The sequence below is a fragment of the Salmo salar genome, chromosome 13, assembly GCF_965601325.2.
Source record: "Salmo salar chromosome 13, fSalSal1, whole genome shotgun sequence".
Classification (NCBI taxonomy): Eukaryota; Metazoa; Chordata; class Actinopteri; order Salmoniformes; family Salmonidae; genus Salmo; species Salmo salar.
Window position 1 is genome coordinate 16,089,714 of NC_138303.1, and position 106,832 is coordinate 16,196,545.

At 42.0% G+C, this 106,832-nt stretch overlaps 2 protein-coding genes across 5 annotated transcripts; one reads left to right on the top strand and one right to left on the bottom strand.

The window, feature by feature from the left end:
• Nucleotides 1-2,788: 2,788 nt before the first annotated feature.
• LOC106566491 (GRIP1-associated protein 1) lies at nucleotides 2,789-88,528 on the bottom strand. 4 transcript variants are annotated; one of them, XM_014134569.3, is made up of 28 exons: nucleotides 88,232-88,528; nucleotides 87,028-87,094; nucleotides 86,688-86,749; nucleotides 86,510-86,536; nucleotides 82,669-82,776; nucleotides 82,332-82,488; nucleotides 82,011-82,183; nucleotides 81,535-81,583; nucleotides 77,019-77,185; nucleotides 76,331-76,378; nucleotides 76,188-76,219; nucleotides 75,640-75,687; nucleotides 75,406-75,505; nucleotides 75,086-75,163; nucleotides 68,403-68,495; nucleotides 67,834-67,968; nucleotides 67,559-67,654; nucleotides 66,967-67,179; nucleotides 66,748-66,861; nucleotides 66,013-66,090; nucleotides 63,619-63,714; nucleotides 62,005-62,061; nucleotides 60,651-60,750; nucleotides 50,308-50,441; nucleotides 49,229-49,345; nucleotides 45,048-45,141; nucleotides 15,854-16,038; nucleotides 2,789-12,309 (listed from the first exon to the last, which is right to left on the bottom strand). In XM_014134569.3, exons 1-28 carry the CDS (start codon nucleotides 88,271-88,273, stop codon nucleotides 12,232-12,234), a joined length of 2,748 nt encoding a protein of 915 aa, XP_013990044.3. In that variant the 5' UTR covers nucleotides 88,274-88,528; the 3' UTR covers nucleotides 2,789-12,231. The 4 variants fall into 4 exon arrangements, with proteins under 4 accessions (XP_013990044.3, XP_045548925.2, XP_045548926.2 ...); XM_045692969.2 differs by having other exon boundaries at nucleotides 77,019-77,089; nucleotides 88,232-88,527; XM_045692970.2 differs by having other exon boundaries at nucleotides 88,112-88,256.
• A 1,539-nt stretch (nucleotides 88,529-90,067) lies between these two features.
• ptpn18 (protein tyrosine phosphatase non-receptor type 18) lies at nucleotides 90,068-102,138 on the top strand. The gene is made up of 15 exons (XM_045692971.2): nucleotides 90,068-90,358; nucleotides 94,201-94,309; nucleotides 94,424-94,500; nucleotides 94,597-94,692; nucleotides 95,773-95,811; nucleotides 95,956-96,024; nucleotides 96,518-96,580; nucleotides 96,797-96,939; nucleotides 97,502-97,568; nucleotides 97,718-97,795; nucleotides 97,936-98,025; nucleotides 98,622-98,707; nucleotides 100,432-100,760; nucleotides 101,116-101,205; nucleotides 101,415-102,138. Exons 1-15 carry the CDS (start codon nucleotides 90,275-90,277, stop codon nucleotides 101,486-101,488), a joined length of 1,494 nt encoding a protein of 497 aa, XP_045548927.2. The 5' UTR covers nucleotides 90,068-90,274; the 3' UTR covers nucleotides 101,489-102,138.
• Nucleotides 102,139-106,832: the final 4,694 nt, after the last annotated feature.

Here is a 106,832-nt window from a genome sequence, read left to right on the forward strand (position 1 = left end):
CATCTCAGTTTGGTTGAGGTCGGGGGATTGTGGAAGCCAGGTCATCTGATGCAGCACTCCATCCCTCTCCTTGGTCAAATAGCCCTTACTCACCCTGGAGGTTGTCATGGAAAATTACATAATAATCATGCAGTCCTGTGTTTTACTGTTTAAAGAATTGTCTCGTTATATGCTAGTGTTTTTTCTAACCTGATACAAACTTGTCGACTTAGTCATCCCAAATCAGATGGGATGGCGTATCGCTGCAGAATGCTGTGGTTTCAATGCTGGTTAAGTGGGCTGGTTAAAAGCACCCCCATACCATAACACCTCCTCCATGCTTTACGGTGGGAAATACACGTGGAGATCATCCGTTCAACCTACTCTGCGTCTCACATAGACACGGTAGTTGGAACCAAAAATCTCCAATTTGAACTCTAGACCAAATTTCCACCGGTCTGATGTCCATTGTTCATGTTTCTTGGCCCAAGCAATTCTCTTCTTATTATTATTGGTGTCCATTAGTAGTAGTTTCTTTGCAGCAATTCAACCATGAAGGCCTGATTCATGCAGTCTCCTCTGAACAGCTGATGTTGAGATTTGTCTGTTACTTGAACTCTGTGAAGCATTTATTTGGGCTGCAATTTCTGAGGCTGGTAACTCTAAATGAACCTATCCTCTGCAGCAGAGGTAACTCTGGGTCTTCCTTTCCTGTGGCGGTCCTCATGAGAGCCTGTTTCATCATAGCGCTTAATGGTTTTTGTGACTGCACTTGAAGAAACTTTCAAAGTCCTTGAATTTTTCTTTATTGACTGAACTTCATGTATTAAAGTAATGGATTGTCATTTCTCTTTGCTTATTTGAGCTGTTCTTGCCATAATGTGGACTTGGTCTTCTACCAAATAGGGCTATCTTCTGTATACCCCCCCACCTTGGCTCAAACGCATTAAAAATGTACTTAAGGCACACGTGTTCATTGAAATGAATTCGAGGTGACTACCTCGTGAAGCTGTTTGAGAGAACGTCAGGAGTGTGCAAAGCTGTCAAGGCAAAGGGTGACTATTTGAAGAATCTCAAATATGAAATATATTTTGATTTGTTTAACACTTTTTTGCTTACTACATGATTCCATGTGTTATTTCATAGTTTGTCTTCACTATTATTCTACAATGTAGAAAATAATACAAGTAAAGAAAAACCCTTGAATGAGTAGATGCCCAAAACTTTGACTTGTACTGTATATATACAGTACATATATTTATTTAACCGTGGAAAGCTGAATTTTGTACCATGTACTGCATATGATGGTATAGTCAATCTTACCATCACAGAGATGACAGGTATTTAGTTTAAGTATCAACACGTGTTGGGATATCAACATGTCTTACTTTATATTCCTTGTGGATTCTCCCATCTTGTTGATAAGCTGCAATGTTCTGCTTTTATTTTGTACGGGGAAAAAATTGGGAATGAAATGTATGCATTCACTACTGTAAGTCGCTCTGGATAAGAGCGTCTGCTAAATGACTAAAATGTAAATGTATGGGTTGTGGGCTGGAGGGGAGGGTCAGCCGTTTGTGCTGGGAGGCTATTCAAAACGTAACTGCTCATTTACAGTTGGCAACTACAGCCCTAACTGGCCCGATAAATGTGTTGCTGAGATGACAGGAGGACAGCTTTTTTGTGCAATGTTGTTTGCTGTTACATTCTTTTCAAAAGGGAGGCTGTGAGGATAGACGAGAATCACATAATACACTGACAAAACAGACTGTGTTGTCTGCATGGCACTACTTTATACATCCTATTCATAGATTTTTTTAACCTTTTTTAAATCTAAGTATTGAATTCAAACACAGTAACACCAGTTGGCACCTTCATCTTGAAATGGAAGCATAAAGCAGTTTCTCAAACTTTTTTTGTGCCAGGGACTGGCAAGGCATGGCCTTCTTCCGTGGGAGAGCTTGTGTAAAAAAAATTGACAATCGCTTTTTTATTCAAAATACACATTTTTTCTATGCGTTTCTCTATGATAGACTATCCTAACACAGAATTGCTTAAGATAGTAATAACATGGACCATCAAACAATTTGATTAGCTATTTTAGGATCACCTCGGGGTATCAGAAACAAATTAAAATAACATACAAAGATATGTCAAATCAGGTAGGCCAAATTTCAATTTGAAGGAATTATGTTTTGTAGTGACTGAAATGCATCAGAAAGTATTGGGAAGTTCAGGAAAACAATCATCATGTAATTATTGTGTGTGTGTGTGTAGAAAATGCGATTTTCTAACAGCCCTTTCTAGCTTGTCCTGTGCGGCTTGTGAGCGTTGTAGAGGGAAACATAAGACACACACGTGTTCATGGGAGTCATAGCTCTCAGGAATTGTTAATAGCTGACAGCTAAAGTTAGAGTGACATTCGTAGGAAGAAAACAGATACCGCTCTGTCACCCACCAAGCGGACATCGGAGGTTACTAACGTAACTGTGGTTCTATGAACTAATCATTCAGTGGAGTAGGACTTTTACATGAGGGATATGCCGCAGACCAACAGGCATTCCTCCACAGACCAGCGCCGGTCCACAGACCTGGGTTTGAGAAAGGCTGATCTAATACTCAATACCATTTCATGGAATTACTCACTATTGGGTGAACAGAGAACAACACAGGTTCAGAAGTAGCCCTGAGGTCAACATGAAGGTATATTAACTGAATAATTCAACGCTCAGGAGGAACACTTCATTCTACTGTTGAACCACCACTGTATGCCCACGTCAGTCCAATTATGAGAGTCAAGAGCGAGACGCCGCAGTGAATTGTGTTTAATTAAAAACAGATTAGAAAGGTTGGTACCATGACACTACAATTAACCCCAACCACCAAATTGAGTCTATCTTTTCTAAATTAGCTCAATAAAACTTGTCTTCACCTTTCGATACTTCATTTTCCAGGGGGACATAAAATACAAGAAAAGCAATTAGTGTAACAAAACATATGCACTTTAGAGAATATGACATCAATAAAACAGTATATTACATATTCTAAAAAAACATCTATATCCTAATGGTGGCTACACAACACATCAACTTTACATGTATTTATTCTCGGTCTCAAATCCCATTACTTAAACTGGCACTCAATTTGTAACCCGAACAGTGATTGGCGACAAAACTAGCTAGTCTGTTTGCAAGTCACCGGGGAACCTTGCAAGGTGGGCAAAGCTTGGGTTGCTTCACAAGCCTGTCTGTCAATCATCACTAAATCCAGTGCACACGCTTAACAAATCAGGCACACTGCTAACAATTTATTCCATCTCACAACGCTTAAAGACATATGTGCTACACATGTGTTCGCAGGCCAGATGTCTACTTCAGCTTTAAGCAAATCTATGAATTATACATGATTTCGAGATTTGTTTGGAGGTCAGTGAAGAACTCAACATCGCTTGCACTTCCTGGTTCTATTTTAGAGTAGCGTATGTTTGGGTGCATTGCTTTATCCCCCTTTTAAGGCCAAACAGTTCTCTAACAAGTACAGCATCCATTATGTCACCTGGGTATGCAATACATCTCTATTTTTATGAGATTAGTACAACTACCCATTCTTTGCGTTTCATTTTTATTTAGTTATGAATAATGTCCTCGGTTCACCTCTATGTTAATCTTCAATCTCACCTACTTCAGTGCTGCTAACTTTCTTCTGGCTCTCTTCCTGCATCCATAGTGTATACCATAAGATTGGTCTCAACCTCAGACCCAGAGGAGTGAATTAAATCGCATGCACCTATGAGGGCAATTGCCAAAAGTGAGCCTCTGAAGAATATAATTATCAGCGCTCAATAAATACACTTTACAAAAATATAAACGCAACAATTTCAAAGATTTTACTGAATTACAGTCAGGGGTAAAAGTAGATGTAATTTCTTACCGATACCGAGCACGCATTTATTTTATACTACAAAAATGACAGGGTAGCCCTCACTGCTGACACTGACAAACAGATCAATAAAAACTATGTTGTCTGATCCATATAATCGGCCTAAGAAAAAGGAAGACAAATACAATATGACATCCATCTTACCTGGAGGAGGAAATTATTGTTCAAAAACAAACAAAAAAGTGGCACTGACCGAATGATAAAAACAGTGAATATGCACACTCACCGGGGACATGGCACGTTCTCGGCTGATGCCAATAAGATAGGCTACTGTTCGCTTAATTAAGTTAAGAATTGTGCTAGGCTAACTAAAAGACAGATTGGAGTATTTTCATTGTCATCTCTTTACAGCAATTGCTATTTATTTTCCAAACAGTTTTTCCGCGATTGTATTTTTAAATATTGCGATATGCCTAGCTGGGTCTCTCTGCTTTTCACTGACAGTCGCAACTTAACAATCATCTATTTGTTATTTGCAGCGCGCGCTGGTCAAATTGCGACCCCTTCCGACTGTAGGCTATGCGATTTAAAACAATCCACAGTTTATTTATTTATTTTAAGACGCTAATAATCCTCTGTGGCCAAATCATGCTTTCTGGTGTAGTAGTTTACCTTTTATGATTTGTAATAATTTCTGTATGGACAGGAGTAAGCAAATTAGGCTATATAATTTTGTCAATTCAATTCATTTTACTTCAGGGAAAGCTTCCCCTAGCCTTATAGACAGCCGCCTATGCTTTTTAATGTGGCATAAACAACCAGTCACAATGTTACCATCCGATTGTCAAACAATCACTTAACAAAAGGCGCCTCTGTTGGTAGGTTCCCCATGCACATTTGTTCACTCACTAAATTATTTCAGCATCCGAGCCCCAACAGTGCACTGTGCATGCGCAATTTGATGAATGGAAAGAGACATCGGTTATAAAACACCTACATGTATTGTACTGACATTCTGTGATTGTCATTAGGCCTATACTTGTAGCCTGAATTGATGCATCCACTGTTGTCCAAGCGCACCTTGGTCTCGGCCACTCATCTCCGCCTTGACAAAATGGAAGTGTTCTCCTTAAACACAACGCAATTTGGAGTGTATACCACCCGGTTTTCTGTCAATTCGCAAAATCTTCATGCTGCTTACATGCAATAATGTTAAATAATGATGTAATCGCATATAGTTTTTGGGGCATGTTGTGTGACAGGCTCACGTTTTACCCGTACGGCAGTACCTGACCATCTCGCCTTACTTTCACCCCAGGTTACAGTTCATATAAGGAAAGCAGTCAATTGAAATAAATGAATTAGGCCCTAATCTATGGATTTCACATGACTGGGAAAAAAGGTAGGGGCGTGGATCAGAAAACCAGTCGGTATCTGGTGTGACACATCTCCTTCACATAGAGTTGATCAGGCTGTTGATGGTGGCCTGTGGAATGTCGTCCCACTCTTCAACGGCTGTGCGAAGTTGCTGGATATTGCCGGGAACCGGAACACTCTGTTGTACACGTCGATCAAGAGCATCCCAAGCTTGCTGAATGGGTGACATGTCTGGTGAGTATGCAGGCCATAGAAGAACTGGGACATTTTCAGCTTCCAGGAATTGTGTACAGATCATTGTGACATGGGGCCGTGCATTATCATGCTGAAACATCAGGTGATGTCGGTGGATGAATGGAACAACAACGGGCCACAGGATCTCGTCATGGTATCTCTGTGCATTCAAACTGCCATCGATAAAATGCAATTGTGTTCGTTGTCCGTAGCTTATGCCTGCCCATACAATAACCCCACCATGGGACACTGTTCACAATGGTTGACATCAGCAAACCGCTTGCCCACACGATGCCATACATGCTGTCTGCCATCTGCCCGGTACAGTTGTGAAGGGCACACTTTTCCAGTGTGCCAGTGGCCATCGAAGGCGAGCATTTGCCCGCTGAAGTTGGTGATGACGCCGAACTGCAGTCAGGACCCTGGTTAGGATGACAAGCACGCAGATGAGCTTCCCTGAGACGGTTTCTGACTGTTTGTGCAGAAATTCTTCGATTGCGCAAACCCAGAGTTTCATCAGCTTTCCAGGTGGCTGGTCGCAGACGATCCCGCAGGTGAAGAAGCCGGATGTGCTGTTATGATAGAATTTAAAGTGCCTTAATAATAACAAAAATAATATTACAGAATCATAATGTGTACCAGTAAGTAATATGCTGTTTATTTATCTTAATGTTCATTATACGATCTGTGCGCTCTATTGATGTCTGATCTGAGTTTGATAGGTTATACCTAGGACTTCCTATAGGGGCGCACAGGGCTTCCCAGCTCACTCATTACAAGTGACTTGAAGCCAAATCTCTGTGATTTATTTCTATATTTCCCCATTTTAGGTATGAATGCAATTTTGAATGTATTTGTTAATGTCAGAATGTTACTGTGTTATTAAGTCAGCAGCAAACGTGTTTAAAACATTCAAATGTGTTATTTGTATGTCTAGACCACTTTGAAATTAGCCGTTTTGCTAGCTGGCTTGTTAGAAGGTAACTCACTGGCACGAGGTTGCTTCATGATCAGAGCATGCCCGAGAGAGACCGCGCACAGCTCCTGTGTGTATGGGTGAAAAGGAACAATGGAAAACTTTTGGGAAATGTGAATGTTATCTAAAGCACTATTTCTACCTAATGGTTGATTTTACATGAAACGACTCATTACAAGTGACTTGAAGCAGAAGCTTCATCTGTGTGATTTATTTATATATTTCCCCCTTTAAGGGGTATAACAGAGGTCCTGGGCTGGCGTGGTTGTGAGGCCGATTGGACATACTGCCAAATTCTCATGCCAATTGCATGCTCACTCAACTTGAAACATCTGTGTTTTGTGACAAAACTGCACATTTTAGAGTGGCCTTTTATTGTCCCCAGCACAAGGTGCACCTGTGTAATGATCGTGCTGTTTAATCAGCTTCTTCATATGCCACACCTGTCAGGTGGATGGATTATCTTCGCAGGGATGTAAACAAATTTCTGCACAAAATTTGAGAGAAATAAGCTTTTATGGAACATTTCTTGGATCTTATTTCAAGTCATGAAACATGGGACCAACACTTTACATGTTGCGTTCATATTTTTGTTCATTACGCATGAATAATAGTAGTTGCCATTGTCTGACTGAAGGCATAGGAGAGAAAATATGAGATATGCAAAAACAAAACAAAAAATCAGCTAGCTTCAAGAACTATGGGCTAGATTCAACTCGGAGCGCCTAAGATCCCCATTATAGACCGATTGAAAATAAAAGGGAATTTCCGATTGAGCCGACATACCGTATGCAGTGTTTAGCGTGACTGCAGTCTCCACAACCGCGGGAACATTGTATTTAAATATGAAATCTTCCGCGCTCAGTTTTGAATCTAGGCCTCAGTCTCACGTGTCTGATTCAGCATGTTAGTCTGCAATATGAACACTGCAGGTGTTTGAACTGAGGTGCTAAGCTATATGGCAGGGAGACATGCTGTACCTCAGATAACTAGATCGTTTCAGGTCAACCTTGTGTTCTCTACAGGTACGAAAATAAATTGCTGTTTCATTCTGAAATTAGAAAATCACCAAAAGGGATGAAACATGGAATACATTTTAGACATTTTTATTGACAGTTGATAAATACATTAATCTTAAAGAAATGAATAGTCCACTGGGCAAGCTGTTGAGTACTGTTATTATTTATGAGGACTTTGCTGCAGCCGAGTTTGGCAGTTCAAACACTTAAAGTAAATGTATAAGTGGACAAGACTATTTAAATAAAGCACACAATCTTTAATCTATTGAAATGTCTTCAATGGGTGACTGGGCGTTTAAAGAATGTTCCTGAACACATCTTCTGAACATGCCTATGTAGGGGTATTTTACTGTATAAAATTAATGTTAGCATTACAAATAGATTACAGGTATAAATAAATTCAGAATTTTAAAATGTTAAATGACAAATGAACTAATGACATACAATTACTGTATATCCTTCTTGATTTCAGACAGATATGCGATAAGCCTTGTATTATAGGGCTGGGCAATATGGCCTAAAAATCATCTATTTTTTTCCTAATTTATGGGCGATTCACGATCTCTCTAGATTTTTAAAAACATTTTTTCTAAATAAGCGTTGCTGCACAATTAAATGTCAATACACTCCATTTCAAAAAGTCTGGAATAATCTAATGAATTCAGGGCTTTAAAAATTATACCTAGGCTAAATATAAGCCTTCCACAACCATAAAACCCACTAATAGTTTAACCAGCATTTTTGCAATAATCACTGACCTGGCTTTCATGTCTGTCAATTAACATGTTTTGGGAGAATTTTTTGGACACATATTTAACCAGAACAAATCACATCCACCAATGACCAACTTCTTGTAGCAGGCATTACAGAAAATGAACACAGGTCTCATAAACAATCTCTCAAGCACAAGCCCACGTGCTAGTGAGTAGCCAGCTAATCTTTATTTACTGAACAAAAATATAAACTCAACATGTAAAGTGTTGGCCCCATGTTTCATGAGCAGAAATAAAAGATCCCCAAAAATGTTCATACGCACCAAAAACATATTTCTCTCAAATTTTGGCCACAAATTTGTTTACATCCCTGTTGGTGAGCATTTCTCCTTTGCCAAGACAATTAATCCAAGAAGCATGATTATTACACCGGTGCAACTTGTGCTGGAGACAATAAAAAGCCACTCTAAACTGTGCAGTTTTGTCACACAACACAGTACCACAGATGGCTTGTTGTCAAATACACCTTTCAAAAGATGTTTTTCTGCAAACTTTAGCATCCCGCAAACTTTTTGCAGAGCGACATACACGATCTCTCTAGATTTTTAAAAACATTTTTCCGTACTGGTCCCCCGTGGGAATCAAACCCACAACCATGCCGTTACAGGCACCATGCTCTACCAACTGAGCCACACAGGACATTTACTGTGGGAATAAATATCACTGACTGACGAAAATACATTATTTTGCTTGATCGAGAATCGGCAACCTCAAAAGCCTGCGGAGGTTGTGAAATATAAAACACGAGACTAACAAGCTTTTGAAAATATAGATTGCCTCCCGAGTGGCGCAGTGGTCTAAGGCACTGCATCGCAGTTGCTAACTGAGCAACTAGAGATCCTGGTTCGAGTCCAGGCGGCGAGACCCATGGGGCGGCACACAATTGGCCCAGCATAGTCCGGGTTAGGGGAGGGTTTGGCCGGCAGGGATGTGCTTGTCCCATCGCCCTCTAGTGACTCCTGTGGCAGGCTGGGCGCATGCACGCTGACACGGTCGCCAGGTGTACGGTGTTTCCCCCGACACATTGGCGTGGCTGGCTTCTGGGTTAAGCAGACGTTGTGTCAAGAAGCAGTGGTTGGGTTGTGTTTCGGAGGACCATGGCTCTCGACCTTCACCTCTCCCGAGTCCGTACGGGAGTTGCAGCGATGAGACAAGACTGTAACTACCAATTGAATCACGAAATTGGGGACAAAAAGGGGTAGTTTTTTTTTAAATACAAAAAATAAAGGAAATATAGATTGGTATTATTTTCTATTGGTATCACGATGAAGATGCATTGAGAGTAAGACCCTATGCTTGCTCCCTAACAAAGCAGAGTGAGGGTAGGAAAGAGATGAAACGTGGATTAAAATAAAAGCATGTGCTTACCTTGGCCTCTCCTTACAAAATATCACCTTTTTTTTTTTAGATGACAGCAGATCCACACGATGTGATGCAAATTGTTTGGGGAAAAAATGAATTGTATTTTATACTGTTATATTTAATGATATTCTTAGCCTATTCTAAAATACTGTATATGTGTGTTGACTGATCAGGGTAGCCTAGTAAGTGTGTCTTGTCTGTTTAAGGAACAAAATCACTATTGGTTTCATGTGCATGGTGTAGCCATTTAGAATATAGGCTGCACAGACCAGTAACATAATTTCAACTCAAAATATGCCATTGTATGCTTTTGAAAACATATTTTATTAGTCTTATGTATCTTAGGACCTGCCAAAAACTCCTAATCTTGCCGGCATGTGCACGGGAGGTATAAAAGGCTTATCCCGGCAAGAACGTGGCAAAAATTGGACTGTATGAATTTGGCTCTAAAAAAACATTACCAGATTTTTTTTTTTAACAAGCAACATACCGTAGTCTGTCTGTAAAGGGTAAGAGATGAACAAGTTATCTTGCATCTTTGTTGTGAGTGGAGGGGGAGGGGCTTGGTGTCTGGAGTGAGAAGAGACCAAAAATACATCAAACGCTCATAAAAATTTAAATAAAATAACCTAGATTCTTGTGATACAGGCATTTGAAACATCGCGCCAAAAAATATATTTGAATATATCATATTCATTTGATATATCGACCAGCCTTACTTGTACATAAGAGAAGACATTCTTGGGGGGGGGGGGGGGCTTCCAATGACCTATCAGTTCGTTCCTAAACAAGTGTTCACGGAGGCCTGAAGTGCATACATTCTCAGATAAGGGAAACACGTCTCAAAGTATAAAAGGCTAACACAGGTAGGTATGCACTCTGTGTTAGACCACACTGTGTTATACGACCTGATCTGCCCAGCTACTGCTGTTCAGTCATGTTGAGAAGTCATTTAAAATAAGACATTTGCTAAGTGAGTCAAAGACAGGTGAAATAGAGGAGGAAGCACAGTTCCCGCTCAGCCCAGTCAAAACTGTTCGCTGCTCTGGCACCCCAATGGTGGAACAAGCTCCCTCACGACGCCAGGACAGCGGAGTCAATCACCACCTTCCGGAGACACCTGAAACCCCACCTCTTTAAGGAATACCTGGGATAGGATAAAGTAATCCTTCTAACCCCCCCCCCCCCCCTTAAAAGATTTAGATGCACTATTGTAAAGTGGTTGTTCCACTGGATATCATAAGGTGAATGCACCAATTTGTAAGTCGCTCTGGATAAGAGCGTCTGCTAAATGACTTAAATGTAAATGTAAATAGGAGGCACATGATCCATGTTTCCCTCATCCTGGCCATCCCTACAGGGCATGGGGCCAGTTCTTCTGACACACAGTAATGGCCAGGTATTGATGCCAGATAATAAATATTGGTGATGAGTTTCCTGTCCATGTTGAACTCAGAGAGCACACTGATGAGCTTTGCCAGAGTGAAGGAAGAGTTTAACTCAAACAACTCACACTGTTGTTAGACCTCAGCCAGGGGGAGATGAGTTATCAAAATTCATCTTCTCATCACAGAGAATCCTCTGCTTCCTCATTTATTTGGAATCTAATATTTTCACAAAATATCAAAGTGGAGTTAAGCCAGAATTAAACCTGCAACTCTAACCACACCTGGAGTCTTAATTGGGGATAGAGAAAGTAGCCAAAGTGACATTTTGAAAGCAGGCCACAAATCAGGCATCCAGCCAGTTTCTGGAGTTGGACATTATATTCATGTTGACACCAGATGCTGAGCTGCCAAGGCCTTCTCCGTGCTTCTGCTGCAGTCACGGGACTGGTGCCTGGTGCAGATTAAAAGGAAACGAGCACAGAGATCTAATCCAGTGAGTGGACACAGGGGTGGTTTGGTCCAGCGCCCCAGAGATAGGAGTGGTTTTGTCCATTCCCCAAGAAACAGTGGTGGTTTGGTCCAGTCCTCAATACTATGCATGTTATTGAGGTTTTTGTTTTTTTACTACTGGCTTTAGGATACTCAAACTTGACATTTCAGCATCTAGAATGTATGACGGACATAAATCTTTTACAATCATTTTGGCTCATATACAATACTTATTACTCTGAGAACAGTTAAATTACTACAGTTGATTTTTCATATTCATATATACAGGATTTATACAAACAAAAACAAGAGTTGTTGAGTTGAAAGTATAAAGGAATGAATACGAGTACAGGCAAAACAAAAGCTTAAGCATCTGTATGAGTAAGCAGAATATCTCTTGTTATTCGCAACATTAAATCATCTCTTGAAGTCGTGAACCAGTAAAGCACTGTGTCCTGGCATCCTGACATTGTTGAATTCTGCCATTCTTCAGATCACACCAGAGTGGGGAGGCAGAGAGTGCAGACAGACAGAAGTCAGGTCACAATACCACAGAAAGAACCAAGACATGTTACAGTAAGTACATTCAGTAGTAAAGCAGTTTCACGAGAACTAACCCCTTCCTACCCCCCTCTATCCCTCTCCTTTCATCTGTGTTCCCAGCCAGAGGTTCAGTCAGTCAGTTAGGTAATGTCCTCTTGTTGGCCACAGAAACAGGTGATGAGAGAGTGCAGAGAGGGACTTGTTCCAGTCTTTTAGCCCGTAGCTGAGCCAGCTCCAGGACTTGAGTCTTTACTTAAACGGACAATCTCCTGAGACAGAAGTTCAAGGTCCTAAAAAAGACAAACATAAATTGCTATTTTAATACCACAAAGCTGGGTAGCAAACCAAAACCTCTGCTCATTTCTGGCATTTTCATATCCAAAACAAAACCCTTTCATCATGCATCCTCTATCATTCTGATGTACTGTAGCTGCTGAAACACCAAACATCAGAGAGTTAATGCAAGGTGTTGGGAAACAACTGTAACATTGACAATTGTAGCATGGAGACTATATAATATCAACCAAATCAACATATCCTCCTGCCAGGGTGCAGGGGAACCATTTAGCAGACAGACCCAGGTTCAGCTGCAATCTCCTACCAGAAAAAAAGCCAATGTCCCTTCCTCTGTGTGCTCACTCTAAAGCAAGAGCCATCAAATATTAACAGGGCTGTTTGTTTCTGGGCTGGTGGCTCCAACAGGCACTGAATATTCATGACTTGCCGCTGCCCACAAAATCCAGAGAGGGGGGGGGGGGGGGGCAACCTGCCTGCCCACCTGCAGGTTCACCAGTATCGAGCGAAATCGTCACAGCATCCTTTGTCATTCTGCACTTTGTGAGCCGCGACACGTCTTCTTCATGCTCCAGCACACGATTAGGAGCCCATGGCTGAAAGGCTACTTGGTAGCAGCGGTGAGGGAGGGATGAGGAAGGAGGGTGGGACGGGGAAGGAGGGACGGTGAGAGAGGGACGGTGAGGTGGAAGAGGAGAGGAATGAGGGTGGCTCTACATGGTTGCTCTCCCCTACAGCATTCTCTCATAAGTGTTTAATCAGATCAGGATTTTCTCATTTAATTTGGATAAAAGCAAACCGTTACGTTGCTGTTAACAAGTCGGGCACAACCAGCCACCAGCGTTGGGCTGCTTATGTATGAGCCTGCAGCCGCTTCTTCCACAACCAGCCACCAGCGTTGGGCTGCTTACGTATGAGCCAGCAGCCGCTTCTTCCACAACCAGCCACCAGCGTTGGGCTGCTTACGTATGAGCCAGCAGCCGCTTCTTCCACAACCAGCCACCAGCGTTGGGCTGCTTATGTATGAGCCAGCAGCCGCTTCTTCCACAACCAGCCACCAGCGTTGGGCTGCTTACGTATGAGCCAGCAGCCGCTTCTTCCACAACCAGCCACCAGCGTTGGGCTGCTTATGTATGAGCCAGCAGCCGCTTCTTCCACAACCAGCCTCCAGTGTTGGGCTACTTACGTAAGAGCCAGCAGCCGCTTCTTCCACAACCAGCCTCCAGTGTTGGGCTGCTTACGTAAGAGCCAGCAGCCGCTTCTTCCACAACCAGCCTCCAGTGTTGGGCTGCTTACGTAAGAGCCAGCAGCCGCTTCTTCCACAACCAGCCTCCAGTGTTGGGCTGCTTATGTATGAGCCAGCAGCTGCTTCTTCCACAACCAGCCACATTTTTGGGGAACTGTAATTGAGCTCCCATCTACAGAAAACAAATGTGTGACGACATTCCCAGAATATTTATCATGCTTAAATGATCATATTTACAATGGAGAACATCAAAGGGGATCATTGGCTGTCTGTAAATCAAAGATCCAGACGACTACAACCGAATATCAGACTTGATTGATTTTTATTGACACACTGACAGCTATTCTAAGTTATCTAGAAAGTTAGCAGAGCCAGAGTGCCGGCAAGCCCTGTCCCAAATTTCTCAGATGTCTTTCAAGCCAAGGTTAAAGCCGGTTGTTTGTGTAACCTACAACTCCCCGTGGGCACGCAGCACTCCTACACACCACACAGCCAAGAACCTAGACTGTCTCCAAGACCGACTACATCCCTCATTGTAACTAACCAGCACACACACACACAGTTCTCTGTTGATATTTATACTGTGTGTGTATCATTGATGCAACAATAAACAGGGTCAGTTACCACCCCCATCACCGATTAGTTCAGCACAGTTCCCCAAAAAGCCAGGAGAAATTTGATAGGTTCATGTCCCGGGGTTAATAATCTGCATGATGATGGAAACACCACACTGTAATCCAATCAAACAAAAGACTGCACCACCATACTTTGCTTGGAGGAGACCCATTTCTATTCCTGCGTAGAAACCCATTTGAACATTAAGGCGGCGCGCCAACGCCTTGGCCTGTGATGAATAATAACCTCTATGGTGCGCTAGTCTCAGGGCTGGATGACAGCAGGCAGGCAGGCATGCCACCTACACAGTCACACTGGCTGACTACACACATCTCCCAGAGTCACACATTTGGCCCTCGGTATAGATCCCCACACATCAACTCTTCTGCAGTGTGGCCCGCCTACCTTCTGCAGTGTGGCCCGCCTACCTTCTGCAGTGTGGCCCGCCTACCTTCTGCAGTGTGGCCCGCCTACCTTCTGCAGTGTGGCCCGCCTACCTTCTGCAGTGTGGCCCGCCTACCTTCTGCAGTGTGGCCCGCCTACCTTCTGCAGTGTGGCCCGCCTACCTTCTGCAGTGTGGCCCGCCTACCTTCTGCAGTGTGGCCCGCCTACCTTCTGCAGTGTGGCCCGCCTACCTTCTGCAGTGTGGCCTACAGTGCCGTGAAAAAGTATTTGCTCCTTTTCTGATTTCAAAATGTTTGCATATTTTTAATACTAAATGTTTTTCAGGTCTTCAACCGGAACCTACCTTTTACAAATAACAAAAAAAAAGTATACTTATTTTATTTCTTTAATTAACAAAGTTATGTAACACTCAATTCCCCTGTGTGAAAAAGTAATTACCCCGTTACACTCAATAACTGGTTGTGCAACCTTCCGCTAATGCTTTTTGCAGTTGTTGATCAGTCTGTCACATCACTGTGGAGGAATTTTGGCCCACTCTTGCATGAAGAACTGCTTTAACTTTGTGACATTTGTGGGTTTTCAAGCATGAACTGCTTGTTTCAAGTGCTGCCACAACATCTCAATTGGGATTAGGTCTGGACTTTGACTAGGCTATTCGAAAACTTCAAATTTGTTGCTTTTTAACCATTTTCATGTTTTGGATCATTGTATTGCTGCATTCAGTTTCAAAATGTTTTTTGTTGTTATTTGTAAACTCAGGTTCCCTTTATATAATATTAGGTTTTGGTTGAAGATCTGAAAACATTCAGTATCAAAAATATGCAACAATAGAGAAAATCAGAAAGGAGGCAAATAGTTTTTCCACTGCTGTGTACCTCCTGTAGTGTGGCCCACCTCCTGTAGTGTGGCCCACCTCCTGTAGTGTGGCCCACCTCCTGTAGTGTGGCCCACCTCCTGTAGTGTGGCCCACCTCCTGTAGTGTGGCCCACCTCCTGTAGTGTGGCCCACCTCCTGTAGTGTGGCCCACCTCCTGTAGTGTGGCCCACCTCCTGTAGTGTGGCCCACCTCCTGTAGTGTGGCCCACCTCCTGTAGTGTGGCCCACCTCCTGTAGTGTGGCCCACCTCCTGTAGTGTGGCCCACCTCCTGTAGTGTGGCCCACCTCCTGTAGTGTGGCCCACCTCCTGTAGTGTGGCCCACCTCCTGTAGTGTGGCCCACCTCCTGTAGTGTGGCCTACCTCCTGTAGTGTGGCCCACCTCCTGTAGTGTGGCCTACCTTCTGCAGATGCATGTTCTTGGTCAGCTGTTCCTCCAGCATGTTCTGCAGCTTCTTGTTCATCTCCCGCAGGTTCTCGTCCCCAGGCTTCACCAGGTCCCTGAGCACAGAGCCCAAGCCATGACCATGTCCCCCCACCTGGCCCACGTGATGGCCCACCGCCGTCACACCATGTGTACCATGTGCTGCAGGGGAGAGAAGGTACACGTTACTCAAAGGGACAATTCACAGCCATGCTTCATTGAACTAGAGCCAGCAGTTGTTTCTAATGTACATTTAATTTGTCAGTGATAATGAACATTGTTATATTTAACAAGACATGCAATTCATTCAATGTGAATCAGTTGTAGTACATGTTGAGATCAATGTTTCAAATGCAGCAGTATCACCCATCCATTAGCCTACATCAAATAACTTGATAACTTTATGCAGCAGTATCACCCATCCATTAGCCTACATCAAATAACTTGATACATTTATGCAGCAGTATCACCCATCCATTAGCCTACATCAAATACCTTTATGCAGCAGTATCACCCATCCATTAGCCTACATCAAATAACTTGATAACGTTATGCAGCAGTATCACCCATCCATTAGCCTACATCAAATAACTTGATAACTTTATGCAGCAGTATCACCCATCCATTAGCCTACATCAAATAACTTGATACATTTATGCAGCAGTATCACCCATCCATTAGCCTACATCAAATAACTTGATAACTTCATGCAGCAGTATCACCCATCCATTAGCCTACATCAAATAACTTGATAACTTCATGCAGCAGTATCACCCATCCATTAGCCTACATCAAATAACTTGATAACTTCATGCAGCAGGTTCATTACCATATGGTCTGTAAGTTGATTCTAGTCAGTCTATTCTGGGAGGAGTATGCCCTGCTGGAGATCCCTGGTTAGGTACTTTAAACCCTTCAACAGTTACTAAAGGGGCTGAGCAGTTATCTGTCTGACTAATGAGATATTGTTCCTCACGTCCGATACCATTTGAAAAGACAACACTAGAGATGCTCTACAAGGCAGATATAGATCTGTTGCCAAACAATGACAGTTGAGAAAAAAATAGTGAACGTCCTGTGTGATAATGTGTTTAGGTCTTCTAGCATACCCATGCTAGACTTAAAACACATACACTGTAAATACAAAAGTATGTGGACACCCTTTCAAATTGCTGGATCCGGATATTTCAGCCACAGCCGTTGCTGTCAGGTGTATAAAATCGAGCACACAGCCATGCAATCTCCATAGACAAACATTGGCAGTAGAATGGCCTTACTGAAGAGCTCAGTGACTTTCAACGTGGCACCATCATAGCATGCCATCTTTCCAGCTAGTCAGTTGGTCAAATTTATGCTCTGCTAGAGCTGCCCCGGTCAACTGTAAGTGCTGTTCTTGTGAAGTGGAAACGTCTAGGAACAACAGCTCAGCCGCAAAGTGGTAGAACACACAAGCTCACAGAACGGGAATGGCGAGTGCTGAAGCACGTAGCGCGTAAAAATCGTCTGTCCTTGGTTGCAACACTCACTACCAAGTTCCAAACTGCCTCTGGAAGCAACGTCAGCACAATAACTGTTAATCGAGAGCTTCATGAAATGGGTTTCGATGGCCGAGCAGCCGCACCAAGCCTAAGATAACCATGCGCAATGCCAAGCATCAGCTGGTGGTGTAAAGCTCGCCACCATTGTACTCTGAAGCAGTGGAAACACGTTCTCTGGAGTGATGACACGCTTCATGATCTTGCTGGACGAAACTGGGTTTTGCGGATGCCAGGAGAACGCTACCTCCCCGAATGCATAGTCCTAAATGTAAAGTTTGGTGGAGGAGGAATAATGGTCTGGGGCTGTTTTTCATGGTTCGGCTAGGTCCCTTACTTCCAGTGAAGGGAAATCTCAACGCTACAGGATACAATGCCATTCTAGATAATAATGTAATTCCAACGTTGTGGCAACAGTTTGGGGAAGGCCCTTTCCTGTTTCAGCATGACAATGCCCCTGTGCACAAAACGAGGTCGACACAGAAATTAATTGTCGCGATTGGTATGGAAGAACTTGACTGGCCTGCACAAAGCCCTGACCTCAACCCCATCAAACCCCTTTGGGATGAATTGAAACGCAGACTGCGAGCCAGGCCTACTTTTGGTCATGTAGTGTATGATTTTACGGTTCCTTTAAACTAGGACCTACAGATGAAGTCAGAAGTTTACATACACCTTAGCCAAATACATTTAATCTTCTGACCCACTGGAATTATGATACAGTGAATTTTAAGTGAAATGATCTGTCTGTAAACAATTGTTGGAAAAATTACTTGTGTCATGCACAAAGTAGATGTCCAAACCGACTTGCCAAAACTATAGTTTGTTAACAAGAAATTTGTGGAGTGGTTGAAAAACAAGTTTTAATGACTCCAACCTAAGTGTATGTAAACTTCCAACTTCAACTGTACGTATTTATAATGCATTATAGGGTCAATCGAAAGTGTTTCTGGAAGTTTAAGTTGTATAAAGGAGTGAAATGTAGCTATGTAATGAAACATCAAATTTGAGAAACTGTTCAAGGCCGGGACGATACCAGTACCGCGATACTTGTTAGTACCGTGGCAAGGAAACAAAACACAAAGCGGATTTAACTTCTTTAGGAGAACAGCCCTAGTATTGGAAACATGTTGTCATCCAGTCACATGTATTCATTTCCAAGCTATAGCACACAATATTTGACATACATTAGGTTTTTAAAAAAGGACCAAAGAGGTCTGCTTTATGTTTTAAAAATATTGCGATACTGGTATTGTCATAGCTAGGGCTGTCGTGTTGACCATATTGCCTCCACACTGGTGGTCACGAGTCATGAAGGCAGTCAAACTCCACATGACTGTTTAGTCACGGTATTTAGTCTTCTCCAAGCTCTGATACTGCTGATGGTCATTAGTAGCCTACCAAACTGGCTAACTGCCTGATAATCAGCACTCTATTGTCCCTCTAATCACTCTGACATCAATGCAAATGTGTTTGAAAATCTAATCAAACACTTCATGAGAGCCCATGAGCTCATGTTGCGCAACATTTCTGTAGGCTATGCAATTTTGGGAGAAAACAGAGTGATGGCCTCTATTAAAAACAGGATCCCATCATCTTTCTATAGGCTAGGCCTACTATATTTATTTCTCCCCTTTCCTAATATTAAGCACATTGCTTATATTTACAACAGGAGTATAGCCTACCTGGCCGGCATGAAAATAAACCACGGGGAAAAGTGTCCTCCATTAGCTATTTAAGTGCATAGATGACATGTATTTTTCCTGCTGACCCTGTTTCCATACAGGTGCATGATAATGGTCCATTCTAAATCAAAACAAATGTCACATATATTATTTAGTAGATGTAAAGACAAGATTAAATCAAGAATAGTCTGATGGGTGACAATATCACTTGTAATTGGCAACATCAAATGGTTTTGTGATGAATAAGCCATCTGATTCGATGAAAGATGGAGTTGAATGTCTTCTTGCCCATAATTTCATTTAAAGTACACCAAAGTTTTTTTGTTTTTTTTCTCCATCATTCTTTATATCATAATACAGTTTCTTCATTTTTGTTGAGTTTAGTCACATACTTTCTCAATTTGCAGTAAGTCCGCCAGTCAGATGTGCAGCCAGACTTATTAGCCACATCTCTTTCAACCATACAGTTTTTCAATTCCTCATCGATCCATGGAGCCTTGACAGTTCTAACAGTCAGTTTCTTAACAGGTGCATGTTTATCAATAATTGGAAGAAGCAATTTCATAAATTCATCAAGTGAAGTGTCTGGATGCTCCTCATTAATCACATCAGACTAACAAATATTTTTAACATCATCCACATAAGAGTCACAGCAAAATCTTTTGTATGATCTATTATACACTATTTTAGGCCCAGCGGTTGGAAATGTTGCTTTCCTGGATATTGCCACTATATTGTGATCACTACATCTAATGGGTACGGATACAGCTTTTAAACAAGTTCTACAGTATTAGTAAAAATGTGATCGATACATGTGGATGATCTGTTTGTAAACACCCTGGTAGGTTGATTAATAACCTGAACCAGATTACAAGAACTGGTTACAGTAAGAAGCTTCCTCTTGAGCGGACAGCTTGATGAAAACCAGTCAATATTCAGGTCCCCAAGAAAGTAGACCTCTCTGTTTACATCACATACACTATCAAGCATTTCACATATCTTATTTAGATACTGACTGTTAGCACTTGGTGGCCTATAGCAATACCCCAAAAGAAGGCTTTAGATGTGCCAAGTGAACCTGCAACCACAACACTTGACATAAGATCTTCTCTAAGCATTAGCTATCAGAGATAAGACAATACTGAAAAGCGCAAGAGAAAAAGCAAGAGAGAAAAAAAATTGACATTCAGCAGTTCATTAATCAATTGGTGTGCGTGCTGAGGGGTTGAGGCTACGGACCCATTGGCTTGGCTCTCTCAATAAGGTTTGTATCGCAACTAAAGTGGCCAAATAACTTCTTAAAATTAAGCACATTAATCTGCTTTACAAGGGGTGTAGAGCCTAACTGGCATATATTAGCAGCGTGTGAGTTTCAAGTTTGGGGAAGACAATTTTCACCATAAAAATGCACCTTTATAATAAAAGCATTTCATGCATAATTGCATTTGTGGTCAATTTTGATAATGGAACATTCACGCTTATATCCTACTACCATGTGTGCATTGCTGCTCTTATAATGTGAAGAAATAGCCTAATAGTTTAACCTAAACGTTCTGATCTGTTGTGTCAGCCACATTGCATAAAAAAGGTTTTTTGATGCTAGTGGTATTCATTTGGGATCTATAGCATCCCACAACTGTCCCAGACTATGTTTGGAATATTGATTTCTCACACAGAATAGGTCAACTTTTTCACTGTGGGGGATAGTAGATTGACACAGGCTAGTGCTTTTGCTGTTGGTTAGGCCTGCTCATCTTGTTGGCTGACGAAAAGTAAATGTGGACAGTTCTTCCAATATCTTCAATATGCACCTCTGAATTGGATAAGGACATGCACAGTTGCCACAGCCCTAGTCACAGCAGCTGTAACCCTAAACGCAGTAGGCTTTACTTAAAGATCATGACAGCCGTCAGTGATATTGTAACTGGACAAGCTTATGGCATGATTAATTGAGGACATGTTTTCTATTGGGGGAGTTGGTGACATTGTCAGCTCCTTGTAGACACAAGGTCCCCCTCTTGAAGGGCGCACAGTGCTCCGCTGGCCATGAAGTCAGCTCCCTGCTGAACTGTCACACTGTTAAGTGGGGTTCAACACGGGTCAAGAGCAGGGATCGTCTGAATAGCGTCGGCTGCCAGCGTTGTAAAGGGTACTCTGTCAGCCTAATGCTGAGACACGTCTCTCAGTCGAGACAGGCACATCCAATCAAGATCACCTTTCACAATCTGACACTTAAAACATCAAGCCCACTGAGGAGATGCTAGGTTAACTTTCTCTAGACTGAATATGTGTGTGTGTGTGTGTGTGTGTGTGTGTGTGTGTGCATGCAATTCATGTGTGACACTTTGGAAATGTGTATTTAATATTTTAGAAAAGGTTCATTTTAGTTCACTGTGTTTCCAGTGACAAATCAATATTGTGTTTGAATACTGTAGCTGATAAAGGAAGGGCTATCTTAACAAGAAAAAGCTGCTCAGCAGAGTAAGTGACAACACATTGTTAATGGAGACATTTGTTCCAACACTTTAAAGGGATACTTTGGGATTTTGGCAATGAAGCCCTTTATCTACTTCCCCTGAGTCAGATGAACTCATGGATAACATTTGTATGTCTCTGCATCCAGTAGGAAGTAAGTTAAAAGGAAGTTTTGCCAGCCGATGCTTAGCGCAATGACTAGAAGTCTATGGTATCTACTAGCATGCTAGCAGTTTTATATACTTCCAGTCATTGAGCTAATGCTAATGCTAATGCTTTGGGGCAGCAGGTAGCCTAGTAGTTAGAGCGTTGGGCCAGTAACCGAAAAGTTGCTAGATTGAATCCCCGAGCTGACAAGGTATAAATCTGTCGTTCTGCCCCTGAACGAGGCAGTTAACCCACTGTTCCCCGGTACGCCGTCATTGTAAATAACAATTTGTTCTACCTGACTTGCCTGGTTAAATAAAGTTAAAAAAAAGAAAAAGAAAAAATGCTAGTTAGCAACATCCTTCAAACTGCACGCAGAGATATAGAAATGGTATCAATGAGTTCATCTGACTCTGAAGAAGTAGAAAAAGGGCCTCACTGCCAAAATCCTGAAGTACAGCCAACCTTTGGTGGGATTGCTTTGCTTTTATTGTTCCAGGCTATGCTTGACATTTTTGTCACCAGTGAAGACTGACAGTAAACACCACAGGTAGACTGCCTTTTATTGCTATAATACAGTACAAAAATGTTGCGCTCTTGACTTTAATAAGTCACCCTCATCTTCATGTGATTCTAGTAAGAAATGTACTTAATAGGAAAATAAATACAATAGGAAGACATCAAAAAGCTATACTTGAATATAGCCTAGATGTACTTTATCGCCAATCCCATCTTTCCTTGTAGTACTAGTGCGGGGATACTAGGTTGACTCAGATATGATTCTTTTATTTAACTAGGCAAGTCAGTTGAGAACAAATTCTTATTTACAACGATGGTCTACCCCGGCCAAACCCTAACCCGGACGACGCTGGGCCAATTGTGCGCCGCCCTATGGGACTCCCAATCCCTGACGGTTGCAATGTAGTGACGCCTCTAGCACTGAGATGCAGTGCCTTAGACCGCTGCGCCACTCTGGAGCAAAATGCAGAGCAGACTGACATAACACAAAGTGACAACATCTGCAACACAGACTCACTGATGCTGTAAGCCCGGCTTGGAACAGAGATGGAAGATAGACATTCTCACCTTCCTTTAACTAATGATACCTCCTGTTCAGAATCATCTAACACTGTTATTCTACTTTGCTCTGGTAAGGTTAGATTCCTACAAAACATTGATAAAACCACAAAGATCTCTCTAATAGGTAAGAATTTGTATTTTCTGGAATCATAAGAGAGGTTTTCTGCAGAAGTGCACTGAGATGCCAAAATGGCCGAACAGTCATGTTACTAGTCTCAGTGGTCCTGGTGCTACTGAACTGCTGAAGCAACACAGTGAGCCATGGCTGCCTGACACCCCAGAGGCACTACAACTAACTGCAGCCCAGCCTGCTCTCAACTCCCACAGGATGAGAGTGGGCTAAGTGGAAACACTGCCAGGAGGTATACAGGCTAGATCTATAGAAACAATGAAAGTGTTGAAAGTGTACAGTGTCTTCAGAAAGTATCCACACCACTTGAATTTTTCCTAAATGTGTTGTGTTAAAGCCTGAATTAAACATTTTGTCACTGGCCTTCACACAATACCCCATGATGTCAAAAGGGAATTATGCTTTTCAAAATTATACAAATTAATAAAAAATTAAAAGCTGAACTGTCTTGAGTCAATAAATATTCAACCCCTTTGTTATGGCAAACCGAAATAAGTTCAGGAGGACAATTTAACAAGTCACGGACTCACTCTGTGTCCAATAATAGTTTTTAACAAGATTTTTGAACGACTAACTCATCTCTGTACCCCACACATACAATGATCTGTAAGGTCCCTCAGGCGAGCAGTGAATTTAAAACACAGATTCAATCAAAACCACAACGGTTTTCCAATGCCTGTCAAAGAAGGGCACCTATTGGTAGATGGGTAAAACTGAGGATGGATCAACAACATTGTAGTTACTCCACAATACTAACCTAATAGACATAGTGAAAAGAAGGAAGACTGTACAGAACAAAAATTATTCCAAAACATGCATCCTGTTTGCAACAAGGCACTAAAACAAATCACTCTCCTTTCCATCAGACTTTGGGAGATTAATAAACCTTTCTGCAGGACAATAACCTAAAACACAAGGCCAAATCTACACTGGAGTTGATTACCAAGAAGACAGTGAATGTTCCTGAGTGGCCGAGTTACAGTGTTGTCTTAAATCTACTTGAAAATATTTGGCAAGACCTGAAAATGGTTGTCTAGCAAAGATCAACAACCAATTTGACAGAGATTGAAGAATTAAACAAATAATAATGAGCAAATTTTGCACAATCCAGGTGTGAAAAGCTCTTAGAGACTTACCCAGAAATACTCACATCTGTAATCACTGCCAAAGGTGATTCTACAAAGTATTGACTCAGGGGTGTGAATACTTAAGTAAATTAGATACTTCTGTATTTCCTTTTCAATACATTTACAAACATTTCTTAAAACATGTTTTCACTTTGTCATTATGGGGTATAGTGTGTAGATGGGTGAACACTGCAAAATGTGGAATATGTCAAGGGGTATGAATACTTTCTGAAGGCACTGTATGTGTCATTTCTTGTTATGGACGCACTACATTGCACATGTCATTTCCATTGATAAATCATTCCTCTACAAGAGAGCAGATCTATACAATGTTCACTTATAACAACTTCATTCTTAAAAATGACTTTCTGTGTGGAGCAATCCCATGACAATGTTTCCATTAACAGGTTCAGAGAATAGAAATGAGGCTTTGTAAAAAGAAAGGATGCAATAATCAACACGCTTCCCAAATTGATAGCGCATACTGTCCTTTATCACATCCAATAAAACATCGACCTGTAGGCGGCTTCATTCTAGAAGGTTGGGCGTTTCTGGAGTTGTCCAAGCAGAACAAACAGTGTTGGATGAAAAGGTTAGGCAGTGGCCTACGTCACGCAGCTGCAGCAGTGGTGTACAAGACGAGGGGGTTACAGACTGCAGCAGTATAAAACTTCTCTAGCAGGGAAGAGCACTTAGCAAGGAGAGGAATCTAGTCTACGAATAAACTCCCTGTCCACACATGACTGCAGCGCAGACCTGACTGACTGCCCCATTAACCAACTCCCACAATCCCTAGTACACTCCATCTCTCTCTCGCTCTCTCTCTCTCTCGCTCCATCTCTCTCAATTCAATTCAAAGGGCATTATTGGCATGGGAAACATGTCTACATTGCCAAAGCAAGTGGAATAGATAAAAACAAAAGTGAAATAAACAAATCAGAAATGAACAGTAAACATTACACTCACAAAAGTTTAAAAAGAATAGAGACATTTCAAATTTTATATTATGGCTATTTGTAACATTTGTGCAAAGGGAGAATAAATAGACTGATAAATATAGGTTGTATTTACAGTGGTGTTTGTTCTCCACTGGTTGCCCTTTTATTGTGGCAACAGGTCACGCATCTTGCTGCTGTGATGGCACACTGTGGTATTTCAACTAATAGATATGCAAGTTTATCAAAATTGGATTGGTTTTAAAAAATGTGTGTCTAATCTGAGGGTGTAACTCTCTCTCTATCCATCGCTAAAGAATAGCGCTGGAGGGAATAACAGACGTTTTACGTGCTCCTTACCAACTGTTTTTTGCGCTGATATTTTTTGTACAAAATGTTTTCACAATCATTTCCTTTGACCTAAAAGAGCTTCTGGACATCAGAACACCGATCACTAACCTGGATTTGGATGAGGATTTCTACTTTAATGAGTCGGAGGCGAAGGACATACTGCTCAGTTCACTAGTGCGGCCGGACCAAGTGATGATTTGATACAACGTTGCACTTCACTAGCAAAAAGCTCAAGTCAAGACAGATCGAGACGGAGGCAGACAGGGGGAGTAGATAGATGAATGTGATTGATAGACCCGACATTTTCATCAGGATATTTTCTACTGTTTTTATTTGTTGGCTTAAGGCCTATGTATTTTACTAAGTTGATGATGGAAGTTCTAGGCCTACTGCTGCATCTATGTATTTTACTAAGTTGATGATGGATGTTCTAGGCCTACTGCTGCATCTCTATGTATTTTACTAAGTTGATGATAGATGTTCTAGGCCTACTACTGCATCTCTATGTATTTTACTAAGTTGATGATGGAAGTTCTAGGCCTACTACTGCATCTCTATGTATTTTACTAAGTTGATGATGGAAGTTCTAGGCCTACTACTGCATCTCTATGTATTTTACTAAGTTGACGATGGAACTTCTAGGCCTACTGCTGCATCTCTATGTATTTTACTTAGTTGACGATGGAACTTCTAGGCCTACTGCTGCATCTCTATGCTGTGGCAGAGGCTAGTGCTCTCGGCATAGTTGAATTTAAACTTTTAGATTTTTATCATATTACTTTGGATTTTTTTGATGAACCATGTGACAATGACTCTGAGAAACAAAAACTATATTATTGAAATTAAACTGTTCCAAGAAAAATAATCATAACTGGCACACAGATTGGTAGAAATATTATGATAAATTGTAAGCTTGCACAAACTTGTAACTCACGAGCTGCCTATGGTCTTTACTAATAAAACCATTAAAACTATTGTGAAGGCGCAAGCACGTGCACACATAGGAGGTCCGTGAAAAAACGTGCCACCCTATGAAAATCAAAGGCCCGTCTAACTGATTCATTCTGCCGCAGGGTCTTTACGGTTGTTATCAGTAGCCTAGTTGATCAGACTAAGAAATTGTCTCGTTTTCTTCCCAAACAGTTTAGCTGTAGGCTGCTGCATCATTTCTGTGAAGAGTACTTGCTTGTGTAAGTCGGGAGTGATGCGTTATCACGTTTTCTAAATAAATACCGGAGGAGAGTGGAGCGGGGCACACTTTGCTAGATGATGCGCTTTGTGCCCGCCCTGCGCAACCTGCGATTACCGTGAATCTGATTGGTCAAGACACAGAACAGAATGCACAGAACCTGAAGCACTCCAATATAAAGGACAGATAGGCTTTCATAGTGTGCAAGATGACAAACAAATCTTGAGTCATGTGACTCAAGTCCGCATCTCTGATTAGCTGTATAGGGCCATAAGCAAACAAGAAAATGCTTAGCAAGAAGCAGCGCTCCTAGTGGCCGGTGATTTTAATGCTGGAAATCTGAAATCAGTCTTACCTAATTTCTACCAGCATGTCACCTGTGCAAATAGAGGTGAAAAAAAACCTCTAGATCACCTTTACGCCACACACAGAGACGCATACAAAGCTCTCCCTCACACAAATCGGACCTTAGCTCTATCCTCCTGATTCCAGCTTACAAGCAAATATTCATCTGATGGCATTGAGGATTTTACCACATCAGTCACTGGCTTCATTAATAAGTGCATCGACGATGTGATCCCCACAGTGACCGTTCGTACATATCCCAACCAGAAGCCATGGATTAAAGGCTAGAGCTACCGCTTTCAAGGAGCGGGACACTAATCAAGACACTACAGGTGACACTTCAGCGTAATGACACTTCAGCGTCATTACAGGACCAAGATTGAATCATACTCTTCCGGCTCTGATGATCGTCGGCTGTGGCAGGGCTTGCAAACTATCACGGATAAAAAAAGGGAAACTCAGCCGCGACCTGCCCAGTGACAAGAACCTACCAGACAAGCTAAATGCCTTCTACGCTTGCGGTGAGACAAGCAACACTAAACCTTGCATGAGAGCACCAGCTGTTCCGGATGACTGATCACACTTCATAGACGATGTAAAACCTTTAAACAGGTCAACATTCAAAAGGCTGCGTTGCCAGACAGATTACCAGGACTTGTACTCCGAGCATGCGCTGACCAGCTGGCTAGTGAAGTGTCTTCACTGACATTTTCAAACTCTCCCTGATATAGTCTGTAATACCTATGTTTCAAGCAGACCACCATAGTCCCTGGGGTCAAGAACGCCAAGTTAAATGACTATTACCCTGTAGCACTCACATCTGTAGCCATGAAGTGCTTTGAAAGGCTGGTCATGGCTCAAATCAACACCCTCATCCCAGACCCATTCCAATTCGCACACTGCCACAACAGATCTACAGATGAGGCATTATCTATTGCACTCCACACAGACCTTTCCCCCTTGGACAAAAGGATTTCCAACGTGAGAATGCTGTTCATTGACTACAGCACAGAGTTCAACACCATAGTGCCCTCCAAGCTCATCACTTAGCTAAGGACCCTGGGATTAAACACCACCTTCTGCAACTGGATCCTGGACTTCCTGACGGGCCACCCCCAGGTAGTGAGGGTAGGCACCAACACAGGCTGACTCTGTTTTGAGGGGTTTGAGCACCTGGAGGACCTCCTCTGCCACTTTCACGTCATCATCAGACAAGGTGACGATGTCTTTATGTTTTTTTCCCCCAGGGTCTTGTCTGTCAGTGCAGAGTATACAGCTGCCTGCTGCTCAAGATAGCTCTCCAACATGTCATAAGTGGAGTTCCATCTTGTTGTGACATGGTGTATGAGCTTGTGGGGTTGGTAGCTGTAGCATTTCTTGCTTGGTCTTAAGCACATGAGCAGCTGTTGTGCTTTGGTGGACAAAGGAAACCACCTCCCTGATCCTCCCAAGGAGGCCGTCCATCTGGTTCACTGAGAGTTGGCTCCCGTCACTGACACACCAGGGTGATGACCCTTTAAATGTCTGGTCATGCTCCATGTATTTCCATGATCATATGGCTTTCTTGTGGCACAATGCCTACACACCGTAATGGTGTTGTCCACCACCCTTCTTCCGTCATCATATTTGACAAGGAAGCCAAAATGCTCCCATACATGAGACTTAAATGAAGCGGGAGGCTTTTCCAGTTCTTCAGCTCCTCCACTAGCCATGGCTGTCACTGCTCTTTTTTCTTCTTTGCAACGCGAGCATCCAGGATTGATTCGTTGGGTTTCAACAGGCCCCGTTCACGTGAACAATACACACAACTGCTTTAAAAAATATATATTAAAATCAACCTTCAGGCTTCAGAGTAAAACACAACACGCATCTGCCTTGTCTTTATCTTTTCACTGCAACTCTGCATCGAGATTTAGGGAATTATTACTTTAAAAAGTAACAGCGGCAGTAAAACTGTATTTCACACTATGATGGTTAAACTTTGCAATTGATCCGCGGTTCACATGTGGGCCGAACCGTGGGGGGTGATCCGTACGGATCACGGATCAACTACGGTCCGTTAAACCACTAGTCAAGAGCTACAAGTTCCTCAGTGTCCACATCACTGAGGAAATATCATGGTCCAAGCACACCAACAGAGGCTCAACAATTACTTTTCCCCATCAGGAAGCTGAAAAGATTTGGCATGGGCCCTCAGATCCTCAAGAAGTTCTACAGCTTCACCATTGAGAGCATCTTGACTTGCTTTATCACCGGTTGATATGGCAACTGCTTGGCATCCGTCCACAATGTGCTACAGAGGGTAGTGAGAACTACATCAGTACATCACTGGGTCCGAGCTTCCTGCCATCCAGGAGGTGTCAGAGGAAGGCTCTAAAATTGTCAAAGACTCCAGCCACCCAAGTCATAGACTGTTCTCTGTAGTACCGCACAGCAAGCGGTGTCTGGGACCAAAAGGCTCCTGAACAGCTTCTACCCCCAAGCCATTAGACTGTGACTCCTTGTGACGGGTCGGGCGCCTGCAGGCTGACCTCGGTTGGCAGTTGAACAGTGTTTCCTCCGACACATTGGTGCAGCTGGCTTCCGGATTAAGAGGGTGGGAGTGAATACTTTACTGTAGAATCATCCACATACTGGTAATGTGTGGAGAGTTTGGGGCTCATTACCCAGCAACCACTTCCACAAGCTGTGTAAGATTCCTCGGACAAGTGAATAAAATCACTAAGGAAAGCAGGTTGGAACGATTTCAAATTGATTAATTAAATAACTGTCAACATGTACATTACCATTAGCTACAAGAACATGACGTGGTGCCACTTACTTACTGAAAGGCCTATGTTACGATGCATGGTGCAGAAGAGCAGACAGACAGGCAGTTGGCAGTGTGTATGTTGACCAAGTAGGCAGCCAGGCACTAACATTACTGGGTGCTACTCCCGTCCCATCCCGTTGCTACCTGGCAGGCACTAACATTACTGGGTGCTACTCCCGTACCATCCCGTTGCTGCCTGGCAGGCACTAACATTACTGGGTGCTACTCCCGTCCCATCCCATTGCTGCCTGGGAGGCACTAACATTACTGGGTGCTAGTCCTGTCCCGTTGCTGCCTGGCAGGCACTAACATTACTGGGTGCTACTCCGGTCCCATCCCGTTGCTGCCTGGGAGGCACTAACATTACTGGGTGCTATTCCCGTCCTATCCCGTTGCTGCCTGGGAGGCACTAATATTACTGGGTCCGACTCCCGTCCCATCCCGTTGCTGCCTGGCAGGAACTAACATTACTGGGTGCTACTCCTGTCCCGTTTCTGCCTGGCAGGCACTAACATTACTGGGTGCTACTCCTGTCCCGTTGCTGCCTGGCAGGCACTAACATTACTGGGTGCTACTCCAGTCTCGTCCCGTTGCCGCCTGGCAGGCACTAACATTACTGGGTGCTACTCCCGTCCCATCCCGTTGCTGCCTGGCAGGCACTAACATTACTGGGTGCTACTCCCGTCCCATCCCATTGCTGCCTGCGTCTCACCAGCAGGGCTGACCAGAGAGCTGAGCAGAGGGCTGAGCCTGCTGCTGCATTATTGAAGATGAGTGTTGGGTTCATTGAGGCATGTCTGCATCCTGAATCATTTACATCCTGCTAATGTCAGCTCTCATCTACGACCAACGCCTTACTGCCTTCTACAGGTCGGGCCCCCATTCCTTTTCCATGGCCTCTACAACCTTCTCTGCTCTGTGGATCTGGCTGATGTTATGGGAGGGCAGGGTTTTTTACAAAATATATTTTTGTCCTGAATACAAAACGCTATGCCCCACCCTCACGCCTGTTGTTGTACCAAAAAAACATCTGCACTAACATTACAGCACAGCTGGCTGTAAATATGACCACTGTAAGATACGGTAGATCATTATAGGATCCAATTAATATCCGGTTTTGAGTGTCAGCTTTTATGGGCTCTCCTTTGCCAGATGTGTACATGTTCATATCTACCAATGATACAATGTGTTTTAAAATATTTACACAATGCATCTTTTGAATACTCTGTAGTGTCACTGCTCTAGCTACCTTCAACAACATGCAAATAAGCCATATCGCAAGTGAAAACAAAAATTCTCTCTCCAAAGACGTCGGCTAAGATTCTTTTTTTTTCTCCCCCACTTCACCCCGTTGTTTACGCAGTCTGACAAGTCCAGCGAACAGGAGACCTTCAACTTTCATAGCACCACAATATTTACAATTGGAAGACGACAGCCTTAACAGAATCTAGCCTGGCATTACAATGTTAAATCAGTCAGTCATGAAATGAAAAACAGGAGGAGAGCACACATGGAGGACAGGAGGAAGCCACATCATCTCTTGCATGCGGGGGATGGAAAGTCCAACCCACTTCCTCTAAATGAGGATGACTATGTGAAATAATGACCTCTTATTGTTAAAACCAAGGTTGTTACAGGGCACAAGCGGTACTAAGGATCCTACCTCCACTCTGCAAACTGGAATCAGTGTGTGCTCGCTCGCTCGCTCGCGCATGCCAAGCACTATTGAAAGATATTAAGTCCCTTGAGAGATGAGCACAGACTTCTTTATTAGGTCATATCAACCTCCACTCATCTCTGAGCTAGAATAACAGCACTACTGACCATTGGACTTCTAAACTCAATCCCGATAACCTCTTTTAGCCCTTCCCCTCCACTTTGAGTGATCCAGCATCAAGTTGGAGTGGTGTTGAAAATTCAACTTTGAACGAGAGGTAGTGCCTTTTTAGGCCTCTAGATGACCCTCCAAACGATGCGAATCGACATAGACTTCCTATCAAGTGGTTCATCAAAACTCCCATAAAGCTCTGTGACCCAAGGCTCTAATGTTGCTTCAGGAAGATGGCTGACAAAAATACTTTAGTGGAAGCAAATGTAAGTAATTATAACTTAATAACAAAGTGAAGATGGCACTGTAGTAGATGGCCGCCATTTGCTAGCTCCGACCTAACTTTGATTTTGTTGTTTATTTATAAATGTATCTGCTATCATTTCTTACAACCGACAACAACTTTGAACATCAGATTGGCAGTTACCTCAATTCCAGTTTTAACTTCAACTCATCTGTCCTGGGCTCTGTCTGTAATTCCAACTACATCTTCGGGATACCCAAGAGGAAACACCGACGTTACAGTGGCAAGAGGGGGGATCCTGGAGAGATTAAGGCGAAGGAAGAACCGGCAACCTCTTCCCTCCATTCTATTGGCCAAAGTGCAGTCAGTTGATAATAAGATGGATGACCTCAAATCGTGGATTTGCTACCAACATGACTCTCGAAACCGCAATATTCTCAGCTTTTCTGAAACATGGCTCAGACAATATATGGGACTTATTTCACTTCTTCCTGTCCTCTGCCGTAGCCTCAGGGTTGTCTGCGGTACCCCTATTCTTTAGCTATCCAACTCTACGGATTCGTCATTCACCGTACCGACAGGACAGTGGAGTTGGGGAAATCGAGGGGGGAGGGGTATGCCTCTTCATCAACAACTGGTGTGCTGACTCGAGCGAGGTTGAAGTGTTGACTAACTGTTCACCCGTCTTGGAATACCTTATGGTCAAATGCCAAGCTGTTATTGTGACTGTTTCAGCTGTTATTGTGACTGTTGTATACATTCCACCTCAGGACAAGAAACATAACAAGCTGGCATTAAACAAAATGTACAAGGCTATAACCAAGCAGAAAAACGTACATCCAGTGGCTGCTTTTCTGGTTGCCGGCGATTTAATTCTGCTTCATTGAAACGCGTGATGTCCAACTTCCTAGACCACCGTTAATCTACCCTCAAGCAAGCATACAAGGCTCTCCTTGGTCCTACATTCGGCAAATCAGATCAGGTACTCCTGCTTCCTGTTTACAAGCACACGCTCAAACAGGAATTACCCCTAACTCGCTTCGTTGAGAAATGGTCTCCAGAATCAGAGATTATGCTACAGAGCTGCTTTTCTAGCGGTAAGTGGAATGTTTCGGGACTCCACCAATAACATCGACGAGCTAACCACCTCCGTCACCGGCTTCATTAGGAAATGCATCGGTGTTGTTGTCCCCACAGTTAAGGTTCGCTAAACTAAAGGATAGGGCTACTGCAGACAACCCTGAGGCTACAGCAGAGGACAGGAACAAGTACAAGAAGTCCCGCTACGACCTGCACAGAGTCATCAAACGACAAAAGGACAATATAGAAGTAAGGTGGAATCCTATTACACAGGCTCCGACGCCCACCGCATGTAGCAGTGGCTACAGCCCATTATGAATTAGAAAGGATGAGCCAGCCATGATCTTCCCAACGATGCGTCTACTAGACAAACTCAATGCAATTTATCAACGCTTTGACAATAACATAGTGCCAGGTGTGAGGGCTGCCACCAACCTAGAAGATTTGGGTCCGAGCGAGATCACCCATTGGTTATGGCACCCAACTCCATCATCCAGACCCACTCCAATTTGCATACCAACAGAACCATAGACGACACAATCTCAATTGCACTCCACACTGCCCTCACCCACCTAGATAAGAGGAATATCTATGTGAGAATGCTGTTCATTGACCACAGCTCAGCGTTCAACACCATGGTCCCCCTCCAAGCTCGTCAACAAGATTCAGACGCTGGGACTGAACACCTCCCTCTGCAACTGGATCCTCACTTCCTGACGGACCAACCCCAGGTGGTAAGGGTAGGCAACATCACCTCCGCCACGCAGACCCTCAACATGGGGGCCCCACAGGGGTATGTGCTTAGTCGCCTCTTGTACTCCCGGTTCACCCATGACTGCGTGGCAACGCACGACTCCAACACCATCATCAAATTTGCTGACGATAAGACAGTCTGATCACCAGCAACAATGACACAGCATACAGGGAGGAGGTCAGAGACCTGGCAGCGTGGGGCTGGAACAACCTCTCCCTCAACGTTAGTAAGACCGAGGATCGTGAACTACAGGAAACTGAGGGGCGAGCACGCCCCTATCCACATTGACAGAGTAACAGTGTATTGGATCGAGAGCTTCAAGTTCCTCGGTGTCCAAATCACTAAGAACTTAAAATGGTCCACATGCACAGTCAAGAAGAAGGCGCGACAGCAACTCTTCCCACTCAGGAGTTTGAGAACGTTTGGCATGGGCCCATCATGCCAAATAGTGTCCCCTCTACGTCACAATGGGATTCGATGAGTTCTAGCTTCTGTTGCTAGGGCTGTTGCTAGAACTTGCAACATTCTGACTGGATTACGTAATGAACTAAAGCGTCAGTTGCTATGCTGGTTGCTTGGCTCTATTTTACCTCGTAGCAGTCGCGAAGGAAGGATGCGGGCAGTTCTATTTCACCGCATTAACGCTCGCTCAGTCCGCGCAAATAAATTACCTCTGAATTTCTCTCCAAGGGCGGTGTTTTTGAAGGTACACATTGTTAAATAGGAATAAATAATTTAAGCTGTTTTTAGATTGACGTTGCTAGCTACTGTACTTACATAGACAGAGCCTGGACTCCAACCAGGATCTCTAGTGGCACAGCTAGCACTGCAATACAGTGCCTTAGACCACTGTGTCACTTGGGAGTACTATGAAGACACCATTGATCTCGACAAGAGGAGCAACATTCAGAGAAATTCACAATTCAGGGTAACGTTACGCAATTAGATAACTGGACGGATTTAGCTATGTACAACCATTTTTCGTCTAACGTTAACTAGTTGCTAGCTATACATATAGTTCAGTGGAGGCTGCTGATAATGTCTGGAATGGAGTAAATGGAATGGTATCAAACACGTGGTTTCCATGTGGTTGATACCATTCAATTGACTCCATTCCAGCCATCATTATAAGCTGTCCTCCCATCATCAGCCTCCAACGATATAGTTATCTGTCTGTCATATTGAGGTGTCTAGCTAGAAGTTAAACCTGATCAGGGCGGCAGGTAACCTAGTGGTTAGAGCGTTGGACTAATAACCGAAAGGTTGCAAGATCGAATCCCCGAGCTGACAAGGTAAAAATGTTGTTCTGCCCCTGAACAAGGCAGTTAACCCACTGTTCCTAGGCCGTCATTGAAAATAAGAATTTGTTCTTAACTGACTTGCCTAGTAAAATAAAAAATAAAATGGACAGGCGTAAACAATTATGGTAATTCCAAATGCCCTAAACTATGTGACGTGGACAACTACTCTTCTCTTCAACTTGTTAGGCAATCATATTTACATACGCGGAAAGGATGGCCAGCCACACAGGAGGGTGGTTTTTACCAAGGTCATCTTGAGTGACCGAGGTCATGAACGCTGGAACAAGGTATAACATACTTACAGATCACTGAAACCCCACCTGATGTGGTGGAAGTTGTGGAACCAGATCAGAATGCCTTCGAGTACTACCTTCAGGCAGACTGAGGAGGATGTGAAGGCTTTTGACCAGGTAAAAATTATTATCCGCTGATCATTTATTTTCTGTCCCTCTAAGAAATATGTAAGAAATGTATTTGTAATATGAACCATAATTGCATGTATTCCTGTCATCAATCAAGGTGAGACTGAACATGGACAAGGTGCAGAAGAAACAGAAGGAGAGCTACCGGAGCAGAATCAAGAAGGGGACGAAGTGCTACGACACCGGGGCAAATTACTTGGTTTGGAAGAAGGACGAAAGGAAGGCGAGACCTGGGAAACCTCACTGCTCTTTCGCTCCTAGCTGGGGTCACCATCTGTTAAAGTGAATATAAAAAAATCTCAGATAATAACTATTTGCATTTGCACACAAAACCTGATGCTAGTTTTAGTTTCCCCTAACACTGACATTTTTCTCTGTCTACTTAGGGTTACCTCTGTGGAAGCAGCTGGACGGTCGACCACTGGAAGCACTGGCGCCCTACACTTCAGTGAAGCCCAATATACAAAGTATGTAAAGCTTTGGTTGACATTTGAGAAAGCAAGAAAAATGGTAGTTATGTTAAGCTTATAAAAATGTTCTCTCTCCAAATGACTTTAGGACCATCGAATGTCCGAGCTCCCCTGGAGGTATACCGTCCACCAGAACCAGTGAGTTCGGATCAGTCTGATTCTCTGTGCTCTGAGTCGGAGGGGGACCAGCTTGAGAAAGACTATAGCTTCCAAAAGTGTTGAAAAGTACATATCTCCCATTTATAACACTGCACTAATCCATCAAATTTTCTCCCAGCAAAGTGTAACCTGTGTGTTTGCTTGTTTACGTCTCTGTCTGCTACCCTGTTCCCTTTGGGTTCTGTCCAACACTCAGATGTGGATCCACCTGAGGTCCTCCATTACCAACCACCCTCCAACTTTTCTATACATCATTTACAACTACTGTTATTGTCATTATCTGCTAATGTAACCGATGTGAAATGGCTAGTTATTTAGCGGTGGTGCGCGCTAATAGCGTTTCAAATCGGGTGACGTCACTCGCTCTGAGACCTGAAGTAGTTGTTCCCCTTGCTCTGCAAGGGCTGCGGCTTTTGTGGCACGATGGGTAATGATGCTTCATGGGTGTCAGTTGTTGTGTGCAGAGGGTCCCTGGTTCAAGCCCAAGTTGGGGCAAGGAGAGGGGCGGAAGCTAAACCGTTACACTAAGAAAGTGTTCTTGCTCTATCATACTGGGCACATATGTAAAATACACAGATTAACTAAAAACACTAGCACTGCAAACACTCATTTTCCCTCTTCGTCCCCCTTCTGAGACTGGCTGCCTGTTGAGAACAAGTGACAGGCAGAACCTCCCACCCACACAGCAACCACCACCTCTATATATTCCACACACCAGAATTCAGTATTTTATTCTATGATTGCCATCTGAGTGCATAAAAAAAAAAAATAATGACACAACTGTACCAAAAACTATTGAAGTTTATGTATTAAAATCTTAAATATTGGCAGGTTGGTTTTCACAGCTGTTTCACAAGGTGTTCATTATTGTAAGCTGTAAGGTATCCTTTGGTGGTATTTATTTGTTTCACATTATTCATTGTTGTATCCTAGGACCTACAATAGATACATATATATTCAACTACAACGGTGTACTAATGAGCTATGAGATTTAAAGTAAATCATAATAGAGGACTACTAAGATTATACTATTTCAGTGTAGATAAGGGAAGGGCAAGTTAAAATAAAAACATAGCCAGACAAGCCAGTGTATGAATCAAACGGATTTGCAAATGAATGGAGTGGAAAGTAGCGGACTTCGTGATCTGTAAGGTAAGTAACTTTAATGTGTCAAGCAGATTGCATGTTTTCTCTGCCATTTCCAAAACATTGCAGTATTTAAGACATGGATTTCATGTTGTAATGTTAACAAGGTACCCAAAAGTAGTTTGAAGTAATGTTTTCATTTCATTAGCTAAACAAAACCTGTTTAAACAGTGAAATTGACGCGGAAATCAGCCTTGTTTGCATAGCAATGATGAAAAGAACGTCATTTAGGCTGTAATGATCTCCAAAATGTGAATCATTAGGTCATCCCACCGCTGATATAGCAACGGATGCTAATTGTTTATCCAATCCCATTGTGACGTAGAGGGGGGCATTATTTGGCATGACAGGCCCTCAAATCCTCAAAAGGTTCTACAGCTGTACCATTGAGAGCATCTTGACTGGCTGCGTCACTGCTTGGTATGGCAAGAGCACTGCCGTCGATTGCATGGCGCTGCAGAGAGTGGCGCGGACAACTAAGTACCATCACTGGGGCCGAGCTCCTGGTCATCAAATCTGACACCAACAAGCTCCTGAACAGCTTATATCCCCAAGCCATAAGACTGCTAAATAGCTAACTAAATGGCTACATGGACTATCTGAGTTGACCTTTGCATTTTATTTTTGGACTGCACACAGGGCCATACATACTACGCACACATACAAACACTCCATCATTTGCTCTCACACACAACATACACACACATTTACACTGACTCTACACACCCACTTGCATACAATCATCATATACGCTGCTGCTACTCTGTTTATCATATATCCTGATGCCTAGTCACCTCACCCCTATACATATCTACCTCTATCGATCCAGTATCCCCGCACATTGTAAATATGGTACTGACCCTATATATAGTTTGCTTACTTTATCGTGTTCTTCGTATTTCTATCTTGTGTTTTTGTTCTACCTTGTTATTCTTAGTATTACATGATTATTCATTACTGTATTGTTGGGGTTAGAGCTTACAAGAAACACATTTGACTGTACTTGTGCATGTGACATTAAAACTAGAAACTCGAATCATGCAAAAAAAATGTACAGTTAAGAGGAATGCATTAGTTAATGTTGAGAAAAACCCTTATCCATATTTACGGAAATTGCTTTTTAATAAGCTAGCTGTCTAGCTAACATTAGCCAACTAGCTATACATTTAGCTTGCTATATAGACGTTTCACATTTGTATGAATGTGTCGTTTAATGTTTTAGGGACTCCTAAGCAAACCAGGCTGTCCTCTTGTGAAATCCAGTGGATGGATAGATTATTTACATCTAGCTAGCTACCTAAAGCATTTACTGCAAATTGAATGTACAATTTTGTAAGCTTGCCAACCCCTATCACAGAGTGATTCCATGTAACTTTTGTGATTTGTTAAGCAACATTTTACTCCTGAACTAATTTAGGCTTGCCTAAGCAAAGGGCCTGAATACTTGTGCAACGACTATATTTTAGGTAAGAATGTTAAAATATGTATTACATTTTTCTTCCACTTTGACAAGAGTATTTTCTGTAGATTGTTGACAAAAAATGACAAATCCATTTGGATCCAACTTTGGTAACACTTTTTCAAGCCACTGTATTGGCAGTTTCCTTCCCTTGGCAAACTAAAAAGCACTACCACTATTGAAAGACAAGTTGCTTTGAGACCAACTTTTATCTGCTGTGATTGCGTTTTTGTTTTGAGTTTTACATCTAGCACTAGACTGTAGAATTAGCAACAGTCATCAAAATTATTAAAAGTTTTAAAAAACAATTCTAATAAATGCAACAGTTGGACAATGGACAAAGATACTACACACTAAGATTTTTTTTACATCCATCAGATATTAACTGAATTATAGCACAACATATTTTACTGGCATGGACCAATAATGAATGAATGCAATTCCGGTACTACATTTATTGTCAAATCTCATTCTTTTATATTTTGTGTTAATATAAAGAAAATTATCTGCATAAATACTCGGGGTATTTGCAAATATGAATAAATTAACATAACGGGGTTGAATATGGCATCAACCACCAGAAACTTGTTCTTTCTAGCCCTACCTGCACTGTATAGACTGCCTCACTAATTATGGTTGTCACGTTCTGTTGCATAATTTAACAAGTGTGTCAATAACAGGATACCCTCGGATTAAAAATCAACAGGCTTGGCTCTAGATTACACCAATCTATACATACTTTACATTGTTTGCGAGATCAGACATAAATGTCACTAAAATCCAAGGGTTAATTTTTGGGAAGTTGCTTTCATTTCAGCGCATCTCATTTGTAAACAACTGTATTAAATAGTGATGCACCGATATGACATTTTTAGGACGATACCGATATTTTAAGCTAATATCGGCCGATTCCGATATGTTCACCGATATATCGTGCATGCCTAGAATTAAATTGTAACTTTTTTCAGTTCCACATCAAATTAACAACCATCAAAATAAAGTATTTTCTTCTCTTTCTTGTGATGTGAGTCTCGAGACAATGCATTAAATCCCAGACAAAGCTTTAGCTACTACAGCGACTGAAATGACTGCAACACTTAAAGAGCTACAGTTAGTTTCAGAATGGGTGGCAAGGAATAAGTTAGTCCTAAATGTTTCAAAAACAAAAAGCATTGTTTTTGGGACAAATTATTCACTAAACCTCAACCAAATCTTGTAATGAAAAATTTGGAAATTTAGCAAGTTGAGGTGACTAAACTGCTTGGAGTAACCCTGGATTGTAAACTGTCATGGTCAAAACATATTGATACAACAGTAGCTAAGAAAGTGCTGCTCTGCCTTAAGAGCACTATCAACAAAGCAGGTCACAACAAGGCAGGTTCTGCAGGCCCTGGTTCTGTCCCACCTGGACTGCTGTTCAGTCGTGTGGTTAAGTGCCACAAAAAGGGACTTAGGAAAATTGCAATTGGCTCATAACAGGGCAGCACAGCTGGCCTGTTAATGTACACAGAGAGCTAACATTAATAATATACATGTCAATCTCTCCTAGCTCAAAGTGGAGGAGAGATTGACTTCATCACTACTTATATTTATGAGAGGTATTGACATGTTGAATGCACCAAGCTGTCTGTTTGAACTACTGGCGGACAGCTTGGACACCCATGCAACCAGAGGACTCTTCACAGTCCCCAAGTCCAGAACATACTACGGGAGGCACACAGTACTACATAGAGCCATGACTATATGGAACTCTATTCCACATTAAGTAACTCATGCAAGCAGTCAAAAACCAGATAAAAATACACCTTATGAAACAGCAGTGACTGTGAAGAGACACAAACACAGGCATAGACACAAACACAGGCGTACACATGTAGACATGGATTTTGTGTTGTAGATATGTGGTAGTAGAGCAGTGGCCTGAGGGTACACAATGTGTTGTGATATCTGTTGTAATTGTATTGTAATGTTTTTAAAATTGTATAACTGCCTTAATTTTGCTGGACTCCAGGAAGCTGCTGCCTTGGCAGGAACTAATGGGGATCCATAATAAATACAAAGAGACGCAACGGAAAGACGATGTATTCCATTGAGCCCATCTCAGCCATTACCGGGGTGCGTTTGCCAGGTCATTACAATCATTTCCACGGTCGTAGATTTAACGGGGAAAAACAGCAGGCACGAGCAAGAAGAGTATGAAAGAGTCGCAGGAGTAAAATGAAAGCAATCAACCCAGCGAGATTTAAATGACAAGAGGATTCTGCACCCCTCCATCAAAGGAAATCGACAGATCTTCAGGTGGGTGGGTCATGCGCGTTGCTAGCAGTACAATCTCCTTTTCTCTCTCCCTCTCTCTGAGATTCATTTAACTGGGTTATAGAAGAAGAGCACAGAAAGGATGCAAGTGAATTTGAATACTTCCAAGATTTGAGCTAAATATTCAAAAGTTATAAGCATAAATGTCAATGTGAAATGAGCTTTAAACACTGTAGCATTTTAGAACATGGTGTAGTGTAAACATATTGCTAGGTTCAGAAATCTTGCCATTGTCCTTGCATCTTTCACCTCATATCTGTACTCTCTACGCCATGATTAACTTAAGACACATTTCAACAAACAAGCTCTCTTTTCAGTATCATGTAACTAAGACTTGGCCTATATAAAAGTCTTAATAATTCAATCAATCATTGCAGTAGTTACAGCACAGCATCTACAAAGAAAACAGTAATGATGAAAATATCCTCTTTAACATCGCCAACAGGAGGACCATTATGAAGATCAAGAAAAAACATCAAGGGTGAAACGAGAGTTTTATTTGAGAGTGAACTACTTCAAATGTTTATTTGCTAGTGCTTTCCTAAACGCATGCCCTGGAGTGTGCCCTCTGAGTGCAGTGCAGCACAGCCCTATCACGATGTTACAGACCTTCATGAAACTAAAGCCTGATGATATCATTGAGCTTGAGTGCCTGCACGCTCACAATAAGGACGGCATTCAGACAGAGACCCAAGTCTGAGCACTGATGACAAGTCCAGGTAGTGAAACTGGGTCAGTCTCTATTGAGCTTATGGTACGTTTTAAAGCTTATCTACATCAGTTTAACGTGAAATGTTACTATGGTTGACATTTTGGATCTGCGAATGCCATTTCGATTTGAATTTCTGAAACAGTCTTTAATACCTAGCCAGTAACAACACCACAGCTAGCATACTTAGCATAACTTTATTATGTTTCACTGTGCTAATCATTCTAAAAAGTGCTTTAATTTCATTCTGAATAGCTTTTCTTGTAAACTCCGCTAGTTTTATATGGTAATGGTGTTCCATTTACCACTCCACTCTACATAATGCCTCATGGACTTTAAATTAGCACGGATAATACTTAGAACGGAACTTGTGCTAATCTGGTCGAGGACAACAGCAGAACAGGGTGCAGAGGAATCTCAAAAACACAGCCAGCCGAACCACCCTGACCTTATTAAAAGAAAACAACAAAAATGTTATGCAGAGCCCACAGCTTATTAGTTTGAACAAAGAGCCGTTTCAAGTGTATCTGAGCACTCCAATAGTGGCAAATTTAAAATCGAATTACCGTAAAATGTTCAATGCCAAATCTCAAATAGCTGCCTGTCCCTTTTAATAGCCAAGCAATGGCAAACATTTCACCAAATAAATGACCCGTCTAAATTAATTATTTACGAAGTTAACATGAGTTACCATGAATTGTTTGTTACATTAAATAATTCAGTAATGACAAAAGAATTATGCCATTTTAAATCACCAGTAAGAAACTGCTAACAGCTGAGAACCGCTAACAGCTGAGAACCGCTAACAGCTGAGAACCGCTAACAGCTGAGAACCGCTAACAGCTGAGAACCGCTAACAGCTGAGAACCGCTAACAGCTGAGAACCGCTAACAGCTGAGAACCGCTAACAGCTGAGAACCGCTAACAGCTGAGAACCGCTAACAGCTGAGAACCGCTAACAGCTGAGAACCGCTAACAGCTGAGAACCGCTAACAGCTGAGAACTGCTAGCTAACTGGCAATCATAACAACAATCAACTTCGGGAGTACAGACCCCTAGAAATTGACCAATCGCCCTCTAAGAACTGCCGAAAAAGCACAGTCAAGGAAAATAATTATTCTGTCAAGGACATTGACTCTACTTAAAAATATATATATATACTAAGACAAAGTAAACGTGACAGTGTGTAAATGATAACACATAAGTGCAGGAAATGAAGAAATTGTTGGAAGGGAATGTTGGAATTAAACAATTAACTATGCAAATGAGAAAAAGCTGTGTGTATTAAGGAAATAGAAGCCTGGCGTAAATAGAACCCTGTCTCTAAAAAGCACCTGTTGTGTTCAGTGATTTAAGCATATAAACTTCCGTGATATTAATTTAAGTTTTACGGTATTATAAATAGGAACGGAAAAACATTTAAGAGTGGATTATAAAAGCAAGACAGTGAATCAGGTTCAAATGTAATAATATAATTGAATAAATCCCCCACTGTGAAGGAGCAGGATAGTGTCTATTTATGCAAGTAGTTAGAGAATAGGTTATTTTAGGTGAAACAATTTCTACTTTTGCCCTCAAGACATGAAGCAAGATGTACTGGAATAATCAACAGTCAACTCTCATCTTTAAGCACCCTCTGTTTTTTGGTTCAACAGTAATAACCATAAACTCACGATTCAAAAAATAAACTGCACGAACAGCGAAAACTCTGAACTTCCTAGTTGGGCTACATTTCAGCAGACAAAATGAAAGCAAATCTTAACTGGCTTTAAAACGTACATTGCCATTCGACAGACAAAATACTAAGCAAAATATGTAGGCATACAGTTCATTCGGAAAGTATTAAGACCCCTTGAGTTTTTCCACATTTTCTTATGTTACAGTCGTATTTTAAAATAGATTAAATAAATAGAAAAATCAACCAACACACAATACCCCATAATGACAAAGCGAAAACAGGTTTAGATATTTTTGCAAATGTATTAAATATTAAAACAGAAATACCTTATGTCAGTATTCAGTCCATTTGCTATGAGACTCGAAATTGAGCTCACGTGCATCCTGTTTCCATTGCTCATCCTTGAGATGTTTCTACAACTTGACTGTAGTCCACCTGTGGTCAACTCCATCGAATAGACATGATTTGGAAAGGCACACACCTGTCTATATAAAGGTCCCACAGTTGACAGCGCATGTCAGAGCAAGAACTAAGTCATGAGGTCGAAGGAATAGTTTGTATAGCGCCAAGACAGGAATGTGTCGAGGCACAGATCTGGGGAAGGGAACTAAAAAAAATGTCTGCAGCATTGAAGGTCCCCAAGAACACAGTGGCCTCCATCCTTATTAAATGGAAGAAGTTTGGAACCACAAAGACTCTTCCTAGAGCTGGCCGCCCGGGCAAACTGAGTAATCGGGGGAGAAGGGCCTTGGTCAGGGAGGTGACCAAGAACCCGATGGTCATTCTGACAGAGCTCCAGAGTTCCTCTGTGGAGATGAGAGAACCTTCCAGAAGGACAACCATCGGTGTAGCATTCCACCAATCAGGCCTTTATGGTAGAGTGGCCAGAGAGAAGCCACTCCTCAGTAAAAGACACATGACAACCCGCTTGTAGAACTCTTTGACCATGAGAAACAAGATTCTCTGGTCTGATGAAACCAAGATTGAACTCTTCAGCCTGAATACCAAGCGTCACGTCTGGAGGAAACCTGGCACCATCCCTATGCTGAAGTATGGTGGTGGCAGCATCATGCTGTGGGGATGTTTTTTAGGGGCAGGGACTGGGAGACTAGTCAGGATCAAGGGAATGATGAAGATGAAGTACAGAGAGGTCATTGATGAAAACCTGCTCCAAAGCGCTCAGGACCTCAGACTGGGGTGAAGTTTCACCTTCCAACAGGACAATGACCCTTAGCACACAGCCAAGACAATGCAGGAGTGGCTTTGGGAGAAGTCTCTGAATGTCCTTGAGTGGCCCAGCCAGAGCCCGGACTTGAACCCAATCGAACATCTCTGGAGAGACCTGAAAATAGCTGTGCAGCGACGCTCCCCATCCAACCTGACAGAACCGGAGAGGATCTGCAGAGAAGAATTGGAGAAACTCCTCAAATACAGGTGTGCCAAGCTAAGCTTGTAGCGTCATACCCAAGAAGACTGAAAGCTGTAATCGCTGCCAAAGGCGTTTTTATAAATGTACAAACATTTCTAAAAAACGGTTTCTGCTTTGTCATTATGGGGTAGTGTATAGATTGATGAGTGAATTATTATTATTTTTTAATCCATTTTAGAATATGACTAATAAAATGTGGAAAAAGTCAAGGGGTCTGAATACTTTCCAAATGCACTGTACTTAAAGTAGCTACAAATAGTAACATTTCTTGAAAAATAACAGTATTGAAAAAACCATCCTGTGGCTATTTCCAAATACCCCGGTATACAGTATATACGGTATATCGCCCAAGCTCAGAACGTTACCTATCCTGCTGTCCATGACATAGGTCTCGATGATAGCACTCTTCTTACAGATGTCATCAGCCATGGAGGAGCAGCTGACCTCTAGGTGTTTCACCTGCAAACACAGTAGATAGACATATTAGATGCACCAGAAACACAGGAATAGATACATACTGTATACAAAGCACCCGTCACAGCTAACAGCATGTACCAAGTCCATCAATCATCTCTCACACAGAGCAGGCAGGCAGGCAGCCAGTATAAGTATATAATATGATCTCGGGAAAAACATCCCAGGCAGCATAACAGCCAGGCCAAGGCACGAAAACAGCAAAGCACAAAAACAAGCAACAGCAATAGGTTCCTGTTCAGTGCAGCTACAGACATATTCAGGAGCATTTCAAAGTGATTTAAAATCATCAGTAAAAGATGGTATCACAATTTCATTGGGGAATAAATCAATTCTAGTGGTCCAAAAATAAAGATTCATCACTGCCGCAGACTGCAGAGAGGAACATTAACCTTATTCCACAACTTTCTTTCATGTCATCTCATTCCAAAATCATGGCCATTAATATGGAGTTGGTCCTCCCTTCGCTGCCTTAACAGCCTCCACTCTTCTGGGAAGGCTTTCCACTAGATGTTGGAACATTGCTGCAGGGACTTTAAGCAAGAGCGTTAGTGAGGTCGGGCACTGATGTAGCGCAATTAGGCCTGGCTCGCAGTCGGCATTCCAATTCATCCCAAAGATGTTCGATGGGGTTGATGTCAGGGCTTAGTGCAGGACAGTCAAATTCTTACACACCAATCTCGACAAACCATTTCTGTATGGACCTCACTTTGTGTACCGGGGCTTTGTTAAGCTGAAACAGGAAAGAGCCTACCCCAAACTGTTGCCAAAAAGTTGGAAGTACAGAATCGTCTAGAATGTCATTGTATGATATAGCATTAAGATTTCCCTTCACTGGAACTAAGGAGCCTAGCCTGAACCATGAAAAACAGCCCCAGATCATTATTCCTCCTCCACAAACTGTACATTTGGCACTATGCATTCAGCAAGGTAGCGTTCTCCTGGCATCCGCCAAACCTAAATTCGTCCGTCGGACTGCCAGATGGTGAGTGTGATTTAACACTCCAGAGAATGCGTTTCAGCACTCTGCGGTCCCGTTCTGTGAGCTTGTGTGGCCTACCACTTCGGGCTGAGCCGTTGTTGCTCCTAGACATTTCCACTTCACAATAACAGCACTTACAGTTGACTGGGGCAGCTCTAGCAGGGCAGAAATAGGATGAACTGACTTGTTGGAAAGATGGCATACCTATGACTGTGCCACATTGAAAGTCCACTGAGCTCTTCAGTAAGGCCATTCTACTGCCAATGTTTGTCTATGGAGATTGCATGGCTGTGTGCCCAATTTTATACCCGTCGCGTGTGGCTGAATTAGCCAAAACCACAAACTTAAAGGGGTGTCCACATCATATTGGCCATGTTTAATTTTTTATTTTATTTATTTCACCTTTATTTGACCAGGTAGGCTAGTTGAGAACAAGTTCTCATTTGCAACTGCGACCTGGCCAAGATAACGCATAGCAATTTGACACATACAACAACACAGAGTTACACATGGAATAAACAAAACATACAGTCAATAATACAGTAGAAAAAAAAGAAGAAAAAAAACTATATACAGTGAGTGCAAATGAGGTAAGATAAGGGAGTTAAGGTAATAAATAGGCCATGGTGGCGAAGTAATTACAATATAGCAATTAAATACTGGAATGGTGGATGTGCAGAAGATGAATGTGCAAGTATAGATACTGGGGTGCAAAGAAGCAAGATAAATAAATAAATACCGTATGGGAATGAGGTAGATAGATGGACTGTTTACAGATGGGCTATGTACACGTGCAGTGATCTGTGAGCTGCTCTGACAGCTGGTGCTTAAAGCTAGTGAGGGAGATATGAGTCTCCAGCTTCAGAGATTTTTGCACTTCGTTCCAGTCATTGGCAGCAGAGAACTGGAAGGAAAGGCGACCAAAGGAGGAATTGGCTTTGGGGGTGACCAGTGAGATATACCTGCTGGAGCGCGTGCTACGAGTGGGTGCTGCTATGGTGACCAGTGAGCTGAGATAAGGCAGGGCTTTACCTAGCAGAGACTTGTAGATAACCTGTAGCCAGTGGGTTTGGCGACGAGTATGAAGCGAGGGCCAACCAACGAGAGCGTACAGGTCGCAATGGTGGGTAGTGTATGGGGCTTTGGTGACTGACGGATGGCACTGTGATAGACTGCATCTAGTTTGTTGAGTAGAGTGTTGGAGGCTATTTTATAGATGACATCGCCAAAGTCGAGGATTGGTAGGATGGTCAGTTTTACGAGGGTATGTTTGGCAGCATGAGTGAAGGATGCTTTGTTGCGATATAGGAAGCAGATTCTAGATTACATTTTGGATTGGATGCTTAATGTGAGTCTGGAAGGAGATTTTACAGTCTAACCAGACACCTAGGTACAGTGAGGGAAAAAAGTATTTGATCCCCTGCTGATTTTGTACGTTTGCCCACTGACAAAAAAATGTATCAGTCTATAATTTTAATGGTAGGTTTATTTGAACAGTGAGAGACAGAATAACAACAAAAAAATCCAGAAAAACGCATGTCAAAAATGTTATAAAATGATTTGCATTTTAATGAGCGAAATAATTATTTGACCCCTCTGCAAAACATGACTTAATACTGGGTTGCAAAACCCTTGTTGGCGATCACAGAGGTCAGACATTTCTTGTAGTTGGCCACCAGGTTTGCACATATATCAGAAGGGATTTTGTCCCACTCCTCTGTGCAGATCCTCTCCAAGTCATTAAGGTTTCGAGGTTGACGTTTGGCAACTCGAACCTTCAGCTCCCTCCACAGATTTTCTGTGGGATTAAGGTCTGGAGACTGACTAGGCCACTCCAGGACCTTAATGTGCTTCTTCTTGAGCCACTCCTTTGTTGCCTTGGCCGTGTGTTTTGGGTCATTGTCATGCTGGAATACCCATCCATGACCCATTTTCAATGCCCTGGCTGAGGGAAGGAGGTTCTCACCCAAGATTTGACGGTACATGGCCCCGTCCATCGTCTCTTTGATGCGGTGAAGTTGTCCTGTCCCCTTAGCAGAAAAACACCCCCAAAGCATAATGTTTCCACCTCCATGTTTGACGGTGGGGATGGTGTTCTTGGGGTCATAGGCAGCATTCCTCCTCCTCCAAACACGGCGAGTTGAGTTGATGCCAAAGAGCTCCATTTTGGTCTCATCTGACCACAACACTTTCACCCAGTTGTCCTCTGAATCATTCAGATGTTCATTGGCAAACTTCAGACGGGCATGTATATGTGCTTTCTTGAGCAGGGGGACCTTGCGGGCGCAGCAGGATTTCAGTCCTTCACTGCATAGTGTGTTACCAATAGTTTTTTTGGTGACTACGGTCCCAGCTGCCTTGAGATCATTGACAAGATCCTCCCGTGTAGTTCTGGGCTGATTCCTCATCGTTCTCATGATCATTGCAACTCCACGAGGTGAGATCTTGCATGGAGCCCCAGGCCGAGAGAGATTGACAGTTCTTTTGTTCTCCAGCCTTGTGTAGGTCTACAATCTTGTCCCCGACATCCTTGGAGAGCTCTTTGGTCTTGGCCATGGTGGAGAGTTTGGAATCTGATTGATTGATTGCTTCTGTGGACAGGTGTCTTTTATACAGGTAACAGGCTGAGATTAGGAGCACTCCCTTTAAGAGTGTGCTCCTAATCTCAGCTCGTTACCTGTATAAAAGACACATGGGAGCCAGAAATCGTTCTGATTGAGAGGGGCTCAAATACTTATTTCCCTCATTAAAATGCAAATCAATTTATAACATTATTGACATGTGTTTTTCAGGATTTTTTGTTGTTATTCTGTCTCACTGTTCAAATAAACCTAACATTAAAAGTATTTTTACTGCTCCAACTACATTGGTAACCGGTTTATAATAGCAATAAAGCACTTCAGGGGTTTGTGATATATGGCCAATATACCACAGCTAAGTGCGTTATCCAGGAACTCAGCTTGGCGTCGTGCCTAAGGACAGCCCTTAGCCGTGGTATATTGGCCATATACCACACCTTCTCGAGCCTTACTGCTTATGTATACACTAGTATTATATTATAATTAAGTATGAATAGCATAGAGATTCTACCTTCTCCTCCAACATCCACTTCTCCTGCTGCACCTCAGCCAGCCTCTGGAACAGCTCCCCAACCTCATCATCAGACAGGTCAGCAGGCCGCTGGGACTGGGGGCTGCCGCTGGCGGACTGGGGACACACGGGACCAGAGAGCACTGTTACACCTTCCCTACATTAACTTAGAGACAGAGTCAGACAGAGCGAGAAGCTATTTTGTGCAATCCGTTTACTACACTTCTCTCTCTACACCCCTTACCAGGGGTGGAACAAGCTTATCTCTGTATTATACACACAGAACTGGAATACGTATTTGATCTGTTCAGTGGAAACAATTGGAGGATTCTGAATTGTATGGTTTAGAGATTTATTTTTCTCTGTCTTTCCCTTTCCTTAACAATCCACATCCCTGGCAGAGAAACATTACAAGACATGTATTTATTCAAAAGGATTCTAATTATAGTATCCACTGTTTTTTTAAAGCTATTAATAGCAGAGGAGCACATAAACATGAAATGCATGTGAGCTCCCTGTTGAGCTGCCTGTCATGACCGTGGTTGCTGAAAGTTCAGCCTCTCATCTCTGCCTCAGTATGTACTGTTTGTACTCTGTGCAGCTACCAATGCAATATAAGAGGTACTGTGTTGCTGCAGACATCATCATTGGTTGTCTTGGTGGTTCCTTACATCAAAACATTTCTCATAATTCTATGGGTGGATTATGCAGTTTCATAACTCTTTTCCACCTCATTTGTACTCTTTACTGTCAAACATCAATCTCGTCAACACTCTGCGTACCATTGCTTTCACGAACTACAATGCATGTGCCTTGGCCAGTTCTGTGGACTCGTGTGCAGACTTGGTTTCCTGTCTCTAGCTGACTAGTGTAGTGTACTTTGTTGGTGCTCTGTGCTGACTGGTGTAGTCTACAGTACCTTGTTGGTGCTCTGTGCTGACTGGTGTAGTCTACAGTACCTTGTTGGTGATCTGTGCTGACTGGTGTAGTCTACAGTACCTTGTTGGTGTTCTGTGCTGACTGGTGTAGTCTACAGTACCTTGTTGGTGCTCTGTGCTGACTGGTGTAGTCTACAGTACCTTGTTGATGCTCTGTGATGTGGCTCCCTCCTTCATGATCTCCCCGTAGCTGAAGGACGAGACACTGCTGCTATCTCCCCTCTGCTGCTTAGGACTAGGAGAGCTGATCTCTGACAACACCAGCTCCTCCAGGCCTGGAAACACACACAAACACTCTCTCAATGTGGGAGTCTTACTGAGGAATTACAGCTGAAGTAATTATTTCTAAGTGGTGAAAAAAGTAGTTAGTGTTCAATCATCAAACACCTTTTGACATTTTTTGACGTGGTTAATATTCCCTTTCAGGACATATCAAAGCAAGGGCACACTGCTGACCATTTCAACGCACTTACGTATGGCTGGTTTTCATAAGCTGCATTACTGTCCTCCCAACTGTAACTACAGAACATAGTCTACCACCAACATCCATTACGTGGCTTGGATAAGGAAACAAACACAGTAATTAAGTTAGGACCCAGTGCATTATGCATAGAGGGAAGTCTCAGTCCGTGGGTACTTATGGATTTCCCATAGAAAACTAATGGCTGCTGTGGGAAGAACTTCTTGGCAGGCGTATATACAGTTGAAGTCGGAAGTTTACATAAGAGTTTTGATTACTCCAGCCTAAGTGTTTTTCAACAACTCCACAAATTTCTTGTTAATAAACTATAGTTTTGGCAAGTCAGTTAGGACATCTACTTTGTACATGACACAAGTCATTTTTCCAACAATTATTTACAGACAGATTATTTCACTTATAATTCACCGTATCACAATTCCAGTGGGTCAGAAGTTTACATACACTAAGTTGACTGTGCCTTTAAACAGATTGGAAAATTCCAGAAAATGATGTCATGGCTTTAGAAGCTTCTGATAGGCTAATTGACATCATTTGAGTCAATTGGAGGTGTACCTGTGGATGTATTTCAAGGCCTACCTTCAAACTCTGTGCCTCTTTGCTTGACATCATGGGAAAATCAAAAGAAATCAGCCAAGACCTCAGAAAAAAATGGTAGACCTCCACAAGTCTGGTTCATCCTTGGGAGCAGTTTCCAAACACCTGAAGGTACCACGTTCATCTGTACAAACAATAGTACGCAAGTATAAACACCATGGGACCATGCAGCCGTCATACCGCTCAGGAAGGAGATGCGTTCTGTCTCCTAGAGATGAACGTACTTTGGTGCGAAAAGTGCAAATCAATCCCAGAACAACAGCAAAGGACCTTGTGAAGATGCTGGAGGAAACAGGTACAAAAGTATCTATATCCACAGTAAAACGAGTCCTATATCGACATAACTTGAAAGGCCGCTCAGCAAGGAAGAAGCCACTGCTCCAAAACAGCCATAAAAAGCTACACTATGGATTGAAACTGCACATGGGGACAAAGATCATACTTTTTGGAGAAATGCCCTCTGGTCTGATGAAACAGAAATAGAACTGTTTGGCCATAATGACCATCGTTATGTTTGGAGGAAAAAGGGGGATGCTTGCAAGCCGAAGAACACCATCCCAACCATGAAGCACGGGGGTGGCAGCATCATGTTGTGGGGGTGCTTTGCTGCAGGAGGGACTGGTGAACTTCACAAAATAGATGGCGGAGGGAAGAAAATGATGTGGATATATTGAAGAAACATCTCAAGACATCAGTCAGGAAGTTAAAGCTTGGTTGCAAATGGGTCTTCCAAATGGACAATGACCCCAAGCATACTTCCAAAGTTGTGGCAAAATGGCTTAAGGACAACAAAATCAAGGTATTGGAGTGGCCATCACAAAGCCCTGACCTCAATCCTATAGAAAATGTGTGGGCAGAACTGAAAAAGCGTGTGTGAGCATGGATGCCTACAAACCTGACTCAGTTACACCAGCTCTGTCAGGAGGAATGGGCCAAAATTTACCCAACTTATTGTGGGAAGCTTGTGGAAGGCTACCTGAAAGGTTTGACCCAAGTTAAACAATTTAAAGGCAATGCTACCAAATACTAATTGAGTGTATGTAAACGTCTGACCCACTGAGAATGTGATCAAAAAAATAAAAGCTGAAATAAAGCAATCATTCTCTCTACTATTATTCTGACATTTCACATTCTTAAACCAAAGTGGTGATTCTAACTGACCTAATAAGGACAAGGAATCTTTACTAGGATTAAATGTCAGGAATTGTGAAAAACGGAGTTTAAATATATTTGGCAAAGGTGTATGTAAACTTCCGACTTCAACTGTATGTAGGCATCTACTAACTTAAGACCCTTCTGGACTGGTGTAGGGTACAGTACCCTTCTGGACTGGTGTAGGGTACAGTACCCTTCTGGACAAAGATAACTTTCCCTACTTTAAAATGTCTGATTCTCAACTTTCTGTAGAGAAACCATTAAACATTTAAGACCACCAAGTAAATTATACATGGCCCAAAAGAGGATTGCCCTGGCATCACCAACAACCTACGGAGAGGAAGTAAGAGTATGCATTGCTCTGTGGCACATTTTAAGAGGGGGCGCAACATAAAATATTAAGATATCTCAATCTGGTCGACAGTGTGTTTGGGGTGAGGTGGGGGGTGAAGTGGGGTTGAAAGGGTTTAATATACCACACTTTACTGAGAAAAATACAGGTACTGCTGGTTGTTTTTCTGTTATAATCTTTGGGTGCCACGTGTTCTCTTGCTTTGTAAAAACAACAGCTACATTCAGAAGGTGATATCATGTTAATGGAGAGGGTGTGGCATAAACCACTTGCTAGTTGGCAAGTAAATATTTCATCCTCACTAGCTCTACATATCAATATCACGTTCAACAATCAGCTGCTCACCCACATATTTAGAAATACAATTGTCTCTAGATGCTAAGGGACAATAACACCACTGGTTCCAAGCCATTACCATTCCTAAACATATTTTACTTCTTCAATGTCTCGAACAATTCACACGCTCAGTTAAAGATGCTGTAGGATATTGGTGTACAATGCACCTCTTTACCTCATTATTCCCTGCCTGTAGCAAACCACACTGCGGACATTGAGGTTGTCATCTCTGCAGACTCACTTCCCTGCACTAAATGTTTCATGTCTGTGATGATGTAACATACGCTGCGTCACAGTTCAGGGCATGAAAGGATGTCCTTCAAAACCCAGTCAACCCCCCCCCCCCCCCCCCAAAACACCAACGCTTATATCACATAGAACATGTAGCTAAAGTGCCTTCAGAAAGTATTCCCACCCCTTGACTTAATATACATTCTTGTGTTACAGCCTGAATTCAAAATGGATTAGATGTATATTTTGTCATCCATTTACACACAATACCCCATAATGACAATGTGGAAACGTGCTTTTAGAAATGTTTCAAATTTCACATTTATTGAAAATGGAAATATCGCATTTACATAAGTATTCACAAGCCTGAGTCAGTACATTGTAGCAGCAACATTTCTGGGAAACTCTATAACCAATAAGAGTCTAAACCCTGTCTAAGCCAGGGGCACTGAATAACAGATTCACTACATAAAACAGAAACAAATCTAAAGGAAGTTTATTCTGAGGTGTCTGTCCTATATCTGAGACATAAATATATGTAAACATTTGTCATATACAGTACCAGGTCAAAAGTTTGGTCCCACCTACTCATTCACAGATTTTTACTTTTACTATTTTCTACATTGTAGAACAATAGCGAAGACATCACTATGAAATAACAGATATGGAATCATGTGGTAACCAAAAAAGTGTTAAAATATGAAATGTATTTTAATTTGCTTAGATTCTTCAAAGTAGCCACCCTTTGCCTTGATGACAGCTTTGCACACGCTTGGCATTCTCTCAACCAGCTTCACGAGGTAGTCAGCAGGAATGCATTTCAATTAAACAGGTGTGCCTTGTTGAAAGTTCTTTTGTGGAATTTATTTCCTTCTTAATGCGTTTGAGCCAATCAGTTGTGTTGTGACAAGGAAGCGGTTGGTATACAGAAAATAGCCCTACCTGGTAAAAGACCAAGTCCATATTATGACAAGAACAGCTCAAATAAGCAAAGAGAAATTACAGTCCATCCTTACTTTAAGATGTGAAGGTCAGTCAATCAGGAAAATGTCAAGAAATGTCCCAGTTTCTTCAAGCGTTGTTGCAAAAACCATCAAGTGCTATGATGAAACTGGCTCTCATGAGGACCGCCACAGCAAAGGAAGATACAGAGTTACCTCTGCTGCAGAAGTTCATTAGAGTTACCAGCCTCAGAAATTGCAACCCAAATAAATGCTTCACAGAGTTCAAGTAACAAACATCTCAACATCAACTGTTCAGAAGAGAGTGTGAATCAGTGGAAATCTGTCCTTTGGTCTGAAGAGTCCAAATTTGAGATTTTTGGTTCCAACCGCTGTGTCTTTGTGAGACGCAGAGTATGGTGAACGGATGATCTCCACATTTGTGGTTCCCACCGTGAAGCATGGAAGAGGTGTGATGGTGCTTTGCTGGTGACACTAATTTATTTAGAATTCAAGGCAGACTTAACCAGCATCGCTACCACAGCATTCTGCAGTGACATGCCATCCCATCTTGTTATCACTTAGCGGGACTATCATTTGTTTTTCAACAGGACAATGACCCAACACACCTCCAGGCTGAGTAAGGGCTATTTGACCAAGGAGAGTGATGGAGTGCTGCATCAGATAACCTGGCCTGCACAATCACCTGACAACCCAATTGAGATGATTTGGGATGAGTTGGACCGCAGCCAACAAGTGCTCAGCATATGTCGTAACTCCTTCAAAGCTGTTGGAAAAGTATTCCAGGTGACGTTGGTTGAGAGGATGCCAAGAGAGCGGTCCTCAAGGCAAAGGGTGGCTACTTCAAAGAATCTCAAATATAAAATATATTTTGATTTGTTTAACACTTTTTTGGTTACTACATGATTCCAAATGTGTTATTTCAAAGTTTTGATGTCTTCACTATTATTCCACAATGTAGAACATAGTAAAAATAAAGAAAAACACTTGAATGAGTCGGTGTGTCCAAACCTTTGCCTGGTAGTGTGTGTGTGTGTATATATATATATATATATATACACTGCTCAAAAAAACAAAGGGAACACTAAAATAACACATCCTAGATCTGAATGAATGAAATAATCTTATTAAATACCTTTTTCTTTACATAGTTGAATGTGCTGATAACAAAATCACACAAAAATAATCAATGGAAATCCAATTTATCAACCCATGGAGGTCTGGATTTGGAGTCACACTCAAAATTAAAGTGGAAAACCACACTACAGGCTGATCCAACTTTGATGTAATGTCCTTAAAACAAGTCAAAATGAGGCTGAGTAGTGTGTGTGGCGACCACGTGCCTGTATGACCTCCCTACCATGCCTGGGCATTCTCCTGATGAGGTGGTGGATGGTCTCCTGCGGGATCTCCTCCCAAACCTGGACTAAAGCATCCGCCAACTCCTGGACAGTCTGTGGTGCAACGTGGCGTTGGTGGATGGAGCGAGACATGATGTCCCAGATGTGCTCAATTGGATTCAGGTCTGGGGAACGGGCGGGCCAGTCCATAGCATCAATGCCTTCCTCTTGCAGGAACTGCTGACACACTCCAGCCACATGAGGTCTAGCATTGTCTTGCATTAGGAGGAACCCAGGGCCAACCGCACCAGCATATGGTCTCACAAGGGGTCTGAGGATCTCATCGCTGTACCTAATGGCAGTCAGGCTACCTCTGGCGAGCACATGGAGGACTGTGCGGCCCCCCAAAGAAATGCCACCCCACACCAAACCGGTCATGCACCCACCGCCAAACCGGTCATGCTGGAGGATGTTTGAAGGCAGCAGAACGTTCTCCACGGCGTCTCCAGACTCTGTCACGTCTGTCACATGTGCTCAGTGTGAACCTGCTTCATCTGTGAAGAGCACAGGGCGCCAGTGGCGAATTTGCCAATCTTGGTGTTCTCTGGCAAATGCCAAACGTCCTGCACGGTATTGGGCTGTAAGCACAACCCCCACCTGTGGACGTCGGGCCCTCATACCACCCTCATGGAGTCTGTTTCTGACCGTTTGAGCAGACACATGCACATTTGTGGCCTGCTGGAGGTCATTTTGCAGGGCTCTGGCAGTGCTTCTCCTACTACTCCTTGCAAAAAGGCGGAGGTAGCGGTCCTGCTGCTGGGTTGTTGGCCTCCTCCACGTCTCCTGATGTACAGGCCTGTCTCCTGGTAGCGCCTCCATGCCCTGGACACTACGCTGACAGACACAGCAAACCTTCTTGCCACAGCTCGCATTGATGTGCCATCCTGGATGAGCTGCACTACCTGAGCCACTTGTGTGGGTTGTAGACTCCGTCTCATGCTACCACTAGAGTGAAAGCACCGCCAGCATTCAAAAGTGACCAAAACATCAACCAGGAAGCATAGGAACTAAGAAGTGGTCTGTAGTCACCACCTGCAGAACCACTCCTTTATTGGGGGTGTCTTGCTAATTGCCTATAATTTCCACTTGTCTATTCCATTTGCACAACAGCATGTGAAATTTATTGTCAATCAGTGTTGCTTCCTAAGTGGACAGTTTGATTTCACAGAAGTGTGATTGACTTGGAGTTACATTGTGTTGTTTAAGTGTTGCCTTTATTTTTTTGAGCAGTGTAATTAATATATATAAATATATATATATATACATATATATACATACATACTTTTTTATATATATTTGATCCCCTGCTGATTTTGTACGTTTGCCCACTTACAAAGAAATGATCAGTCTATAATTTTAATAGGTTTATTTGAACAGTGAGAGCGAGAATAACAACAAAAAAATCCAGAAAAACACATGTCAAAAATGTTATAAAATGATTTGCATTTTAATGAGGAAAATAAGTATTTGACCCCTCTGCAAAAGTACTTGGTGGCAAAACCCTTGCTGGCAATCAGAGGTCAGACGTTTCTTGTAGTTGGCCACCAGGTTTGCACACATCTCAGGAGGGATTTTGTCCCACTCCTCTTTGCAGATACTCCAAGTCATTAAGGTTTCGAGGCTGACGTTTGGCAACTCGAACCTTCAGCTCCCTCCACAGATTTTCTATGGGATTAAGGTCTGGAGACTGGCTAGGCCACTCCAGGACCTTAATGTGCTTCTTCTTGAGCCACTCCTTCGTTGCCTTGGCCGTGTGTTTTGGGTCATTGTCATGCTGGAATACCCATCCACAACACATTTTCAGTGCCCCGGCTGAGGGAAGGAGGTTCTCAGCCAAGATTTGACGGTACATGGCCCCGCTTTGAGGCGGTGAAGTTGTCCTGTCCCCTTAGCAGAAAAACACCCCCAAAGCATAATGTTTCCACCTACATGTTTGACGGTGGAGATGGTGTTCTTGGGGTCATAGGCAGCATTCCTCCTCCTCCAAACACAGCGAGTTGAGTTGATGTCAAAGAGCTCCATTTTGGTCTCATCTGACCACAACACTTTCACCCAGTTGTCCTCCGAGTCATTCATATGTTCATTGGCAGACTTCAGACGGGCCTGTATATGTATTCTTGAGCAGGGGGACCTTGCGGGCACTGCAGGATTTCAGTCCTTCACGGCGTAGTGTGTTACCAATTGTTTTCTTGGTGACTATGGTCCCAGATGCCTTGAGATCATTGACAAGATCCTCCCGTGTAGTTCTGGGCTGATTCCTCACTGTTCTCATGATCATTGCAACTCCACGAGGTGAGATCTTGCATGGAGCCCCAGGCCGAGGGAGTTTGACAGTTCTTTTGTGTTTCTTCCATTTGCGAATAATCGCACCAAATGTCACGTTCTCACCAAGCTGCTTGGCGATGGTCTTGTAGCCCATTCCAGCCTTGTGTAGGTCTACAATCTTGTCCCTGACATCCTTGGAGATGCTCCTTGGTCTTGGCCATGGTGGAGAGTTTGGAATCTGATTGATTGATTGCTTCTGTGGACCGATGTCTTTTTTACAGGTAACAAGCTGCGGTTAGGAGCACTCCCTTTAAGAGTGTGCTCCTAATCTCAGCTCGTTACCTGTATAAAAAGACACCTGGGAGCCAGAAATCTTTCTGATTGAAAGGGGGTCAAATACTTATTTCCCTCATTAAAATGCAAATCAATTTATACAATTTTTGACGTGCGTTTTTCTGGATATTTTTTGTTGTTATTCTGTCTCTCACTGTTCAAATAAACCTACCATTAAAATTATAGACTGATCCTTTCTTTGTCAGTGGGCAAACGTACAAAATCAGCAGGGGATCAAATACTTTTTTCCCCCCACTGTGTGTGTGTGTGTGTGTGTGTGTGTGTGTGTGTGTGTGTATGTGTGTGTGTGTGATATATATATATATATCAGTTGAAGTCTGCACAAGGTCCTTTGCTGTTGATCTGGGATTGATTTGCACTTTTCGCACCAAAGTACGTTAATCTCTAGGAGACAGAACGCGTCTCCTTCCTGAGCAGTATGATGGCTGAGTGGTCCCATGGTGTTTATACTTGCGAACTGTTGTTCGTACAGATGGACGTGGTACCTTCAGGCGCTTGGAAATTGCTCCCAAGGATGAACCAGACTTGGAGGTTACAATTTTTTTCTGAGGTCTTGGCTGATTTCTTTTGATTTTCCCATGATGTCAAGCAAAGAGGCACTGAGTTTGAAGGTAGGCCTTGAAATACATCCACATCCAATTGACTCAAATGATGTCAATAAGCCTATCAGAAGCTTCTAAAGCCATGGCATCATTTTCTGGAATTTTCCAAGCTGTTTAAAGGCACAGTCAACTTAGTGTATGTAAACTTCTGACCCACTGGAATTGTGATACGGTGCATTATAAGTGAAATAATCTGACTGTGAACAATTGTTGGAAAAATGACTTGTGTCATTTACAAAGTAGATGTCCTAACTGACTTGCCAAAACTATAGTTTGTTAACAAGAAATTTGTGGAGTGGTTGAAAAACTAGTTTTAATGACTCCAACCTAAGTGTAATGTAAACTTCCCACTTCAACTGTGTGTGTGTGTGTGTGTGTGTGTGTGTGTGTGTGTGTGTGTGTGTGTGTGTGTGTGTGTGTGTGTGTGTGTGTCTATATATATATATATATATATATATATATATATATATATATAAAACACACAATTCCCGAGCTATCTATTTTCTCCTAGATATATGACAAACTTCAAAACCTTGTTTCTTGTGATTTAGTTTTTCACCATTTATGAATGTGTTATTGAATGTTTTTCTATGGGATATAGTAGTAAAGGCAAAATGTAATATTTTATCAAATAATTTTTTATAAAAAAAATGTATAGCTAAAGGGCTCCTAAATCCAATAGCTAAATGATCCATAGTATAACCATCTTAAAACAATTCCATATATCAGCTTATATCAACCCCCACAACAGCGTAGACTTAAGAACGATTACAAGCATACCCATAACATGATGCAGCCACCACTATGCTTTAAAATATGGAGAGTAGCACTCAGTAATGTGTTGAAATGCATAACATTAACATAACACTTTGTATTCAGGACAAATTGTTCATTGTTTTGCCACATGGTTTGGAGTATTACTTTAGTGCCCTGACACAAACAGGATGTACAGGCTTCCTTCTTTTCACTCTGTCATTTAGGTTAGTATTGTGGAGTAACTACAACGCTGTTGATCCATCCTCAGTTTTCTCCTATCACTGCCATTAAACTCTGTAACTGTTTTAAAAAGTCACCATTGGCCTCATTGTGAAATCCCTAAGCAGTTTCCTTCCTCTCCGGCAACTGAGTTAGGAAGGACGCCTGTATCTTTTTAGTGACTGGGTGTAGTGACTTTGGATGATACACCATCCAAAGTGTAATTAATAACTTCACCATGCTCAAAGGGATATTCAATGTATGCTTTTTTATTTTTACCCATCTACAAATAGGTGGCCTTCTTTGCAAGGCATTGGAAAACCACTCTGGTCTTTGTGGTTGAATCTGTGTTTGAAATTCACTGCTCGACTGAGGGATCAGAGGAGGTAGTCATTCAAAAATCATGTTAAACACTATGCAACTTAAGTGACTTGTTAAGCACATTTTTACCCCAGAAATTATTTAGTCTGGCCATAACAAAGGGGTTGAATATTTAGTGACTCAAGAGATTTTAGCTTTTAATTTCTTATTAATTTGTAAAAATGTCAAAAAACATCATTCCATTTTGACATCATGGGGTATTATTGTGTGTAGGTCAGTGACCCCAAAAAATAATTGTGTGTTTTATTCAGGCTGTAACACAACAACAACATTTAGAGAAAGTCAAGGGGTTTGAATACTTTCTGATGGCATTGCATAACATCATATAGTGGTATATATAGACTTTTGCCTGACGACATGAAATGTGTGTAGGTCAAGCAAGTCGTCTCCTCTCACCTGTCCTGGTCTTAGTGTTGGTGAGGATCTCCTGGAGCCGCTCCTGGAGTTTATCAGCTCTCTTCCTCTCCAGCTGTAGCTGCCTCTTCAAGTCTTTCAGCTACAAATAACATTACAAAGCCCATGAGAGGAGAGTACACTACTTCATTTGAAAAACACTGCAGCGTGTTTTTTTTTCTCTATGCATAGACAACAGCATACGACTCAGGGAGAGGCAAAGGTCATCTAAGACAGGCATCTGATTAAGACAAAGAAATCAAATAAGATGAACCATCCTACCCTAAAAACTATTTAGATTGTGGCTGGAAAAAGGAGCTACAGAAAGCTCTTACGACCTATGCCTTACGACCCCTACGCCTCAGGCAAGCTTGCAATTATCTGCAGAAAAGACTTATCAAGGCAGGCAGGCATCTGATAAGTGGTTACAAAGGGATCCTGAGTGGCGCAGCGGTCTAAGGCACTGCAATCGCAGTGCTGGAGGCGTCACTACAGACCCAGGTTCGATCCTGGGCTGTATCACAACCGGCCGTGATTGTGAGTCCCATAGGAGGGCACACAATTTGCTCAGCGTCGTCCGGGTTAGAGGAGGGTTTGGCTGGGGTAGGCCGTCATTGTAAATAGGAAAAACTGACTTGCCTAGTAAATTTAAAGAAACATTTAAAAAAACATATATATCGAAAAGGCTGCCCCAATTCTATTTTTCAAGAGAAGAGTGGGTGCAGCTGCGTGAGAGAGAGAGAGGCAGCGAGGAGAGAGAGGCAGCAAGGAGAGAGAGGCAGCGAGGAGAGAGAGGCAGCGAGGAGAGAGAGGCAATGAGAGAGAGTTGAGAGAGAGAGAGAGAGAGAGAGGGGCAGCGAGAGAGAGAGAGAGAGCGAGACAGAGAAAGAGAGAGAAAGACAGAGAAAGAGAGAGGCAGCGAGAGAGAGAGAGAGAGAGAGGCAGCGAGAAAGAGAGAGGCAGCGAGAGAGAGAGAGAGAGAGAGGCAGCGAGAGAGAGAGAGGCAGCGAGAGAGAGAGAGCCAGCGAGAGAGAGAGAGGCAGCGAGAGAGAGAGAGGCAGCGAGAGAGAGAGAGAGAGGCAGCGAGAGAGAGAGAGAGAGGCAGCGAGAGAGAGAGAGAGAGGCAGCGAGAGAGAGAGAGAGAGGCAGCGAGAGAGAGAGAGAGAGGCAGCGAGAGAGAGAGAGAGAGGCAGCGAGAGAGAGAGAGAGAGGCAGCGAGAGAGAGAGAGAGAGGCAGCGAGAGAGAGAGAGAGAGGCAGCGAGAGAGAGAGAGGCAGCGAGAGAGAGAGAGGCAGCGAGAGAGAGAGAGGCAGCGAGAGAGAGAGAGGCAGCGAGAGAGAGAGAGTGTTCCACTTACTGCTGAACTACCTTTCTTCTCCAGGATCCTCTGGCCATCCACCGTGTCTTTAATCTCCTGTACACCACAAAGACAGGGAGAGTACTTAATGGAGGCTCTAATGAGAACCATTACATGACCACACAGCCTTATTATACAGCTTATAAACTCAGCAAAAAAAGAAACATGTCCTCTCACTGTCAACTGCGCTTATTTTCAAGAAACTTAACGTGTAAATATTTGTATGAACATAAGATTCAACAACTAACAGAAATGGAATAATATGTCCCTGAACAAAGGGGGGTCAAAATCAAAAGTAACAGTCAGTATCTGGTGTGGCCACCAGCTGCATTAAGTACTGCAGTGCATCTCCTCATGGCCTGCACCAGATTTGCCAGTTCTTGCTGTGAGATGTTGCCCCACTCTTCCACCAAGGCACCTGCACGTTCCCAGACATTTCTGGGGGGGGATGGCCCTAGCCCTCACCCTCCGATCCCAGACGTGCTCAATGGGATTGAGATCCGGGCTCCTTGCTGGCCATGGCAGAACTGACATTCCTGTCTTGCAGGAAATCACGCACAGAACGAGCAATATGGCTGGTGTCATTGTAATGCTGGAGGGTCATGTCAGGATGAGCCTGCAGGAAGGGTACCACATGAGGGAGGAGGATGTCTTCCCTGTACCGCAAAGCGTTGCGATTGCCTGCAATGACAACAAGCTTAGTCTGATGATGCTATGACACACCGCCCCAGACCATGACGGACCCTCCACCTCCAAATTGATCCCGCTCCAGAGTACAGACCTCAGTGTAACGCACATTCCGTCGACGATAAGCGCGAATCCGACCATCACCCCTGGTGAGACAAAACCGCGACTCGTCAGTGAAGAGCACTTTTTGCCAGTCCTGTCTGTGCCCGTAGGCGACGTTGTTGCCGGTGATGTCTGGTGAGGACCTGTCTTACAACAGGCCAACAAGCCCTCAGTCCAGCCTCTCTCAGCCTATTGCGGACAGTCTGAGCACTGATGGAGGGATTGTGCTTTCCTGGTGTAACTCGGGCAGTTGTTGCCATCCTGTACCTGTCCCAATTGGATGTACCAATCCTGTGCTGGTGTTGTTACACGTGGTCTGCCACTGCGAGGACGATCAGCTGTCCATCCTGTCTTCCTTTAGCTCTGTTTTAGGCGTCTCACAGTTCGGACACTGCAATTCAAAGACCTGGCCACATGTGCAGTCCTCATGCCTCCTTGCAGCATGCCTAAGGCACATTCACGCAGATGAGCAGGGACCCTGGGCATCTTTCTTTTGGTGTTTTTCAGAGTCAGTAGAAAGGTCTCTTTAGTGTCCTTTCATAACTGTGACCTTAATTGCCTACCGTCTGTAAGCTGTTAGTGTCTTAACGACCGTTCCACAGGTGCATGTTCAATAATTGTTTAAACCCTTTACAATGAAGATCTGTGAAGTTATTTGGATTTTTACAGATTATCTTTAAAAGACAGGGCCCTGAAAAAGGGACGTTTCTTCTTTTATGTTTGTGTGTACATGTACGGAACATTTAACTGTACTTTCCTCCGAAAATTTGATAGAAAAAGGACTTTAGTGGTAGTTTCTACTAATTACAAAAAGGGTTAGTTTACCTGCTTCAGTTTTCCAATGGTTTCAATGTGCACATCCCTTTCCTTCTCTACCTCTGTCAACTGCAGGTTCAAACCATCTATATCAGATGCCTTTCCCTGAATGAGAAACAAAGAACACGTATTCAGTTTGTTATTTTCACATATCCAATCTGAGAATCACACAATTTGAATCCGTTTCAACATAATGAGGTTACTACTCACGCCATGCTAATGGAATATTTACAGTGATTACAAGGTTAACACAACAGTTCCATTCAAAATTAACTTCATGATACTAACAGGATTTTAATTGAAACAGTAGGGGTTCAATTTCAAACAAGCATATCACCAAACCTACCTGCCCAATTAGAGTTAGACATAGAAGAGAAACACTTTGAATTGCTAAATAAGTACAGTTCAATAAACATCAGGTACTCAGCAGACGAGAACAGCAATGTGAGTCATAGCTTCATCTACCTGGTCCAACTGCAGTGAACAAAGTCCACATACACTCCCAGTGAGTATAGTATTTCCCTGGGCCAACTAGTGTTGTCACAATACCAGAATTTTCACTTCGATACTGATAGCAGGTTTAGTATCACGATACTCGATACCATCATGATACTCCATGCCACAACAAAGGAGAGGCGTATAACCAAAGTCACAGAATGGCACTTGATCCAGACAGAAACTATGTTCAATCATTGGGCATCTTTGGAATTCGATATCATTACATTTGAAAAATTGTACGTCCAGTTTATTTTTTACAGCCATGTATGCATTAATTAATAAATCATACAGTCAATTACTTTGTTTTTACCAATCTAACTACAAAACATAAATGGTAATAATTTATTTGAATTGTACTGTAAATCTCTATTGATAAACTGGGTAAATAACGATATAGTCCAGGTCTATTTAAAATACAGGTGAATGCAGATTATTCAATAGGAGTGTGTGCATGCTTTGAGTTATTGAGCTTGTAAAATCTGATTTCATGGAGCTACAGATGGCAAACAATCCCTCCCATTTAGGAGTTATTTTATTGGCAACTGCTAGGATATATAGCAATACAATATTCTATTGTACCGATCAATAACATCTCCATAGAAGAAGCCATCTCTTTTATAAAAGTCTTAAAGTACTGACATCATTCGCGAGCCAGAACGTGGCTCTGGAATGTCTTTGTGGCTATGGAATCTAGAGAAAACAGAAGGGAGACGAGGGATCAGGTCCGGATTACCAAACGGGGACATGCTCTGGGACCCCCGAGCTTCAGCGGTGCCCCAGATAGCATATGATAGCAAAACGTGTAGGATTGCAGGAAATTAGCTTTAAAAACTGCCAAAACATTTCTTAGTTTTCCAACAAAATGGGGAGAAATAGCATTAAAAGCTGCATGTTTCACAGGGCTGAGCTTGCGTTATGCTGGTTTGCATCATGCAGTCCTGCCCTATGCAACTGTAGGCCTAATTAAACATGTACTCACAGTCTAAATCAGCTATTATGTTGATTGATTCATTCCAGTTAATCATTTTGGATTGAAAAAGTCTAGGCAGCCTAGTCAGTTTGAAGATAAAACTAATTTGATCCCATTCATATTTTCTCACAAACAAATGGGCTATGAATACATAACGTTACTGCTGTGTTTACCCTGGCCAGAGGGACAGACTGAATAGTAGGTTAGACTATGCAGCTGCTGTTGCTGTTTGTTTCCTTGCAATACAGCACGTCAGATCACTAGTGTTTAGGTGTTTAGGCTGCTACATTTATGGAAGAGTTTTCGCTTGTGTCTGTCTGGAGTGGTGTGATCACAATTGCTAAATAAAGACCTGAGGAAAGTGGAGAGCACGCGCCTTAAGATTAATGTATTGTTCCATGAATCTGATTGGTCAAGAGCCTGCAGCAGCACTCCAATGTGAAGGACAGAGAAATTGTGCTCGAGTTCAAAACTCCTGAGGCAAATCAGCCTAAAAAAAAAAAATCACTTTGCCCCTCTAACGCTTTGCGTCAATATATTTATTAAACTAAATCAAAAGTTGATTGAAAAGTGCTGTGGCAATGCATCCTCACCACAGGCTTTCCCGACGGCCCTGGAATGAGTAGGTGGAGCAGGCACTTTGCTCTTGGCGGTATAAAGGCTCTGCGCTGACAGACTTGATACTCTCAATCACGTGAGACATTTGACACAAGTACCAAGCGTAACAACAATTCTAGTAACAAACCGTTTTTTTTCTTCTCTCACATACAGTAACAAAGTTTCGGTATACCGTGCAACACTAGGGCCAACTGCAGTGAACAAAGCCTACATACACTCCCAGTCAGTATACCCCTGGGCCCGGAGGAAAGTGTCTGAGTGTGTTGCTGTGTACACCACTCTGCCATGTCTGAGAAGAGGAAAACAGGTCAATCAACCTCCAGTTGGAGAGAGTGGTCTTTCTGCAGCTTCTCCGTGCTCTCCTGGTGCTCCAGACGGCTCTTCTCCATGCTCTCCTAAACACAGAGAAGAACACGACTTTGGAACAACACATCACCTAATCATCAGCACAGATGTATTTTTAGAATTCTTTAAAAAGGCTAAACTACTACACATATTTAAAGTCATTAATCACAGTAAATGCTAGAAAACAAATCAAATCTGAGCAGAAATAAGTAAGAAGCACTAGTGACACCTTGTGGTCAGTGTTCCCGTGACGCCACGAGGTCAGTGTTCCCGTGACGCCACGAGGTCAGTGTTACCGTGACGCCACGAGGTCAGTGTTACCGTGACGCCACGAGGTCAGTGTTACCGTGACGCCACGAGGTCAGTGTTACCGTGACGCCACGAGGTCAGTGTTACCGTGACGCCACGAGGTCAGTGTTCCCGTGACGCCACGAGGTCAGTGTTCCCGTGACGCCACGCGGTCAGTGTTCCCGTGACGCCACGAGGTCAGTGTTCCCGTGACAGGCATTACTCCAGGCAGTGAAGATCGCCTCTAACTGCCAGTATTGATCACTCATTAACCTCATCTTCAACAGCATTTCTGTATGTTCATGTACAAGCATTAAAGTGTATAGTGGTACAACACAGCATAACTACCCTACATATTCCAGTAAGTACTGGAATATTCTAGCGAATAAATCAATGTGAAAGTGAAGTTGGTCGTGTACCTCAGCATCTTTGAGTCTGCATTCAAACCAGCCCTTCGTGTCCTCCATGGACTGGACATGGGCCTGCAGCTCCTCCACACACTGCTGCAGACCCTCCAGCTCCTTATTGCGAGCCTAGAGGTCAAAGGTCACATTAATACACAAGCAGAGTACCTTCTCATGTTCTCTCCCTTCTCGTTGGCTCTGTGGCCCTGAATCTAAATGTGTCCCCCCCTTCACCTTCTCGTCTCGGAGCTGTGAGCGGATCTCCTCCTCTGTGCGGTTCTTGTCCTCATGGAGACCCCTCAGCTCCTTCTCGTAGCGCGCCCGCACCCCCAGCACCTCCTTCTCATGCTGCAGACGCACATCGCTCAGCTCCTCCTTGTGCCGGGACTTCTCTGTGATTATCTCCATGGCCAGTTCATCCAGCATGGCCTTCCGCTTGTCAGCTGTCTGCAGGGGGAGGGAGACGGGAGGTTCTCTCTGACATTTATTGTGATGAAAGATGAACAATAACATTCACACTCATCCAGCACTGATTCACTCTTTCTTAAACAAACCATGAGTCTTTGAATCATAATCCTGAATTCATATAAATTTGACTCAAAGATAACTCTGTGATAAGTCCAAGACTGGCACATATGCTAATTGAAGCTGTGCTGTCCATTTATGGCCTGTGACCCTGTGGGCAGAAGGAGTGGAGCTTGAGAGAGGTCAAATCAGCACTACCACCTTCACTGGCATACAGGAACACCAATTACCACAGTGCCATGAGTGTACGCCTCCTGCACGCATCTCTGTTCACTGTGTGTGTGTGTCACAGATAGCCCACCTTTTTAGCCTCCTCCAGCTCTTGCTGTAGTCGGTCTTTCCATTGGTCCAATTCAGTCAGCTGTTCCAACAGTCTGCTGTTGGCACGGTTCACCTCCTACAGAGAAAAAAAAGACAGCTAAAGAGAGGATAAAAATACATTTGCAACTCCATCTTTTTCCTCATTGACCTACAATAGAAGCACTTTATCAAAGTACTAACCACTGTGAAAGTAAGGTTTATTTCAGTGGTTCTCGGAGTATGCATGCATTAGGACAATGTGAGGGTCACACAAACCTGTAGCTGAGAGTTAAGGTCATCTCTATGCGCCAGGAAGCTCTCCTGCTCTGTCCGTCTCTGCTGCAGCTCAACGTTCAGAGCCATGTTTTGGTCACGCAAAAGGTTCATCTCCTGAGTCTTCACTGTCTGAATCTAATGACAACGCCCACCCACTAGTTAGGACACACTGAGCTTCACAATGGAACAACATTTGATTACGTTTTACAAAAAGGTATTTCTAGACTTTGTTTAATGAAACAAAGTGGATCAAATGGGTCAGAAGTGGAGAAAGCGAGACATGAAAAGCAGATGAGAAGTTGATCGTCTTTGGATTAAGCTTTGTAGGAAAAACAACAAACCGTTAGTATTATTGTAAGTAGCACCAATTCATGTCAGAACTATTGAAATAATCACTATCCATCAGTATGTGAAAAACATCCTTACCCCCCTGACTATATTCACAACAGCTCGACTTGTCATAATGGTGATGCATCATGGGTAATGGCTGGTGAGTGGTGACAGTGGTAGAGTGAATAGTGATGAGGTTCTGTGGGGGTCCTGGCAGGGCGGGGGTCAGAATATTATACCTGTTCCAGAGCGACTAGGTTAGTCCTGAGAGCATCGTTCTCAGTCAGGATACTCTCCACCTGCTCCTGACTCACAGCACTCTGACACGCTATCTGCATCACAGCACCACACGGGGTAAACACAAGGGGGGGTCACCCAGGACAACCATGGAGGGAAGAGAGGAGAGACGGAGGAAAAAGACAACGAGGTGGCGATTGGCAGCACAACAATATGGATTGAAAGAGAAGGGGGAAAGACGGGTTAGATTAATAGGATGGATCATCAACGGGTGTCGGCTGAAATTACCAGAAGAGGATCAGTAAGGCACGGACAACAGAATGAAAAACAAAAAGGATAAATGAGGTAAAGAAACAACGAAAGAACGGTGACAGAAGCCAGATCAGAAACAGAACGTCTGCATGACTTGCCAAAATGACTTGAAATAAAAAAGTATTTCCATATTGTAAAGAGAAAACAAAAAGAGAAGACAACATCAGACCCAAAATCCTTATCTTATTGTTGTCTATTCAAAGCAGAGTTTGAGTTAATTAAGGCATGTGGCATCACAGAGGACATAAGTGCCAGTCGTGCTGCCAGCTAGGCAGGCAGGGCCCAGTGTAATTCATTGAGAGATCTAGGAGGCCTTATTTAGTGGAAAAACAGACTGGTCCCTAATTAAGTGCACCGGGCACAAAAAGACTCCACACTGCTCTCTTCCAGACAACCGCTTCACACAGACTAATCTGTAATTATTTAGGGTGATCCTCGATCTATCTTTTCATAAACCGTCAATTAAACGTCTCGAGTAAGATCATTTGAACGTTTTGGAATATCCATTATAAAGGAAAAAGATATATAAACTCAGCAAAAAACGGTTTATTTTCAGCAAACTTAACATGTGTAAATATTTGTATGAACATAACAAGATTCAACAACTGAGACATAAACTGAACAAGTTCCACAGACATGTGACTAACACTAATTGAATAATGTGTCCCTGAACAAAGGGGGGGGGGGGGGTCAAAAGTAACAGTCAGTATCTGGTGTGGCCACCAGCTGCATTAAATACTGCAGTGCATCTCCTCCTCATGGACTGCACCAGATTTGCCAGTTCTTGCTGTGAGATGTTACCCCACTCTTCCACCAAGGCACCTGCAAGTTCCCAGACATTTCTGGGGGGAATGGCCCTAGCCCTCACCCTCCGATCCATCAGGTCCCAGACGTGCTCAATGGGATTGAGATCTTGGCTCTTCGCTGGCCATAGCAGAACACTGACATTCCTGTCATGCAGGAAATCATGCACAGAACGAGCAGTATGGCTGGTGGCATTGTCATGCTGGAGGGTCATGTCAGGATGAGCCTGCAGGAAGGGTACCACATGAGGGAGGAGGATGTCTTCCCTGTACCGCAAAGCGTTGCGATTGCCTGCAATGACAACAAGCTTAGTCTGATGATGCTGTGACACACCGCCTCAGACCATGACGGACCCTCCACCTCCATATCGATCCCGCTCCAGAGTACAGGCCTCGGTGTAACGCTCATTCCTTTGACGATAAATGCTCCCTCATGGTACCACATGAGGGAGGATGTCTTCCCAGGTCTCGGTGTAATGCTCATTCCGTCGACGATAAACGCGAATCCGACCATCACCCCTGGTGAGACAAAACCACGACTCGTCAGTGAAGAGCACTTTTTGCCAGTCTGGTCTGGTCCAGCGACGGTGGGTTTGTGCCCATAGGCCCCGTTGTTGCCGGTGATGTCTGGTGAGGACCTGCCTTACAACAGGCCTACAAGCCCTCAGTCCAGCCTCTCTCAGCCTATTGCAGACAGTCTGAGCACTGATGGAGAGATTGTGCGTTCCTGGTGTAACTCGGGCAGTTGTTGCCATCCTGTACCTGTCCCGCAGGTGTGATGTTCGGATGTACCGATCCTGTGCAGGTGTTGTTACACGTGGTCTGCCACTGCGAGGACGATCAGTAGTCCATCCTGTCTCCTTGTAACGCTGTCTTAGGCGTCTCACAGTACGGACATTGCAATTTATTGCCCTGGCCACATCTGCAGTCCTCATGCCTCCTTGCAGCATGCCTAAGGCACGTTCACACAGATGAGCAGGGACCCTGGGCATCTTTCTTTTGGTGTTTTTCAGAGTCAGTAGAAAGGCATCTTTAGTGTCCTAAGTTTTCATAATTGTGACCTTAATTGCCTACCGTCTGTAAGCTGTTAGTGTCTTAACGACCGTTCCACAGGTGCATGTTCATGAATTGTTTATGGTTCATTGAACAAGCATGGGAAACAGTGTTTAAACCCTTTACAATGAAGATCTGTGAAGTTATTTGGATTTTGTACGAATTATCTTTGAAAGACAGGATCCTGAAAAGGGGATTTTTTTATTTTTTTTGCTGAGTTTAGTCCAACTAAAGTTGAGAGAAAATGTGAATAAGGGTTGCATGTCAGATGCCTTAATTGTTTTGAAAAAAATATTTCCATATTACAGGAACTGTGGTGAACAGTTTATACAAATGAAAAAGCTCTACATTATACCACCTACAGTATGGGTATCATACTCTACTTCCATTTACGACCTATAGTGCCGTAACAAAGTATTTTGCCCCTATCTGACTCACTATTTTTGCATATTTTTAATACTGAATGTCATCAGATGTTCAACCAAAATCTAATATTAGATAAACCTGAGTTTACAAATAACAAATATATATATATATATATTTATTTAATTAACAAAGTTATGCAACACCCAATTCCCCTGTGTGAAAAAGTAATTGCTCCCTTACACTTGTTGATCAGTCTGTCACATCGCTGTGGAGTAATTTTGGCCCATTCTTCCATGCAGAACTGCTTTAACTCAGCGACATTTGTGGGTTTTCATGTATGAACTGGTCGTTTCAAGTAGAGGTCGACCGATTATGATTTTTCAACGCCGATACTGATACCAATTATTGGGCGACCAAAAAAAGCCGATACCGATTAATCGGCCGATTTATATATATATGACAATTACAACAATACTGAATGAACAATGAACACTTATTTTAACTTAATATAATACATCAATAAAATCTATTTAGTCTCAAATAAATAATGAAACATGTTCAATTTGGTTTAAAGAATGCAAAGGCACAGTATTGGAGAGGAAAGTAAAAGTGCAATATGTGCCATGTAAAAAAGCTAACGTTTAAGTGCCTTGCTCAGAACATGAGAACATATGAAAGCTGGTGGTTCCTTTTAACATGAGTCCTCAATATTCCCAGGTAAGAAGTTTTAGGTTGTAGTTATTATAGGACTATTTCTCTCTATACCATTTGTATTTCATATACCTTTGACTATTGGATGTTCTAATAGGTACTTTAGTATTGCCAGCCTAATCTCGGGAGTTAATAGGCTTGAAGTCATAAACAGGGCAATGCTTGAAGCACAGCGAATAGCTGTTTGCAAATGCAGGAAAGTGCTGTTTGAATGAATGCTTACGAGCGTGCTGCTGCCTACCACCGCTCAGTCAGACTGCTCTATCAAATCATAGACTTAATTATAATATAATAACACACAGAAATACGAGCCTTAGGTCATTCATATGGTCAAATCTGGAAACTATCCTTTCGAAAACAAAACGTTTATTCTTTCAGTGAAATATGGAACCGTTCCGTATTTTATCTAACGGGTGGCATCCATAAGTCTAAATATTGCTGTTACATTGCACAACCTTCAATGTTATGTCATAATTATGTAAAATTCTGGCAAATTAGTTCGCAACGAGCCAGGCAGCCCAAACTGTTGCATATACCCTGACTCTGCGTGCAATGAACGCAAGAGAAGTGACACAATTTCCCTAGATAATATTGCCTGCTAACATGAATTTCTTTTAACTAAATATGCAGGTTTAAAAATATATACTTCTGTGTATTGATTTTAAGAAAGGCATTGATGTTTATGGTTAGGTACATTCGTGCAACGATTGTGCTTTTTTCGCAAATGTGCTTTTGTTAAATCATCCCCCATTTGGCAAAGTTGGCTGTCTTTGTTAGGAAGAAATGGTCTTCACACACTTCGCAACGAGCCAGGCGGCCCAAACTGCTGCATATACCCTGACTCTGTTGCACAGAACGCAAGATAAGTGACACAATTTCCCTAGTTAAAAGAAATTCATGTTAGCAGGCAACATTAACTAAATATGCAGGTTTAAAAATATATACTTGTGTATTGATTTTAAGAAAGGCGTTGATGTTTATGGTTAGGTACACATTGGTGCAACGACAGAGCTATTTTCGCGAATACGCTTGTTAAATCACCCGTTTGGCGAAGTAGGTTGTGACTCAATGATAAATTAACAGGCACCGCATCGATTATATGCAACGCAGGACAAGCTAGATAAACTAGTAATATCATCAACCATGTGTAGTTAACTTTTTTAAGGTATAGGAGGCAGTATTTTCATTTTCAGATGAAAAGCGTGCCCAGAGTAAACTGCCTAATACTCGGTCCCAGAGTCAAATATTTGCATATTATTAGTAGATTTTGATAGAAAACACTCTGAAGTTTCTAAAACTGTTTGAATGATGTCTGTGAGTATAACAGAACTCATATGGCAGTCAAAGACCTGAGAAAAATCCATCCAGGAAGTGGGAAATCTGAGAATTTTTGTTTTTCTTTTGAATCCCTATCGAAACTACAGTGTCTGTGGGGTCACGTTGCACTTCCTAAGGCTTCCATTGGCTGTCAACAGCCTTTAGAAACGTGTTTCATCCTTCTCCTGTTACTGGGCAGAAAATAGGAGCTCAGTCAATGAGTGGACTGCCTGGGACCAGTGAGTTGTTTACTGTGCAGGCACATTTGGCGCGCCGCTCCTTCTTTTTCCTCTTGTCTGGTTGGAATATTATTGACGTTTTATGTTAAAAAGACCCTAAGGATTGATTGTAAACAACGTTTGACATGTTTCTACGAACGGTAATGGAACTATTTGACTTTTCGTGTCTGGATTTACGCTCGCACGTTATGCCTTTGGATAGTGATCTGAACGCACGAACAAAACGGAGGTATTTGGACATAAATATGGAGTATTTCAAACAAAAATAACATTTCTTGTGGAAGTAGGAGTCCTGAGTGCATTCTGACGAAGATCAGCAAAGGTAAGAGAATATTTATAATACTAATTCTGAGTTTAGTTGACCCCAGAACTTGGCGGGTATGTGTATAGCTTGCTTTGATGGCTGAGCTATGTACTCAGAATATTGAAAAATGTGCTTTCTCCGTAAAGCTATTTTAATCTGACACAGCGGTTGCATTAAGGAGAAGTTATCTATAATTCTTTCAATAACTGTTGTAAATTTTATCAACGTTTATGATGAGTATTTTTGTAAATTGATGTGCTCATTCACCGGGAGTCTTGGTGGGAATACATTTTCTGAACATCACGCACCAATGTAAAATGTTTTTTGTTTTTTTTTATATAAATATGAACTTTATCGAGCAAAACATACATTTATTGTGTAACATGAAGTCCTATGAGTGCCATCTGATGAAGATCATCAAAAGGCTAGTGAATATTTTAGCTGTATTTTTGGTTTTTGTGATGCATGTCCTTGCTTGGAAAATGGCTGTGTGGTTTTTCTTGTGAAGTTTATGTCCTAACATAATCTAATTTTATGCTTTCGCCGTAAAGCCTTTTTGAAATTGGACAATGTGGTTAGATTAACGAGAACTTTATCTTTAAAATGGTGTAAAATAGTTGATTGTTTGAGAAAATGAAATTGAGATTTTTGCTGTTTTGTATTTCGCGCCATGCTATTTCACTGGCTGTTGAATAGTAGCGTCCCACGTAACCCATAGAAGTTAACTAGTGATTATGTTAAGATTGATTGTTTTTTATAAGATAAGTTTAATGCTAGCTAGCACCTTACCGTGGCTCCTTGGTGCACTCGCATAACAGGTAGTCAGCCTGCCACACAGTCTCCTCGTGGAGTGCAATGTAATCGGCCATGATCGGTGTTCAAAAATGCCGATTACCGATTGTTATGAAAACTTGAAATCGGCCCTAATTAAAATCAGCCATTCCGATTAAATTGGTCGACCTCTAGTTTCAAGTCCTGCCACAACATCTCAATTGGGATTAGGTCTGGACTTTGACTCTGCCATTCCAAAACTTCAAATGTTTAGATTTTTTTGTTGTTGCCATTTTCATGTAGGGTTTTCACACAGGGGCATTGGGTATTGCATAACTTTGTTTATGAAATAATTATGTAATTGTTGTGTTACTTGTTCACTCAGGTTCCTTTTATCTAATATTAGGTTTTAGTTGAAGATCTGATGACATTCACTACATTAAAAAAAATGCAAACGTTGAGAAAATTAGAAAGGGGGCAAATCCTATTTTACAGCATAACAACTATGTAAAGCAAATTACGGTTAATAGGTTTGAGTTTTACCTGATCTCTGAGGGGTGTAGAACTAACTGATACTCCTTGTTTTACCTGATCTCTGAGTGGTGTAGAACTAACTAATGCTCCTCATTTTACCTGATCTCTGACTGGTGTAGAACTAACTAATGCTCCTCATTTTACCTGCTCTCTGACTGGTGTAGAACTGATACTCCTCATTTTACCTGATCTCTGAGTGGTGTAGAACTAACTAATGCTCCTCATTTTACCTGATCTCTGACTGGTGTAGAACTAACTGATACTCCTCATTTTACCTGATCTCTGAGTGTGTGTAGAACTAACTCATGCTCCTTCTGCCGGCTCTGTAGCTGCTCCTTCATCTCTCCAACACTCTAAAAAAAAAACAGGCAGCAAGAGTCAGCTTCCTACTAGATTCTGTCACAGGCTGTCAATCATTTTAGGATATGGGTCTAGTGTATACCTACTACAACCCAGCTAGAAATCTGTTGTGAAGTTAATAAGGAGTATGTACTGTCATAATACAACAATATGAGTACTTCAGGTACAATACCAATCATAAAAAATATTTTGAGACTGATCTCATAACAGGACAGGCAACATCGGGATGTGTGACCTGGTTGGCTGACAGCAGATCTCCCTGTAACTTCTGGATGCGGATGTTCAATGACTTCAACTCCTCCTCCTTCCTCTGTTGAATCTCATCAATTTTGGTCCTGGTGCAGAAATAATGTATTTTAACCAAACGGCATCTGGCAGGCTTTTTTGTTACATATAAAAAAAAAGTACCCCCACCTTCAGAAGCTTGGTGAAAGTGAAAAACAAATTGAATCTTTATGTATGCCCTTACCTGCTGTCATTATAAAGGGCCTCTTTTTCACCTTGCGAACGCAGAAAGCTATAAAACAAATCATAAAAAGCCAGTGAGAAAACTGATCCACTATGAAACCCCCAAGTAGAGGAGATATAAGAGAGACTCCCCGAGCGGGAGGCCGAGGGCTCTGCCGGTGTGAAAAAAGCCCGTAAGGGGAGATTTGGGCAGTCTTTGCAGATACAGCAGATGATAGTAACTGCTGGCAAAACAAGTTGAGGTTCAGTCTCATTACTCCACGGAGCCGGAGCCTAGTGTCGCATTGCTATACTGAGCCTGAGACGGCTGCCCAATGATGCCAGAGAAATAACACTATAACAGGACAAGGCCCAGGGGCTTATCATTACTGTCATACTCTGATGTAGTTCATCAGAGCTGAGCCAAGGATACTCAAATACATTCATCCACATTGGCAAGGAAATACAATCCATCTATCATGAAATTGTCTTTTAATGCTCTTTAAGTTTTACTTTGTGTAGAACCGAAGAAAAGCCTTCATAACACTTGCAAGGTAAATAGAATCGTACCTGTCTTGTTTTTTCTTCAATTTATCAGAGAGCTAGAAAGCAACACATGGACCAAATCAGTTTTCCATTACATGTAGGGGCCTAGATGCTAACATACACTACAGCCTGATCTATACAATGAAGAACACATCTGATCTTATTACCTTTGCTATTTCTTCTTGAAGTTGAGTGATGTCTGCCTGTTTGGATGACTGGAGGAGAGAAATGAAATATCTAAGTATTTAGATGAAGAGACATAGAAATAGCCAACAAATTGTTGTCAGTCCTTAATTAGGCCATAGGGAAAGTCTGTCCACAGCGCATCATATTTACACAAACCCACATACCCTCAATTAGCCTAGTAAATGGAGGAGGCAGTTAGTGACCATATGTTTTGATGTACTCTCAGATACAGAGCTGCATATCTTACTGCTTCACTTTGAGGCACTAGGGCAGGTAACAAAAACGGAAGAAAAAACTAAATAACAAAACAAATGTTTCTTAGCCTAGAGAGCAATTATCACAAAAATCTGAGATTGGCCATTTCTCCTAGAAACAATTAGTAAAGCATCACCGTGGGTAGTTAGCACCTAACCTAGGGTTGTGTGGTGGGTCGTTAGCACCTAACCTAGGGTTGTGGGATGAGTCATTAGCACCTAATTTAGGGTTGTGGGATGGGTCGTTAGCACCTAACCTAGGGTTTTAGTTGGGTCATTAGCACCTAATCTAGGGTTGTGGGATGGGTCGTTAGCACATAACCTAGGGTTGTTCATGGGTCGTTAGCACCTAACCTAGGGTTGTGTAATAGGTCGTTAGCACCTAACCTAGGTATGTAAAATGGTTATTAATTACCTCTAGTGTTTGGAGCTGCTCCTTCAGTAGGCGCTTCTCCTCCACCTCAGTGTGCAGCTGCAGCTCCACCTCTGGCCCAAAGCATTGCATTATTGGATTTGGACACAGTGCTGACCACCTAAGAGCATCCTGTTTCATAACTAGCCCGGTGGTCCTCACTGCAGGTCCTGCAGGGCACGCAGGTAGTCCAGCTCAGTCTTAAATCACAGTACCCCAAGTCACATGGTCATCACTTTCTGGGCAAGTGGCAAAGTCATAACCCCTGTCTATTTCTACAATGCATCTTCTTAACTGATTTGGAACCTAACATTAACCCTAACCTCACTGCTAACCTTATGCCTAACCCTAACCTTATGCCTAACCTTATGCCTAACCCTAACCTTATGCCTAACCTTATGCCTAACCCTAACCTTATGCCTAACCCTAACCTTAACCCCACTGCTAACCTTATGCCTAACCCTAACCTTAACCCCACTGCTAACCTTAACCCACTGCTAACCTTAACCACACTGCTAACCTTAACCACACTGCTAACCTTAACCACACTGCTAACCTTAACCACACTGCTAACCTTAACCACACTGCTAACCTTATGCCTAACCCTAACCACACTGCTAACCTTATGCCTAACCCTAACCTTAATCTAGAGGTGAAAGAAACGCACACCTATTTAGGCGAGGTGCTGGCTAGCGGAGTAGAACACTTAAAAAACAAAGGAGAGCCGCACACTCTCAAATGCTAAAATATTTATGTCCAACGATTGGACAGACAAGCTGTCTTCATCAGGGTATAATGACAAACACTGTGGGGTGACTAGTTTATATAGTGTCAAAGGACACACACAGGTGTCTGTAATCATGGCCAGGTGTGGCCTGATATCATTGGTTAATTGTCATATATTAAAATAGCATACAAAAAAACAAATGGATAGTGTACGATCATAGATACAATTTGGCTACATAAGCCTACAAACATTTACAATGGCAAAGTCACAATAATCACAAGAATGGCTTCAGATCAAAGTCTCCGTTGAGACCGAAGGGAGAAAGGGTCTTTAAGTTAAAGATCCAGGCAGCCTCTCATTTTAACAATAAATTATCAAGGTCACCCCCTCTCCTAGGGAGGGTGACATGTTCGATGCCAATATAACGTAGAGACGAAATCAAGTGGTTTTCTTCCAAAAAGTGGGCCGCAACTGGGTAAGTCGAGTTTTTGCACCTAATGGTGCTACGATACGTACTTTTCATTTGCGCTTTGTTTTACCCACATCATTTTTACCACAAGGACAAGTTATAAGATAAATAACTGCCTTAGTGGAGCATGTGATAACACCTTTGATTGGGATCTGTTTCCCTGTTTGGGGGTGTTTGAAGGATCTACATTTATAAGGGCCATTGCATTGAGCACAGCCATTACACTTGTAGTTTCCATCCAGTAGGGGCGCAAATACACGCTGTGCAGGGATATCTTGGGGTGGTCAATCAGAGCTTACCAATTGATCTCTGAGGTTTCTGCCCCGCGAGAATACAACCAAGGGAAGGTCTGAAAACACATTACCGATACTATCATCGGATCATAGAATGTGCCAATGTTTGTGAACGATTCCCTTAATTTGTTCAGAGCACTTTGAATAGCGGGTAGTGAGAACGCAAGAATGCTTATTTTTGCGAGACTGACCTTGAAAAAGGTCATGTCTCGTTTTGTTTTGAATTTTCTCAATGGCAATATTAATCTGACCATTTTTGGACCCCCTCTCCTTGAATTTTCTTTGAGTCTCGGTCATATTTCTGTCGAAATCTGATTGTTTTTTTTACATATTCTTTTGATTTGACAGAATTGGCTGTAGGGAAAACTGTTTTTCAAGGGAAGTGGGTGACAACTATCAGCCCTCAACAAACTGTTAGGATCAGTAGGTTTCCTGTAAAGATCAGTGTATAGAACATTATCCTCACACAAGATCAGAAGATCAAGGAAACTGATTTGACGTGTATCAGATTGCATAGTAAATCTCAGATGCTCAGAACAGGAGTTAAGAAAAGCATGGAACACCTGGAGCTGTTTTGCATCACCCCTCCACAGAACAAAAATATAATCAATATACCGTTTCCAAATAATGATGTTAGGCAAGAAAACATTTTTGAGAGGATTGAAAATAGACTGTTTCTCCATGTAACCCACATACAAATCAGCATAGTTAGGAGCCATGGGGGATCCCATAGCAGTACCCTTCGTCTGAATAAAGAAATCATTTAGAAACATGAAGTAGTTATGTGTGAGTACTATTTCAGCCAATGTTATAATGCAGCACTGGAAGGTAATTCATTAGGGTCACGTTGCAGAAGAAAATGTTCCATAGCTTCAATACCGCCCTCGTGTGGAAAATTTGTATATAACGACTCAACATCAAAAGTAACTAACAAAAGCATTATCAGGGAGAGGATCAAGATATTCAATAATAGAGATCAAACTGCTGGTGTCCTTTACAAAGGAGGGGAGCTGTTCTGCGAGAGGTCTAATAAATAAATAACTGCACCAATGCCCGCTACAATAGGGCGCCCTGGAGGTTTTGTAACATTCTTGTGTAATTTTAGGGTGTTGAATAGCCAAAAAGTCGTGTTCTTTTTTGGTTATCTGACCAGAACTTAAATACCCATCTAGGACAGTAAAGACCGTGTTCTGAAATTGGGCAGTGGGGTCACTTCTGAGTTTCTTGTAAAAGGTTAACCACACTGCTAACCTTATGCCTAACCATACTGCTAACCTTATGCCTAACCCTAACCACACTGCTAACCTTGTGCCTAACCCTAAATTAAGATTAAAAAACTGTAATTTTTGTTTTCAAACATTTTTACAATTTATCCAGTTTTGACTTTGCCACTTGCCCATCTAGTGGGAACCCAGTCACACGCTCATGACTGGTCTCTGACATGCTGTAAACAAAAGCTAGATGCCTGCTGGACACATGCCCCACAGAGCCTGCATTGGGGAACAGTGAACTGGATTATGTCCTATCAGATTGGAAGGAAACCAGCGGTTAAATTATTTAAGCAACATTTGGTGCTGGGTAGAGGTCGACCGATTAATGGGAATAATTAGGGCTGATTTCAAGTTCTCATAACAATCGGTAAATCGGCATGTTTGGCCGATTATGGCCGATTACATTGCAATCCACGAGGAGACTGCGTGTCAGACTGGCCACCTGTTTCGCGAGTGCAGGCAGCAAGGAGCCATGGTAAGTTGCTAGCTAGCATTAAACTTATTATAAACAATCTTAACATAATCACTAGTTAACTACACATGGTTGATGATATTATGAGTTTAACTAGCTTGTCCTTCGTTGCATATAATCAATGCGGTGCCTGAAATTGTGTCACTTCTCTTGCGTTCAGTGTAAGAAGAGTCAGGGTATATGCAGCAGTTTGGGTTGCCTGGCTCGTTGCGAACTGTGTGAAAATCATTTCTTCCTAACAAAGACCGTAATTAATTTGCCAGAATTGTACATAATTATGACATAACATTGAAGGTTGTACAATGTAACAGCAATATTTAGACTTAGGGTTGCCACCCGTTCGAAAAAAGACGGAACCGTTCCGTATTTCACTGAAAGAATAAACGTTTTGTTTTTGAAATGATAGTTTCCGGATTTGGCCATATTAACCTAAGGCTCGTATTTCTGTGTGTTTATTATATTATAATTAAGTCTATGATTTGATATTTGATAGAGCAGTCTGACAGAGGTGGTAGGCGGCAGCAGGCTCGTAAGCATTAATTCAAACCACACTTTACTCCGTTTGCCAGCAGCTTTTCGCAATGATTCAAGCACAGCGCTGTTTATGACTTCAAGCCTATCAACTCCCGAGATTAGGCTGGCAATACTATAGTGCCTATAAGAACATCCAATAGTCAAAGGTATATGAAATACAAATGGTATAGAAAGAAATAGTCCTATAATAACTACAACCTAAAACTTCTTACCTGGGAATATTGAGGACTCATGTTAAAAGGAACCACCAGCTTTCATATGTTCTCATGTTCTGAGCAAGGCACTTAAACGTTAGCTTTTTTACATGGCACATATTGCACTTTTACTTTCCTCTCCAATACTGTGCCTTTGCATTGTTTAAACCAAATTGAACATGTTTCATTATTTATTTGAGACTAAATAGATTTAATTGATGTATTATATTAAGTTAAAATAAAAGTGTTCATTGTTCATTCAGTATTGTTGTGATTGTCATTATTACAAATACATATATATAAAAAAAATCAAAAAAAAAATCGGTATAGGCTTTTTTTGGTCCTCCAATAATTGGTATCGGTGTTGAAAAATCATAATCGGTCGGGCGACCTCTAGTGCTGGGAGTCAACGTTGTTAACAAAGATGTCAATTAATTATGTCACTCACTCTTGTAAAGTAGCACAACCAAGGGGGAAAGATTAAACTTTATTATTGCTCTACTAGGCTTTCCAGACTAATTCTGAAGATATATTCTCAATAAGAAAAGACTCAACTCACCGCTTAGCTCAGTCACTCGCTGTTCCAGTTTGGCACACTTTGCCTCTGCCTGGAAAAAAACCCAAAAGGAAATTAATTTAAGGACAACTCAACACAATGCCATACTGCATCCATAATTCAAAAACGTAATCTAAATATGGGGTCGTTTGTCAAATAATCTTGTAATTAAATAACAAATACACAGAAAACCAACCTCCATGTATAATGCAAAGGCTTGATCTAAATAGGGGCTGATTCATGTGTTGAAATACGGCAGTTTGCGTTCCATACTGTAACGGTTTAATATGATGTAGAAACATACAGGTACATCATAATGGACAGAATAAACAGAGCCTTTTGTATGTTGAATAGAGCAACCAGCTCAATGAACAACAACGACCGGCGTATACATTTATGTACGCCTGATACAACAGTGGAAGTGCATCTGAGGATATTTTCAAAATGGCAGTTCCCTTGAAAAATGTGTTTGATGTCACCTGTTCCAGTCTGTCATTGGTTCCGGCTGCAGAGTCCTCCCTGCTCTCACTGACGTCAGAGTGCAACTGGACACCGTTGGTGTCAGCCGGGCCGTCGGTCTCTGAGGCTTTGGTTTCACTGACCTCCGCACCCATCGGGCTCTTTATCTCACTGTCATGGTGCTCCTGAAGGGCTGAGGGGAAAACACAGCAATGTTAAATAGGGTTAGTAGAGATTTCTTTCTTTTAACTGATGATGTGTTGCCATTACCAGATACATCTCATCTAAGAAATGCCTTTGAAAATGTTGATTTTCTACAACGATAACCAACATAAGCATACCCGTCATCTTTTTCTGAAGGGCAGTGTTCTCTGCCTGGAGGCGCAGTAACTCTCCTTCCACAGAGATGGAGATGGGACCGGAGGATTCAGCCTGCAGCCCCTTGCCATCCTTTAGCTCTTTGATTTCATGTTGTAGCTCCTCTATCTGAGTACATAACTAAACAGGGGAATGCAATAAATGACGAATAGTTCTGTATTATAATCATGAAATGTGATCAGGAAGGTGGGGCCTTTATGTTATACAAGCTAGACATAGGATAGGCCTAAATCACATCTTCATTTACAAGGACCCTCTTCTGAAACAATGGCATGTGCGGGAGCAGGGGAGATCCAGTACCTTGGACAGCTCCTGCATCAGGGTGCTGTTTTGAAGTCTGAAGTCGTCCTCTTGGCTGTGCAGCTTGCCTTGCAGCATCTCGTTCTCACTGAGTAAGGCATCCACCTCCTGAGCGCACACACCAGACAAACAACCAATCCATGTAAACAGAAAGTAGGCACTCTCACACAGGATGACGACTTCATCATCCCCACATTTCTAGATTGAATACTCTCACAAAAAACGACAACGACAACGTACTTTGCTGATTAGAAAGAATGGTGAATAAGTTAGAGGACATTGCTCTACTTCAATATCATACTTTGATGTGCCTCCACAAATCAGATTTTCCAAAACGTTTCCAAATCATCTAAAATACTCTGGGGAAAGGTTAAATATGCATATTTAAACAGCAGAGAGGAATGTTGACTGCATTAATATAAAATGAATTATAAATCAGGCCCATATACACCATATACCTATGCTAGTCACTGAAGATGAGGAAGAACCTAATGAGTAAATGCATGAAATGAAGTTAACATACAAAAGGAGTGTGTCCTATGTTCTCTACCTGTGCTTGGGAATAATCTCTTTGACTTCATTGAGGTAGTTTCTCTATCCATTAAGTTTCACGTTTTACTTGTCACATGCACAAGTACAGTGATATGCTTAACTTGCAAGCCCTACCCAACAGTGTAGTATTCAATATAAAAAAACGAATAGTAGAACTAATGAAATAAAACAAAAATAAGAGAGCAAGCTATCTATATATCTATATATCTATATATATATATCTATATCTATATCTATATATATATATATATATATGGTCAGTACCAACTTTAAAATGTGCAGGGAGGGAGACAGTATGTACATGTGGGCAAGAATTAGCAGAAAGTGACTGGTAGCAGGATAAATAATTATAATAATAAACAGTATGGGAGCAGCATAAAGACGTCCGCATGTTTCCCATCTCAAACAGTTTGCGCATATATTATGACGACATTTTGTGACTTTTTTTGTTGGTTTTGGTCTTCAGCAAGGTTTATTTCCGGCTGTCGTGCACACGTAATTATTTCTCCAGCCAAGACGAAGTCAGTAGCCGAAGTCTACACCCCTTCATCGGTGATTGGTCAACAGTCGGGATTCTTCAATGAAGTGTTTGTTATCATTCAACAAATTAATCGTTTTCATGCTCATTCTAAGACCTCTTTCGACAAAAAACAAACTTTTTAAAAATGTAACTTTTATTTAACTAGGCAAGTCAGTTAAGAACAAATTCTTATTTACAATGACGCCTACTGGAGAACAGTGAGAACAGTTAACTGCCTTGTTCAGGAGCAGAACGACAGATTTACCTTTTCAGCTCGGGGATTCGATCCAGCTACCTGCTGGTTACTGGCCCAACGCTCTAACCACTAGGCTACCTGCCGCCCCAAAATGACAGACAGTACTAATGCCACTTTTTCCTCGTTTTTGAAGTGAAGGTCTTTAAGGGAGCATTTGAGCACACACGTCCGGTTCGCCAACGGCTAAGCACCAGCCCAACCGAAGCATGCAGAAGACTTAAGTGTTGGGTGGGTTTGTGCGTGGTGGTGAGTGTGTATGTATGTATGTGTCAGTGCATGGGTGTCAGTGTGAGTGTGTAACATTGTCAGTGTAGGCGTGATAGGTGGGTATACATGTAAACAGTGCTGAAAGTGACTGGTAGGAGAAATATATAAATCATTTTCTAAATCAAAAACACATTCTATTGGTTACATGCGCCAAATACAACAGATGTAGATTTTACCGTGAAATGTTTACTTACGAGCCCACTCCCAACAATGCAGAGTTAAAAAGTAAGAAAATAGTAACACAAAATAATAATAACAACGAGGTTATATACAAGGAGTACCAGTACCGATTAAATGTGCCGGGGTACGAGGTAGTTGAGGTAACACAGTATGTACATGTAGGTAGGGGTAAAAGTGACTAGGCAATCAGGATATACATTTGAAGTCGGAAGTTTACATATCTTAACCAAATACATTTAAACTCAGTTTTTCAAAATTCCTGACATTTAATCCTAGTAAAAATCCCCTGTCTTAGGTCAGTTAGGATCACCACTTTATTTTAAGAATGTGAAATGTCAGAATAATAGTAAAGAGAATGATTTATTTCAGCTTTTATTTATATCATCACATTCCCAGTGGGTCAGAAGTTTACATACACTCAATTCGTATTTGGTAGCATTTCCTTTAAATTGGTTAACTTGGGTCAAACGTTTCAGGTAGCCTTCCACAAGCTTCCCACAGTTAGTTAGGTGAATGTTGGCCCATTCCTCCTGACAGAGCTGGTGTAACTGAGTCAGGTTTGTAGGCCTCCTTGCTATCACACACTTTTTCAGTTCTGCCCACAAATGTTCTATAGGATTGAGGTCAGGACTTTGTGATGGCCACTCCAATACCTTGACTTTGTTGTCCTTAATCCATTTTGCCACAACTTTGGAAGTATGCTTGGGGTTGTTGTCCATTTAGAAGACCGAATTGAGACCAAGCTTTAACTTCCTGACAGATGTCGAGATGTTGCTCCAATATATCCAGATCATTTTCCATCCATTTTGTGAAGTGCACCAGTCCCTCCTGCAGCAAAGCACCCCCACAACATGATGCTGCTACCCCTGTGCTTCACGGTTGGGATGGTGTTCTTCGGCTTGCAAGGCTCCCCCTTTTTCCTCCAAACATAACGATGGTCATTATGGCCAAACAGTTCTATTATTGTTCCATCAGATTATTTCTCCAAAAAGTACGATCTTTGTCCCCATGTGCAGTTGCAAACCGTAGTCTGGCGTTTTTAATGCCGGGTTTGCCGCAGTGGCTTCTTCCTTGCTGAGCGGCATTTCAGGTTATGTCGATATAGGACTCGTTTTAATGTGGATATAGACACTTTTGTAACTGTTTCCTCCAGCATCATCACAAGGTCCTTTGCTGTTGTTCTGGGATTGATTTGCACTTTTCGCACCAAAGTACGTTCATCTCCCGGAGACAGAATGCATCTCCTTCCTGAGCAGTATGACAGCTGCGTGGTCCCATGGTGTTTATACTTGCGTAGTATTGTTTGTACATATGGACGTGGTACCTTCAGGCGTTTGGAAATTGCTCCCAAGGATGAACCAGACTTGTGGAGGTCTACCATTTTTTTTTTTTAGGTCTTGGCTGATTTCTTTTGATTTGACCATGATGTCAAGCAAAGAGGCACTGAGTTTGAAGGTAGGACTTGAAATACATCCACAGGTACACCTCCAATTGACTGAAATTATGTAAATTAGCCTATCAAAAGCTTCTTAAGCCATGACATCATTTTCTGGAATTTTCCAAGCTGTTTAAAAACACAGTCAACTTAGTGTATGTAAACTTCTGACCCACTGGAATTGTGATACAGTGAATTATAAGTGAAATAATCTGTCTGTAAACAATTGTTGGAAAAATGACTTGTGTCATGAACAAAGTAGATGTCCTAACCGACTTGCCAAAATTATAGTTTGTTAACAAGAAATTTGTGGAGTGGTTGAAAAACTTAAGTGTATGTAAAATTCCGACTTCAACTGTATAGCAGAAACATATGTTAAAAGTGAGAAAGTATGTGTGGGTGTTGGAGTGTCAATGTAGTACGTGTGATTGTGTGGCTAGAGTCTAGTGAGTGTGCCTTAAGCCAGTGCAAAAAAAAAATACTATAAAAAAGTATATGGTAATATATACATGTAAACAGGAGTAATAGTTATTATGGCATATAACATGTATAGCAAGCTAATGTTCATACTAGCTTGTCAAGATCATTTTAGACAGCTTTGTAAGAGTTTTATACGATGCAAGTAACCCACCTGAGCTTTCTTGCTTTTATTCAGAGCCTGAAGATAAAACAGAAAGCTAATCAGAATAGAATCACAAACAACAGTAACATTTATTCTGTCTCAAACATGATGCCTTGAGTTTCAGTGCATTAAACTCCACAGCCCTATTATGACGGTTTTAATCAAAATGTAGATTTGCTTGCTATACCTTCTGTGCTTTGATGTAATCCTTCTCTAAGGTCACAGTCTTCAGACGAACAGCATTCAGCTCTGGAATAGAAATCAACACTAAAATATTGAATATCCCCAGAGCCTAGTTTCTTCTTTTCAATCAGAGACATAACTAACCCATTTTGAAGTTAGATACAGTGCATCACATGGGTTACTACACACACCACAAACTTGCATTAAGAGGGAGACTAAATCTGAAGTCCATCCTGGAGTTGCATTGCAATGCTGTATTCATTTTAGCAGTAAACATTGATCCCAGTTCAAGGGCACCAACTGAGCTCCAGAACATATTTATATTACGAGCTGCTGCTCCTTACCAGTTGTGTTCTTCCGCAGGTCATCAGAAAGTTGGTAGTTCTGTGTCCTCAGCTCTAAAAGCTGAGCCTGGAAAACAACAAAAAGGTTATAGGAGGGGATGACATTACACCAAAACACGTAAAAGCCTTTGACCAGTTAGCCTTGTCAGAGCTAGAACGGCACATAGGGCAGAAGCCCATCTCCTGTTTCTGTAGGGTGAGGCAGCCTAATGTACAAGTATACCCCCTGGACAGGACGCTAGTCTGTAGCAGGGCCTTACCCCCAGTCCATCTCCTTAATTCTGAGTGCCAAGCAGAGGGGCATCAGGTCCCATGTTTTGAGTCTTTGGTAAGGGACACTAACCACAAAGTCACGGAGTTGGTTTAAGCCTGTATAAAGGGTCAACTTAATTAAACATTAAAACATCAGACTCAACACATAATCTGATTCAGGATGACTTCAGATGAACAAGCAATGCATTATCTAGGCTAGCTAGCTATGGGCACTATCTGATTTGGAAAAACGAACACCCCCATTATAATAAACAGTGAATGGCGTCCAGTCCAAAAAAGCTGCGAGCAGGCATTAGGCTAACGTTGAATGACCAAACCCGTGACCCATAATAAGTCTTGGAAAGCTATTAGTTACGCGAAATTAACTAGCTAGCTAACGTTATAGTTTTCACTGAATGTATTTATAAAAATAGTAACAAAAACAGCACACAACTATCAGACACGTATGTTTGAAATCAATAGCTAACAGGAAGATAACTTTGCCATTAATAAGATATTGTCATGAAGATTAATGAAGACCAGAGTATGTCATTTCAAGCTAACTAGCTAGACTAGCGATTTAAGCTAGTTAACGGTTAACTCGCAAACCAACTAACGTTAGCTAGCTATTTAGCTAGCTAATGTTATTTCAACAAAGTAAACTATTGGGATTACCACATGTGTATGTTTGTATAGAATACTAAAACGATATGACCAACTGCCTGTTGCTATTGGAATAGTAATGACTGCTGACACTATCAACATAGCTAGCCACATCCCTGGGTTGCAATGTTGGCCTAGCTAGTAAGGGAAGCTACCACGTATGCTTTACCGTTCCGTAGTTTAGCTCTGGACAGCTTGACGGAAAATCCCCTTTTCAGGAAATACTCTGAAGGTGACAGCAAATTTGAAACAACAGGCATTAAACATGGACAGCTGTCAACCTAGCTACCTGCATCCGATGGAACTCCTCCTCTGATAGTGCCTGCGCCATCTTCACTCAAGGAGCTAGGAAGGACTCCGCTATTAGCAGAGGTCCTGTGTGACAGTGGTGCCCTTTGGAATAGGCTATACTTTCATGCCATTCTGCATATCCTTATGGAAAACACGACGTATATAGAAATGTAAATGTATCGGACGTCTTGGCTTTTAGATGAGGGAGGGAGTGCACTATCACAATTTTCCCTAATCTAAACATTACTCCATAGCAAGGTATTGTCATTGCAATAATCACACCTGTCCAGTAGGTGGAGTCCTGGGAGTCCAGATCCATAACGCCATTTTATAAACTGGGTGGTTTGAGGCCTGAATTCTGATTGGCTGAAAGCCAAGGTTTATCAGACCGTATAACAGGGTATGACAAAACATTTAGTTTTACTGCTCTAATTAAGTTGGTAACCAGTTTATAATAGCAATAAGGCTCCTCAGGGGTTTGTGATATATGGCCAATATACCACGTCTAAGGGCTGCGTCTAGGCACTCTGCATCCCATAAGAACAGCCCTTAGCCGTGGTATATTGTCCTCCAGACTTATTGCGTAAGTGACACACAATTGAGGTGCCTCTAGCACTGAATTACCACGTGATTGTAAACTGTGAGTTTATTAGTCCATTTGAAGTAATTGTTTGTTCGCTGTGATTGGTTGTAGGTGCTATGATACTGATGGTTTGTTGAGACTAATTGTTTGTATGGTTGTTGCTAATGCATGGCTACCAGTACAGCGCCATCTAGTAGTAGCGTCGGGGATAATAGTTGTTGCCAACTGTAGCTTTAAAAAGAATGTAACCAGGCAACTCAGTTAAGAACAAATTCTTATTTATAATGATGGCCTACCCCGGACGACGCACGGCCAATTGTGCGCAGCCTTATGGGACTCCAAATCACGGACAGGTGTGATATAGCCTGGATTCGAACCAATTATCCCATGCTGCTGTCAACAAACCATCAGTATCACCGCACAAGAATGACGAGAACGCGCCTCCACCTGTTATTTACTATGGCTGCGCGTTTTCCAGAGGCAGAGGGGAAGTGTTGCACCGCGATTGTGTTTGAACCAACATTTCAGTGTCACTGTTGAGTTGACAATCCTTTTTACAGTCTCTGTTTTGGTGGCTGTGTGAATTTGGAGACAGATAGGCTAGCCATTTTCTTTTTATCATTGCGTCTGAAAAACAAAATGCACGTGTTGTTGAGGAGGCATGTTCTGATGGAACCGTTACAATAAACCATGCATCGATATGCCGCCCTTCTCCAATACGAAGTGTAGGCTATAGCAGTAGAATAAACACCCATATAACACAGACATAGTAAAATCACTGAAGTTTCCTGGCGGTGAATTGTCTGCACGTTGGTTTCATCTGCTCAGAATACTAGCCGAGCACACCCTGGAATACAACAAAAATAGGCTGATCCTCATCTCTGACGTGTTTACTAATATATGGACAATGTAAATAACCACATAGGATATCTTTTTTAGAAAGTGTCAGGCTAATTAATATCCCTGATAATATTATCAGGCTGCAAGTTTTAGGACTCCCTATTAATCTAAATGTGATTCATGCATTGATAGCCTGCTTGACAACTTTATAATAACACATTAAATGTACAACTAATGTAAAATAATAGAGCTTTTGAAAATGCGTTGAATGCTTTTTGAAGATGCTTTGAATATTCTTGTTGGCAAAGAATAAATATGCTATACATTGTTCCATCTGTTGTAGTAGTTGTGTATTGAAGTTTATGTGAAAGTTCCTCCCCTGTTTTGACTCCAATAAATAAGCCAGTAGCTTTCAATGCGGAAATGTACATGACTTGCCTCACAGTGACAAGGATAAGGAACGTTCCAAGAGGTACACGCGGAACCTAGGCTAATCATCGCACTAGAGATTGGTGTGGCAAGGCGCTCTGCGTTTGTTTAGAATTGTTGTATTGATGTAGTGGCCGCCCACTGCATGCCATTTAAAAAGTTAAATTGACATCCCTAGCCGCCGCACGGATGGAGCACCTATCGAGGTTCGTAGGTCAGATGTCCTTGACAGATGACAGCAGAGCAGAGGGCATCATCTCATCGGAGTATAGTGTAAGTGAGAATCACCATACCTGTATATCAATTCAAATCAACTGTTATTGGTCACATACCCATGGTATATTCTCAGGTTATAATTAATTCCCATAGAAAGACAATAAGACCAGGTAATATTTTCAGATTAAATGTTTTTATTTATTTAAGGCATGTGCACAGCACTTCATGGGACTTTTACATTGCAATTGTATTAATCTATTGATTGCAAATAACTGGTTGAAGAATGGCTAAAGATTGTGTGTACACTGTGCATGATGTACAACATCACAGGCTGCACATCATACACTGTTGTAGATAAGGGTAGTACACCTGAGAGGTATGATGATTAAACAAAGGAAAAGTAGGCTACTGAATTGTTTGTTTGAATGTTAAATCTGCAAATCATGTTGGCTACTTGCTTTCTGTATACTATAATGCAATGCATGTTGTAACTTGAATGCAATTAACAAAAACCTTCTTTCAAATCAGTTGCATCTGTCTTTAAGGCACATACAGAAGTGAACCTTGCTTATTTAGTTTTGTTTTGACATTACACTGAACTGAATAGCAACATTTGCAGAAGTATATTTTGTTAAACTACTGTAGGCTATTGTTCTTCTTACATTTGAACCTCTGTAAGTGTTAAGATACAGTAGGTAGGCTAGTCCTTATTTTTCCTAATTTAGCTTCCAAAGTTCAAAAGTAAGTTATTTATTAACACTGAGGCCAATATGGGAAACATTTCCTTGTTGCAGCTAGTAAACTGTTGCGTAAGATTCTTTATTGACAATGTTCCATTGTGAGGGCTGCCAGTGCTTTCACATGCCAGCGTCAGGTTGTTTTCAATAAACATGATTCTGTTGACTGTTTGTACGTTAAATTAATGACCGAAATAGTAATACATGTGAACTATTTTCTAACCAGCCTCATTCAAATCAAATCAAATTGTATTTGTCACATGCGCCAAATACAACAGTGAAATGCTTACTTACAAACGCTTAACCAACAATGCAGTTTTAAGAAGAAAAAATAAATAAAAGTAACTAATAATTAAAGAGCAGCAGTAAAATAACAATAGCGAGGCTATGTACAGGGGGTACAATGTGCGGGGCACCGGTTAGCTGAGGTAATTGAGGTAATATGTACATGTAGGTAGAGTTATTAAAGTGACTTGGCATAGACAATAACAGAGAGTAGCAGCAGCGTAAAAGAGGGGGGGGGGGGCAATGCAAATAGTCTGGGTGGCCATTTGATTAGATGTTCAGGAGTCTTATAGCTTGGGGGTAGAAGCTGTTTAGAAGCCTCTTGGACCTAGACTTGGCGCTTCAGTACAGCTTTCCGTGCTGTAGCGGAGAGAACAGTCTTTGACTATGGTGGCTGGAGTCTTTGACAATTTTTAGGGCCTTCCTCTGACACCGCCTGGTGTAGATGTCCTGGATGGCAGGAAGCTTGGCCCCAGTGATGTACTGGGCCGTACGCACTACCCTCTGTAGTGCCTTGCGGTCAGAGGCCGAGTAGTTGCCATACCAGGCAATGATGCAACTCGTCAGGGTGCTCTCGATGGTGCAGCTGTAGAACCTTTTGAAATCTGAGGACCCATGACAAATCTTTTCAGTCTCCTGAGGGGGAAAATATTTTTGTTGTGCCCTCTTCACGACTGTCTTGGTGTGCTTGGACCATGTTAGTTAGTTTGTTGGAGACTAAGGGACTAAGAATGTGCAAAGTGAGAAATGGTGGTAATGTAATAATGTAATTATGTCTATATTATGGCATGGGGAACGCTGAGATATTGTATCAGTATAACTTCCGTCCCTATCTTCACCCAAATCTGGTCTTGAACTTGGGACCCTATGAACACAGCAACTGCCTCCCACGGAGCATCGTTACCTGTCGCTCAACAAAAGCCGCAGTGCAAGGGAATCAACTAGTTCAAGGTCTCAGCGCTAGTGACGTCAGCAATTGAACTGCCACTAGCACACACAGCTAACTAGCTAGCCATTTCACACCGGTTACGTTATCACATGCAGTGCCTTCAGAAAGTATTCACACTCCTTGATTTTTTTACACATTTTGTTGTGTTAAAGACTGAATTTAAAATTGATTACATTTCTAAATGTTTACAAATTAATTGAAACTGAAAAGCTGAAATCTCTTGAGTCAATAAGTATTGAACCCATTTGTTATGGCAAGCCTAAATAAGTTCAGGAGTAAAAATGTGCTTAACAAGTCACATAATAAGTTGCATGGACTCACTCTGTGTGCAATAATAGTGTTTAACATGATTGTTGAATTACTACCTCATCTCTGTATGCCACGCATACAATTATCTGTATTCTGTAAGGTCCCTCAGTCAAGCAGTGAATTTCAAACACAGATTCAACCACAAAGACCAGGGAGGTTTTCCAATGCCTCGCAAAGGACACCTATTGGTAATAAAAAATAAAAATAATAATTATATCCCTTTGAGCATGGTGAAGTTATGAATTACACTTTGGATGGTATATCAATACACCCAGTCACTACAAAGAAACAGGTGTCCTTCCTAACTCAGTTGCCGGAGAGGAAGGACACCGCTCAGGGATTTCACCCCAATGGTGACTTTAAAACAGTCACAGAGTTTAATGACTGTGATAGGAGAAAACTAAGGATGGATCAACAACATTGTAGTTACTCCACAGTACTAACCTAATTGACAGAGTGAAAATAAGGAAGCTTGTACAGAATAAAAATATTCCAAAACGTGCATCCTGTTTGCAACAAGGCACTAAAGCACAGCTCTCCAACCGTGTTTCTGGAGAGCTACTGTCCTGTAGGTTTTAACTTTAACCCTAATTTAGCCCACCTGATTGTAATATTTATCTTCAACTGGGGTTGGAGTGAAAACCTACGGGAGGGTAGCTCTCCAGGAACAGGGTTGTAAAACACTAAAGTAATACACAGGGTTGCAAAACACTAAAACACTAAAGTAATATTGCAAAACATTTGGCAAAACAATTACGTTTTTGTCCTGAATACAAAGTGTTATGTTTTGGGCAAATCAAATAAAACACATTAATGAGTACCACTTTCCATATTCATTTCATATTTTCATGTTATGGGTATGCTTGTAATCGTTAAGGACTGGGAAGTTTTTCAGGATAAAAAAGAAACGTATTGGAACTAAACGCAGGCAAAATTCTAGTGGAAAACGTGATTCAGTCTGCTTTCCACCAGACACTGGGAGATGAATTGACCTTTCAGCAGGACAATAACCTAAAGGACAAGTCCAAATATTCACTGGATTTGCTTACCAAGATGATATTGAATGTTCCTCTGAGTGGCCTAGTTACAGTTTTAACTAAAATCATCTTGAAAATCTATGGCAAGACTTGAAAATGGCTGTCTAGCAATGATCAACAACCAACTTGACAGAGCTTGAAAAAAATGTACAAGAATAATGTGCAAATATTGTAAGATCCTGGTGTATAAAGCTCTTAGAGGCTTACCCAGAAAGACACAGCTGGAATCGCTGCCAAAAGTAATTTTAACATGTATTGACTCAGGGGTTTGAATACTTATCTAATCAAGATATATTTGTCATTTATTTTTTATTCATATTTAACAAACTTTAGAATTTTTCTTCCACTTCGACATTACAGAGTATTTTGTGTAGATCGTTTTTTTTTTTGTGACAAAAGGGCTGAGGGAATATGGCTAGTATGTGGTTACTCATGTGTAAAGATTGGTTTCGTTGGACCCTACCTGAGACTTCCTACATTCAAGGTTTCTGCTCTCAATCTACGTCTACTTAATTACAGTTTCACAATCAGGAAAGTTGCTCCTAACCTCATCTCAGCTTCCATGTCTCTTTGTGTTTGTAGAATATCCGTGATCGGACTTCCATCATCAAGAAAGATCTTGGCCTTACGACGAAAGCCGGGGCACTGAAGGAAAATGTAAAGAAGAATCGTTACAAAGACATTTTACCATGTAAGCGCAATGATGGAGACTTAAAAAACGTTAGTGGTTTTTACTGTAATTGAAAATTAGATTCTTGCTTAATATTAAACTTATCTGAACAAAAACTCATATATTTTTATAAAGATGACCAGACCCGTGTTCCCCTATCTCTACTGACGAATGACAATGATTCTGACTATATCAACGCCAGCTTCATTAAAGTACGGTATTGCCCTCTCTCATTCAGCAAGTCCTATTGCATTTCATTCAGCTCGGTCTGAAGCTGATTATTCTGCAATATGTCGTCTGTCCTCTAGGGTGCAACAGAGACCAGAAAATACATTGCGACCCAAGGACCTCTGAGGCACACTTTGGTTGACTTCTGGCAAATGATTTGGCAGTATGATGTAAAGGTAAGGAAGATTGTATTCAGCTTTCCTATAACATTTACATTACATTTACATTTAAGTCATTTATCAGACGCTCTTATCCAGAGCGACTTACAAATTGGTGCATTCACCTTATGATATCCAGTGGAACAACCACTTTACAATAGTGCATCTAAATCTTTTAAGGGGGGGGGGGGGTTAGAAGGATTACTATATCCTATCCCAGGTATTCCTTAAAGAGGTGGGGTTTCAGGTGTCTCCGGAAGGTGGTGATTGACTCCGCTGTCCTGGCGTCGTGAGGGAGCTTGTTCCACCATTGGGGTGCCAGAGCAGCGAACAGTTTTGACTGGGCTGAGCGGGAACTGTGCTTCCTCAGAGGTAGGGGGCCAGCAGGCCAGAGGTGGATGAACGCAGTGCCCTTGTTTGGGTGTAGGGACTGATCAGAGCCTGAAGGTATGGAGGTGCCGTTCCCTTCACTGCTCCGTAGGCAAGCACCATGGTCTTGTAGCGGATGCGAGCTTCAACTGGAAGCCAGTGGAGAGAGCGGAGGAGCGGGGTGACGTGAGAGAACTTGGGAAGGTTGAACACCAGACGGGCTGCGGCGTTCTGGATGAGTTGTAGGGGTTTAATGGCACAGGCAGTGAGCCCAGCCAACAGCGAGTTGCAGTAATCCAGACGGGAGATGACAAGTGCCTGGATTAGGACCTGCGCCGCTTCCTGTGTGAGGCAGGGTCGTACTCTGCGAATGTTGTAGAGCATGAACCTACAGGATCGGGTCACCGCCTTGATGTTAGTGGAGAACGACAGGGTGTTGTCCAGGATCACGCCAAGGTTCTTAGCACTCTGGGAGGAGGACACAAGGGAGTTGTCAACCGTGATGGCGAGATCATGGAACGGGCAGTCCTTCCCCGGGAGGAAGAGCAGTTCCGTCTTGCCGAGGTTCAGCTTGAGGTGGTGATCCGTCATCCACACTGATATGTCTGACAGACATATATTATAGACTATAAATGTAGTACAGCTTGCACAGTAGCTCTGTTGCACAGATGAAGAATGGGAAAATTGTCTCCAAATGTAATATTACCTCTATTCCTCTCCCTGTTTTAGGTCATAATCATGGCTTGCAGAGAAATTGAAATGGGAAAGGTAAATGCCCTTTTAGTCACATTTTTTATTAAAAAAAGGTACAGTGGAAGTGTGAACATATTATTGTACTGTATCGTTTATCAACTTTGGTGCTTGTGTCCACTTGACTCATAATGGGGTTTTTTTTTCACTGTCTTTTTTTAGAAAAAGTGTGAGCGCTATTGGACAACTGTCAAGGAAACAACCCCCTTTGGTCCCTTTATTGTCTCAAATGTACGTTTTTGTTGATATATCTTCATTATATTGTATACTGTGAAGATACACAGACCACAGAGAATTTCTAGCAGCATTGACACAACTTTCAGTTGATCCAGATTTATCTTCTTAGTTGTATTACTATTCAGGAGTAGTCCCAGACAGACGGGTTGCCTCCCACAATGTTACCAATAGTCCAGCATGCACAGAGTGCTGTCCCACTAGGCACAGATGTCAATTTAACGTATATTTCACATTGGTTAAGTGACATATCATTGAAATTATTCAACCAGTGTTTGCCCAGTGGGGTTGTTTTTTAGTCTGGGTTTTCCGAGAATATTCATGAAGACTTCCCTTTTTACCCCACATGCAGTTCCTGTGTACTAAGTTTACTCAGTTTGGTTATTTCATGGCATATTGACCCACATGTTGTTGTCTGCATGAAATCACAGGCACCTGTTTCAGGAAACACTAGAACATTTTTAATTGAAATGTTATCATGTGTTTACAGCTTGAGGAATCCAACCCAAATGAGGAAGTCGTCTTGAGGACTCTGACTGTGAGATATCATAATGTAAGTGTCCAACTGTGAAAAGGGTATTATTTTGTGTTATTTTCCACCAGCAGGCTAGTCAAAGAATTCTTCAATATCGTAGAAAAATAAATCAGTGTTATTTTCCAACAATCATTATCCACATTGGGTAATCTCACATTATGTGTTGGTATCCAGGAAGTTGAATGAGCGGGAGCCAGTGAAGTCATATGCAAACCATGTTTTCTGTTTGTCTAGGAAACACGGACTGTCTCTCAATTCCAATACACAGCTTGGCCTGATCATGACATTCCATACACAGCTGGTGGTATTTTAGAAATGATGGATATGGCTCGCAAAGCCCAGGGAAACAACGCTAGCCCTGTTCTCATCCACTGCAGGTCTGTTTGTCCCCAATACATGACATACAGCACAGCCCCTATGATTACTGTCTGCCCAGTGGACTTGTGCTCCGAGAGGAAATTGTCACGCACAGAAACAGACTATGATCCATATGTCCATTAAAATTCATCAATGCATATCATTCAATGTTGTTTATCACAAGGCCACATGTACTCCTTGTGCTACATGCGTCTTAATGATGCCATTTAGATGGGCTCCTGAGTGGCGCAGAGGTCTAAGGCACTGCATCTCAGTGCCAGAGGCATCACTACAGACCCTGGCTCAATCCCGGGGTGTATCACTACCGGCCATTATAGGGCGGCGCACAATTGGCCCAGCGTCGTCTGGGTTTGGCCTGGGTAGGCCGTCATTGTATTTAAGAATTTGTTCTTAACTGACTTGCCTAGTTAAATAAAGATAAATTGAGATATGTTAAATATTCAGGACCTGATGGGGCCCACCGTGTCATATCCAGACTTGTGGACTTCTCAGGTAATGTTTGAGTACTATCAGAGACTGAATGGAGCAGGTCATGTATTTGGTTGTGTTTTGTATTTTCAGTGCTGGTTGTGGAAGAACAGGGGTGATTTGTGCCCTGGATTATGTTCATGATCTTCTTGTGACAAAGGTATTACTTATGTTCACTGCATTACATTGATGGCATCATTTAGGGAATCGGTTTTACAAGACCTTTGTAGAACAATAATACTTGTAAAAAAAAAGAATGTTGGTGGGTCTGAGTGTTTTGGCTAATGCATTCTCATATTTCTCCACCAGCAAATCAAAGGAGACTTCAATATCATGAAGATTGTAGTGGAACTAAGGAGACAGAGGCCATCAGCTGTTCAGACAAAGGTATTTTATTATCAGACAGAATTACATGTGAGAAATTGTGTTTATTTTCTGCAGGGTGTTATATATCATGCATTAAATACTGTTATTCTCTCCTGTGGAAATGATGTCTTCAATCATATTTTTTCCATCCTTCCACCCAGGAGCAGTATCAGTTTGTGTTTTCTGCCGTGGCTTACATGTTTGAGAAGGCTTTACGGTCACCTGAGAACAACTACCAGAATCTCACCAAGGTAAGACAGAAACAATTATCAGGTTTTTGTAATTGCTATCTCCAACCGACAGATGTCAGCCTTTCTAAAGGCAAAATACAACACAGTATTCAACACATGCCGTACTAGCATTCATGTTCAAGCAAGCTTTACTAGAACAATAAGACATGAGAGGGCATGTAGTATTATGGGGATTATTGGCACGTCTGTGTTGCGGTCAGATGCTGTGTTTACACAGGCAGCCCAATTCAGATCTTTTGCTCGCTCAGATCAGATCTTTTGCCAATAATTGGGCAAAAGATCAGAATTGGGCTGCCTGCTCACAATATGTCAGTTTGTCTGTTATTAAAAATAGTAAGTATCAAAGGCCCTGTCTTTTCCTTGTGTCATCCATTTAATCTGATCATATTATACTTCCATCTGATATTTCAATGTGATGAGTGGAGTAAAAATAACCTAAAAAAATGTTCCGCAGGAAACCAGCCATCACGCTTCCTCTCTATGCAAATATTGGCACATAGAAGATGATTGTTCACACATTTTCATACAGAGCCTGAACTTTAGAGACACAGTCCTATACCTCTCTGGTCCTAAACGGCTTATTTTGTTGTTACTAGAGCAACCAACCTCTCTATGATGACGTTGAGTTTGTGAAGACCTCTCCACCGATAACATCAGCCATCGCTCAGCCACTTGAAAAAAGGTAGGAGCGAGTATTCTTTCTTTGTTCAGTCTGATGTGTGATGTGCATCGACATACACACAATGGCAACAGTTTCTGACTTTAATAAGCAGCCTGAGATAATGGTATACCACAGTAAGGTGCTTCGATACAATGTGGAGATGTTGACTTTCAGTTTGAGAGAGCGAGAAAGAGAGGGAGAGAGAGAGAGAGAGGCAGATGAGAGAGAGAGAGAGAGAGAGAGAAAGACACTTAGGGAGCTTCCTGTTTTGTACAAGTGATTCCATTGTCATCTATTTCAGTTGGCTGTACAACAGGGTTTTGTGTTTGTTAGGTGTATAGTTTTAGTGTACATAAGCTTATCAATACCAAGTCATTTATTCATATTTTGATTGATTGATTAAGTAGACTATTACATAATACAGTAGATATGATATGTACCTGCCTTGACAATCAAGAAAACACTATTAAAGTTGCAGTATGTAACTGTTGGGTCAAATATACACTACCGTTCAAAAGTTTGGGGTCACTTAGAAATGTCCTTGTTTTGAAATAAAAGCACATTTTGTCCATTTAAAATCACACCAAATTGATCAGAAATACAGTGTAGACATTGTTAATGTTGTAAATTACTATTGTAGCTGGAAATGGCAGATTTTTTATGGAATATCTTCATAGGCGTACAGACGCCCATGATCAGCAACCATATATTTCAAGCAGTTTAGTGCAATGATTCAATGACACTATACTGTCACGACTTCCGCTGAAGTCGGTCCCTCTCCTTGTTCGGGCGGCGTTCGGCGGTCGACGTCACCGGCCTTCTAGCCATCGCCGATCCACTTTTCATTTTCCATTTGTTTTGTCTTTGTTTTACACACCTGGTTTCAATCCCCCAATCACTTGTTCATTATTTAACCCTCTGTTCCCCCATGGTTGTTTGTGAGTGATTGTTTTTTGTATTGCGGTCTGTATTTGTGGCCTTGTATTTATTAACGTGTTTGTTATTTTTATTGAGTAAAATTGCGACATTACACATATCTGCTGTCCTGCGCCTGACTCTTCTACACCAGCTACACACAGACGCATTACATATACTTGCTTGTTTTGTCACAGAAACTGAAATTAAGCTAGTTTTAGCAACCAGGAAATGTCTGAGCGATTGCTGCATAGTGCACCTTTAATATTGCTAAATGTACTGTATATTCAAATACAGTGTTGTCGTACACGTTGAAGATCGTGAAGTGAAAAGGACTTTAAGCCAGTTATTGTTAGTTACATTTTACAGAACTTTAGGGAAACATGATTCATGAATCAGAAGGATTTCACCATTCCTGTACTACTAAACATTCATCATGCTGCTGAGGAAGTGACACACTGGGCTGTTAAACATCACTTTCACATCCTCTTTCCTCCCTCCCAGATGTTCAACTGTTACCAAGAACCCGTCAGATCGTATCACAGGCTTAAACACAAATGATCTATATCTCTGTTAACATGGTCAAAGAGTCAGTAGGAAATTAGTATTGTAACATTGATTAAAAATGTCAATCTTATTTTCTATACCGATATACTAATGGTAAAAATCCACTGTGGAAGCCCCAGAAAGAAAACAGACTAGATAATGAAAATTCAGTCATTTGTATAATAGTTATGGCCATCTAGTGTGTAGAGCAAAAACAATAAGGTGACATTTGTACTTTTAGCTTCTCACTGTTAATGGAATTATGAATGTCTACTCCTCTTTAGAAATTCTAGTGTGCAGCCCAGAGCGCCTCAACTGTGCCAGCAGAATATGGATGACACCTATGCTGTGGTCAACAAGTCCAAACAGCTTCCGTCACCAGCCTCTTCCTCAGCTCTTCCGACCGCTCTCCATCACTATGACAACGCAGAGCTGGGCACCCTGAAATGCCCCGCCACTGCTCTCTACAGCACGGTTAAGCCTAAGAGCAGATGTCCTCCAGCCAATCCACCTCCAGCAGCCTCACCCATATATGACACAGCTAGACCAGCCAATCACAGGCTAGCTGAGGCCACGTTAGGGAAGGAACAGAGTGGCTATGAACAGGTCACAGGTGAGAGCATTTTAGGGAGACCAATGTGAGGCCAGCTCTGATTTTGTTTTAGTCATTATGCCCTGCAAAGAATATCCAGTCTTTTAGAAGAGCATTGTAATCTAGATCTAGTAACCTCAGTCCAATACTGTGAAACTGGGGAAATTGTGTAATGTTTATTTACGAGGGCGTACACTGTCATTTTAAGTAATAAATCAATGCGAAAAGTAATTTGAGTCGTACATTGACCACAAAGGAGCAATATTTGTTTTCCATCTTCATTCAGTTTCTTGACAGTAACAATTCCTTGACAGCCATATTGAGCTGTTTATGTGGAAAAATGTTTTACTGATTCTTACTGTTTGCTTTTCTCTAGCTGAGCATCATTCCTCGACGGGAGATGACTATGAATATGTCTCAAATCCCATCAAAGACCTGACCAACAGCTGTACTCCTGGTAGCATGGGTGAATATCTGCTTGTGTTTGTGATACTGTTATCCAATGCCATTTTACTGTTACTATCCCATGCCAGTATAGCTACCCAATGTAAAATCCATTTCCTCAGAATCTCATGATAATTGTGACTGGATGTCAAAACAAGGCTATGTAAACTGTTAGATGTACTTGCAGGTGCCTTCAACTAATCCCAAACACATTTCTCAACTGTTCCTCAGGGTTCAACTGTCGCATTAAGAAACCCAAAGGGCCCCGGGATACCCCGGCAGAGTGGAGTCATGTGGAGAGATGATACAGCAGCCATATACCAGTTTATTCAACGTTTTACATGTTTTAGAAGCAGTGGGAATGGGCTCTTTCATAGAGGTTTTTAACTTGCTGTGAACACCTCTATGTGATCTTTCTTTTATAACCCGTTTGAGTTGGTATATTTTTCAGATCATTTGTACCACTTCTTTATTTATTGTGATTGATATTACTGATGAAAAATATATATATATTATGAAACATCTTTCCATTCTGAGACAGGTATTGTTTTTGGATACTACACAGGTTTTGGATCCTAACCTAAGGTTCTTCAGCTGTCCCCATAGGAGAAGCCTATAAATAACCATTTTTGGTTCCAGGTAGAACCCTTTCCACAGAGGAACCCTGAAGGATTACACCTGTAACCAGAAATTATTCTTCGAAGAGTTATCCTATGGGGACAGTTGAAGAACCCTTTTTGGAACTCTTTTCTTCTAAGAGTGTAATTACCAAATTGAAGTTCAAAGTGGTGCAATGGTGTGACGGCACTAACCAACAGGGGGCACTATAGTAACATGGGATAATGAGCTTTTCAAAATTAACGAAACAGGTATTGTAAAATGTTTTTTCACAGGTATTTATTTGATGTCTACTCATTTCTGGTGACAAGGACTTACAATAAATCTTTGTATTAGGCCTGCTTACTTACCACAGTCATTGCAGCATACATGTAGATACAACAAATGTTCTGGTGATCACATGAAAAACAATGTGCTTTACTTGAAAGCACTTTGCTGAACATTCTGTGCTGGAAATACCAGCTTTGAAGATTGACCTCTGACGTCTGTGGCTATGCTGATATTGTGTTTCAGTCACGGAAATCAATCGAAACACAACTTCTTACACTCTGAAATGAACATCTGTGTATCTGCCAGATACCAAGCTGATACTCTGTCTGCAAAAAGCAACAACAAAAAACGGAGAGAAGTCTCTCCGGAGATTAAGTCAGCAATGCACTTAAATATCTAACATTGTAGTCTACGTTTTTGTTTACCTTTATTTAACTAGGCAAGTCAGTTAAGAACAAATTCTTATTTACAATGACGGCCTACACAAGCCAAACCCGGATGACGCTGGACCAATTGTGCACCACCCTATGGGACTCCTAATCACGGCCGGTTGTAATACAGCCTGGATTCAAACCAGGGTCTGTAGTGACACCTCTAGCACTAAGATGCAGTGCCTTAGACCTCTGCGCCACTCAGGAGTTTAAATGTGTGGTCCTATGTCATGTTCCTATAGAAAGTTGCCCATAAGAAAAACATTTTTTAACCCAGCCGTGGAGACCCAACGCTGGGACGAGCGTGTGTGATAGACACTTGAGGGGGTGTTGGTAATGGCCACTCTGTGTTCTAGTTGGCAGTGCATGTGGGATGTCAAGGGTTTAAACTCGGCTGGATGGCTAATCCCATTCAACAGATGCTAATGTGAAAAGACAATCTAATGACCTGTGCCATGGCTTCTCAACCCAAGCCTCCAGCTATCTCATAGCAACCCTTCACCCAGATTTAGCCACCCACACACACACCACACACACACACCAAACACGCACACATTAAAATGCACTAAAGCAAATCAATATTTTGACCTTTTTTCATGATTATTTGCGGCTGTGTCTGATGTATTGACTGACTATTATAAACTCATGAAAATGAATCAGAACAAAATGAGCCTCTACAAATTATAGTAACTGTCATACTGAGTGGGACGTATTTAATACATCAGACTAAGAAAAGTAGATACAGATGTAGGATCTTAATTTGATCACTCTTTTGTTGCTGAGTATTTTCCTGCACCAAAATGCAGATGACCTTTGTGATTTACATACATTCCCTGAAAACCCACACTAACACATGGTTGCATTAACAGTATTTAACTTTTTATGTAGCCTATACTTTTGGCCAGCTAATAGCCTTACCACCAATCAAGCAACATTATGGACGAAACGTTAAAATCCGTTTGCTACAAGATTGTTTTGCTGTGACGATATAGGTCATATTAAGATCCTACATATGTATCTGGGTAGCATTACATTAAAATGTAAAAAAAAAAAGTATTTTTGAACTATTTAGAATGGATGTTTCAGAAGTTTGTTAATGTTTCCGGAGAGTACAACACAGAGAAAGTGTAAATACCGCCCTCTTAGGACACAATTGTTTCTCGTTATAACCAAGTTAACTAAAAGTGTTAACAATAGTCTGTGGCCATTGTTTAAGCTCCAGACATATTAGGAGGAAGCATTTGGAAATTGATCCTGATTTGTTTAGTCTTTTTACGAGCAAAAAAAGTATTGATTGGTCGATACCTTGCATCTGATTTCATTTCCCATCTGTTTTCTTGCTGAAATTACCATTCATTACATTCAGGCAAATACATTTTACAGTAAGACCTTTGCTATCTTTCAGATCAAATATCAAGGCAAGAAATCCATATATGAATAAAGAAAAATAACATTCTGTGTGAAATGAGTATAAGGGAGAGGGAGGGTTAAGATTCCAACATGAGCCCTTTATGACTAGGTGTGTTGGTATTGATTGAATAGGGCAAGTTTTGGATGTATCTTGCTCTGAGCTGCAGAGGGTTAGAGCCAGAAGAAGTGAAGTAGGGGGTGCAGGGGTGAAAGGGAGTTAGTTTGGACTGGTGTCAAAAGGTCTGTAAGACAGGAAGGAGGGAGGGGAAGAGGCTGGTTTTAATGAAAGACCTGGCAGGACTGGACGCTCAGTAGTTTGACTCTGGTGAAAAGAGGTGAAAGTTCAATAGCTGTAATGTAAATCCACCTAATTACATGTATTATTTATTTTACATTATGACACTTCCAAACCAACAGAAAGTCCACTGGATTACGCCATAGCGATGGAATGTGCCGTGAGTGACAGGATTTTCAGGATCTGGGCATTCTGTAGCATTCTCAGAATAACTCTGAGATAAAACATTGTCCACGGAATGAAACACGTTTATAAAGAGTAAACACAGAAGATAAATATTTGGTAACTTTTTGAACGAGTATGCTAGGCCTCCCTTTCTGTCGTCTCCGTGTTCACTGACTCACTCCTCTCTGTCTCAATGTTTTCCTGTCTCAGGGCCTTTGTCAGTTCTCTCTAGCCTTCAAACTGTAATCTAAAATGTGTCACCATCCCTGGATGTGTTTTTTTCATTATTCAATTGATATGGGATTAAGGAAAATGACAGTGTATAGCCGAGGAGTAACTGATTCACTCCTCTTCAGTTTGAGAATGCCTATGAGTTGGCCTCTCTGGGGCAAAGAGCTGGTGTGTAGGAGGTTTGGGAATGTACTTTGATTACAGCAAAGGATGCTGGTAGAGCAGGCAGGACCTGTGGTTACAGTGGATTATACTCCCGCTGAAATGTGTACATACTGTGCTCTGCCCTGCCTCACTCCCCCATCTCTCTCTCTCTCTGATATCTCTCTCTCTGTCCATCATTCTCTCTCTTCAACCACAAAGTACAGCTCTTTCTGTAGCTGAAGCAGAGGGGTGGCACAGAGAGCTGGAACAGGGTGAGTGTGCTGCGTGGCAGTGGCTTTGTGGATGCAGCTCCAAGACTTGGGCTGTTGGCTCAAAGAGTGGAAAGGAGACCACAGGCATGATTTGGATTTCAAGTGGAAAGGCCTGTGTATCAGTGAACGACAGCTGCTTACCAAATTGCCACTCACGTAATACCATCCATTACCTACTGTCCAATACCTATGACATGACGCCCTGAGCACAGACAATCTGTATTGAACGATCACCATACATAGGTATGAGTGGGTTGCAAAATCCCAGGAACTTTCAATAAATTCCCTGGTTTCCCAGCAATCCTGGTTGGAGATTTCTGGATTTCCTGCTTATTCCCTTCTTATTCTGGGGATCCTCCAACTGGGATTTCAGGAAAACCAGGAAATTCTGAAACATTATGTATGACTATACATTTTATACCTCCATTATGATCTCTATAGCAACAATACATCTGTGTTTTCTGCATCAACAATACTCCATTTGTTGAGCCGTTGTTTATCGTTGGCTCTAGCCTATTAGCATTCCCAATATCACTGTATAAGATACTGCTGTATTTACTGTAGATCACAGATCACAGATGGCACCTTAACTGGGGAGGACGGCTCATAGTAATGGCTGGAACAGAATAAATGGAATGCTATCGGAACTCATCAAACACATGGTTTCCATCTTTGATACCATTCCATTCACGCCATCCTCCCCTCAGCAGCCTCCTGTGCTGTAGATTCTTTTGGCATCTCGGGTTATGAGTTTGACTCAATATATTGCCACAAGTAATTTCTTGTCAATCGAGTAGCAAAACGCATGGATAACTTTGCCGGACATATATACAGAGTTTAGTGGGAACAGAAAAGTAATCCCCCCCCCCAGGAATATCCAACAAACTGGAATAATGTGAATACTGCTGTTGGGACACAGCACAAATAATTGTTGCTTAGCAACTGTTTCAGCTCCACTTGAAAGTTTGCTTGATTTTTTTTGCAATAAGATTTAAACTTTAGTGAACTGCAGTTATGAGACACAGTGCACTACGCTTGTATTTATTTATTACTGTGCATCGTCACACTTGCTAAGTGTTCTCTCATGTTACATTTTAAGTTTGAGTTTGAGATCAGTTGTTTCCCATTACAAACTCAGGCAAACAAACACATGCAAAAGAAAATGAGCACATAAACCACTACAGGAAAGGCCCCAAAAATATGCCTGTACGACGATACAGGACTACTGGCTTGGTTTTAACGAGACCTTTCATGAGATACAGGCTCAACCAGTCAAATTGTTCCCTCTCCACCTCGCTGTGGTTCGGGGAGGAGGAGGGGGCTCTCTGTGGTCTGGACCCTCTAAACTACACACATGATTTCACTAACAGCTGTAGTGGCTTATTGAGGCCAGATGTGAGGCTCATGGGACTGAAGCTGCAGCGCTGGGGAGAGAGCAGCCTGGGGACAGGCCTAAGCACTCAGAAGTCAATAGAGAGGGGCATTGTCATGCATGCTGCAACATTTTTTATGGTGACTTGAGCAAATTAACAGGGAGTAGGCATCAATTTACACGTAGATTCCCCCGTAATAGTAAAATGTTTTGTTTGCCAAGTCTCTCTCTGTCTGTGTGTGTGTGTGTGTGTGCGTGCGTGCGTGCGTGCGTGCGTGCGTGTGCGCGTGTGTGTGTGGTGCGTACGTGCGTGCCATGAACATTTCCAACTTGACTTGTTTTACAAAGAAAAACAACAGGGGAATGCTGATTTCTGTTTGATCCCTGGAAATGCCCATTAACGATTTTGGATGTAAAAATATGATGTGAGAGTTGAACTCG

Coding starts and splice junctions, on each gene's coding strand:
- LOC106566491 (XM_014134569.3), bottom strand. CDS start 88,273: ATGGCGCAGGCACTATCAGAGGAGGAGTTCCATCGGATGCAG. Junction 82,777..86,509: donor ATAAAAGCAAGAAAGCTCAG/GTGGGTTACTTG, acceptor GTGTGCGCTCAG/GAGGTGGATGCCTTACTCAG. Junction 82,489..82,668: donor TGATGCAGGAGCTGTCCAAG/GTACTGGATCTC, acceptor TCCCCTGTTTAG/TTATGTACTCAGATAGAGGA.
- ptpn18 (XM_045692971.2), top strand. CDS start 90,275: ATGGAGCACCTATCGAGGTTCGTAGGTCAGATGTCCTTGACAGATGAC. Junction 94,310..94,423: donor TTACAAAGACATTTTACCAT/GTAAGCGCAATG, acceptor ATTTTTATAAAG/ATGACCAGACCCGTGTTCCC. Junction 98,026..98,621: donor ACTACCAGAATCTCACCAAG/GTAAGACAGAAA, acceptor TGTTGTTACTAG/AGCAACCAACCTCTCTATGA.